The sequence below is a fragment of the Odocoileus virginianus genome, chromosome 20, assembly GCF_023699985.2.
Source record: "Odocoileus virginianus isolate 20LAN1187 ecotype Illinois chromosome 20, Ovbor_1.2, whole genome shotgun sequence".
Lineage (NCBI taxonomy): Eukaryota > Metazoa > Chordata > Mammalia > Artiodactyla > Cervidae > Odocoileus > Odocoileus virginianus.
The window spans coordinates 6,232,672-6,353,996 of record NC_069693.1 but is presented as its reverse complement, the minus strand read 5'-3'; the positions used below and the strand labels follow the sequence as shown (position 1 = coordinate 6,353,996).

Genomic DNA, 121,325 nt, shown 5'->3' with positions numbered 1-121,325 from the left:
CTGAAATATAAGCTTAGCAAATAATAGCTGTTATTGGTATTGAATGAACATGTTTATACAACTAGGGCTTCCCAGGTGGCGCTAGTGGTAAAGAATCCACCTGCCAATGCAGGAGAATCGAGTTCAATCCCTGGGTCAGGAAGATCCCCCAGAGGAGGAAGTCCTACCCACTCCTGTATTCTTGCCTGGAGAATCCCATGGACAGAGAAGCCTGGCAGGCTACAGTCCACGGGGCTGCAGAGAGTTGAACGTGACTGAGTGAGCACACATATAACTTAGGATCTCTGGGAGCCAGTCTCTGACTCCCGTATCTAAGGAAACCCATTCTAGTCATCCAGGGTGCCTTTTACATTTGGTAATTCTTTGCCTGCAAGTGTATCCTCTTGTTTACACTATGTCTCCTCCAATCGATCTAAATTCCAGGAGTATCAAGTTCATTGTCTCATACAACAGATTCCCTGCATACATGGTCAAGAATGGAGTCACCTCTGCCCTGGACCACCACCACCCATCCCTGTCTCCTGTCTGAACTTCCATCCGAGTCTTAAATCAACAGTTATCTTGGCCCTTCGTATGTAATCTGAAAATGATCTTTTTGATCTGTGTGCGCAAAGGTTTTACAATGATGTAATCTCTTTGGAATGTTCTTTCGCATAGGAGCTGCAGTTCCTGCTGTAGACAGGACTCGGAGTGGATTGAGAGAGGATTTGGGAATCTCAGGAGAGAGACAAAAATGGGGAGCTAGGGATTCCAACTCTGCCTTCACCTCATATTTGGGTCTCTGCTCCCCCTTTGTAGTAACCATGTGATTCTGATGTTTTGACATCTGGTGTCTTACAGACTCTGGAGGGACTGCCCCTCCCAGAGTTAGCTAGTTGCTAGAGATCATAAACCACTCAGCTGCGAGTGACTGTACATTTCCTATGCAGACCAACCCAGACCCCAACCACCTGCTGTAGGGAGCTTCTACAGTCCCCATAGTCTGGGACAACAGTTCCCTGCCCTAGTCATGCCAGGACCAGGTCCCAGACAATTCAGACAGCTCCTCCACCATGGAGTCTGCTGAAATTATTCCAGTTTGCCAGTCCTAAACCTGCTTATCCTGAATTGCCCATTCCTTCCTACAGAAACCACAAAAGCTCTTGTCCACATTGCTTCCTCACTCCCTGTCTCCGGACCAACCCTGGTGGCTTCCTCACGCGGCCCTTTGTAGCATGGCCTGTCCCCTCCTCTTCTTTTGTTGTTGTTTCCTTTTAAATATTTATTTTTGGGCTTCCCTGGTGGAGCCAGTGGTAAAGAATCTACCTGCCAATGCAGGAGATGCAGGAGACTCAAGTTCTATCTTGTCAGGAAGATCGCCTGGAGAAGAGAATGGGACCCCACCCCAGTATTCTTGCCTGGAGAATCCCATGGACAGAGGAGCCCAGCAGGTTAAGGTCCGTGGGTCCACAAAGAGTCGAACACCACTGAGTGGGCACAAACAAGGACCTACCGTACAGCACAGGGAACCACAGTCAGTGTTTCACGAAGTGAAGTGAAGCGAGAGTCGCTCAGTCATGTCTGACTCTTTGTGACCCATGATCTATACAGGCCATGGGATTCTCCAGGCCAGAGTACTGGAGTGGGGAGCTGTTCCCTTCTCCAGGGGATCTTCCCAACCCAGCGATCGAACCCCGGTCTCCCGCACTGCAGGCGGATTCTTTACCAGCTGAGCCACAAGGGAAGCCCAAAAATCCTGGAGTGGGTAGCTTATCCCTTCTCCAGGGGATCTTCCTGACCCAGGAATTGAACCTGGCTCTCCTGCATTGCAGCCGGGTCTTTTACCAACTGAGCTATCAGGGAAGCACCTCATAATAACCTGTAACGGAAAAGAATATATATATATATATATATATATATATATACATACACACACACATACATATTCACATATATATATGTGAATCATTTTGTGGTACACTTGAAAATAACATTGTAAACCAACTACACTTCAAAAAAGCTGTTTTGAAAAAAAAAAACAAAACACAGTCTAAACTCTCCATCATGTACCTCCACACCTTTTTCATGAGCTTTGAGCAGCCACCAGAACTCTCATAGTATAAACCCCAATATTACCACTGATGGTGGGTATAATTTCTTTCTCCTCCGAGGTATCTTCCTGACCCAGGGATTGAACTGGATTCTCCTGCATTGGCAGGTGGATTCTTTACCACTAGCGCCACCTGGGAAGCCCTAGTTGTATAAACATGTTAGCAACAGATGGAAATGAATACACAGTAGCTAACAGTCCCAAAACACTTAGAATGTAGCAGATGCTGTCCAAACACATTATATATTATAAATAAAATTCATTTCATCCTCACAAAAGCCCTGGGAGGTAACATTCATCACTCCCATTTTACAGATGAGGCAAGTAAGAGAAGCCAAGACACTTGCCTGAGGTCCCACAGCTAGTAAGTGGCAGAGTGGGGACTGGAACCCCAGCAGGCTGGATCCAAAGTTCGCTCTCTGAAGAATGATGAGGGGTTGGTTTGGGTTGGGGCTTGGGGGGTTGGCACAGCATGTACACTCAAAAAAATCCTGATGAACAAAAGAGTTAATGTATAAATGCTATTGGTCTGTTCCTAGCACACCATCCACCCAGTCATTGCCTGGCTGACAGTTTCTGTGTGACCTTTAATTTCACAGGTTTTTTCCTGACATTTGAATATGATGCAGGTCATCATCTCCTTTCCCCTCTCCTTCACACTTCATCGCCTGCAGGGTGAGCTCTTTGACCATTCCCAAATGGCCCAATTATTCTCTGTAAATGAATCTTTCATGCGTTCCCTGGGCTCCAAGCTCTCAGTTCTAACTTGATTCAGCTTTTTTCCTGCATGACTTGTTTCTTCTGTCTGGAAGGCCATCTCTCTTTCTATACCAGGAAAACCTACATCAAAATCTTGCAAAATGCAGGCCTTCCCAAGTGGTGCAGTGAACGAGAGTCCACCTGCCAATGCAGGGATCACTGGTTCGATCCCTGGTCTGGGAGGATTCCACATGCCGTGGAGCAACTAAGCCCAGGTGCCACAACTGCTAAAGCCTGCATGGTCTACGGCCTGAGAGCCACAGCTAATGAGGCCCCGTGCTGCGACTGCCGAAGCCTGCACACCTAGAGCTTGTGCTCTGCAATAAGAGAAGTCACTGCAATGAGAAGCCCGTGAACCACAACCAGACAGGAGCCCCCAGTCTCTACAACTCCAGAAAGCCCGCGAGCGGCAATGAAGACCCAGCACAGCCAGAAATAAGGAAATAAATCAACCCACTCTTTTCAAAAAAATCTTTCAAAATGCATCTCAATCATGCCCTCATCTGCCCAGGTTTTCCTGGTCTTCAGGTTGGGCTACAAGTGCCCCCAAGCCCAGCCTCTATACTGCCTAGTGTTTCCACCATTATGACATGTATCATCCAAGATATGCAAAAAGAAAAGTGGTTGTCTGAGGAGGCCTTACAAATAGCTGAGAAAAGAAGAGAAGCAAAAGGCAAAGGAGAAAGGGAAAGATATACCCAAATGAATGCAGAGTTCCAGAGAAATAAGACAGATAAGAAAGCCTTCTTAAGTGAACAATGCAAGGAAACAGAGGCAAACAATAGAATGGAAAAGACTAGAGCTCTCTTCAAGAAAATTGGAGTTACCAAGGGAACATTTCATGCAAAGATGGGCACAATAAAGGACAGAAATGGTACGGACCTAACAGAAGCAGAAGATATTAAGAGGCGGCAAGAATACACAGAACTATACAAGAAAGTCTTAAGGACTCGGATAAACACGATGGTGTGGTCACTCACCTAGAGCCAGACAGCCTGGAGTGTGAAGTCAAGTGGGCCTTTGCCGGGGTCCAGCCCCAGCAGGATCCAGGGGAACCCTCAGGATGAATGGCGTCGGCGAATGAGAGAGAGAGTGAGACAAAGCTCGGGGCTAAGTCTGAAGTTTATATTTGCACGGCCCCTTTATACCCTTAACAACATTTTTTGGGGGGAAGTGCATATTGCTTACACACAGGTCATCTCAAAACATTACAGCAACTTGACCTTCAACAGAAACAGGATGTCACCCACATACTTTTTCGTTCACAAGAGTTTTTTCTTATCATTTGGCCTTCAGGCCTGCTAACATTTTATGGCTTGCACCTGGTGTGACTTAAGCAACTTCAGTAGCTAACCCTGTTTTTCTTATAATTAACCTATTTTCTTTCTAATAAGCGTCATCTCTATGGGAACTAGATAGGATTACATTTTTACAGAACAGAAATGCTAAGGACTGCAAAAACAGCAGATATGGCACAAAACAGGCTCTTGGTCTAAAAGTTAACTACCTGCAAGAAGTCGCCAGCTAATCTTTATCTAAAGTATTTTCTATTAGGCACATTTGTGGCTATCATATTTGTGGAGCTTTTCTCACCCCGCAAAGGGGCCTATGCTTAAGTTTCTTTTGTTAGCGTACTGTGCTTAGGATGTTTAGAACAATCAAGAGCATTTTGTGCAATGAGAGCACATATTTATCACACAAGCCAGAATGCCAGCAAAAGGGTTTGAATTGAAGCATTTCCTTCATCCCTGGCCCCTTCATAGGGTACCAGCATCCAGGAGATTTATTAATTAGGGTTTTAAGTTGGTCTTCATTCAGTGAAAGAGGAGCAGGAGAGCTCTCAGCAGGCAACACAAGAATCCGCAGCAGAGCAAATAAGACCAACAGCAGTAAAAGGGGGAAGGATATAGGGTGGGGTAGAGGCCGAGGCCAACCTGGAGGGTCCCTTATCCTAGATGGCCTTGCCTGTCAGGTTTTTCCCTCGTGACCTTGTCGTGGATGGGGTCCCGGACGGCCTTGCCTGCCTGGTATTTTCTTCATGACCTCGTCAAGGGCGGGACCCCCCATAACGGCTCCCGGCAGGCCTTAGGAAACATCACTACAAACAAAGCTAGTGGAGGTGATGGAATTCCAGCTGAGCTACTTCAAATTCTAAAGGATGATGCCGTTAGAGTGCTGCACTCAATATATCAGCAAATTTGGAAAATTCAGCTGTGGCCACAGACTGTAAAAGGTTCACTTCCATTCCAATTCCAAAGAAAGGCAATGCCAAAGAATGTTCAAAATACCGTACAATTGTGCTCATTTCACACGCTAGCAAGTTAATGCTCAAAATCCTTCAAGTTAGGCTTCAACAGTATGTGAACTGAGAACTTTCATATGTACAAACTGGAGTTAGAAAAGACAGAGGAAGCAGAAATCAAATTGCCAACATCCACTGGATCATAGAAAAAGCAAGAGAATTAAAAAAAACAAAAACACCTGCTTCATTGACTATACCAAAGCTTTTGACTGTGTAGATCACAACAAACTGGAAAATTCTTAAATAGGTGGGAATATCAGACTACCTTACCTGTCTCCTGAGGACCCTGTATGCTGGACAAGAAGCAACAGTTAGAACTGGACATGGAACAACAAATTGGGAAAGGAGTACGTCAAGGCTGTATATTGTCTCCCTGCTTATTTAACTTCTCTGCAGAGTAAATCGGGCAAAATGACAAACTGGATGACTTGCAAACTGGAATCAAGATTGCCAGGAGAAATATCAACAACCTCAGATATGCAAATATCCCTCTAATGGCAGAAAGTGAAGAGGAACTAAAGAGCCTCTTGGATAAAGCTCTTTAGTGAAAGAGGAGAGTGAAAAATCTGGCTTAAAACTCAACATTCAAAAAACTAAGATCATGGCATCTGGTCTTGTCACTTCATGGCAAATGAATAGGGGAAAAAGTGGAAACCATGACAGACTTTATTTTCTTGGGCTCCAAAATCACTGCAGCCATGGAAAAAAATTTTAAGTAGCTTTCTTCTTGGAAGGAAGGCTATGACAAGCTAGACAGCATATTGCAAAGCAGAGACATCACTTTGCTGACAAAAGTCCATATAGTCAAAGCTATGGTTTTTCCAGTAGTCGTGTATGGATGTGGGAGTTGGACCACAAAGAAGGCTGAGCGTCAGAGAACTGATGCTTTTGAATGGTGGTGCTGGAGAAGATTCTTGAAAGTCCCTTGGACTGCAAGGAGATCAAACCAGTCAATCCTACAGGAAATCAACCCGGAATATTCACTGGAAAGCCTGATGCTGAAGCTGAAGTCCCAGTACTTCGGCCACTTGATGTGAAGAGCCAAGTCATGGGAAAGACCCTGATGCTGGGAAAGACTGAGGGCAGGAGGAGAAGGAGGCGACAGCAGATTAAAATGTCTACAAGGAAAATTGACGAATTTGTTGTGGGTGAAGTTGGCCAGTCTTTTTATTTATTGTTCGCGTTCCTAGCTAAAAATGATCATGGTTTGCTGGGTCTGTTTCTGCGTCTGTAAATAGGGCACAAGAGAATCTTATTCGTAGGTTTGTGGTGAGAAATTAGGGATGAGGAGAGGAAAGCACGGAGCTTGGGGCCTTGGACTTCCACGGGCGTTCTATAAATATTAATAATTAAGAAATATTAGTAAAAATCGGTGAATACATTACCTTTGCTATTTTTTTTTTTTTTTTTTTAACCTTTGCTATTATTATCCTCTCTCTCCCTCTGGACAGTTCCTAAGGGTACACGGCTTTCTGAACAAGAGAGGTAAGTTCAAAGGGTCGAAGTTGAATGGAAAAGAAAGCGCATCACCTTGTGTCACGTGGCTGGTCTCTGGAGGAGACGACTCTCGAAGTGTTTTTGGTCCATCCCTGTTAAGTGTTTTTGGTCCATCCCTGTTAAGCGGAGCCTCCGGTGCGTTCTTCCAATGGGGACGCTATAATTAAATATTCGTCCCCTTTGCCTTGGGATTGGCAGGGCGCACAGGCGTTCTGGCCAATAAGGAGCGGCGTAAGAGCAATGGGGGCGGGGAAAAGGGCCACGCCCCCACGGAGCGCCCGGCTTCTGGTCCTTAACTCCCGCCGGGAAAAGGTAGCGACGTTTGGGACTCTGGCTTGCGGCGATGGCACTTCGCTGGGGCATCGTGTCGGCTGGCCTTATCTCCAGCGACTTCACGACGATGCTGCGGATGCTGCCTCGCTCTGAGCACCAGGTCCTCCCTCTCTCCAGAGACCTGGGGAAGGGTGGGAGGAGGGTCTGAGGGAGGAGGGAACTAGGCTTCTGGACTTCCGAGCCCCACAAGGCCGTGAAACAACCTCAAAATCCGTATCGCTCTTTTCTCCCCTGTGCCTTTTTAACACGAATTACGCGAGGTTTGGGAGTGTCTTGATTTGATTTGTTGTGTAAGGAAAAAATTTAAATATTAGGGAGTTTAATAATCGGGGTTGAATAATCGTCTGCCTCAGATCTCTTTTTCCCAAACCCAGGTGTCCAGCCCCCGGTCACCTCATCCCCCAGGACCACATCTCCCCTGCCCCGTTTTGGGAATTGTTAATTTCTCCCTCCCCCGCCGAGGCCTTCATCACCCCCCTCCCATCCACCCGTCTTCCTTACCTGCCCCAGCCCCTCCAGTCTGACTCAGGCGTCCTCTAGGTAGTGGCGGTAGCGGCCCGTGACCTGAGCCGGGCGAAGGAGTTTGCCAAGAAACACGACATCCCCAAGGCCTACGGATCCTATGAAGAACTGGCCAAGGATCCAGACGTGGGTGAGTGGCCTGGGCGAGGCAGGGGAGAGGGGGCGTCAACGGGGGCGCTGCCTTCAGGCTGCTCCGTAGGAGAAGCAAGGCTCTGCGCGATAAGCCAATCCCTCTAGGCTGCCGAAAGGACTCTGGGCTGGGAGGCGGGGCAATAGGAACCGGTTTCGTCTGAAATTATCTGTCCAGCGGGAAATAGCGAGTAGGGGCCACACCTCCGCGGTAAAGGCAGGGTTTGAGTTTCTGAGCGAGGCCTTTCAGGTTTTAAATACGACCCGTGTGGCTCGGGCTTCTGCGTTCCAGAGGAGCCTGGATGGAGAGGCAGGACAGCATAGTTGGACAACAGCCTGGCTCTGGAGTCAGATTGGCTGAGTGGGCATTTTCCCCTCTTCTACTTTCCCTTCTCAGGTTCCTCATTTTTGAAACAGGCAAAATAGTAATCTTACTTCTTGGTGGTGTTGTGAGGACTAAGTGAGTGAATACGATAATTTCAGAAGACTGGAAATAATCTGAAGGAAATAGAGTGATAGTAGAGAATGGTTTTGTTGTTGTTTAGTCGCTAAGTCGTGATCAACCCTTTTGCGACCCCATGGACTGTAGCCTGCCAGGCTCCTCTGTCCATGGGATTCTCCAGGAAAGAATACTGGAGTGGATTGCCATTCCTTCTCCAGGAGCTCTACCTGACCCAGGGATCGAACCTGAGTTGCCTGCACTGACAGGCGGATTCTTGGCCTCTAAGCCATCAGGGAGGCCCTTCAGTTCAGTCACTCAGTTGTGTCCCACTCTTTGTGACCCCATGGACTGCAGCACGCCAGGCCTCTCTGTCCATCACCAACTCCTGGAGCTTACTCAGACTCATGTCCATTGAGTTGGTGATGCCATCCAACCACTTCATCCTCTGTGGTCCCCTTCTCCCACCTTCAATCTTTCAATCAGCATCAGGGTCTTTTCCAATGAGTCAGTTCTTCACATCAGGTGGCCAAAGTATTGGAGCTTCAGCATCAGTCCTTCCAATGAATATTCAGGACTGATTTCCTTTAGGATGGACTGGTTGGATCTCCTTGCTGTCCAAGGGACTCTCAAGAGTCTTCTCCAACACCACAGTTCAAAAGCATCAGTTCTTCGGGACTCAGCTTTCTTTATAGTCCAATTCTCACATCCATACATGACTACTGGAAAAAACATAGTTTTAACTAGATGGACCTTTGTTGGTGAAGTAATGTGTCTGCTTTTTAATATGCCATCTAGGTTCAGTTCAGTTCAGTTCAATTGCTCAGTCGTGTCTGACTCTTTGCAACCCCATGAACTGCAACACGCCAGGCCTCCCTGTCCATCACCAACTCCCAGAGTTTACTCAAACTCATGTCCATCGAGTCGGTGATGCCATCCAACTATCTCATCCTCTGTCGTCCCCTTCTCCTCTGGCCTTCAATCTTTCCCAGCATCAGGGTCTTTTCAAATGAGTCAGCTCTTCTCATCAGGTGGCCAAAGTATTGGAGTTTCAGCTTCAACATCAGTCCTTCCAATGAACACCCAGGACTGATCTTTAGGATGGACTGGTTGGATCTCCTTGCAGTCCAAGGGACTCTCAAAGAGTCTTCTCCAACATCACAGTTCAAAAGCATCAATTCTTTGGTGCCGAGCTTTCTTTATAGTTCAACTCGCATATCTATACATGACCACTGGAAAAACCATAGCCTTGACTAGATGGACCTTTGTTGGCAAAGTAATGTCTCTGCTTTTTAATATACTGTCTAGATTTGTCATAACTTTCCTTCCAAGGAGTAAGTGTCTTTTAATTTCATGGCTGCAATCACAATCTGCAGTGATTTTGGAGCCCAGAAAAATAAAGTCAGCCACTGTTTCCACTGTTTCCCCATCTATTTGCCATGAAGTGATGGGACCAGATGCCATGATCTTAGTTTTCTGAATGTTGAGCTTTAAGCCAACTTTTTCACTCTCCTCTTTCACTTTCATCAAGAGGCTCTTTAGTTCTTCTTCATTTTCTGCCATAAGAGTGGTGTCATCTGCATATCTGAGGTTATTGATATTTCTCCTGTCAATCTTGATTCCAGCTTGTGCTTCATCCAGCCCAGCATTTCTCATGATGTACTCTGCATGTAAGTTAAATAAGCAGAGTGACAATATACAGCCTTGATGTACCCCTTTCCCGATTTGGAACCAATCTGTTGTTCCATGTCCAGTTCTAACTGTTGCTTCTTGACCTGCAGACAGATTTCTCAAGAGGCAGGTCAGGTGGTCTGGTATTCCCATCTCTTGAAGAATTTTCCACAGTTTGTTGTGATCCACACAGTCAAAGGCTTTGGCATAGTCAATAAAGCAGAAGCCCTTAGCTCCGTCCAAATGAGAGGCTACAGTTTGACCACTCCAGTAGGCCTTCCTACCTGCTTGGAGGAACTCAGGCTCTTGGAAGCTTGGGGACAGGGCCTCTAATCGGTGGGCGGGGCCGGAGGTGTCAGTGGGTGGGGCTATTGATCTCTACCTTTCTCCTCCTTCCCTAGAGGTGGCCTACATTGGCACCCAGCACCCCCAGCACAAGGCCGCAGTGTTACTCTGCCTGACAGCAGGCAAGGCTGTGTTGTGCGAGAAGCCCATGGGCGTGAACGCCGCGGAAGTGCGCGAAATGGTTGCTGAGGCCCGATCCCGAGGCCTCTTCTTTATGGAGGTGAGGGTGGAGGGCCCTTCCAACATCCCACATTAGAGCTGCTCGCCATGGCTAAATGGGGTTGTCGGTCGACAGTTTTGGAGGAACACAAGGGTGGATTGCCAAGAGTTAACATGACCACAAAATGAACTGGGGTCCTTGTGTTTGTCGAGATGCTGTTGAGCTATGTCAGGGAATCTACTAGCAACATCCCCCCATGGGTAGGAGCCATTGCTTTTTGCCCTTAGCAAACGTGGCCGCCCGAAGGACTGCGTCAGCGTCTCTGAAAAAAGATGCTGATAGTGAAAGGGGCACAGGAAACGCAATGGGCTTAGTTTGGGTGGATTTACAGAGTTAGAGATCCGAAGTACCAAGGAACCCCCACCAAACCTCAATGTCAAACTGCCTTTGTTTTTACCCTTATAGGACTTGGCTACCTATAGGGGCCTTTAACATCTTGCAAATTGCCAGTAATTAAAATGGCCACCAACAGCAATGGCTAATGCCAGAAGATGGCCACCATATGACACCATCCGCCCCACCACCACCCCAAGCCATTTTCATGTTAAGGAGTATTAGAGTTCCTTTTTCTTTTTGGTCACACCAAGAAGCATGTGGAACTTTCCTGAACAGGGATGGAACCTGTGCCCCCTTCGGAAGCAGAGTCTTAACTGCTGGACCACCACCAGGGAAGTCTGAGTATTATGGTTTTTAAACATTTTGCTGTAGGTTCTTCCAGTAGTCACAACAGCTCTTACTTCCCCACGTTCTACCTTGTTATCATACGCTCAGTATTGCTGAGCCTCCTAGTCTGCAAAGTTCTATGTGCCAAGAAGTAGTCAAGATGTCAGTGCCAAAATTCTGTGAATTTATTATTTCTTCATTTTTATTGGCACCTAATGTGCACCAGATCCAATCCTAGGAACTGGTGCCGGGGGCCAGCCCCGGCAGGATCCAGGGGTACCCTCAGGATGAATGGCGTCAGTGAGGGGGAGAGAGAGAGAGAGAGAGAGAGAGAGAGAGAGAACAGACTGGGGGTGTGCAGCAGAGTCTGGCAATGCTTTATTTTTTACCGTAGCTTTTATACCCTAAGTTAGTACATTCCTAAGGGGAAGATAGTTTAACATGACATCAGCTTGTCCTTCACAAAACCAGGGTGTATTCTGCATACTTTTTTGTTTATGAGAGTCTAGTACATAATCTTCTGGCCTTGGGGCCTATTAACATTTTATGCAAGTCAGGTGAATGTAAACCTATCTTCTGTTTCTGTGGTGATCTTAACAGAAAAGTTACAGTCTCATAGGGCAACAGTACAGCATGTCACAACATAGTAGAAGTATAACCTTGTTAACATAAAAGTCAATTCTGCAGAAGTTGTCAGTTGAATTTATCTAAGAGGTTTACCCTACACAGACTCTGTGGCTTCAGTGAGGCAGCTTCTGCCTAGCACTCCTGGCTGACAATTAACAACCATCTCATTGTTACCACACTAGGGCTAAGCTCTTATTTTTCTAGATCTTTAACTATATTAACAATGGTTTCATAACACAACCTTAGCACGTTAAGAGCAAAAACACAGCAAACAAATATTAACCCAATAGCCACTTTTAGAATAATTTTTCTTGTGTTTTCTAATAGGGCTTCCTCACCCCCCGAAGGGCTCTATGTCTATTAGGGACCCTATGTGATCAGATTCTTTATGCTGTTTTATGATTAGGGTATTATAAGCAGTCATGCATATTAGTACCAAGGGCATAGACGCATTTGCCAAACAAACTAAAATACCAGCAAAGGAGTTTAAATTAAAACACTCCTTTCACCCTGGATAATCTCATAAAATACCACCACCCGGGAAACTTACTGATTAAAGTTGTAAATTGATTCTTATTTGGAAAGAAATCAGGGAAGGCTTTCTGCCTGTGTCACAGAAATTAGGGAGTAGTCTATTGAAGCAAGCATCAGAAAGACAGATATATTTAAGGTGAGCGCTGGGGGCAGCTTTTCAGAATCCCTGAAAACCTGATCCACCTTGCCTGTCAGGTTTTCTCCTCATGACCTTGTCATGGGTGGGATCTCGTGAGCTGGCTCCCAGCAAACTGGGGACTCATAACATATAACACAGAGGCTCAATTTTCAAGGAGCTCAAGATCTCTTTTGGTCATGGAAATGGGTAACCCCAATGTCCACGGGCATGGGCTTTTGTGGACATAGGACTGAGCAGTTCATGGAGCACAGACACCCTGTCCCAGCTTGGGTAACGATCAAGGAGGTTTCTTGTGGGTAGAGGCTGACCTGTGCCTTTCAGAAAAGTAAATTGCATAGGTAAATAGGCCAGAGAGGGAAAACACAGTTAAGACCTTAAGAAAATAAGAATTGCCAGATTTAAAAAAAAAAAAGAATTGGCAGATTTCATTTCCTTGGTATGAAATTTATCTTGGACAGGTCAAGATTTCTGGCTTTAAAGTCAGAAGACTCTAGACTCCAGTTCCCCAGTTGCTAGTTCTGTGACCCTGGGCAAATAATTTGATTCAACCGAGCCTCAGTTTTCTGACTTAAAAAATGGATATAATGGTAGCTACCTGGCAGAGATGTTGGGAGGACTCTATGCACAGCATGTACATATAGTCTTGCTCATAATATATACCCAATAAATGCAAGCTGACATTAGGCAATGGGGAGCAACAGAAGGGGACTGGGCAGGGGTGAGACAGGGTCAGCTCTTAGAGAAGGAAAGATCCCTCTGCGCCATGTGGGGATTGGACTGGAGGGGAGAGACTGGGCATGTTAGTTTGCCAGAGCTGCTATATAATAAAGTGCCACTAATGGACCAGGTGGCTAAAACAACAGAGATTCATTTTCCCATATTTCTGGGGAGTTCTTTGGTGGCCTACTGGTTAGGATTCTGGGCTTTCACTACAGTGGCCTGGGTTTAAAATTGCGATTCCCCCCCCAAAAAAATAAAAAAATAAAATAAAATTGCTATCCCACAAGCCTCATGGTGAAGCCCCCGCAAAAAAGTAATTAAATTTTTTAGAATTTAAAAATAAAATTTTAAAAATAAATATTTTCTCACACTCTGGAAGCTAGAGAAGTCAAGGTGTCAGCAGGGTTGGCTCCTCCTGAGGCCTCTCTCTTTGACTTGCAGATGGAAGCCTCCTCCCTGTGTCTACACATGGTCTTCCCTCTGGGCAGGGTTGTGTCCTAACTTCCTCTTCTTCTAAGGACACCAGTCCTATTGGATGAGGGCCCACCTCAATGACCTCATTTTAACTTAATTACCTCTTTAAAAAAAAACCACCTCTGGGAACTTCCCTGGCAGTCCTGTGATCCAGACACCTGCTTCCAATACAGGGGGTGCATGTTTAATCCCTGGTCAAGGAAATAAGATCCCACATGCCATGAGATGTGGCCAAAAAAAAAAAAAATACATACACATATACACACTCCAAATACACTCACATTAGGAGGTTCTGGGGAGGGGATGGGCCTCAACATGAATTTAGTGGGGAGACAATTCAACCCATAACGTTGGGGGACTGATGTAATGGTCCAGATAAGTAAGGACAAGGCCGGCCTTGGGTCTGCAGGACTAGAGAGGAGAGAAGGTGGCAGAAGGGTCAGGCTAGACACAGCTAGGGGACTGCAAAGCTGTGGAAGGAAGACAGACGGGCCTCATTTGGGGAGTGGTGGGTACCCACTCAAGATTGAGTCCTCGAAAAGAGAAAAACTGGTTGGTTAACTTCTGGGTCCTGATCGCTATCCTTCTCTTTCTGCATCCTGCTTTCTTCCCTCTGTGGTCTGCAGGCTATCTGGACTCGGTTCTTCCCTGCTGTAGAGGCTCTGAGGTCTGTCCTGGCCCAGGGAACTCTGGGGGACCTTCGAGTGGTTCGGGCAGAATTTGGGAAGAATCTCACCCACGTACACCGGGCCACAGACTGGGCCCAGGCTGGAGGTGGCTTGTTAGACCTTGGCATCTACTGCCTCCAGTTTATCTCCATGGTCTTCGGTGCGCAGAAGCCAGAGAAGATTGCAGCTGTGGGAAGGCGCCATGAAACAGGTACGGTCTCTCCTGGACTTGGTTGGTTGGTTGGTCAAGTCACTAGGTTGTGTCCAACTCTGCGAGCCCATGAACCATAACTTACCAGGTTCCTCTGTCTATGGGGTTCTCCAGGCAAGAAATACTGGAGTGCATTGCTATTTCCTTCTTCAGGGGATCTTCTCAGACCAGGGATCGAACCTGTGTCTCCTGCTTTGGCAGGCAGGTTCTTTACCACTGAGCCACCAGGGAATATCCTGGACTATACGATGGTAAAAGGAGTGATCCTTTCTTACTGAGAGCAGTGAGCTGGGATAAGTCTCCTCCCTGATGAGAATCAGGTTAGACAGCTAGAGAAACTTCCCACATCAAGCCACCCAAGCCACCTCTAGCCTGGGCTCAGAGCTGAGAGCATGAGCAGGGTCTGTGCTGGGACTTTGCTGTGTGATGTTGGCCGAGGGACACATCTCTGAATCTTAATCAGTTACCAGTTAGTTAAAACTAATGTCAATATTAGAGTTAAAATTAATTAAAAATGTCAATAATAGAGTTATCATAAGGAGTTAATGAAGTAACTTCTGAAGCAAATGGTAAGCAGTTATTGAATATAAACTATTATTTTTTGCATTTGTCTCAGTCAGTTAGCCTTTGCTGCATAACAAACTACCCTAGAACTTTGTGACCTTAAATAACAATCATTTATTAGCTTGTGATCCTGTGGGTTGGCAATTTGGGCTGGGCTCAGCTTGAGTGGTTCTTCTGCTGGTCTTAATTGTGTAGCTGCAGTTGGCTGGCTGTCCCACTGGAGCTGGATGCTCTAGGATGGCCTCACTATGTCTTGCAGGTGTCGGTTATTCTATGGGGGGCCTTGGTTCTCCTTCACATGGCCTCTCCTGCTGGCTAACTCAGGTGCATTCATATGGTGGTCTCAGAGTTCCAGGTGGAGCAACAGGAACGTGGACCTCAGCATGCAAACACTTTTCAGACCTTTGCTTCTACCATATTTGCCACTGTTCTATGACTCAACAGCAGCTCAGATTTCAGAGGTGGGCAAATAGACTTTACCTCTTGATGGAAGGAGCTACTGCAAAGGGGCATTCATAGAGGAACAAGAGGAATTACTGTAGCCATCTTGGCAAACTGCAGAAAGCAATGAATAGCCAGGAAAATAGTACAGAAGATGAAGGTCACTCTTTAGAAAAACTGTCTCCGTCTAACATCTGGCCAGTTCCTAGGCTAAATAGTAGTTATAAAATCAGAGCCCGTTTATTAAGTGCTACCTTAATAAATATTAAGGTTATTATAGATTATAACTTTAGGGTTATTATAGATATGACCTTTCTGATGTATTAAAGTTGTCCCCATTTTAAAGATTAGGAAACTGAGAGTGCAGAGAGGGGTAGTGACTTATCCAGGGTCACACAGCAGACCTGGGATAAGAACTTGGGCTTAAAAGAGAGCTAAGTCAGGGGACCTGCCTGGCAGTCCAGTGGTTGGGACTCTGCATTTCCACTTCAGGGGCTGCAGGTTTGATTCCTGGTCAGAGAATTAGGCTCCCCCATGCCACATGGTGGAACTAGGATCCCAAGTGCCAAAGAGAGAGAGGGCTGAGTCAGTAGACTCCTCCATCTGTGGCCTGCCTGATGTCGAACAGGCTAGTACTTTACCTGCTGTGTTTAATTTTTAGCTAATGCTTACATATCACTTATTGTCATCTAAATAGTCTTCTAAGTACATTGTACATTTTATAGCACTTAATGTAATACTTGAAATAGCCCTATGAGGCAGATTCTCTTATTACCCCAGTTTCAGAGATCAGGTAACTGATTCTCACAAACCTATACAACAGGTATTTACAGAGGAGGAAACTGAGGCTTAGAGAGATGAAGTCTCGCTCTCTTTACTTTTTTAGCATATTTTTCTTCATTTATTTAGATTACATCTTTACTGTGATATAATTCACATACCATATGATTTATTCATTGAAAGTATATAATTTTGTGGCTTTAGTATAGTCACAGAGTTGTGCATTTATCACTATAATCAATTTTTAAGTTAATTTTTATTGAAGTATAGTTGATTTTATGGGATTTTCCAGGTGGCGCTAGTGGTAAAAAACCTGCCTGCCAATGCAGGAGACATTAAAGATGTGGGTTCGACCCCTGGGTCAGGAAGATCCCCTGGAGGAGGGCATGGCAACCCACTGCAGTATTCTTGCCTAGAGAATCCCATGGACAGAGAAGCCCGGTGGACTACAGTCACAAAGAGTTGGACACGATCAAAGCAACTTAGCACACACATGCATGCATCATACAGCAAATGTAGCATGGACACATAGTTGATTTACAATATTGTGTTAGTCTCAAGTATATAGCAAAGTGATTCAGTTATGCATATACTATAGCCATTCTTTTTAGATTCTTTTCCCATATAGGTTATTGCAGAGTATTAAGTGGAGTTCCCTGTGCTATATAGTAGATTTGTTAGTTATCTATTTTATATAGTATGTATATGTCGATTGCAATCTCTCCCAATTTACCTCTCTGGCACTGTAATCAATTCTAGAATATTTTCATTACTCAAAAAAAAAAAAAAAAAAAAACAAACAAGCCATACACACCAATTTTCCCATGCCCCTGAGCCCTAACCAACCACAAATCTGCTTTCTGGTTCTATGGCTTTGCCAAATATTATTCTTGCCTGGAAAATTCCAAGGACCGAGGAGCTTGTCACACTATAGTCCATGGGAGTCACAAAGTGTCGGACACAACTGAGCACATGGCACCAGACATTTCACATGAATGGAATCCTGCAACATGTGACTTCTGTGTCTGGCTTCTTTCATTTGACGTGTTTTCAGGGTTCATCCACGTGGTAGGACATATCACTACTTCTGGCTTCAGTATCTCTCATTGTCATATTAGAGATGAGATCTCAGGACCTCCCTGTGGTCCAGTGCCTAAGACGCTGCATTCCCAGTGCAGGGGGCCCAGGTTCGATCCCGGGTCAGGAAACTAGATTGCTGCAAGTTAAAAGAACCCACATGCTGCAACTCAGACTCAGTGCAACCAAGTGAACACTTAACATTTAAGGAAAAAAGACAAGGTTCTTCAGACGGGACTCTTTTTTTGGCCATGCTGGGTCTTCACTGCTGCTCAGGCTTTCCCTCGTTGCAGCAACTAGGGGCTCCTCTCCACTTGCAGCGCATGGGTTTCTTGTTGCAGTGGCTTCACTTGTGGAGCACTGGCTCTAGGACGCGCGAACCTTAGTAGCTTCAGCACGTGGGTTCAGTAGTTGTGGTGCATGGGCTTAGTTGCCTTGCAGCTTGTGCGGTTTTCCCAGACCAGGGATCGAATCCGTGTCTCCTGCATTGGCAGGCGGACTCTTTACCAGTGAGCCACCAGGGAAGCCCTCGTGCAGGATTTGAGGCCAGGCTTGCCCTTGTCCTGTGCCTTCCCCCAGGTGTGGACGACACTGTCACTGTCATACTCCAGTACCCAGGAGGGGTCCACGGCAGCTTCACCTGCAGCATCTCTGCCCAGCTCTCCAACACAGTCTCCGTGAGTGGTACCAAGGGCATGGCCCAGGTGAGGCATGACTGGCTGAGCTGGGATGGGTCCAAGTACTGGGAACCAGGGCCCTTAGCGAGGGGAATAGGCCAGTCATGGCTGTTGGAGCTAGATGGGGACTGAATTTGCCTCTTCTCACACTGTTGATAAGAAATTCATCCTCAGCTACTCGGCCATGGGATGGAGTTTGGACCTCCAGGCTCCTTTCTGAGGGTGAACCCGTTGGTCTGTCAAAAGTCCTTAGTCCTTTCTTGGGAGAAACCAGTTCTTAGTCACTACCCTCTGAGAGAAGCTATAACCTTTGGAATTGCACTCAGGACAGAATACAGGCATTATCAAATGGCAGCTTCATGGGGCTTCCTGGAGCCATATTGCTAGAAAGAAATTCTATTCTCAGCAGAAGAATTTGTACCCTGCCCCAAACTGGAACTGCAGAATCTGCCCCAGCTGTATCTCTGTATTTCCATTTTGACTTAGACTTGGGTATGGGAATAATTTAGGCTTCCCCGGGGGGATAAGCAGGTGATGGGTTGTCTCTGCTCCTCCTTGCAAAGGCGATTCCACAGAGGCAATCTGTCTTCAAGGCCTGAGCATAGGGTTACAGAAAGGTTTCTTCCTGGGGAAATGAATAAACAAGACAGGCTTGTACTGTGGCAACCCTGATGCTAAGGAATAATCCCCCAGCAACCAGGGCAGGGATAGGTTGGGTCTAGCCCTCCCTGAGGATGGTCATAAATGCTTAACTGATAAGAGAGAGACTTCTGAGCAGCCCTGTTGGTGAGGGCAGTAGGACCACCTCTTATCTCTTCTCTCAGCTCCTCGACCCCTGCTGGAGCCCAACAGAGCTGGTGGTAAAGGGGGAGCATAAGGAGTTCCCACTGCCTCCAGCCCCAGGCAAGGAGTTCAATTTTACAAATGGAATGGGCATGAGTTATGAGGCCAAGCATGTCCGGGAATGCCTGCAGAAAGGTAAGGATGTGGAGCACAGGGGTGGGAGGGTGGGAGGGTAGCAGGGCAAGCCTGGTAGTGGAGGTGGGTATCCTCCCTTCCCCTCACCCACTCAAGCAACTGTTTAGAACTACATCTCCCAGGATCCCCTGTGGCATCCATATATTAGACCATGAATTATTGTGCCTCATGGGATTCTGGGAATTGTAGTTCTTTTAGTCAGGGATATGAGTAGAAGGGTGTCCCTAATTGCATTCTCCCCCAGGCCTGAAGGAAAGTCCTGTGATTCCTCTGGTGGAAAGTGAGCTCCTGGCTGACATCCTTGAGGAGGTGAGGAAGGCCATTGGAATCACCTTCCCCCAAGACAAACGCTGATGTATGCCCTGAACAAATAAAGACATGCTGGGAATTCTTTGGCTGTCCAGTGGTCAGGACTCGGCACTGTCACTTCTGGGGCCTGGGTTCAATCCCTGGTCGGAGAACTAAGATCCTGTAAGCTTCAGGCATGGCAAAGTAAATACAAAAATTAAATAAAATAATAATAAAGTTGTGATTTCCACAGAGATCTTGGCAATGGTGGTTGATAGGAGCTGGAGAGAGCCCACCATCAAAGAGGTCACTAGAGCATAAATTGGTTGGAAGGATGAGAGTGGGGGAAGGTGGGATCAGGACCGTCCCACAAGCTCCTAGAACAGACATGTGTGGGAAGAGCCACAGTTTGCCTGCCTCAGCCTGTGTGACCTTTGCTGGGGAACAGTGTATGGGTAGAAGGTGTCCCTAAATGCACCCTCCCTAGCCTCTCTCTGACTTTGTCTCGTCATCAGTAAATGGGAGATACCACACTAAACACCCTCTGGTGAGGATTAAATGGGCCCTAGCACATAGCAGGTTCTCTGTAGATGTTAGCCAATGGCCCTTCACTTTGAGGTCAGGCTTCAGAAGATGCAGGCTCCCATTAAGGTATAGAGAATCATGGGACTTCCCTGGTGGTCCAGTGGCCAAGACACCATGCTCCCAATGCAGAGGGCCAGGGTTCAGTCCCTGGTCAGGGAACTAGATCCCAAATGCTGCAACTAAGAGTTCATATGCAGCAACTAAAGATTTTGCATGCCACAATGAAGATCAAAGACCTCAAGTTCCAAAACTAAGACCCAGCAGAGCCCAATAAACAAATAAGTAAAATAGTTTAAAAAGGGGGGCTTTGCTGGTGGTCCAGTGGTTAAGACTTTGCCTTTCAATGCAAGGAGTGTGGGTTCGATCCTCAATTGTGGAGCTAAGATCTCACATGCCTCACAGTCAAAATAAACAAACAACAATAAAAACATAAAACAGAAGCAATATGGTAATAAATCCAGTAAAAACTTTAAAAATGGTCCACATCACACACAAAAAAATTACAATCAAAACAAACCCTTTGTTTAAAAAAAAAAGGTATGTATAGAGAGTCATTTCTTTCTTTCTTTTTTTTTTTAGAGTCATTTCAACAGGAATGTTCACAAGTATTCAGTGGTCTTATTGGCAAAGCCTAGGTCATATGCCCCACTGTGTGGCATGGGTAGGAAGTCATTCCCACCCAAATTTCAGAGAGTTAGAATGGGGCTATACGTGGGCGCTTGGCCAACCAATTAGGGTTATCTTTGTTCTCTTAAGAAAGATCTCATTTCCATATTTAACCATAGTAGTGAGTATAGGTTAGGTTATGCTGTAGTAACAAACAATCTCCAAATCTCAGCTTAGCATAACAAGGTTCTTTCCTCACCTGTGTTATATACGGACTAAGAGTTCTGGACTGTATCTTTCTGGGACCCAAACTGACAGAGCCGCTAGTATCTGGAGTCCTGCTGGTCAAGTGTGGCCAAGGAAAGAACACCCTGGAAGCTTTTGTACCAAAACATATATGCTCTGACATGAAAGTGATACACATAATCTCAGAATGTATTGGCCAAAACTAGTCATGTGGCCAGAATGAACTACAGAGAATCTAGGAAGTTCATGTCTACCACATTCCAGAAGATGAGATGGGTATATTGGGTTTATGACACTAATAACTCTCACTCTGAGGAAAAAAGAAATTTGGTAGAAATTTCAGAACACTGAGAGACATCTGTGAAATGAGTTTTCTATTGTTTGCTTGTCCTGCTTTGTCATAGGTTTTCTTCTGAGGAGCAAGCTATAAGAAACTTGGGCAGCATGTTAAAAAGCAGAGACATCACTTTGCAAACAAAAGGTCCATATAGTCAAAGCTGTGGTTTTTCCAGTAGTCACATACAGATGTGAGAGTCAGACCATAAAGGCTGATTGTTGAAGAACTGATTTCAAACTGTGGTGCTGGAGAAGTCTCTTTAGAGTCCCTTAGACAGCAAGGAGATCAAACCAGTCTATCCTAAAGGAAATGAACCCTGAATATTCATGGGAAGGACTGATGCTGAAGCTGAAGCTCTAATGCTTTGGCCACCTGATGCGAAAAGCCGACTCATTGGAAAAGACACTGATGCTGGGAAAGACTGAGGGCAAGAGAAGGGGGTGACAGAGGGTGAGATGGTTGGATGGCACCACCAACTCAATGGACATGAATTTGAGCAAACTCTGGGAGACAGTGAAGGACAAGGAAGCCTTGGCATATGGCAGTTCATGGGGTTGCAGAGTTGGACATGACTTAGCAACTGAACAACAACATTGTTTGCTTATTCCAAGTCCCACTACGCATCATTCAGCTATCACCATATTGGGTTTCAGCCCTCTGCTTACTTGGTTTCAACCATGTAATTGTTGGTAGAGATGCCTAGGTATCACCTCTGATACAGAAGTTTCACTGGACACATGCCTACACAGCTAAAGACTACATTTCCCAGGCTCCCTTGCATGTGAACGGCTTTTGGTCAATGGGATGCTGGCAGCTTCTGAGTTATGGCCTTAAAAGGCAAGGAGGATGGCAACCCTTCCCGTCTCTCCCTTCCTGGTGTGGAGATGTCTCGGACATCAGTGTGTCCACCTTATACTGTGAGATGGAAGTGCTGTGTTGCGAATGGTGCGGCAACGCGCTAGAATAGAAGGCTAGAAGACAGACATGATCATGGAAGTAAGCATGCCCCAAGATCTTCAGGATCTTCTGGCAAACTGGAGACCCAGGAGAGCTGATGTTTAGTTCCAGTCCAAGTCTGACGGCCCAAATACCAGGACAGTTGATGATGCAGGTCTTGTCTGAAGGCTGGTAGCTCAAGACCCAGGAAAAGCCAATGTTCTAATTTAAGTCCAAGGGCGGGAAGTAAGTTAATGTCATAGTCCTAAGATAATGAGACAGAAAGAATTCTTTCTTATTCAGAGGAGGGTCAGTCTTTTCATTCTATCCAGGCATTTTATGCAATCTACTTCACTAAGTCTACCGATATAATACTGATCTCATGCAACAACACCCTCACAGACATATCCAGAATAATTTTAGGTATAACATCTGGGCATCCTGTGGTCCACTCAAGTTGACATGTAAAGTTAACCATCAGAGGCTTCCCTGGTGGTCTAGTGGTTTAGAATCCACCTGCCAATGCAGGGGACATAGGTTTGGTCCCTGGTCTGGAAAGATTCCACATACCATGGAGCAACTAAGTCCTTGTGCCACAACTACCAAGCCAGCGCTCTTGAGCCCACGAGCCACAACCACTGAGCCCATGTGCTGCAACTACTGAAGTCTGTTTGCCTACAGCCTGTGCTCTGCAACAAGAGAAGTCGCTGTAATGAGAAGCCCATGCACCACAGCCACTCACTGCACCTAGAGAAAGCCCTGGCAGCAACAAAGATCCAGCACAGCCAAAAATAAATTAAATAAATAATAAAAAAATTAGCATCATACTTTCTGACACTGTGGAACTATACTCACTGTTAATAGCACTTAGGGTTGCAACTTCTTGGACTGTTACATGAGAGGGGAATAAACTTCTGCATCGTTTAAGCCACTGTTATATTGATCTTTGCTAAAGCAGCTGAACTAGCATGCCATCTTACATTTTCAAAAAATATCTCCTCTCTCTGCTGATCTCTCTCCATTGAGAAGTAGAGTCTAATTTCCCTTCCCCAGAAGCGGAGTGGGCTCCTGACTACTACGTAGCTGTTGCAACATGGCAGAACTGACACTGTATGATTTTGGAGGTCAGATCAGGAAAGGCAGTGCATTTTCTTCTTTGTTAGCTGAAATTCTCTTGAAACCTTCAGCCATCAGGCAATAGTTTGGCTCTCCCAAAGCCACTAAGCTGTAAGGCAGCTCAAACTATCCCACACTAAGAAATCACAGGGACAGAAGGAAATGGCAACCCACTCCAGTATTCTTGCCTGGAAATTCCATGGACAGAGGAGCCTGGTGCACTATAGTCCATGGGGATGCGAAGAGTCGAACATGACTGAATACACACACACACACACACACACACACACACACACACACATGAATATCTGTGATGAATATCTTTCTACCACCTTCAGCTCAACATCTTCCAAAGTGAAATGATCACCTTTGGATTCTCCTGTCAATTTAGTTGTCCTATTTTCATCCTTTGTAGGATTTTTTACATTGGAAAAAAGGTCAACTTTGTCTCACTCCTACTCAATAGTTTTTTAATATTTATGAAAGTGAAAGTCACTCAGTCATGTCCGACTCTCTTGCGACCCCATGGACTATACAGTTCATGGAATTCTCCAGGCCAGAATACTGGAGTGGGTAGCCGTTCCTTTCTTCAGGGGATATTCCCAACCCAGAGATCGAACCCGGGTCTCCCGCATTGCAGGCGGATTCTTTACCAACTGAGTCACTAAGGAAGTCCAAGAATACTGGAGTGGGTAACCTATCCCTTCTGCAGTGGATCTTCCTGACCCAGGAATCGATCCAGGGTCTCCCGCATTGCAGGAGGATTCTTTACCAACTAAGTCATTAGGGAATTCTTTTAATATTTATATGTAATGGCTAACCTTAAAAACTAGAATCCCCTCTAAGATTTAAAGATTCTCTGAGCATTCTTTAACTTAACTGGAAGAGACAACCATATACACAACAATGAAATTTATAGGGATAATTGAATGTTGGTATCAGTGGATTTGTTTAACACTGTTTTTGGTCCATGGTTGATGCCTAATAAATGTTTCTTTGTGTGGATACAAAAAAAAAAAAGGAACCACACGGAAAGTCTTGAGGCTCCATGAAAATAGAGAGATGCTCCATCAGGTCCCAACACCCCTCAGTCTCCCTGCTCTTCCAGTTCTAACCATCATCTGACAGCAGAGGTTGAGTGACCCCAAGCTGGAACTGCCCACGGAACCTGGCTCAATCTCACTATCCATGGGTCTGTCAAAGATAATAAAATAATTGTTGTTTTAAGCCACTAAGCTCTGGGATGACTTGTTACACGGTGACAGGGAACCAGTACATACAGCATAACTTTTATAATCTGAGAAATGGGTTCATTTTTAACATGTCTAAGCAGAAATCCTATTCGTTGTTCTTCACCTCAGAAACTTACCTAAACCAGCCACCAGGGCCCTCTGACCCTCAATAACTTAGCATTTACAGCACGTTAGCCCTCTCCTCTGCAGCCCACCCTCGGTGTGCAAAGAGTTCTTCTTTGCCTGGCATGGTAGTCAGTTTCTTTCTTTAAATTGAAGTATAAGCTGATTTACAATATTGTGTTACTCTCAAGTGCTGCTGTTGTTTAGTCGCCAACTCCTATCCGACTCTTTTGTGCCCCCGTAGACTGTAGCCAGCCAGGCTCCACTGTCCATGGCATTTCCCAGGCAAGAATACTGGAGTGGATTGCCATTTCCTTCTCGAGGGGATCGTCCCAACACAGGGATCAAACCTGCGTCTCCTGCTTGGCAGGTGAATTCTTTACCACTGAACCACCAGGACTCTTAAGTGTATAGCAAAGTAATTCAGTCACGTTGTTCAGTCACCCAGTCGTGTTCGACACTTTGTGACTCCGTGGACTGCAGCATGCCAGGTTCCCTGTCCCTCACTGTCTCCCAAAGTTTGCCCAAGTTCATGTCCATTGCATCGGTGATGCCATCCAGCCATCTCATCCTCTGACACCCGCTTTGGCTTCTGCCCTCAATCTTTCCCAGCATCAGGGACTTTTCCAATGAGCCAGCTCTTCACATCAGGTGACCAAAATAGCATCAGTCCTTCCAGTGAGTATTCAGGGTTGATTTCCCTTAAGATTGACTGGTTTTATCTCATTCCTGTCCAAGGGACCCTCCAGAGTCTTCTCCAGAACTACAGTTCGAAGGCATCAATTCTTCGGCACTCAGCCTTCTTTACGGTCCAGCTCTCACAACCGCACGTGACCACTGGGAAGACCATAGCCTTGACTATATGGACCTTTGTCGGCAGAGTAGTGTCACTGCTTTTCAACACACTGTCTAGGTTTGTCGTAGCTTTCCTGCCAAGAAGCAATAGTCTTCTGATTTCATGGCCGCAGTCACCATGCACGGTGATTTTAGAGACCACGAAGAGGAAATCTGTCACTACTTCTGCCATTCAGTCATACATATCCATATCCATATCCATATATATATGTGTGTGTGTGTGTATTCTTTTTCATGTTCTTTTCTAAGCTGTTTAAAATTTTTTATTTCCTTATTTATTCTATTTTTGGCTGTGCTGGGTCTCTGTTGCTGCACTCAGGCTTTCTCTACTTGCGGTGAGTGGGGCCTCCTCTGTGTAGTTACGCCGCATGGGCTTCTGGTTGTGGTGGCTTTTCTTGTGAAGCAAAGGCTCTTGTGCACTCAGGCTTCAGCAGCTGTGGCACGTGGGCTCAGCACTCCTGGCTCTAGAGTACAGGATGATAGGCCTAGTTACTCTGTCACATATATAATCTTTCCGGACCAGGGATGGAACGCATGTCCCCTGCGTTGGCAGGTGGATTCTTAACCACTGGACAACCAGGGAAGTCCTCTGTTATAATTTATTATTAAAATTTACTGAAGGACTTCCCTGGTGGCCCAGTGACTCAGATTCCGCACTCACAACGCAGGCGTCCCAGGTTCAATCCCTGGTCAGGGAACTGGACCCACATGCTGCAATGAAAGATCCTACATACCACAAGAAGACCGAAGATCTTGCGTACCACCACTAAGGCCCGGCACACCAAATAAATCAATATTTTGTAAAAGGCATCAAAAATGAAAGAGCAAATGACAATATAAAAAAAATTAAGGTAAAAAAAAAAAAAGAACCAAAAAACAGAAAAGAAAGCCCTGTCTAAGTGACACAGTTGACCTGAGACAGCACCCACAAGAACTGGACAATTTTGGCAAATCCATCTCCTTCTCCAGGCTCTGTTTTCCTCATCTGTAAATAGGCTGTACTTATCTTAGATGTGGCTTAGAGGTTAAAGCATCTGCCTGCAATGCAGGAGACCTTGGTTCAATCCCTGGGTCGAGAAGATCCCCTGGAGAAGGAAATGGCAACCCACTCCAGTATTCTTGCCTGGAGAATCCCATGGAGGAGGAGCCACGGGGTTGCAAAGAGTTGGACACGACTGAGTGACTTCACTTTCACTATCCTAGATGTATTAGTTATCTGCTGTTGTGTAACTGATTATCCTCAAACCTAGCAACTTAAAGCAACAATAAATGTTTATTGTCTCACACAGTTTCTGAGGGTTGGCAATCCATTGAGTGGCTTAGGTGGGTGGTTCTGGCCTAGGATCTCCCATGAGGTAGCAATCAGGATGTTGGTGGGGACAGCTGTCATCGGAAGGCTTGACTGGGGCTGGAGGATGTGCTTCCAAAGTCGCTCATTCCCATGGCTGGAGGACCTGGTTCCTCCACATTGTTTCTCCAGAGGATGATTGCTTGAATGTCCTTACAACATGGCAGCTGCTTCCTCTAATAAAGCAAATGATCCAAGAGAGAGCCAGGCAGAACCTGCAGTGACTTTTATGACCGAACCTTGAAAGTTACACTTTGTCATTTCCACAATATCCTATTAGTCATACTGTCAGCCTGTTCAGTATGGGAGGGAACTACACATGGGCGTGAATACCTGTAGGTCTCATTGGGGGCCCATTGTGGAGTTGGGCTTCAAAGTTCTGATATAGCATCTTTATTATTGTAAACAATTTTGACTTCAGAGCTATCACAAAGATTCCCCCTCCCCCAACCAATTAACAGTTGTACTGTTTAGACATCTGTGGCTGCATTAAAAGCCCTTTCTTCCTTTTCTGTAATTGGGATGGAAGGAGGGCTAATTCATTGGGCTGGAATAACACACAAATAAAGCCAATTTCTAAATTAATAGGAAACACTATTTCTCCCAAGGACATGCTTTCTTTTTTTGGGGGGGGGGGCAAGGGACATGCTTTCTTACTCACAGAGAAACTTTGTTCTCGAAAATGGAGCGTTAAAAATTCTATCAGTAAAAATGCAACATTCCACTCTTGCCTGTGGGATCTAACTTGTTGGATACAGAGTAGCAGCTTCAATTTCCAACTCAAGAGCAGAGCAAAGGCTTTCTGGACCCAACAGTCCACACCCACATTAATCTTGTAGTTTGCAAGGATACAGAACCCTGGTTCCTTCCACAGTCCACCAACTGCTTGGCTTTGAACCTATCATATAGTCATCACCTAAACTCTACATTTCCTCCAAATCCAATAATAACTCTACCTTTTCCTCTGTCAAGATGCTCCATGATTGGTCTGCTGTGTCATCTCCATCATCTTCATGGGTCAATAAACTTTATTGATGTTCAATAAACTGGTCAATAAACTGGTGTTGTTAGGCTGATGGACTAAGACACTATAATCTTCAATTTCCATGGCTCCCAGGCACCCCTGGGAAATAGATTCCCTTCTCTCTCTCTTTTTTTTTTAGATTCCCTTCTTTTATAGGCTAAACCATTCATCATCTGACCCAGCCAATTTTTCTAATCCCAGTTCTTTTTTCTTCTTACTATTTTCTTTTTACAAGGAGATATAATCATTTCCATACATTAAAGTGCATGTCTTATGTGTAGAGATCAAGGAATTTTTAAATATGTGCATGGGCCTCCCAAGTGGCTCAGTGGTAAAGAATCTGCCTGCCAATGCGGGAGACACAAGAGATGCAGGTTCAGTCCCTGGGCTGGGAAAAAACCCCGGAGAAGGAAATAGCGAACTACTCCCGTATTCTCACCTGGGAAATCCCATGGACAGAGGAGTCTGCCAGGAGGTCCCAAAGAATGGGACACCACTGAACACAGCACAGCACCAGCTCAAGTAAGTATAGCACATTTCTATAACCCCAGGAGCCCCTCTTGGGGTCCCTCTCTGTCCACACCCTGCCAATCTATCACTTTTTGAACTTCAATTTCCTTTTTTTTTTTTTACACACACACATAAACATTCATAGACGTTAGTCATCTGGAATGTCCTGCCTCAAGAAATGCTATTTTTGACTTCTGATATTCCTTCTCTCCTGCGAAGGGTTCGAGTCCCCCCTGAAACTTTTGAAAATACGGCAGGAATGAAGAAAAGTTACAGCTGCGACTCACTGCTCAGCCGGTAGAACGGCGCCACGACCAGTTCCTAAAGGGAAACGCAGACTGGATAGTCACGTGACAGGTGCCGAGCCCTCCAAGAGCAGGTGAGGCAGGTGCGGTCCGGACTGCGCGCAGCCCTGCGGGGCAGAGGCGCGCGGCGGCCATTTTGAGGGGCGGTCACGTGAGAGGACGTACGCTCAGCGGGGCGCTCACGTGACCAGGGGCGTGCTGCGGCCGCCCGGGCGGACCCGGCGAGAGGCGGCGGCGGGAGCGGCGGTGATGGACGGGTCCGGGGAGCAACCCAGAGGCGGGGGTGAGGCGGGAGGCAGACGGGCGGGGGGAGGGCGAGCCCCCAGCCGACCGACCCCACGATCCCTCCTGCCGGTGTGGGGCCGTGCGATCGCCAAGCACTCCGGCATAGAAACTCCCGGGTCCGGCACTGCCAGCCTCCACCCACTCCCTCCCCGGGGGTCCCCGGCTCTCCGGCCTCAGCGTCCCGATCCCTTTCCGCCTGCTGCTCTCTGACCCCCAAGGAGCGGGAGAACCACATAATCTAAGCCCCGGGGGCAGGCCCGGGCTTGTCGCCGGCACCACTTCCTGGTGGGAGGGGCGGGTCTCCCCTCAGTCGCCTCAGGCCAGGGGTCTGGACCCGTAAAGTGTTCCCTCAGCCTCCTCCCCCCGCCCCGGGAAGAATGAAGGATAACAGGCCCAGGACCCCTGCCTCTTTCTTCATCGGGGATTCAGTTGCCTGGGCCCCCACTTCACTTTATCTATGAGGGACCCAGAAATGCAGAGCCCCCTAGCGTTGTCCTCCCCCAGAGATCAGGAGCCACTCCAGTTCCTTGGATTCCCCTAGGACCCAAGAGTCCAGGCACCTCTTCCCTCCTTTCTCCTCTAGGGCCCACCAGCTCTGAGCAGATCATGAAGACAGGGGCCCTTTTGCTTCAGGGGTGAGTTTGAGGTCTGATTATTGCAGAACGGATTTGAGGAATGAGGCCCCATTCTGATTCTGCATCCCCACAACTCTGTTCCCACTCTAGTTTCATCCAGGACCGAGCAGGGCGAATGGGGGGAGAGACACCGGAGCTGGGCTTGGAGCAGGTGCCCCAGGACGCATCCACCAAGAAACTGAGCGAGTGTCTCAAGCGCATTGGAGATGAATTGGACAGTAACATGGAGCTGCAGAGGTGTAGCCCCTGGGACCTAGAAATCCAGCCACTCGGCCCGTTCTCTCTCAGAACCCAGGATTCCCAGCTCCCAACCCCCACTTCCACTGGGAGACTGGAGTCCAGCCCCACTGCCCCCTTTTCCTTCAGACCCAGAGGTCCAGGGCCCCATCACTCAACAGCACTCTGGACTCCCAGCCTTCCATGCCCTGGGATCTTGAAACTCTCCTTCATGGAGTCTTTTCCCCCAGTTTCTATCTTGTGGCTTTCCCCTATGATGGCCTCTTTTGATTTCAGCCTGGCTTGGGCCTCGGGTTTTATCTTTGGTTTGGGGTGGACACCAGAGTTGCCACACTGTGCCTGATCCTCCCTCCCCAACACTGGCTCTCCTCTCTCTTGCAGGATGATTGCAGCCGTGGACACAGACTCTCCCCGAGAGGTCTTTTTCCGAGTGGCAGCTGAAATGTTTTCTGACGGCAACTTCAACTGGGGCCGGGTTGTCGCCCTTTTCTACTTTGCCAGCAAACTGGTGCTCAAGGTGGGCAGCTGCAGGGCCCTGAGCCCAGGGAGGCTCCCTTCAGGCCTATGAAGACCTGGGAGTCAGGAGGTCAACCCTTGGGACAGCCCAGGAACCACAGAGGGAATGGAGAGAGTCAGCTATGGGCCACTCATCAGCTTTTTCATTCATGTATTTATTCACTCAGCACAGGCTTCCCTAGTGGCTCAGATGGTAAAGAATCTGCCTGCTAATGCAGGAGACCGAGGTTCAATCCCTGGGTCAGAAAGATCCCCTAGAAAAGGAAATGGCAACCCACTCCAATATTCTTGCTTAGAGAATTCCATAGACAGAAGAGCCTGGCCAGCTATAGTCTGCGGAGTCGCAAAGAGTCGGACATAACTGAGCGACCCACACAGACATACACATTACATTCAACAAACATTTATTGGGCTTATGATGTGTGCGACCTGTACTTGGCACCCAGGACACAGAACAGAACTAGGTTAGGTCCCTGCTCTCAGGGAGCCCATGTTGTATGATGAGTGCTGATCAAAGTAAACTCTGGTGACATGATTGTGCAAAGGAGCCACAAGACCACTTCTCAGAGGAGGTAACATTAAAGCCTAAGATGGAATGACAAGAAAGATGCAGTGATGTATATAAAAATGGCGAAAAATGTATCTGGTAGAGGGCACAGCACATGCAAAGGACCTGAGGTAGCACCAAGCCTGGTGTGTTGAAGGCAATGAGGAGGCCCACGTGACTAGAATAGAGTGAGGAGAGGGAGAAGGTGAGTGATGAGGACAGATTGCAAGGGGTCTTGTGGGCCTCTGTAAAGACCAGCCAGCTTTACTCTTGAGTGTAGCAAGAGTGATTGGCTGGTTTTAAACAAGAGTGAGGTGACCCGATTTATAAGCAGAAAAGATTTTTCTAGCAAGGATTGTTGTTGTTCAATCGCTAAGTCGTGTCCAACTCTTTGTGACCCCACGGACTGAAGCACGCCAGGCTTCCCTGTCCTTCACTGTCTCCCGGAGTTTGCTCAAACTCATGTCCATTGAGTCAGTGATGCCATCTAACCATCTCATCCTCTGTCTAGCAAGGACAGCAAATTGTTAATTGTAGAATCTAGGTTGTGTGTATATGCTTGTTGACTGTAAAATTCTTTTGGTTTCTCTAAAGATTCTCATGATAAAATATTGGGGGAGGGGAGGCCCAGTAAATTATTTTGGCCATTGTGGGTAGAAAAAGGGATCCTGAGGCACAAAGACAAAAACTGGAAAGCTGACGAGGGGTACCTATAATAGTTCTGGTGAATGGGTAACTGAGGTGGCAGCAATGGCAGTGGGGAAGTAGATTCCTTAATGTGTTTGCAAGATTGAGCTGATGGGGCTTGAATGTAAGAGGTGAGAGGGACAGCAGTCAGGGTGGTGGGAGGGCTTATATGGAGCTGGGGACAACAGGTGAGAAGCAGTGAGATAAAGGATGAGAAGGAAAGCTAAGGAAGGTGAAGAGTAGGTCATGGGTATGGAGGGTCTCAGGCCTTACCTGGCCTGAAGATCAGAAAGCCCTCTCTGGGGAAGTGACATCAAACCTGAGCTTTGACGGGTGACTGGAAAAGGTTGAGGCCTGCTGAGGCAGAAGATTCAGCATGTGCCAAGGTCCTGAAGCACGTGAAGAATTTGGTGGGAATAAAGATGTGGAAGAAGGGCAATAAGGTGCAGAAACCAAGAGGAAAACTGGAATGTGATCAAGTCAGAGCCATCACACAGGGCCTTGAGGGCCAAGGTGTGCTTTTGATTTTTCATCCGAGGTACCAGGGAGCCGTAATATGGTTTGTGAACAGGGCAGTTGACAGGGACGAGATCCACATTGCAGTTTATGAGGCTTATTCTGACTGAGAGTGGAAAAGAAACTGCAGAAGGGCAGGAGGGAGACAGAGTGTGAGAATGGAGGCTGGGGGCCAATCGCCCCAGGCAGTAGGGACAAGGCTCAGTCCCTGAGGCCCACCCCACTTCCCACAGGCCCTGTGCACCAAGGTGCCCGAGTTGATCAGGACCATCATGGGCTGGACATTGGACTTCCTTCGAGAGCGGCTGCTGGGCTGGATCCAGGACCAGGGTGGTTGGGTGAGACCTCTAACCCTACCCCATCCCCCCACTCCTCTTGGGCCCCTGGACCTTCCTGTGCCCACCATAGGATTGCCCCCTCCCCCATTTTGGGGTCGTATCAACCCCACAGGGTGCCCAATAACCTCTTCATGACCCTTGGCCTCCTCATGACCTCTGACCTCCTAGTGACCCCTGACCTGATGCCTTGCTGCCCTCCCTGGTGCCTCCCTCCAATTCCTCTGGAATCTCTCAAGTTCTATGATAATCCTTTAACTCCCCCACTCATAGGCCCTTGCCCCTACTCATGCCCTCTGACCCCTCCCTGACCCTTCATGTCCTGGCCCAGGGGCTGCCCCTTGGCTGAGTCGCTGAAGTGCCTGCTGTTCCTGTCCCCAGGACGGCCTTCTCTCCTACTTTGGGACACCCACGTGGCAGACAGTGACCATCTTTGTGGCTGGAGTGCTCACTGCCTCACTCACCATCTGGAAGAAGATGGGCTGAAGCCATCAACTGCCTTGGACTTTTTCTGCATAAATTATGGCATTTTTCAAGGGGGGGGGGTGGTGGATTTGGGGGCCATGGGAGTTTTTCTTACTTTTGTAATTATTGGGGTGGGGCAGGGTAGGGAGGAGTGGTCTTGCGAGGGTGGGTGCAATAAACCTCTTTCGGACCACACTTCGGAGTCTGAGTCACTGGGCCCGCTTCCTGGCTGTTGCAGGACACCAGGCTTCATGCACTGACCCATCTTTTTCTGAGGGTAACTAGTGCCCTCTGTGGGTCAGTGGCAAGTTAAATCGTGGCTCTGCCCTCAAGGAGCCCACAGTCCTGAGGGGAACCGAGGCGACTTGAATCACCCTTGTCCTTGTCACAGCCCAGGGTGTTGTGTTGGAGGCAGCACTGGGCCAGGCCCCAGCCTGACAGAGGCTGGGGCGGGGGGTGGCGGTTGTGGAGGTTAGGGCAGCAGGGTGCAAAGCAGGCCTCCTGAACCCCAGGAACTAGGGAGGGCCCGGAAGCTTCCACCACATGGGACTACAGGAAGTTGTATATTTACTGAGGAGGGGAAACGGGGAAGAAGCGGGTGTGCAGACTTCACGAGGACTAGGAGAACAGGGGTAGGGCACGGGCCTTTTGGGGAAGCCCCTGGATGTTGGATGGCTGAGGAGGCTGGAGAGGGTCCAAGGGAGACTCTGGAGGAGGCCTGAGCAAGAATTGTCTGGGCGGAGGAGGGACACGAGCAGAGATTGACAGGTTTTGGGGGGAGGAGTCTGGGGTCTGGCCCTATGCCTTCAGAACCAGAGCCAGCCTTTGGGAAGATGCTGAGCTTGGGAAGAGCCACTGGTCCGCTAGTGGTTAAGGCTCTGTGCCCCCAGTGCAGGGGGCTTAGGTTCAATCCTTGATCAGGGAACTATTAATAGATCCCAAACTAAAAGATCCCTCCTGCTGAAACAAAGATCCTATGTCCTCAACTAAGACCTGGTGCAGCCAAGCAATTATTTTTCTTTTAAAAGGACTTCTCTCGTGGTCCAGAGGTTAAGACTCCACCAGCCAATGCAGGGAACGTGGGTTCCGATCCCTGCTCTGGGAAGATTCCACATGCCACGGGGCAACTAAACCCCTGAGCCGCAACTACTCAAACCTGCGCTCTAGAGCCCGTTCTCCCCAGAGAAGTTACCACAATGAGATGCCTACACACAACTAGAGTAGCCTCCACTTGCCACAGCTTGAGAAAGCCCACATGCAGCCAGGGAGACCCAGCACAGCCAAAATAAACGAATAAAATTTTTAAAAAGAAGGGGACTCTGAAAAGGGGATTATGGAGAATAAGGTCACTGGGATAGCCACAGTTGGTTGTCACCTCTCTGTCCCCCTCTGTGTCTTTGCCTTTCTCTGACCCCCTGTCTCTGTCTCCCTGGGTCTCCTGTCTCCCCTCATCCCCTGATCCCTCTCCAACAGCCCTACTTCAGGTCACCTTTATCACGCCCTTCCTCTCCCTCTACCTGGGAGCACTTTCCAGGTCACTGCTCCTTTAGCCCAAGACTAAAGGTCTTTGGGCTGAGGTATGCAATTTGGTGAATGAATAACTCAGGCCCCATTGTGACTGTGTGCCTGGGGCAACTGCCCCTCCCCCACAGGCTTTCCCCAGAGACACCCAGAGAGGGGCGAGATGGAGGTCTGATAAAGTAGCTGTGAGGGGAGACTGAGTCACCGCCCAGAGAGAGGGGACAATATGGCCACAGGCAGGAGCCCAGGGAAACCATCAAGGGAACTAAAAAGACAGTAAGACTCAGAGACAAAGCACTCAGGGCAGCACCCTGGGGGAGGCGGCCAGACTTGGGGCCCAGCAAGGCCCAGTTCCCCGGGTCCCAGCCAGACTGCAGTCCACCCCCCAGGAGATGAGGTCAGTGAGCGGGCCTCACCCGCCCCCCCCACCCCCACCGCCGGAGCCCCTTCCGGAGCTGAGTTCAGCATGACTCAGCGCGGCTGCTAGCCTGGCTCTGGGCCAAGACACCCCGTGAGGACCCCAGATACCAGCCTGGCTGGCCTCCCCCTGATCAGGGGGTACTCTGCCCAAGCTGCTTGGAGAAACTTCTCTGCAAGGAGGGGCCCTGACCTCTGCCCCCAACACCCCTGCGGCCTCAGCTTTCTGCCCCAGCCCCTGCCAACTGCCTCCATTAGGGCACTTACAGAGGGTCAAATTCTTTGTTTCTCCTTTTCCCCCAACAACGGGGAGCTCCTTGAGGGCAGAGTCCTGTTGTGAACCAGATCTGCCACACAGGCACTAGCCTGGCCCAGATACACTTTAAAAACATCCATTGGTTGAAGACAGACATCCAACCACAGGTCCCCAGGCCCTTCTTGTTTACCCGGGAACCAGGGCTTCTCTGTGATCTTGAAGAATGTGTCAGGCAAGACAGGGACAACTTCAGAGAGGTTACTTCAGAGCCAAAAAAGAATTTTCAGTTTCTGGCTGCCTTCAAAATAATCTTCAGGAAATCCAGTCTCAGAGACCCCCCACAAAGTTCCAGTTCACCTCCTCCCAAACTCAGTTCCCAGAAAAAAAAAGAGGCTCCTAAAATAGACCCTAGGTATTCCAAGTGGCCCAGACTATCTTCCCAGGACTCCAAAAGATTCTCCAAGACTCCTGACCTTAAAAAGCCCTTACAAGGCTTCCAGAAACATTCCCCCCCCCCACTCTGGGGCTGAACCCCAGGGCTCTACAGCTGTCTTCTTAATCTTGCAGATCACCTCCAGGGTCTAAAGACCTTCCCCAGGAAGTTTCCAAAAAAATAGGGACTTCCACTGAACTCTAAAGCTGCAGAAACTCCCCCCACCCGGACTTTTGAACCCCAAGGCTCCAGGCCCTTGGGGTTCCCAGAAATATCATCTCACAATTTTCCAAACTTCTCACGGCTCCGGGGACCCTCTTATCTCCCAGAGCAAATGCCAGTCTTCTGGAGGTTTCCGCACCTCTAAGGAACCCCCAGGGTTCCAGTAACGTCCATGCTCTGACACAACGCCAGAATCCAGCTTACTTTCCTGAGACACCCTGGAGGATCCAGGGATCATTACTTTGCAGGGCTCCCAGTGTCTTCATTAATCGTTCACCTATCAGCGAGACCCCTCCAGAATCCCTTGGCTTCCCAGAATTAGCCCCAAAGCCCTTGCATAATGCGAAAACCCACAGCCCCCATATCCCATTTCACAACTCCCTTCTGGTACAGGCACATGACTCTTCCACCTCGGGGCGGGGAGCTGGAAGCTCCATCTGCTCCTGATTGGTCACTCGCGGGCACCAGTTCCCGCCTCCCGCCACCGCAGATTGGCCCACCGCTCTCCCTGACCGCCCCACTTCCGAGGGCCCGCGCGCTATAAAAGAAGCCGCCTTGCCCATCGGCTTTTGAAGTGCGCTCGGCGGCCCCGCGGATCTGTCTCTTGCTTCAACAGTGCTTGGACGGAACAGACCCAGGGACGCCCCTTGCTCCAGCCTCCGACTACCCTCCAACCTTTTTTCCAGTCGCAATCTCCGGAGTCAGCCACTCAGCTGTCCGCGATCACCGGGACCAGCCACCATTTTTTAACTCCTTACTACCGACCAATCATGAGCTCCCAGATTCGTCAGAATTATTCTACCGAGGTGGAGGCCGCCGTCAACCGCCTGGTTAACATGCAACTGCGGGCCTCCTACACCTACCTCTCTCTGGTGAGGTTCCCCAAGACGCCCCCAGCCCAAGTTTCCCTCAGCTGCGCACCTCCGGCCCTCTGCGCACGCGCTGGCCTTCTTTGTCCCCTTCGATAGTGCAGAGTCCGGTTGCCTGGCCTCGCCTCCTGCTTACCATTGTTCCCGCCATCTCTTCCTGCAGGGCTTCTATTTCGACCGCGACGATGTGGCTCTGGAGGGTGTGGGTCACTTTTTTCGCGAATTGGCCAAGGAGAAGCGCGAGGGCGCGGAGCGTCTCTTGAAACTGCAAAACCAGCGTGGCGGCCGCGCCCTCTTCCTGGACGTGCAGGTAAATAGTGTGTGGGCAGCGGACTACATCTCCCAACAACCCCTTCGCTAGAGACCCCTTGACTGTAGCGGTTTGGGTACCGCATAGGCTCTTGGGAGGCCGAGTTCAGTCTTGTGTGGATTGTTTGTTGTGGCTGGAAATGGCAGTGCAGCCGTTCACTCAAGACGTGGCGGTCCAGGACGCAGCGTGTTGTGTCTTGGGACGTGTAGTTTGTAGGATACTGAGGATGAAAGATACACGCTCTTGGGCTTTTTTTTTTTTTTTCTGACTAAATTCTTTACTCTGGCAACTACTGGAAAATCAGTTTTTAGTCCTTTCTAGAGTGTCTAGTACTGAGCCGTTTCTGTTTTCGTTATAGAAGCCATCTCAAGATGAGTGGGGTAAAACCCAGGACGCTATGGAAGCCGCCCTTCTCGTAGAGAAGAACCTGAATCAAGCCCTGTTGGATCTGCATGGCCTGGCTTCTGCCCGCGGAGACCCCCACGTAAGTATCTCTTTTCATGTCTGCCCATCCTAAGACCTTACTCAGAATGATCCTTACATTTCAGCTAAGCACTGACCATTTGAATGAGCAGATTCTCTTCTTAGACTCACTCTTCGATCTGTCCCATTATTAGATCTGTAAGTGGCAACATTTTCTCTTGTGTTCCTCAGATCTGTGATTTCCTGGAGAACCACTTCCTAGATGAGGAAGTGAAACTCATCAAGAAGATGGGTGACCACCTGACCAACCTCCGCAGGCTGGCTGGTCCCCAGGCTGGGTTGGGCGAGTATCTCTTCGAGAGGCTCACCCTCAAGCACGACTAGGAGCTTCTGGAGACCAGTGGCCTTTGAAGAACCCACCTAACATCAGGGCTGCCTGAAGCCCCTCTCTGCAGCTACTAGGCAGCTTTTTAACATCCTGGAGCCCTCTTTCAAGCCTTGGACCAAATGGAAACAATAAAGCTTTTTGCAGCACATCCTGGTTTTGTGTCTGTATCAGGGTGGGGAAAAGGTGGGGTCTCTTTTCACATAGCTGGCTGGACTGGGCTGGCAAGGAGAAAGGAGTTGATTCTGTTTACTGTTCTAAGACATAACACCTGTGAGTGTTGCAGTAGTGGGTTCTCTGCTTCACCATGCTGTTAACTGCTCTTCCTAAAATGGTAGAGCCCAGACTCCAGGGAGAATCTGGTAAAACCTGGGGTTGGTAACTGGAAGCAGACAGCTGTTAATCAGTAACTAGAAACTGGTTCAGATGAGTTATGTTGCCAGGCACTTGCCAAGCTCTGAAAGTTACTGTCTGTGGCTCAATTCTGGGAGGCTCAGTATTAGAGTTGCCAGCTCCTTTATGTGGGTGATTGAGACAATTACTGTGTAAATTACCCATAGTAATCAGGATGCACACCCAGATCTGACCTCCAAAGGCTGTTTGTGTAGAATTCAAGGCACATAATGGGTAGAATCCGGCCCATGGGTCTGAGCAGCTGAGAGCACATCATGCGAAACAGGTACTGAGCCAGGGTTCAGGGCTCAGCACTATGAAATTATCCAAATGGGAACAGAAGCTTGAAGATGACTTAACAGGCAGCTGCTATGTGCAAGTGGGGGCGGGGTGTGGGGGAAGGGGGACAAAAGCTGACCCCTACCCCCATCCTGTTTTTGGTAGACAAGCACCATGCCCTTTCTGGTAATTCTGGTGGGGGAGGGGACTTCTGGTGTCTGGTGCAAACAGTGGCTAACAGAAGGAAGATAACACGTCCAAATTCAAACAATCAGAGCTTTCCCCTGAAAAGCGATTGGTTTGGAGATGCACATGTAGCCTAGGGAAGATTAGAACTGAGTTTTTTTCCCACAAATAGCCATCCAGGGGGACAGTAAGGCCAAAGTGCAGAGGCCAGAGTCCCTAGTAGAAACATGGGCTGAACTAGTGCTGTCCAACAGAACTTTTTGCAATGATGGAAATGTACTCCATCTGTGCTGTCCAATGGGGTAGCCATAGGCCACATGTGGCCACCCTTGCATATGACTAGTGCTACTGAGTAATTTAAATAGCCACATACGGCTCATGGCTACCCTGCAGGTCCTTTTCCCAGAGACAGCCCCTTTCTGCCAAAGAGCTTGAGCCAACTTTGCCACTTAAGGTCAAGTCTAAAACAAAGAGAGGCGCCTTTGAAATAACACTGGAATCCAATAGCAAGCCAAATCTCTAAGACAGTAGAGTGAGACAAGGGAACGGGAACCCAGCCATGGGCAGGGGGAGGAATCAGAGTAAAGAGGAGCAGGAGGGTGGGGGGAGGAAGGCGGGGCCAGGATTCAGGTCCACCATGCCCTCACGTCAGATTAGACCTGAGATTCTTAAATATATATGTATTTTTTCATCTCTGGACACACTTCAATCACACCCCTTCTGCCTTCCCCTCCCAACTGCAAACCAAGTGCAGCAGACACAGCACAGCACACGTGAGGGGGCCCCTCCCTTTCACCAAAGCTGGGGGCAGGGCACAGCTTGGGGATGGAAGAGCCTCGAAGTGAGGTAAATATGGAGGTTCTAGAATCCAGTGGGCTGAGTTCTAGATTGGGGGGATGGGACCAGGATGCAGCACAGAGGCAAGGTTCTAGAATCAGCAGCTGAGACTTAGAACCCAGTGGTTTCATGATGGGTCTAGCGGTTGGGGGTTGTTTGGGGGAGGGTGCAGGAGAAGACAGTCAGTTGTCCTCAGCAGAGGGATTCCCTGGAGGCCACAGGAGTCTAGAGATATGGGGGAATTCAGATTCAGGGGAGGAGGAGTAGGGTCTGGTCCAGAAAAGGCCAGAAAGGCATCTAGACCAAGACGGTGTTCTCCAGTAGGAATGAGAAGACAAGTGGTTCTGCCCCCACTTGCTTGGCCAAAGTGCAGAGGAAGAAGGGAGTTGGGGTGGAGGGATCCTCCAGGCAGAGTTGGACACCCCAGGGAGGGCTCGTCAGAGTAAACAGGAGTGCACTGGCCTGGAGCCCGAGTTCTGGAGTTGAAATAGAGGACCTGCACTCAGTGAAGTCCCTGAAAGGGCGCCAGCTCTGGACTTGATTGTCTCATTCTCAGGGACGCCACGTGGTTTCCAGTGCTCCGTGGCGCCCTGGCCAGGCCTGCACATGGCAGACTCTGTATACTGTAGAATTAGTAAGCACACGGGTTTCTAGGAGCCCCAGCATAAAAGGCAACAGAGCAGGTTTCTGAAAACCTCTGGCACCACGGCAGGGCAATGGCAGATCCCTGGCCTCTGGGACGGCCCGGGGGGACTCCAGGGCACAAGAAAGGCACAGTGTTGTGGATACTGGAGTGTTGGGGATTCCAAGAGCGGGGCTAGAGGGGCTGGAGTATATGGCGGAGGAGGTGGGGCTGTGGACCCCACAGAGGGTTGAAGATCTTGAGTGAAGTTTTCGGACAGCGCCATTCCACATCCATTCTCTGGATAAGGGAGGCAGGGTTGGCGGGGCAGGCGCGGGAAGGGGTAGTGTGGGGTTGGGGATTTAGTTGCGTTCCTCGCCCAGGGAGCTGGCGGGGCTAAGGGGTTCGCTGGGGGTGCTGAGTGAGCTGGAGGGCGCCGTGTCCACCGACCCGCGCTTGCTCCCGGTGGAAGAGGTGCAGGAGGCGCGGCGCGGCCACTCGGGCGCGCGGATGTTGCGCCGGTCCTTGGCGGCCTCCTCGTCCTCGTCGTAGCGCTCGCCATCTTCATCCGGTGGTAAGTCCCGGGGTTCCTCCTCATCCTCACTCTGGTGTGGGCTGGAGTGTCGCGACAGCGAAGGTGATGGTGGCACTGAGGCTGGCCGTGGGTAGCGGTAGCCCTGGGTCTGTATACGGAGGTGTGGGCATAAACCGCAGAGTGAGCAGAGGCCCCCTACAGCCAGCCTGGGCGTCCAACGTCCCTGAGGCCTTGTGACTTCAGGAGGGACACCTCGTCCCACCCCCTTTCTAGCTCCTGGCCCACTAGAGGGACCTTTGGATCCACTTACCGCGTCAGCCTCGTGAGGCTCGTAGGTGAAGTATTCTGGAAAGGCCTTGGCCAGCGCCATGTGGCGCGCTGACATGTAGTACTTGTTGGAGGGAAAGAAGGGGGTGGGCATCAGAGGGCAGAAGCAGACCTCGCGCCCCGAGATTTGGCGACAGGGCAAGTCCTGGCTACACCTTTAATCAGATAAGCACACCCCCGGGCAATTTCCAGTTGGCCAACGAAGTCCAAGGCTCCACCTCTTATGTAGATAAGCAGGGCTATGAATGGACAGCCTCTGAGCCACACCCACTAAGAGGGTGGGATTCTCCAATCAGGTACCTCTTTGGCCACACCCTATGCAAATAGAGAACTTCCAACCCAGGTATCTTCTGGACGTTAGTTTCTTAAAAGGACAGCAAGCGTTACAAAAAAGAGAGCGTGCCCTTTGTGCCAGCTTTCGAGGCTTGGGGAATCAGACACCCAGAGTCGGAAGTGACTGATTCACCGGCAGAGGACAGGGAGGGGAGTTATACCCGGCCTAGGTATTTCCAGTCCAGAAGGTCAGAGAGGCGCTCCGTTCGGTTCCGCTGGATAATGCGCTGCCTTCGGCTCTGCTGGCAGAAGCTGTAGAGGAAGGAGGTGAGCTGCGAGCAGGAATCATCCAGGCTGCGGAATCGCCGGTCCAGAATGTAGATGCCTGTCGGGGCCAGGACGGGGGTCTCAGAGAACAGACTGAAACCTTCATTCTCTCTGGGACTCTGCGAGCACCGGGAGGCCTCCCTCCCACCGGCACTAAGGAGTCCACTCCCTCCTCTTAGTGGCCCAAGAGGACCAAGTGGACGCCCCTCTTTCCCAGTATTCAAGAATTTCGGCTCTCAGTCCGGACGCTGACCGTAAGCTGAGGGGTCTGCGATGTGTTCCTCCATGAAGCAGCCGAACCCGGAGAGGTTGGTGGAGACACTGGGGATACCCATTACCGTGCACTCAGCTGCGGGAAAGTGTGAGAAAGGTCTGCTTACTTTCCCCTCTTTACAGTAGTGTCTTAAATCCCAATAAAAGCTTCAATGGCGCCCTCTACTGGAGCCTCTAACAAGTGCCGGGCGCTGTGCTGAGCAAATCAGAGGCCAGAAAAATCAAGCTGTGCATTAGCCCACGAGTGATAGTCCCTATTTCTTAGAGGGGACGCTAAGAGGTCCAGAAAAGGGAATTCACTTTCCCCAAGGGCTCAGGGTAAGAAAAAGTCTATAATTGGGCAATAAGGATGCTAATCTATTGAACCTGGTACTCTGGGCCAGAGTGGACCATTTTAATGAATCCTTACAACCTGTAAGATACTTTGCTGTGCCAGGTTACACTGTTTTGGTTTTCATAGCTTCATAGTCTGTTTTGTTGTTCTTGTTGTTGGTTTGTTTGTTTTGTTTTGTTGCTTTTTTTTGCCACACTGTGAGGAATGTGGGATCTTAGTTCCCCAACCAGAGATGGAACAACCCCCCAACACCTGCATAGGGAGCCAGGAACCTCAATCACTGGACCACCACAGAAGTCCCCGTAGTCTGTTTTGATAGGAGGTAGGATAAGAGCTCTCATTATTACTAACCCTGTGTGCAGAGCACGTTCTATACCTCATTTACTACCTTAAATAATGCTGAGAAATGCTTCAAGGAGTTTATTATACTTCTTATGTGTTTCTAAAAATATCTGTCAGCTGCATATGTAAGCACTACATATGACAAGGCTTATTAAAAAAAAAAACAGAGGCTAGAGGTAGCACTTCTAGCTCAGTGGGTAAAGAATCTGCCTGCAATGGAGGAGACCTGGGTTCAATTCCCTAGTCAAGAAGATCCCCTGAAGAAGGAAATGGCAACCCACTCCAGTATTCTTGCCTGGGGAATCCCATGGACAGAGGAGCCTGGCGGGCTACAGTCCATGGGGTCGCAAAGGGTCGGACACAACTTAGTGACTAAACCACCACCACCATGGGAAAAATAGGGTTGGGGCTGGTCACATCATTTTAACTGTGGATGAAAACGAAACTGGCAAGTTTCCTAATCATCACATAAGCACTATTTAAAAGATTTGTCAAATTACTCATCACTGAAGAAATACTACAGCAAATGTGGTATTTATTTTGCCTTAAAAACATACGAAAGTAGCTGGACTGTTAGCAAACTGTGCATTTAGCTGTTGTTGTTTGCGGAAACCAAACAGCAGCAAACAGAGAAATCACGTGTGAACTCTGACATCAGCCCTCTAGTTACTCATCACATGAGCTGCTGTGTCACAGAAACACATGAACAGACTGTTCCCATTGTTCCTCTTTCGCAAGGGTGGAGCTTGGAGCTCAGGGAGGGCGAGTCCCTTGGCTCAGGATCATGCCAGATGCTGAACTCACCTGGTGTGTAGCCCCAAGGCTCATAGTAGGAGGGGAAGACCCCAAGGTGGCAGCCACGGACAAACTCCTCATAGTCCACGGGGAGCAGAGGGCTCGTAGAGGACAGGAACTCTGGGTGAAAAATCACCTGGCAGAGAATCAAGGGCTCAGCCTGAGCACCTTATTTAGCTCCTCCCTGGGTAGAAGGAGATCCCAGGGTGCTCCCTGGATGGGATGCAAGACTTGACAAAAGCCACACAAGTCAGTGTCAGGACAAAGATAGGAATCCAAGGCTGTCTGCCTCGGAAGCAAAGTTCTTTCTAAACACTGCAATCCTTTCATAAACTAGGGGAGATGGGGAACGTGAGGGTCAGGCTCCATCCCTTGTATCACACGCCTTCCTCCTAAACCACTCCCCCCGCCTTTGCCCAACCCCACCCTGGCCAGTGCGCTCACCTTGACTCTGTCAGCACTACTGTTGAAGAGGCCGATTCGGCGGATGGTTGTCAAGATGGGGTCCGAGGAGTCATCCAGCATATTGTGGGTACACACAGGAGGGAAAGATTGCCGCTGTAGGGGCCACAAGTGGGGATAGGGGGGTCAGGGAAGGGCCAGAGGGCTCCCTCCTTCCCCATAAGCCATGCTGATCCTGGGGATTTGAGGGGACCACAATTGTCACCAGGTTGTGGAGGAACAAACCCAGGAGATTACCAGGAGTTGTAGATTTCCTACTTGGCTCTATCTGTAAAGGTTTTCATTTCCCTTTAACCACCATGAGCTGAAATGAAACTATAATCTTCAGCTGTCTTTGAGGCAGAACCAGGGTTAACATGCCTCACAGAATACAGGGAACTGTAGCTACACTTGTTCTGTACTCTGGGCTGTCATCAAAGAAACCCAAAGGGATTATAACTCCCAGCAATTGATGGGGGCAGAGACTGTGCCTTTCAGGGACTGCTTGCTTGGAGTTACAGTTTTCTTATGAAAATCCTGGATCTCCTTCTCTCCACCTCCACCCTCAAAAGCCCACACTCAAAAGAAACCACAGTTCCCACGAGTCACTGGAGGAAGACAAAGCTAGTGCAATAGCAGTCCCAGGGATTGCTGGGATGTATAGTTCTTCGCAGCTGTCCCATCATTCTTCTCATTAAAAAATCTACTCATCTTCAGTTTACTGACTCCAGGAGCCCAGGAAATGACAACTCCCAGCAGCCTCATGACAAAAACATCCTCAGTGAGGCCAACTGCCTTTAGGAACTTTGGGAAATTATAGTTTGGCCAAAAACAGGTCACACCTTATCTGAGCAACTTGGCTGTCTTGGTTTCCATTCCCCAGGTAATGGATCACCAACACTGACCACAGATGCCAAAAACCCATGACTCCAGAGAAGAAAAGAACTCTAATTCCCAGAAGTCTCTGGGGGCAGGGAGAGTCAAGGCAGCCAAAAAAAAAGCCCCAAGGGCTGCTGGCAGTTGTAGTTCTCATTCTGTGGCTGCCAATTTTTCCCCAAGGTTTTCCATCCCTCTAATTAGCCCCAGGTATGTAAAGAAGCTACAACTCCCAGGACTATCTGGGAACTTAGAAACAACCAATGGGAGAAGAAACATCAACTGCTGAGAATTTTCAATGTTCTTCAAGGAGTGTTTCAGCTGACCCCAGTCTACCCCCAGAGGACCAACAAAACTACCACTCCCAGCAGCCTCTGGGGAAAGAGGTAGAGGTAGCATGCAGCAAAGCCCAAAGTCAGCAGGGAGTTGTAGTTCTCCTTTTGTGGTGACCTTCACAAAGAGTCCGACACAACTGAGCGTCTAACACTTTCATTATTGACTTTAGTCTAAGGTCCCTTCTACCTTTTGCTCGTGGATTCCCCAAGGACTCAAAGGAACTACAACTCCCAGCAGCCTCTGTGGCAGAATAAGCTGTGGGAAATCAGGCTGCCCTAAAGGCTTCTGGGAATTGAAGTTATACCAGTCAGCTCACACCCTTCTGACTTCAAAATTGATTCCTGGAATAAGGGCTTGGCGATAAAGCAGAACTCCCAGCCATCTCTGGGGTCAGAGCTAACATGGCAGTCTGCCTTAGGGACTGCTGCTGGGAATCGCCATCTCTCGACTCGGGAGTCCAAACCATACCTGTGTGGCAAAGATGGCTCTCTTCATCATAGTGAAGTCCTCCTTGTCCAGCATCTTGTTCATGTCTGGGAGGCTCCCCCTGTAAGGCGAGCAGGGGGATGCATCTGGGCATGGGTGACGAGAGGGTTTAGCGCCCAGGAGGATGCAGGGCTGAGGGCAGGGCACTCACACCAGCAAGGATTCGTAAAGCTTCCTCCCAAACTTTTCCTTCACTGTGTTGGCCGTATCCCTGGAGGAAGCAGAACGACAACATTACATAGAGACCAGCTGCCATTCATTGTTAGGCTGGGAAGTTGAGGTCTGAGCAGAGAGAAGCCCTGGGGATTTCTGGGCTGGAGGATGGGGACTCAGGGAATTAGGTCCTGGAAGGTTTGTCTTCCTTGTGCCTTGCATCAGCTGTGTGGCCAGGGACAGATGGCCTTCCCTCTCTGACTTCCGTGACTCATCTGTCAGACAGGATAAAAATAGAAGCAACCTCAAAGGTTTGCAGTGCGAATTCGATGAGGTCATGACAAAAAATGCACAGTGCCCGGCACACAGCGAGCCTTCCAGAAATGTCAGCTATTATTAGGATTTGTGCTAGTGATGCTAAACCCCATTTTATTAAAAGGGAAAATTACGTCCTGAGAGGGGAAAATGTATGGACACAAGTAAAGCTAGCCAAGTGCCACCCTACAATGTCATTGACATTCGTCTGTTCAATGTCCTCTCAGAGCTCTGGCTTCATTTTCTACCCCATCTCCCTAGGGCGTTCTGCTCCATCCCCATTGGCTTCCTTGCTGTTTCTCAAACATGCCCCAGGGCCTTTGCACTTGCTGTTCCCTCTGCCTGAAATGCTGTTCCCCAGATATACACAATGCTCTCTCCCTCATTTCCTCTCTTGGTCTCTACTTGCTGGTACTTTCTCACTGTGACCTGTCCTGACAACCCCATCTCATACTCCAGTCCTTTTTTTTTTTTTTTTTTTTTGGCCAGAGCACTGTCTATAGAACTTTCTAGAATGTGAACTCAATGAGGGCAAGGATTTTATTTTTCTGGTTCACAACTGTGTTCCCAGTGCCTGGAACAGCACCTGGCACACAGTAGGAGCTCAAGGAATAGCCAGCCGATGGCTAGTGAGTGGGTTTTATAGGTGAAGAAACTGAGGCTTGGACTTCCCTGATGGTCCAGTGGTTAAGAATCCACGTGCCAATGGAGGGGACACAGGTTTGATCCCTGGTCTAGGAAATCCCACATGCCCTAGGCAACTAACCTGTGCACCACAACTAGTGACACCACACTCTAGAGCCTGCAAGCCACAACTACTGAAGCCTGTGCACCCTGGAGCCCGTGCTCCGCAACAAGAGAAGCCACCGCAATGAAATGCCTGCTCACTGCAACTCAAGGGTAGCCCCAGCTCAATATGACTAGAGAAAGCCCATGTGCAGCAACAAAGACCCAGGTGCAGCCAAAAATAAAATAATTAATTAAAAAAAAAAACAACTGAGGCTTGTGCAACTACGAGTTCACATGCTAAACTAAAGATCCCGTGTGCTGCAACTAAGACTCAGGGAAGCCAAATAAATAATTAATATTAAAAGAAAAAAGAGGTCTTCCCTGATAACTCAGTGGGTAAAGAATCTGCCTGCAATGCAGGAGACCCAGGTTCAATTCCTGGGTCAGGAAGATCCTTGGAGAAGGGAAAGGCTACCCACTCCAGTATTCTGACCTGGAGAGCTCCATGGACTGTATAGTCCATGGGGTTGCAAAGAGTCAGACATGACTGAGCGACTTTCACTCCCACAACTGTATATGACACAATGCAGGGGACACGGGTTCAATCCCTGGTCCAGGAAGATTCCACATCCCATGGAGCAACTAAGCCCGAGCTCCACAACTGAACTGAGCCCATGCAGTGAAACTAGAGAGTAACCCCCGCTCATCACAACTAGAGAAAGCCCATGCACAGCAATGAAGACCCAGCACACCCAAGAAAAGAAGGAAAAGAGAAAGGCTTGAGAGGCTGAGTGGTTGGCCTCAAGTTACAAAGCCAGAGTGGGAGAGGGCATGAGCTGAACTCGCTAGTTGGATATTAGAGCCCTGGTCCTGCTGTCACGTTCACCCTGCCTGTAACTGCAACTTCATACTGCCCCAGGGCTGGAGACATCTGCAGCAAGTGACTCTGCTAGGAATCAGGTCAGGGATGGGTTGATCATGTTACAGATCACAAAACTGAGACTCCAGGAGAAACGGGAGACCCAGAGCACAGAGCTGGGAGTGGGAGCAGCAGGAAATGCTGGGCCAAGGACTGCTGACCAAAGCTGCTTGCGCACGGCCTGGCCCTTAAGGGTTTCCACGTTGAAATTGTTGGTCCGAGCTGGCATGATGAAGAAGGCGACCACCGTCTGCTCGCTGCCATTCACCTGGGGCAGAGGAAAGGGAGGGCTTTGTGTGTGTGTGTATATATGTGTGAGTGAGAATCACATGGGAGAAGGCTGAGACCACCCACCCTTTTCCACCCTCCAAGACCACTAAGACCCTGCCACGTCCCTTCCTGTTAAGAATATAGGACAGGGCTACCATCCCCACTGGGACTCTGATCTTCCTTCTGAGTCATCCCCACACTCCCATTTTATACATAGGTTTCCCTGCCCCTACCTCCCCAGGTCTCCATTCTCATTCTCCTTGACCCCTTGCAGCCCAGGCCTTACTCTGAGCAGATAGTTGAGCCGGGCCAAGGCCTCCAGGAAGACGTCAGCCCCCTTGTTGGAGAACTCGTAGCGGCCGGCGATAAAGAAGTACAAGGTCTTGTCCAAGTTGAAATCTAGGTGCCTAAAGAAGCCACAACCCAGGGTGAAGCCAAGACCCTCACCCACTCACCGCAGCCTCCAAACTACAAACCCCAGAAGCCACAGGGGCAAAGAATATCTTAGGACAGAGGCATCATGGGAGCTCATCATGGGAACTGTGGTTCTTTTCTCCTTAGACAGGGATTTCCTTAAATACTCAGCCGTTGTGCTGGTGCTCAAGAACTCAAGAGACAGGGCTCTCAGATCTCCCCTCTGTTGGCCCCAGGAATCTGGGCTCCCAACCCCCTCCTCTTTTGAGACCTAAGTATCTGGCCTACATACCCATAAAAATGGCCCCGCACAAACTCCTGGATTCGAGCCTTGCTCTGAGCATGGAGGTTCTGGAACTCATGCATGGCAGAGAATTTCTTCACATTCAGTCCATTGGGGGTCACGATATCTGGGATTGGGGGAGAAGGTCCCACATTTCATTTCTTCATTCAGATCAATGTGGCTGAATGAATAAATGAAGGAAAGACCCCTTTCCTTTCACAATGTCTTTGTTTCGATAGCTCCTCTGTGAGTTCCTGTGGTGACCCAATTGCCTACCACTTAGACACCTTCTTGCCCAATGTTGCTTGCTTATATTCAGAAGCCTAACCACAACTCCCATCAGCCCCTGTGAATGGCTAACTAAACAGGGAACAGATCAGCATCAAGGCTTCTGGGAGTTGTAGTTCTTTCGTTTCCCTTACACTACCGTGAGCTGGGGGAATGAATGTCCCCATCCTGTTTCTCTACCATCAAGCCTCTTTTATGGCCCCAACTGTTTCCTATTGTCATAGAATTAAAGTGTATCAGTGAAAAACTATAACCCCCACCAGCTGCTGGGGTAAAATTCCAGGAACATAAGGAGCTGTCCAGCCAAAGGCCTTGCACCCATCGACAATGGATGCTCTAGTTTGGAAAGAATAATTGGTTCCAACACTGCTTTTCTCAAAAATAAAATCCAAGGAACCTCCTTCCTCTTTGTAAGACCAATATCTATATTAGTCAGTAAAATAATTTTACCATTTCTGAAATTAAAGAAACTACACCTCCCATTAGCCTCTAGGGTATACAGTCAGGCAGCCTCATATTTAGGTCAGCAACCTATGGCCTTCTGGGAGTTGTAGTTCTCTGCTCTTTACAGGGGGAAAAAAAAAAAAGTTGGTTCAGGCCTTGGCATAGACTACCTCGTTTACATCTGTGGTCCCCAGCCAATTTCCTACCTGGTTTCCTTTTGAGTAGGTGCTGAGCCTCGATGGCGGTGATCTGGGACACGGTAGTGAAGACATGAGCGCAGTGGGCTGCGGCCCGTTCCATGCAGTAGCGGTGATAGATTTGCCTTTCACCTGCTTCCTTGTCCACGTTGAACTGGGCAGGCAGAAAGGGCAATCAGGTTAGAAGGACTGGGGAAAGACAGAAGGTCCGGTCTCTAGTGTCTTAGGGGAGATGGGGGCTGGAAGATGGACTCCTGGGTCTGAGGGTGAAGAGGACTTGGGATTTGGACTCCTGGGTCCTAGGAGAAGAGGGAACTTGATCCCCTTGGGCTTTGAAGACAGCTTTGGGCTGTCTTGTAACATTGGCAACCCCCATTTGCCACACTCCCAGCTCACATTCTCCAGGTTGTTGTAGAAGTCCACAGCCCCAGCACACAAGTATCGCCCCAGCAGCGTGGCATGGGTGGTGAAGATGGTAGCCACGGGCAGCCGCCGGGCGCGGCATAGGCAGAGTCCGACGCCCGCCAACCACTCGTGGAAGTGTGCGACCACATGTGGTTTCTCCTCGCTCTGGGCCAGGAACTGTGGGGCAACAGAGACAGGGCCGCTGTGTCTCCATGTATTTTGTGAAGACAACCAGTGATCCCCCACGTAGATGGGAAGCAGGAGAGCGGTAAATCTACCCCCACTACTGTACAGAGTGGGTGGTGACCTACTGCAATCCCCATCAGACAAGGACCTCTCAACCCTTGAGGCCGCTGGACTAGCTGACCCATCCCCAGAGGCTGATGGGAGCTGTTTTTTTGACCAACCTTCTAAGTCCCAGCAGGGATGAATTGGAAAGACCAAAGTTTTCCCCAGGTCATGAACACAATTCTTGGAGACCCTTTATGGCAGTCAAGCGTAGACCTGTACCCAACACTTGCTGAAAGACTACAACTCCCAGGATGCCATAGAAGCAGCCAGTTTATAAAATGTCCCAAGGTGTAGGGGGAAAAAAAGCATCTTGAGCCTTTTAAAACCTAAAAGAGGGTCAGTAACAAGATTCCTGGTTCTCATATAGGCTGGGAATTCCTAAACATCCGGAGCCCCATCTGAAAGCCAAGTCTAGCCCAATATGGGATGAGAGAATTACAACTCCCAGAATTCCCTGGGGTGAGCCTTCCCGTCAAGCCAGCCTCCTCTAGAGCTAGGGGCTTGCAATTTCCATATTTCGAAGACTGGAGTAAATGATCTGGAGTTGAGATTGGCTCTCTGAGAAAAGAAGAATCTAGGCCCCTGGATGTCCATGTTCCCAAAGATTAGAGCTAATCCCTGGATTAAAGGACTACAATTCCCAGAATGCTCAGGCAGAAGAGACAACAACCACCCTCCGATCACCTGGCAACCCTCTGGCCAGGGGCTGATGGGCATTTTAATCTGGGACCTGGGGTCAAAAGCAGTGACACGGACAGTGGGGCCTACCTCACCCAGGAACCAGGTGGTGAGGAAGCCAAAAAGGACGGCGTCGTTGGCCTCCCGGTCGTACCAGGGCACCCCAATGTTGCATGTGTCCCACAGCTCCCCCTTCCAGCGCTCCAGGGCCCAGGCTGAGGCCCCCACATCGAGGAGCACCACCAGGGGGCCCCCCTCGATCAGCCAGCGCCCGAAATACACCTGCAGAGGGAACACAGGAAGGCTTAAGGTCTTGGCCACCTGTCTCTAGACACAGCATCTGTGTTTCTCCCATCCCCAGGCAGACGTCCGGGCTCATAGCCTGGGTTCTTCTACCTTCTTTTTCTTTGCCTGCTGCTAATTTTTCACCCATGGCCTTATTTCTCCGTTTGCTGTTAGTTATTCCTCCCACAATCTTTTCTCATCTCGGCCGTGGCATCTCACCCCATTCCTTGCTTCGTTTCTTTCTTTTCAAAAGCTTTATTTTGCCACACCGCACAGCATGTGGGATCTTAGTTCCTGATCAGGGATTGAACTTGCGCCCCCTGCGTGGAAAGTGCAGAGTCTTAACTGCTGCACCACCAGGAAAGTCCCCCTTGCTTAGTGTCTATAACGGCTGTGTCCCTTCACTACTTATAACCCACATTGCACATGTCCTGTCTCCGTGCCCCATACTGCCTTGTTTATCCACCCTGCTGATCATTTCTCCAACCCGCTGCCACATTTCTCCCACCAGTCATCAAGTAGCTTTCTCCCATCAACTTTCCTTTCTGTGGCTCACTGGCTGCTTCTTTTTACCCTTCTCGCTGCCTTGTTTCTGATTCTTTCACCATATATGTCACCTGCTTCCTCTCTCCCCTGCCCCCAGCCCATCTTATACTCTGCAGCCTCCTTTCTAATACTGCCCGCCCACTTTCCACACCCTGGGGCTACCGCTGCAGTGTTTCTAAGCCTCCAGGTTGGATTTCTGCCCCCTGCTATGTTTCTCTGATCTGCTGGCTTCCTCCAGATTCCTGTGGCCCAGCTTCTGGGCCTGCTGCCACACCTCCATCCGGCTGAGCCACCCTACTCCTCCCCACGTGGCTTTTCCCTGATGCCCCTCCCCCTCCCAGCTGTTGTCTGCCCTTTTGCTGGGGGGGCTATTCTTAGGCCCCCAGCACGTGGACAGCAGCTGCCTTAGGGTTCCTCAGGGACACAGTCCCTCCTGATTGGACTCCAGACCCCATCCCAAACCGGAGGCTGTGAATGAATGAAGGCAAGCCTGTACCTCTCCCTCCCAGAACCCAACCTGCCCTGCTGCCTAACCTCTGTTCTCATCGTCTTCACTGGGTGCCTGGCACTCTCCCCCTCGTCTTTTTAATTCCCAACTCCACCCATCCGAAACTCTGTCCCCTGGGTCTGCCTGCCTCTCTTCCTCAGTTACCCATCTTCCTCTCTCCTTTGAGACCCTTCTCTCTAAAACATCAGGCTACCTCTCTTTCCTATCTAGATTCTATTTCCCTGTTGCCCTAACCACTGGGCCACCACCACTTTTGGGGACACTCATCACGTCTCCATCAGCTATCTAATTTGTCTACCTGCCCACCTCACTCTGCAAGCTGTTTTAAGTAATAATGATGTGATAATAATAACCGCGAAGATAATAGCTCACAGACAGCGTGAACTGCATGCCAGGACCTGGGTTGAAGACTTTTTATGAGCTATTTCATCCTCCCAAGAAATTTCTACAGTGGATGTTATCAGCATGTTCATCAGTCAAGGTCGCATGGGAGGAAGCAGAGAAGGTGAATTTTGTGTGTGAGAACCATTTTTAAAGTCTTTAATGAATTTGTTACAATATTGTTTCTGTTTTATGTTTTGTTTCTTTGGCAACCAAGGATGTGGGATCTTAGCTTCCTGACCAGGGATCAAACCCACAACCTCCTGCATTGGAAGGTGAAGTCTTAATCACTGGACTGCCTGGGAAGTCCCCAGAGAAGATGAATTTGAACTTCATGCTCCAGAACAACTGCTCTGACCTCCTGCCTCACCCCCACCCCACACCCACCAGGTTTTCTCTGTCCATCTAGCTCTTTTCCTCTCTCTGCATCTGAGGATCTTGGCCTCTTCCTCTTAGGGCCATGTTTTAGTCTGTCTTGTACCTGCTGTCTGTGTTTATTCACCAATGTCCTAGAGCTGGGGGTTCACCCACTCACTTCACAGAGTCCTGTATCTCTCTGAGTGTCTGTCAATCTTAGCTCCTCTGTGTCTGCCTGGGAAAGTACTGGGCCATCCTGAGTTTCTATCCAGGCCTCCCTGTCTCCCTGGGGCTGTCCACCCCCTGCTCTTTCTCCTTCCGCTGCCCCCACCCCGCGCTCGGCAGGGCCATGTCCCACCTTGCAGCCCTTGCCGTTCATGGAGTCCAGTGTCCTCTTCAGGGCCGGGGTCGGGGGTTCCAGCAGTTCCACCTGGGTCCTCACGCCCTGCTCCGTGTACGGTCCCACCAGGTAGTAGTTGTCACCCCACTCGTCCCCCGTCACCTTTGCCTTCGTCTGCAGCACGGTGTAGATGCCACCCACTGTGGGCCCAAGTACACGAGGACAGGCCCCAGCTGAGGTCTACACATCTGGGGCCTGGGGAGAGGCACAGGTGCACAGGAGCCCCGGACCTCTGGCTCAGTGGGAAGAGGGAACTGGGAGCCCACACTTCAGGGTCAGAGGGAGGAGGGGAGAGGGGGTTGATGGATGGTACTCCTGGGTCGATGGGAGGAGGGGGCTGGGGTCAGGACTTGGGAGGGAGGAGAGGGTTCAGGCTGGACTTCTGAGCCTGAGAGAAGGGACTGGGGGCCTTGGCTCCCAGGTGTGAGAGAATTATGGGCTGGGGCCAAGGAGGACAGAAGCTGACAAGGGTTATCAGGGTCCAGGTTCTTGAATTGCCAGCTTAAGGGAGCTGGGTTTAAATTCCCAGTCAGGCTCCAGGACACAATAAGGGAGAATCCCTCTTCATGGCCTCATTTAGGTTCCCACAGTTGTCCCAAAGAAGCCAGAGCTGTCATCCCTCACCCACCAGGGACTCTGCCGACCTGTCCCCCAGTTCTCTCTCCCCACATGGGGACACAGGCACACATGCCCCTGCCCCTCCCATGACTCCATTCCAGACTCCTTACCCCCTGCAGCCTGGACCCTGGCGATCCATGGCTCCATGTTTGCAGACACCCGCAGCCCCGCCACCCCCTGCCCCCTTTTCTCTCCCAAAACTCAGCAATGCAAAATCCCAACTTCCTTCCTTCTGTGGAGCTAGACAAACCCATAATATCAGGCCCTTTGGAGCCTGGGACCCAGAAATCCAGGCCCCCAGCCACTCCCATCCCAGGGCCCAGCCCCTGACCAATTTAGGACTTCCCAGTCTTCCCCCAATCCAGCGCGCATGTGTCTGAGGCCACAGGTTCCTCTATGCCTCCAAACCTGGAGCTCAGGCACTCAGAACCCTGCCATCCAGGCCCCAATGCTCTCTCACCCTAGGATCTAAGAATTAGGGTCTCCAGCCTCCTCGTGTATTTACTCTCAAATGACCAATTCCCCAAATTCTCCCACCACGATGCGTGCATCCCATCTCCAAGTGGGCTCTCTTCCAAATCCGGAGTTACATCCCAAGATCCTTCCCCACCTAGGGCCACAGTTCTTAAGTGCCAAGCCCTCCCCCCGGCATCTTCTTCCGATTGAGGACCCAAACTTCTGGTCTTTTTCATTTTAACCCCCTCTCCCCTAGGACCCAGGACCTGGGTTTCCAGGCTCCTTTCATCTTACGCGACTCATCCCCTCCCTCCAGGGCCCAGGAGACAAACTCCAGCCCCTCTCCAAGGGCACAGGAGTCACAGGCTCCTTGCCCAGGACCCAAGAATCATGCCATGCAGCCTCGTACGCTGTTACTCAATATTCCGGGCCCCCATCCCCGCCTGCTCGTCTCGTCCGGTCCCTCTGCCCGGTTTGCTCACCCTTGTTGGCCACCTCCCAGGCCACCTCGAAGAGCACTGTGTTCTCCAGGTCGAATTCATCCTCCCAGTCCTCCAGTCCTGGCAGGGAGGACATGGACAAAGTGCGGTTTAGAGGCATGGCCGACGCGGTTAGAGGGCTCCGGGGGGCCACTGGTGGGCGCCCCGGAGGTGTCGAAGGAATGCACTGGGCAGGGCGCTGGGCCAGATAGCTGGTGCCCGACGGGAAGCTCGCACCGCCCTCGGCTTCCTATTGCACGACCGCACCCCCGCCCGGAGCGGTCAGACCAGGGCAGCAAGCGGCCGCAGCGTCACTGAGCCCCTTGGGGCTCCTGCAGAGAAACCTTGCGGCCACCAGGAGGCGGTGCCCGCCCCCCCGGCCAACGCCATTGGTCTGCGTCCGGGGGCGGGGCTCCCGCGTCTTCTCATTGGTGGACAGTGTAGCGTTCACTCGGCTCGGCCCCGCCTCCGCCTCGACAGCTGAAGGGAGCTCGGGTGAACGGGGTTTGCTGCTGGGCTAGCTGATTGGCCTTCAACCCTGTCAATCCGAAGCTTGAGGCCCTAGAGTTGGAGTGGGAGGGAAGAAGGTCGATAAGGAGGAAAGGAAGCGTGGGGAACGTGTGGTTGCCCGAAGAAGTGTTAAAAGAGTTTTGCAATCGCCTTAGCGAGGAGGCTCTGGGTAAAAGGAGGAGGAGCCAGGAAGCGAGAGGAATGGACGCGGCCTCGGCGCGTGGGCGGGGCCTAAAAAGTGACACCACGCCCCACCAGGAGAGTTTGCATATTTATAAAGAACCACCGAGATTTTTGGATGACTTGGCAGTCTAGAGGGGCCAGAACACTTCGTTCCTAGCGCGTTTCCGTTTCCGCTAGGATATTGGCGGTTGGTGAGCATCATGGCAACCGTGGTGAGTGTCGGCGTGCTGAGGGCTGAGGAGTCTCAAGCAGGGGGCTGGACGGGGACTCTTGGATCTTAGTGGAGAGGAGGCTGAGGACCTAGACTCCTGGGTCTGAGGAAGGAGGGAGCTGGGGGCCCGGGCTTCTGGATATGAGGGAGGAAAAAAGAAGAGACTAGGATCCCGGCATCCTGGGTTCAAGTGAATATTTACGGTATCAGTGGTCGTATCCGACTCCATCATCTTGTAGGAACTCCAACTTCCAATCATTTGGGCGCAACCAGTGGCCAGTTCTGCAGTCCTTTGCTTTGAAGTCTGATAAGGGTTGTAGTGTCTTTTGCTCCAAGCCATACAACAGTCTTGGGTTTGTTGGTGGTGTGAGTGGTACCGGAGTTCAAGGGGAAACACAGGAGGGGCCTGCCGTATGAGCTTCAAATCGTGGAGTTGCTTACCAAGTCTTGAGCCAGAAGAAAGATTGTTGAGAACGCAGAGTCGAAAATGGCTGTGGGCACAGAGGCTTAAGATCTTGTCATGGAATTGTTTCCACTGTTTTCATATTGCCAGCACTTCATCAGGGCATGCCCAGTGTGGATGCTCAATAAGTTATCACTTGAATGAATACATGTGAACTCCTTAAAGGAGAGACCAAGTATACTGGGTCAGGCCCCAAGTACTTTTCTGAGAAACATCTGAATAAAGAAAGGATGTGGCCTTAGCTTGGGGGTTGGACATGGCTTCCTCAAGGCCTCAGTTCCCATGGTAACCCCCGTCCAGATGGGGCTAGGATGGAGATGAGATGGTGCCTGTGGTGTGAACTATGACTCTGTTTCTGTTGTCATGGCAAAGGGGAGTGGATGGTGAAGTGGAAGAGGAAAGGGCAGTGGCCACCCTCCTGAGACGCAGTTCCCATGGGTGTGGATAAAGTATTGGAAGTGTGAGGGGATGGTAGGGGCAGAGTTTTGTAATGACCTCTGTTTCCACGGGATCAGTGGGCAGCAGGGGGTAGGAGAGGCTTATGGTGAAAGGAAAGGTTTTGTAGGAGGCAGGTCTGTTTATGTTGGGATGGCTAAAAGTTGGGATTCCTGGATCAATGTCTCTTTTCTGTCTCAAGTAATGTCTGATAGGCTGTGTAGGGGTGAGTGGGAGTTTGTTCTCAATCTTCTGGTAGTGGTTTGGGGGCAGTGACCAATCTCCTGTGAGGAAGAGTGAGCGGGAAGGGTCACAAACAGCAAGGGAGGAGGCATGTAACCTGATGGTGATCAGGAAGTCTGAACTCTCGGTTCCAAAGAGAGGAGGGTTTTCCTTGGGTCCTATGACTGTGTCTTCTCTCATTCTGGTTAGGAGACCTGTGAGCAGAAACAGGGTTGTGGGCAGGTGGTCAAGGAGTTGGGTCAGTATGCTGGCTTCTTAGGCCTCCTTTCTGTATTCACCCTGGAGAGCCACTGATCTACTTTATATCTACGGATTTATCTATTCTAGACATTGCATATAAATAGAATCATATGACAGGTGACCTTTTATGTCTGACTTCTTTGACTCAGCATAGTGTGTTCAAGGTTTACCCTTGTAGCATGGATCAGAGGTTCATACCTTTTTATGGCTGAATAATATTATGTTGTATGGCTACCCATATTTTGTTTATCTGTTCATCCACTGATGGATATTTTGGGTTATGAATAACACTGCCATGAGTATCTGAGAGGATCTCTACTGGGTTCTTGAATTATCCCAGGCAGTGTTTACTGATCTCTCCCCACTTCATGAGAAGGGATAGTGTCTGAGTTTGCTCTTTGGAGAGCTGGGGACACAGGAGGCCTCTGTACCTGCTTGTTGAATGAGCTCAGGATGTCATTCATTCAAACCCCAAACACTGAGCCCTGAGGTAAAGCAGTGAGATGTGTGCTGTGCCCTTCATGGGATAGAGCATCCATTAGAGCCGAGAACGTTGATCCACCAGTCTCTCTTATGGGCATGAGATTGACCTATAAGGGGAGGCCCTTCCTTCTGCTTGGATATCCAGAGACCTTAGAGCTAGCCAGGCAGGGGCTGAGGAGAGGGAGGGCCTCCCTTAATGACTGATGCTTGATGTAATTCAGTGAGGAGGGTGGGGAGAGCAGGACCCAGGGACCTGCACATGCAGAGACCCAGTGACAGAGAGCTGGGACTATCAGTGTCATGGGGTCAACCCACCAGCCTCAGTGGGTGATTGCCAAGGAGGGTCTGGTGTTTGGGCTGCCAGCCTACCTCTGGGGAGGAGAGAAAAGGACTGTTTCATGGGAGGGGGGCAGGAGGGACAGCTAGGACCACAAAGTCTGTACTGTTGCCTCTTCTCCAACCCCAGACAGCCACAACCAAGGTTCCAGAGATTCGTGATGTGACACGGATTGAACGTATTGGTGAGTGAGCATGGATCCAGAACGGGCCCTAGTGTCTGCCTGGCCCCTGTGCCCTTGACCTAGCCCACCTATCCAGGACCCCTAAGAAGGGGAAGTCCCGCACACCATCCCCCATCTCTCCCCCCATCTAAGCAGGAAGGATCCTGAGTTCCAGAGCAGATCAGATGCCCAGGGGTGGGGTGGACCATTGCCAGGCCCCAGTCCCTCACACCATGCATCGACAGGAGCTGGCAGGTAACCATGTCTTCTGGTTCTTTCTCCGGACGCAGGCGCTCACTCCCATATCCGGGGGCTGGGACTTGACGATGCCTTGGAGCCACGGCAGGTAGAGCCCAGGGGGTTGGGGTGGGAAGGCTTCTCTAGGGAGGCCTCAGGTGGAGGGGACCCAGGGCCCTGGGGAATGCAGGGACTGTGTTATGATCTTCCAGATCTTCAGCTGTGCTGTATTTATAAAATTCAGCCACACGTAGGTCTCTAAAAGATGGGGATGGGGAAAAGCCTTTTTTTCTGAAGTCCCAGCCAGTAGTTTGGGCCTGAAGGTGGTAGAAATGCAGTAGCAGCTCAGTAGCAAGTCACCTTCCTTATATGTTCTGTCACCTCCTACCCCCAGGCTTCCCAGGGCATGGTGGGCCAGCTGGCGGCTCGGAGGGCAGCCGGTGTGGTGCTGGAGATGATCCGAGAAGGGAAGATCGCTGGCCGGGCGGTTCTCATCGCTGGCCAGCCGGGTACTGGGAAGACAGCCATTGCCATGGGTAAGGCACTTCTCCAGGCAGTAGCTCTTTTGGCCTCACTGGATGATCCTCCCATGTAAGTCAGGGTCAGGTTCAGCCATGTCTGACAGCACAAAATGGCAGTGGCTTAAACACTAAGGGTTTGTTTTGTCACATAGAAGAATCTGAACATAGGCCAATTCAGGCTTGTTGAGCAGTCCTATGAGGGCTTCTACCGTCTTGCCTCAAGATCACTTGCTTCCATATCAGGGACACCTTAGGTTGCAAGAAGGTGGCCTGTGCTCCAGCCATCCCACCCATACTGCATAGAAGAAGAAGAAGAAAAAGAAGAAAGGAATTGCAATGAGGGTGTATCTCCTAGAGGTAGCTCCTTTTAAGCAGCTGTCTCAGGGTACCCACATTCTGTTGCTTATATTTTATTGACTAGAGTTTAATGACCACACTCTACTGCACAGGAGAGAGAGAGAGATATTAAAACTTTTTTTTATGTTTTAATTGGGACCACTGCTACCTTAGTGAAATGGGTGTTCTGGAACAAAGGAAGATGAGCATTGTGTAGACAACCAGCAGTCTCTTTTGCAATCCATTAGTGATTTAAGAGCTTTTTACTCACAACTGTCCCTTATCCGTCTTGAGCTCTTATCTATCCTTCAAAACCGCAACATCTTGTCCTTGTTGAAGGTTTACTGGACTCTTCTGTCTCCCCACTACTCTCACCTTTGTGCCTGGACTGTGGGGCCGGGCAGTGAGACTCAAGGTAACAGCTAGGTCCTCAGTTAAGAAAAAGTAACACTCATATTTGGGAACACCAAGATGATTAAGACCAAAGTCCTGACTATGAGGGGCTTCCAGCCTGGGGCAGGTGTTCATGGACACAGTCCCGTCCGTGTAAAGAGCAGAGGCGGCTTCTCCTCCGATGAAGGGCGATGGGAGAGAATGGGGTGGCAGCTGTCAGGAGGGACATCCCAGGCGAGTTAGTACCGGAACTGAGACTCCGGAAGTCTGGGAGTCTCCTGGACAGACAGTAGGGAGCACGATACCCAGGTGCAGAGTGTGGCATGCCTCTGGAAAGGGGACCAGGGACAGTTGCCAGCTCGCATTGCTCAGGAGGGTTCAATGACTTCCTGTCTGGGAGACTTGGCTGAGAGCTGGGCAGAGCCTCAGGAAGGGGAGCCGGCAGAGAGGCCCGGAGCTTGGAGTGATGGCAGGAACTGCCCGCTGTCTGCCAGCTGACCCCAGACCATAGAGGAGGCCCTTCCCTGTGCTGGCTCCAGGTCACGTGTCAGAGTCACGGTTGAGCACCAGGGCATGCCTACCCGCTCTCATCATCGCACCTATTCAGCTATGTTGTCCCCTTCCAGCGCTTGTTATTTATGGTTCCCATTAACCAGAGGGGCAGGCTGGCTTGGGGAGCAGCCTAGGCTTCTTAGGAAAACTTGGTGCTAAGCATTGAAGCCGGGATTCGGACCTCCGCAGTCTCTCTTAACCTTCTCTATCAGCCCCTTGCCTCCACCCTTGCTCATCTCCCCCAAGCCCTGAGGCTAAATAGCTCTTAGAGATTGGGAGGCAGGTCCAGCATGATTGTAGAGTTGTAAAGTTTATGGTCTGGGCAGCATGGGGTTCCAACCCAGGGCCTCCCAATATGGCCCTCCATCGCTCGCTTTCTCCAGGTCTCCCTGTCTGCCCCACAGCACCCAGCCCCTCTCTCCTGCTCCTCCTGTCTGAAGAAGGAGAAGAGCTTGTTGGGGACCTGGTGCCTGGACCACCTTCCCAAACTGCCTCCCCTCCTCCTCAGGCATGGCACAGGCCCTGGGCCCCGACACCCCGTTCACAGCCATCGCAGGCAGTGAGATCTTCTCCCTGGAGATGAGCAAGACAGAGGCGCTGACCCAGGCCTTCCGGCGCTCCATCGGCGTGCGCATCAAGTAAGCAGGAGTGATGGTAGCTCCCAGCAGCCTCGGGATGCCCTCTGAGGGATGCCACCTCGTTCTGCGCCCAGGGGCCCACAGGGGTGAGCAGTTCCTGAGGGCCCAGGCCACGGGCTATCTCCTTAGATCTGTTCTCTGGCCAGGGAGGAGACCGAGATCATCGAAGGGGAGGTGGTAGAGATCCAGATTGATCGGCCAGCCACGGGGACGGTGAGTCTGCTCCCGAGTCTAGGCTACTCCAAGGGCTGGAGGGTGAGGGTGCTGGGTCTGCACTGAGGTCAGAATCCCATGGAAGGTTCAAGATGCAGCTTAGAGTCATCCATATGTCGGCAAGAGAGGGTCGGTTGAATTGATAGCGGTTTGTCCATTTGTGAGGGGCACTGTGAGCTCAGTGGTAGAACAATGGAAAAGGATATGGAGAAGAACATACATATGTCTAACTGAATCACATTGCAGTACGGCAGAAATTAACACAATATTGTAAATCAACTATACTTAAAAAAAAAAAAACAAACCAAGCAATGGAATGACAGAGGAGGTCTTGAAGTTTCTCACAGTTAATTCCTAATAGTTAGGCTTACAGACCCGTTGGATTTATAAATCCTAGTACCTCAACTGTACTCCAGTAAGAATTAATTAACAGGACTTTGCCAGTGGTCCGGTGGTTGGGACTCCACAATTCCACCACAGATTCAATCCCTGGTCAGGGAGCTAAGATCCCACATGCCGCTCAGCCATAAAACCAAGACAAAGCAGAAGCAGTATTGTAACAAATTCAATAAGGACTTTAAAAATGGTCCACATCCAAAAAAAAAAAAAATCTATAAAAAAGATTTAAAAAAACCCTAAAACTTAGCCAGCACCCCCACCCCTGCCCCTTCCTTCTGCCTCTTTCTGCAATACCTCTTAGAAATAGCCGCCCTCACCTGTTTGAGTTTCGTTAGCTTTTATCCCCCAACTGTGTATTCCAAGATTACCCATTTAAAAAACTTCATGTCTTTTAAGTCTTCTATCATAGTCTGGTTTCCCCTTCATCTCTTATCTCTCTTTGTCTTAACAGTTTTTCTGTAGGTCTCTTGTTTTCACCAACATAAAATCACATAACATAAACTAACCATCAACCCTTTCAGAGTCGCTCCTCCTCCCCTCCCACCCCACCTGCAGTCCCTGGCAACCACAAATCTACTTCCTGTCTTAATGGATTTGCCTCCGATGGAATCCGACAATATATGACTGTTTGTGTATGTCTTCGAGGTTCATGCGTGTTTGTAGTTCTCTGTTAAATATTAAGTTACAGGTGTTAATAAAATGCTAAATAAAAGCAAATCTAAAATTGCTTCAAATCCATTGAACTGATGCATAGTCCTACCTTCCATTTCTGTGTCTTGTAGGAACACTCTCCTCTTTTTTCATTAGCTTCTCATTTTCAGTGGAAATAGACTTAAAGTGAATAATTGCGGTCAACTTGCACTTTTAGTACCTGTAACAGCCTCCTAAGTTAGTCTTATCTATTGGCAATTAAATTTTGAATTTTAAAAACATGGTAAAAAAAAAAACATGATAGAAGACTCTTTAAGTATAGGGAAAGCTATTCCCCAGATAGTTCTTTCAATTAGAGTTTAAAGAGATTACAGAAGAAATCCATGGATGTATCCTCATCAAAATGAACAACCAGGGACTTCCCTGGTGGTCCAGTGGCTGGGACTCTGTGCTTCCAATGCAGGGGGCCTGGGTTTGATCCCTGGTCAGGGAATTAAGATCCACATGCCCTAGCCAAGACCCAGCACAGCCAAAAAGAAAAACTGAAAATGAACAACCAAAACTCCCTTTAACTCCCTCCCCAAACCCACCTGCCACCTGTCCCTACAAAGGGAGCAGCATCTCGCTATGGAAACAACTCCAGGAAACAGGTGAGACAGGACTTGCTGAAAAAAGCCCAGACTTGGTGACTGTTTATCCTGTGGGGGGGGTGTGACATTTTGTTTTCTTAGCTTATCTGGTGGGGAGGGTGTGTGGCATTTTTGTTTTCCTAGCTTATCTCTTGGGGATTTTTGTTGTCTTAGCTGTGTTCTTCTGGGTTTGAGGTTAACAAAGGACCACCTTTTATTTGGGTATGAAAAACAAATGTTAGAGTGGGACTCCCCCCCCCTTGACCCTTCAGTGGGACCTCAGGTACCTGTTGTTTTTACAGATTTCCTCTTTTAGGTTTTTGTTTGTTTCTCTTTGGGGGGCAGGGGGGCAGTGCTCGTGGCATGTGAGGTCTCAGTTCCTCAACCAGGGATCAGACCCACACCTCCTGCATGGGAATTGTGGAGTTTTAACCACTGGACCACCAGGGAAGTCCCTATTTGTTCCTTTACTGGTTTTAATTTATTTATTTAGGCTGAGCCAGGTCTTAGTTGTGGCATATGGGATCTAGTTCCCTGACCAGGGTTTGAACCTGGGCCCCCTGCGTTAAGAGTACAGAGTCTTATCCACTGGACTGCCAGCAAGTCCCCTTTACTGGATTTTTAATAACAACTTTATTAAGGTGCAACTGACCTCCAATAAGCCAAGCCCTAGAAAGTTTTCAGGATTTTAGGTTTTGACATACACAAAGCTGTCACCGAGGCTGTGACAGTGGATATCTTCATCAAGCCCCCAGCACTGCCCCATGTCATGCTGGTTCTGAAGCTGTGCTGGGGAGACATCAGGGCCCCCTCTAAACCCCTTACCTGTCACCCCTCAGGGCTCCAAAGTGGGCAAGCTGACCCTCAAGACCACAGAGATGGAGACCATATATGACCTGGGCACCAAGATGATCGAGTCCCTGACCAAGGACAAGGTCCAGGCCGGGTGAGCAGTGGGGGCCACACCCGGTGGCCAGGGTAGGGGGCCTCTAGCTCTTCCTGTCCTCACCCCTGCCCTCCTTCCCTCGCAGGGACGTGATCACCATCGACAAGGCCACAGGCAAGATCTCCAAGCTGGGACGCTCCTTCACACGTGCTCGTGACTATGATGCCATGGGCTCCCAGGTGGGCAGGGCTCCTGGGTCCCCTCACTGAGGCACCAGCATGTTTTTCTCTCCCCCATCCCCCAACACCCACAGGGTCTGGATCCTCCTGTCACCCCAGCCCTGTGTCCCTGGCCCTCCTGGTGCTTCCCCGTACCCTCCAGGACTGCCAGGGACCCTCAGCTTCTTGGTTTCCAGGTCCTCCAGGAACCCCTGTCCAGTGCTCTGGACTGCCCGAGTCTTTACCCCTCAGGCGTGGGGTTTCTGCATAACCCCCATCTGGATTCCTAGCTCCATTCTGGGGAGCCTGTCTCGACAGCCCCCTGGGGCCCCCGCTTCATGCTCTTTTCTGCCCTTGTTTACCCTGCACCTCTCCCTGGCCCCATAGACCAAGTTCGTGCAGTGCCCAGATGGGGAGCTGCAGAAACGCAAGGAGGTGGTGCACACGGTGTCCCTCCACGAGATCGACGTCATCAACTCCCGCACTCAGGGCTTCCTGGCGCTCTTCTCAGGTGAGGCCCATCCGTCCCACCCCCGCCGGGTGGCCCCCTCCCCTCCCCGCCATGCACCAGGACGGCCTGGCGTTTCCCCCCCCTCCCCTCCATCCCTCTTTGCCGTCTTCCGCTCTCCACCTGTGGTTTGCTTGTCTCTCCCCGTCTGTTGCCTCTCCGGGACGTCTCTGGCTCCCTGGCTGCTGTCATGTCACCACTCCAGCTCGGTCTCTGTGTCCCCGGCGTCCCGTCTCTCTCTGCCTTTGTCCACCGCCCTCCCCCACCCCCGGCCCTGGATCCGTGTCTCCTCTCTGACACCCTGTCCCCCCCACCCCCACCCCCACCCCGCCTCCCACAGGCGACACAGGGGAGATCAAGTCTGAAGTCCGAGAGCAGATCAACGCCAAGGTGGCCGAGTGGCGGGAGGAGGGCAAGGCGGAGATCATCCCCGGCGTGAGTACCCGGGCCAGGCCAGGTTGGGGGGCGCGGGAGAAGAGGGGTGTGGGAGGTGGGTGTGACACCCGCCCAATGGTCCCCAGGTGCTGTTCATCGACGAGGTCCACATGCTGGACATTGAGAGCTTCTCCTTCCTCAACCGGGCCCTGGAGAGTGACATGGCGCCTGTCCTCATCATGGCTACCAACCGCGGCATCACCCGGTGAGCCCCCGCCGGCCCCTGAGGAGGCCCCGGGAGAACAGGGAGCAAGTCACTCGTACCTCGCTGATGCATAGAAATAAAGGGAACAGAACTTGGTATTTTCTCTTGACCTAAGGATACAGTGGAAAAATCCCTGAGGCAGGAAGGGTACCAGACAACGTAAAGCTTGGGAGCCTCTGCCGTGGGGTTTTGCTGTGCCCGGTTCTCCCTGCTGGCTCTTCCTCGCCTCATCTTCAAAAGTCTACAGGAAGGGAGAAGGAAGTGGGGCAGAGAGCTCACGAGAGCTTGGGCCCTGAAGGCTGCACCCAGCACGGCCACCTGGACCCATTGCCCGGGCTGCTCAGTTGCATGATTGCAGACTTGGTGCCAGCTGAAGCACAGGGAAGAAAGGGCGCGACTACCAGTGATAATGGGCAGGTTGTCCCTGGCTCTTGGCTCAGCATTTCCTCAAAAGGAGCTCAGGTGCTAGATATCATCTCAGCCCCATTCCGTTCGGTTCTCTCCCTGCAAAACACATACTGCAGGGCCTGTGGGATCTTAGTTCACCAACCAGGGATCTAACCTGCGCCCCCTGCGTTGGAAGCTTGGAGTCTTAATCACTGAACCACCAGGGAAGCCCCTTATCTTACTAATTTTATTTTTTGGCCATGCTACATGGCTTGCCACATCTTAGTTTCCCAACCAGGATTCAAACCTGTGCCCCCTGCAGTGGAAGCACGGAGTTGTAACCACTAGACCACCGAGGAGTTCCCTCAGCCCTGTTTTCAAGATGGGGGACAGCTAGACCCAGTGACTTCCCCACGGTCACATGTGGAAAGCAGCAGGGCTGGAATTTGGTATCCAAATGAGCATGTTTGTAGCAGCTAAAGGTCAGGCCATGGGATCAGGGGCGTCACTTGTGAGAGGCTGCAAACACAGTCACTCCTCATTATCCTGCAGATATCTTCCATATTTGTGATTCTGCTTACTTGCTACAGATGATCTGTAGCCCCCAAATTGATATTTGCCACACTTTGGCCATCATTCACAGATGTGTACAGAGCAGGGAAAAATTGAATGGCCCATGGCAGACAGTCCAGGCGAGGGTCAAAGCAGGTGATGCTCCGCCTCCTAGTTTCAGCTCACATGCTATAATCAAGCGTCCTTTTCTTGATCTGCTTGTTGCCACTGGTGTCACACTGTATGCTCTTTGTTCCTGATGATTTTGCACTTTAAAATGGCCCCTAGGGGACTTCGCTGGCAGTCAAGTGGTTAGGAGTCCATACTTCCAAAGCAGGGAGCAAGGGTTCTATCCCTGGTTGGGAAACTAGGATTCCACATGTTGTGTGGAGCAGCCAGAAAATTAAAATAAATCATAAAGTGTCCCCCAGCTATCGGATGTCTCTGAGCACAGCAGGGATGGGCCGTATGGAGAAAACACGTGTTAGATAGCATCCGTCAGGGACAAGTTCAGAGGCTATGGGCATGAGTTCAGCATGAAAAGTCAATAATATATACTGAATTGGGTGTCTTTAAACAGAAACACCTGAAACCAGGCTATCTGGTGGCCAAACATTGTGACAGAGGCTGTCAAGAGCCTAGCCATGTGTTACTGTTTCCTGCAGGGGCAGTGGTTCAGTACTTGCTAATTGAGTGATTGCCCCCAAGTTATAGATCACAGCTCCCACACATAACGAATCTGCTCTTTCCTGGTGCCGGCCACGTGCCTGACCTTGTGCTGGGCCAGGTGCAGTGGGGGTATAGGGTGGGCCCAGTCCCTCCCTTGTGGAGCTCTGGGTCCAGCAGAGGAGTGGGACCTTGATGCAGTAATCCAAGACCTAGATCTCTAGCTCAGACCAGCCTGGCTGCGAAGGGGGAGCGATGCAGTTAGGGTGCGGTGACGCCAACCTGAAGCTGAAGGCTCAGCGGTATTTGGCCCAGTGAGTGGTCTGTGGTGAGGGGGTGGGTGGAGTGGGGTGTTCTGAGTGTAGAGAAAGGAGGGCCTGGTTCTAGGGGTGTCACCCTGATGGCCCTCCCTTCCTCCTCCTCCCCAGGATCCGGGGCACCAGCTACCAGAGCCCCCACGGCATCCCCATCGACCTGCTGGACCGGCTGCTCATCGTCTCCACCTCCCCCTACAGCGAGAAGGACACAAAGCAGATCCTTCGCATCCGGTGCGGGCGGGGCCCCACCTCCCGGGCAGGACCAGGCTGCCAGCCAGAGGGGCTGGTGTCCACCCTGCTTGACGCGTGGGGCCTGCGGGGGAGGTCACGCCTGCCAGAAGCAGGGCTGGGCGGGGCATCCGAGCTGTGGCCTCTGATGGGTGGGTGGGGCTCTTTGGACAGGTGCCTGGCACAGGGGAAAGAGCCCTGAAAGGGGGAGGCTCAGGAGGCCCGAGGTTGAGGTCCAGCTCCTGCCTCGGTGGCCCTTCTCACTCCGCGTTCTGGGCTTCCGAGGATTCTAACTCCTCATGGCTCAGTCCCTGGCTGAACACCCCCGCCCCTCCCTGCCCGCAGGTGCGAGGAGGAAGACGTGGAGATGAGCGAGGATGCCTACACGGTGCTGACCCGCATCGGGCTGGAGACCTCACTGCGCTATGCCATCCAGCTCATCACGGCTGCTAGCCTGGTGTGCCGGAAACGCAAGGTGAGCCGCCGAGTCCACCCAGCATCAGAGGAGTGAGCGGTCCACACGCCACTCCCAGGGCTTTCCCTGGGCGGTTGCATTTAGTTCCAGAACTTAAAAGTTTTTGAAGGCAGGGAACTTCAGGCCCTTGGGTGTATTTCTGTGGCTCCCAGCCTGACATATGGGAGGTGCTGGGTGAATATCTGTTGGCTGCCTGTTGATGCTGTTAAGTCCATTTTACAGATGAAAAAACTGAGGGATGGAGTGGTGGGGCCCACAGCCAGGAGGCAGCCATGGCAGGACGTGACCTGGCCCCTGCGTGGGGCCCCCCTGAGGTCTCGTGTCCCCCATCAGGGCACCGAGGTGCAGGTGGACGACATCAAACGGGTCTACTCGCTCTTCCTGGACGAGTCTCGCTCCACGCAGTACATGAAGGAATACCAAGATGCCTTCCTCTTCAACGAGCTCAGTGAGTATCCCCATCATGCCTGCCCCGGAGAGGGAGGAGGGAGCCCTGGCCCTGCCTGCTGGGCTGCTCTGACCACGTGGCTTTCCTTCTCCCCACAGAAGGTGAAACCATGGACACCTCCTGAGCTGATCACCTTTCCCCCTCACCCCCACCCCTGTTTTCTACTAGAGTTCTGACACTGTGACTTTGTATAAAATGGTTCTGAAACTGGACCCATCGTGTGTGTGTGTGTGTGTGTGTGCGCGCGCGTGCGCGCGCACAAATGGGTGCACACACCCGAGCCCCTAGAAAGACAACCCTGGAGTGCAGTTTGACGAGTCTTTATTGGGAAGGGAGGGGAGGAGCGTCTGCTGGCTCCGGGAGTTAGGAGGCATGGGAGGTTGAAGTGGGGCATCCTTAGAGGAAGAGGATGTCTGGGAGTGGGCGGTGGTCACAGGCCAAGGGTTGGGTTCTAGGACCCCCGCAGTCAGTGCTGCTGAGGCGGCAGGGCCCACAGTGACAGCTGAGGGCCACGGGGAAGGAGACCATTGGGTCCACGCCAGGTGGGCAGCCGGGGAGCCGAACGGAGGCGAAGTGCAGCTCGTGGTAGGTGCACACCCGCTGGGGCATGGGCGGCAGGATGGCAGGCAGCACCCGCTTCTGGAGGGCGGGGAGCTTGAGTGTCTCCGTGGGGCCAAGCTCTCCCCCGAGCTCCCCCACTGCACCCCACAGATCCCAGACTCAGGTGTCCAGGGGATCCTCTGTGCTCTCCCTCCCACCTGCCCAGCCCATTCCCCAGGCAGCAGGCCACCCTTCCACCCCCAGTGCCACTTCTGGTCTTCTATGGGCCTGGCCCCGAGTAATCTGCCTGGAGTTGACGTGGTGGCACCCGCCCGCCCTCAGCAGCTCACCATGCTGGGGCAGTAGCCGGCGCAGATGCTGGTGGTGAAAGTGATGCAGACAGGGCAGGCCTCCTTCTCAGCCGCCAGGGTGGCGTTGATGGGCTGACACAGCGGCCGCAGTGGCCCCCTGGAAGCCCACACCCCGGCCACGCCCAGCAGCAGCCACAGCAGCAGCCCCTGGGACAAGGCCAGTGCCTCAGGCCCAGCCAGAGCCCTCACCCCACCCCCCGAGCCCTGCATACACATGTTCAGGGACCCAGCTCCTGTGCCTGCCACCTTCCATTCAAGGACTTCCCATCCCCAGGGACCCCAGACACCCCAAGACCTCAGGCCCCACCTGTTGTCCTCCTCCTGCCGGCAGGCCTACTATTCTCCCCACACCCTTCTAGAAAGAGGCCTCCTTCACCAGGTCCCCGGACTCCCGCTTCCTGCCAGCTGTGGCCTGGATGGAGTGGCAAGGGGCCCTACAGCCTTACCTGGAGCATCTCCATCCTTGGCGCCTCCCCTGCTGTGTTTACCTGGTCTTATACCTGCAGGCTGTGGGGGCGGCAAGGCCACCGGGGGTGGCAGCATGGCGGGGTAACCTGGACACTAATCTCCCCGGGGGCGAGAGGCAGACAAGGTCAGGGAGAGGCAAGAGTGGCTCCATGGCGCACCCCTCCCCCCACTCCCTGAGTGGCTCCCGCACCATGAAGCAGAAGACACCAAGGAGGGTGACTTCGCGAGACTCAATCCCCAGGTGCTAGGGAGGTCGTGGTGGGAGTACAAGAAATCAGATACTGTAGGCCCTCAGCTGTGCCGCTTGCCTTGCGAGCGCCTCTACCCGTCACGAGGGGACCCGGCAGAGGCTGCAGCACCGCCCCTCTGACAATTCTCCGATGGTGATTGGCTGCAGCTTCAACCCTGCTCCTCCGGCCAAAGCCTGAGCCCGACTTAGGAGGGGCGTAGCTTCAGTATCGGATTCTGTGGCTAGAGGTAGTGGGGGTCCACTCGCACCGCCCCTCCAAAAAGGATTCAGCGGGAATCCCACCTGCCCCACACTCGGGCCCCAAAAGCCAGGATGCCGGAACCAAACCCAGCAAAGGGCGTGACTTAGGCTCTTTAACTCATCGAGTAAGATAAGCTGTGCCCCTTCGGCTGCAGAAGACTTGTCTTACAACCTCAAGGTACATTTTCCAGGCTCAGTCCCACCCCCGCAATTGAGTGAATGTTAAAGATTCTCCCCGCCCAAGGGCCAAGATCCGGCTCGCCCTCAGATGGGCGGGGCCCTCCTAGCACCGCCCAGTGAGCCCCTAGTCGCGTCTTCCAGGCTTGGCCCCGCCTCGTCTCGGGGGCGTGTCCAGGGCGGGGCTGGCTGGTCTGATTCAGACCAACGCTGGCTTCAAGCTGCCGTAGTTGGAGTTCTCGGTGCGGTAGGCATGAGGCACACTGTAGATGCCTGACACGGGCTTCCAGTGGGGGCCGCCCCAGGGCAGCTCCAGCGGGCAGAAACGGTCTAGCCGGCGGAGTGGGTGCAGCGGGAGGTTGTAGGATTCCTGAGCCAGAGTCAGCGCCCCGCGGTGCGGCACGACGGGCATCTCTGGGCGGCCGCGAGACAAGCGGATTTTCGGCGGCTGGGGTGGCCGAGAGGAGGACGGACAGGGCAGCTGCTTCTGGCTGTGGCCGCCGGCCTGGGGCGTCTCCCCGAAGTTTGAGGTCATCGAATCCTTGCTAGGATAGCTTGACAACTCCTTCCTGTTGGGTTGGGGTAGAGGCAGGATGGGGAAGGCACAGCTGGATCCTCGAGGACACATTTGTAGGAGTCTGGGACCCTTTAGGAGGCTTGGGACTGGGGAATTATCTGGGGACTCAAACCCCAAAGAGGCCGGCCTTAGACCCTCAGGGCCATGCCCTCAGATCCGGAACTCCCTCTTGGGCCCTTTGCGGGCTCCTTGTTCCTGAGAGTTGACACTAAGTGAACCAGAGCGCTAAAAGAGGTAAGGGCTGGGTCTGAATTTCTGGTTCTTGCCCGCGCAGGGACTGAAGGCCGAGACTACTGAGTCAGAGAGGGGCAGTCAGCACTGGGGGGCTCGGCGTCCCACCAGCCTCTGCGGGGGTTGTGCAGGGGGACGGGGTCAAGCGAGGACCCAGGCTCACTTCGAATAGGGCCGAAAGTCCCGCTCCGACGTGGTCAGATAGAGCTGATGGCGGTCCAGTATGCCCCGGTCAGAAATTGTGAAAGGCCGGCCGGCCAGCTCGGGGTTCTTGGTCCAAGGGATTAGAGCCTGAGGAAGATCGGGGGAGGAGGAATGAGCAAGAAAACTTTCATAACCCGTTCCATGCCCTGGGTGCCAGACTGAGAATTCCTCTTTGTTGGGTCTCAACAGACCCTCTGAACCAGGCCCTGACACCCGCCCCCAGAATCAGAATCCTTGGTCAATTGCACGTTAGTGCACTTCAACTTCGCGCCCCAGGTCAAAATCCTTACTAGCCTCACCTCCAAAATCCAAGTATTCTGCCCGCCAAGTCCCCAGTCACTGAAAGACCTCCCTGGCTCCTCCCCTAGATTGGTCCCGCCGCTGGAATTCAGCAGAAACCATTCCTCCTTACTTTACCCTAAGAGGAGAAGCCAGCCATTTCTCCGGTACCAAACCCGCCTCAGAATATTCGAGCTCCGCCCACGAGTACTTTAGGCTGCGTAGCTCCGCCCCTAGCTCCTAGGCCCGCCCCAGGATTTACTAGACCCGCCTCAGAGCTGGGCTTTCGGGTTTCCAGTCCCCGCCTCCTCCTGGCTCCGCTTGTACAGTGCCAACCCCCTCCCCTAGTCTATGCAACTTCAGATTCGGTCCCATTCTTGCGCCCCTGGACTTAGAATTTCTTCTGACCCGGCGCTAGGGTCTCAGCCCGGTTCCTAGCTTCTGAGCTCCCTCCCCCCGCCGCAGGCACTCAAAGTTCTGCCAGATCCTGCCACTGCGGTTCTCCGCTACCTGGGAAGGGCCCCCTCGGTGGTGGTCTGCAAGCTCTAGGGGTTGGGGCCCGAAGTAGGAGGTGGGGCCCCGGTCCAGGTCGGGCCAGCCGCCGTACTGCGCCTTCGTCTCACTGCACTGGTGCTTGGTGATCAGAGGGAGGCGCCAGCCGCGGTGTCTGAGCTGAGAGAAGGCGAGGCGGAGACCCAGCGTGAGGGTGCACGGCATTCCAGTGCAGCCCCCGGCCCTGTCTACCCCGGACCTGGGCATCCAGGAACCTTACTTTTTCCCCTAAATCCTTGATCCCCACAGTCCGGGTGGGGTTCGCAGGTTCTGGGGCCTTGGGCTGTGCGTAGGGTCCTCCGTGGGTCTTAGGCACGAGAGCTGAGCCCGAGGTTGTTTCCCATCTGCTGATGACCTCGTCGAAAGCCCAGACATGCAAATCCTGCTTTGCGGCTGGGGGCAGGGGCTCCGCGACCGTGGACTGAGCAGAAGGTGCGGGCCGTCAGCTGAAAGGACTCAGGAATCTGGTCAGCTCCCAGCCCTTCCTCCCGCCAGTTCCAGGCATCCGGGTTCGCTGGCGCCTCCTCTCTCGGCCCCAGACCCTGAGACCCTCCTCCTTCAGTCAGACAGGAGTCGAAGCCCCAAATCGCCCAAATCCAGCAAGTGTCTGGATCCCCAGGCTCCTCTTAGCCAAGAGGCTAGGGTCCTCTCACCTGCACAGTGGGCGGGGGGAAGGACACGGGCGGGATAAAGTGGTGGGCGACGCCACTGCTGGTGAGATGCCAGTTGGGCACCTCGGTTCCAGAGATGGGGGACCATGGGGGACCGTAGCGCAGAGCTAGGGTCCGACCCGCCATGGTCCCACCCCTGCCCCGTAGCCTAGCAGGAGCAGGCTTGTTGTTGCTGTCGCCCCGGGTGACAGAACCCGCCCACCCTGAAGGCAGCCAATGGAGGGCCTATTAGTGTGTGGATGGATGGATAGAGTAAGAGACCCAGGCATGGAGGAACAGGACTTTTGAGAGAGTGCAGAGTCCCCAAGGGGACAAAAGCTCAGAAAAATGGTGGAGGGAGACCCAGAAGGAGAGGAGGGTAGGAAGCGGGGGGAGGGAGGGGAATAGAAATTCAGAGTTTAGAATCTGAGACCCAGAGACCGGACAGCAGAGAGCGAGGGGCTGAGACCTGGGGGCGTGTCAGAGACCCTGAAATAGAGAAACAGAGTGGAAGCAGGACAGGGTCACCTAGCACATCAGGGAATCCACGAGAAACACCGCCCCCCCCCCCTTTCCTATAAGGTCCTAGCCTTCTTAGCTACCTCCTTCCTCTGCCAGGACAGCCCACCTCCAGCGGCAGAGGGGGGATGGGGGTGAGGGGGTGGGTAACGATTTCCAGACTTCCCCGGGGCTCGCCCTCCCTCGCTGTGTGTGCTGAAGGAGTCAGCATCAGCTTCGACTTCTTCTGTCCTGCCTGCCTTTGATTTGGTTGAAAACTTCCACCTGGGTATGGGGGTGGGCAAAGACGGAGGGACCCAGAGGGAAATACTTAGCAATAAAGAGGGGGATGTGGAAAGAGTTTTGATGAATGAGAAAAATACATACAAGAGTGAGTGAGAGACAGCGAGTGAGAAGCAGGGACAGAAAGAGAGCTAGTGACCCAGAGATTATGGGACAAGAATTTAGACAGCAACAGCAGAGGAGGTGGCAGAAGAGAGCGGGAACTACAGACCTAGAACACAAGATGTAGAAACAAAGGCAAAAATGCATGTGTGCGAGTGTGCACATGTGTGTGGCTAGAGTGGTAATATATGAATGGGTGTTCTCAGGGTGTGGGGGTCTACCTCTGAGTTCTCTTGTCTGTCCCTCACTTTAAAACCCTTTTGAAAAAAAAAATAAATAAAACCCTTTTGATCAAAGCCTCTGCCTCTCCTCCCCATTCTCTTCCCACCAACCCGTTCTTCAGACAGGGGAAATTGAGGCTGACTTCTGCGGCTGCCCCAGGATTCCACAGACCCCCTCATTCAGGCTTCTGGGGCCACTTATCCTATTGGATTTTCCTGGCTCATTCTAGACGGATCAGCATCCAAATCTCCCCTGATCTCAGCCAGGGGGCAGGTCAATTGGTCAAAACCTCATGTCCTACTCAAGCTGGACAATGATAAGGTCTATTTCTTTCTGAGTATATTGCAAAAGCTGGGACAGGGAAGGGGATGGAAGCCTGACTCCAACTCCCCACCAAGGCCAAAATCTTAAGCATCCTTACCTCTGGTCATTCAACCTTGCTTGTACTCCTGTCATAGATAGCTCACTATCTCAAAACAGAGCACTCTAAGCACTTGCCCAATCTGACCAAATAAGGTTTCTTGTTGAACCCCAGCTCCCAACTATTTGCCTACATGTTCCAGTTTTTATAACCCCCCACACACAGTTTTATAATCCCCCCAAGTATCCCCTCCTTGTCACTCTCTTCAGGTTGGACGAGGTGATGTCCTTTGAGATCACCTGGTCAGCAGCTTAGAAGCTGAGGAACTCCAATGGTCAAATCCACCAGAGTTGATCTGACAAGTTGTATTAGAGTTCATAAACAGTAGACACTCAGAAAATATTGGCTATTATCATCATCGTCATCATTTTTACCCTCAAGTTCATCCAGGAGAACTCCTATTCATCTTTCAAAACCCCCTTTGGTTTCACCATCTGTCTTTCCCAGAATGAGCTCTCAAAACCAGAGCATTGTGATTTTTCTTGTGACCATTTGACAAGTTCCCAGACTGAGGCCCAGAGCAGCCAGGCTACTCCTGAGGTCTTTCAGCATCCAGCTCCTTCTTCCTCTACCTGCCCAGTTCCTGGGCCTGGCTCTCAGGCCCGGCCAGTCCGGCTGAGGAGCGTGCAGACACAGGCGGTGTCAATTCGAATCCATCGCCAGCCCACACGGCCCTGGGCATCTGTGGTCAATGCCCGCACGTAGGACTGCTTGGCCTTACACTCAGACACCCAGTGCCTCCGGTCCACACCCCGGCAGCCTCCTCCACCCCCACCAGGGCCACCTTCCCCAGCACTGGCAGCCTTGCAGCGGGTTTCAAAGAAGTACTGGCGCAGGGGACTGCCACCAGCCGCTGGCACCTCGCCCAGCACCTCCACCTCGCGCCCACGCAGGTCCACAGCAGTCCGGCGGTCTGTCACCCAGCCGCTGACTGCGTCACACACGGCCAGCTCTCCACGGCGACTGGCTGGTGCTGTCTCGCTCACCCCTCGCCGGCTGCGGTTAGCTGGGCTGCCGGCTGGCTCCCCAAAGGCCCCAGACTCCAGCAGAAAGAGCAGAGGGGGCCCCGTGGGAGTACCCCTGGACAGGGCCACCCGGGGGGACAAGAGGTCCCACTCAGGGGCTGGAAATGGGGGCAGGGGTGAGGGTGGGGGGTGGGGCTCCATGGGGACACTGGGGAGGAGGAAAAGCAGGAGGATGGGGAGGGAGCCTGAGGGGTGGGGGAGCATCTCGCTGAGCACCTGAGGATAGACAGAAGGAAGCTGGAATTAGGAGGATGATAACTTCATGGGGGGACACATGGTGACTCCAGGGGCATCTGCATGACAGAACCACAGGTTCTGGAAGCTTGGAGGACTCCTATACTTTAGGACTTTGATAATGCCCAACCACTAGATTAATCATAATTATTCTACTATGAGTATTAATAATAGCCAATAAAGGGGGAAATATAGGCTCAGAGAGGCTAGTAACTTGTACCAGGCTACACAGCCAGCAAATGCCAGAGGTGGGACTCAAAACATGTCCTAGCAACTCCACTCTGTCATCTTGCCTCTACAACCCCAAGGAACCCTATGTCCTGCAGCCTGGATGAGGTTTGAAGTTCCAAAATTTCTGAGAAAGGTCATGCCCTGGAATTCCAGGGAGACCCAAGTTCAGCTTAAAACTGCCTGTAAGAAGGTAAGACACTTCCTCCCAGGTGAGGCTTTGGTTTCCCTATCCATGAAATTGGGCCTGGGCTGGGAGATGCTGGTGGGGGCATAGGAGCTGCAGTTTCTCTAGAACATTCTGGAAGCCTGTGGGTTCTGGGAAAAGACTGAGAAGCAGTGCCTGGTTACCGGACCTGTCAGCACCTCCTCCACCTCCGAGCTCTGGGGCTGGGGGCCCCCAGGCTCCGGGGGGCCCCTGTTGGGGACACAGGTGGCCCCCTCCTTCCTGACATCTCAGGAGAGGGAGGGGGCAACCACCTAGGGGAAGAAGGGAACAGGCAGGTTAGACAGGCAGGTGGGGGAGGGGGCCTGAACCCCTGAACACTCCACTTCTCAGCGTTCCTCTGAAAGTGTAGGGGACCAAGAGTCAAGGCTGCAGCCCCTCCCAGAGGCCCCTGCTCTGCCCAGGTGATGGCTCCTGGATGGAAAGCAGATGGGGGGAGGAGAGGGGAGGGGAGGGGAGAGGCTGAGGATGAAGGAGGCTGGAAAAGATTACATCCTCCTCAGCCCATTCATCTCGAAGACGGGGCGGGGGCGGGGCTGGCCTGGACACCCGGGTCCCCCAGGGCCCACACTTAAGAAGCCCTGGGTCCCCCTGGCTGCTTCCTGGAATGTTCTCTGCTCACAGGACAGGCCAGGGCCCGTTCAAGACGTCTACTGCACATACCTGGAGTGGCTGCCTGCCCTGGCTGGGAGATGGGGAAGTGAGAAGGGGAAAGCGTGAAGAGGTGTACATGCTGACCCAGCCAGAGCCGGGAGGGTGGGTTCCCAGCTGCTTCCTCTCTCAGACCGGGAGTCCTGGTTCCCAGGTGCCTTCTCCCTCAGATCTGGAGTCGTGGGTGCCAGCGGCCCCCACTCCATCCTTTGCAGGAGTCCAGGCTCTTGCCCTCTCCTCACTCAGACCCCAAAGCCCCGCGCCCTAGCTCTCTGCTCCTTCAGAAACCCAGGTCGCCAGCTGCCTCCCTCAGAGGCAGGAGTCAGGAGCCCCAGACCGCTCTTCCCTCGGACCCAGAAGTCCCGACCGCCAGTCCTATCCTCCTTCAGACCCGAGAGTTCTGGGGTCCAAGCCCATCCTTCCCAGGCACTCAGAAGCGCGGACTCCCCGGCCCCTCCTCTCCCGGGAAGTTTAAGCCTGGTGGTCGGGACTCCTGAGACCGCGCTGGGGGTCGCGGACTGTCAGTCTCAAACGCTTCCCTCCTGCCTCAGTTTCCTCCGCCAAGCCCCGCCCCGCCGGCCCCGCCCCCGTCCCTCCCTACCCGGGGGCCGGGCGACCCGGACGCCGGAATCCCGGGGGAGGAGGCGCGGAGGCGCTTACCTGGGGCGCCCTCCTCGGCTCCCCCGGCCGTCTCCGGCGCGGCGGCGGCTCCTCCTCCTGCTCGCTGGCTGTAGGGACGCCCGCTCGCCCGCCGGCTCCTCGCTGCACACGCTCCGGAGGGCCCGGGTCGGGGGCGGGGGCGGGGCGGCGCCCGACGGCGGAGGAGGGGCCGGGGGATCCCGCCTTCCACACGCGTGCCGAGACCTCGGAAGCCAGGCCTGGCTCGCTCAGCCCTCAGCCCGCCTCAGTCCCAGGAGGCCAGGCGCCAGCCCCCACCTCCCTCCCTTCAAACTCGGGAGCCCGGGTCCGCAGCCCCCTCCTCCCAGCGGACACGGGAGTCCGGACCCCCACCCCTCCTCCCGCAGATGCCGGGAGTCTGGGCCCCCAGCTTCCTCCTCCTTAGGACCACCCCCCCCCCCAAGCCCTTCTTCCTCAGCTCCAGCCGCCTCCTCCCGCAGACCCAGGAGTCCAGACCCCCAAGTCCCCTCCTCCCTCAAACCCCCCTCCGCAGACCCAGGAGTCTGGGCCTGAGATTCCTTTGCGTTCTCTTGCCAGTTCAGTGTCAATCCCCGGGCAGATTCCCACCCTCTGCTCTCATCCCCGAGTCTCTCAGGAGTTCCAGGCCAGACATTAACCAGCTGGGCTCGGGGAGTGATAAGGCCCCGAGGCCCGGGGAGACGGTAGATGCGGGGGTCTCTCCCACATAAGTCCTCTCTGCTGGAATTTCCTGGGTGGGGACTGGGGAGAGGGTCTTGTCCTGAGTTTCAGATAAGAGAAATTCAAGGTATTCTAGGACTTGGAGACAGACAAAGATATGGTTTGGGAACAGAATGACCTGCCTGGAGAAAGTGAATAGTGACAGATGAAGGGAGATGGGGAGAAGAAAAGGGGACAGACTCTCAGAGAGAGAGGGAGACACACACCCGGAGAGAGAGAAGGCACAGACCCACAGAAGGGACAGACACATCGAGGAAAGGGAGAGAAGCCCAGAGAAAGAGAGACCTTAAGACAGATGGAGATTCAGACGGGAGTTGAGAGTCCCCCGGCAGACTTAACTGCTTCACCCCTCCCCTGGAGCTATTTTCAGAAGGAAAACTGACACCCGCCTTGGTGGGGGGGGGGGGGGCCAGGGGTCATCCCATACCCCTCCCTCAGCCTAAATATAGCATGGCAAGGTGGCAGGAAGGGTGTCCCCGGATTAGGGTGTTCCCCTCACTGCTCCCCATCCCGGGCCAAGGAGACGTAGAAGGTGGCTGCGGTTGTTTATTGGGGTGGGGGAGGGGCCCTGCCCACAGGAGTGTCCATTGGAGTCACTTCCCAGACCTCCCCAGGCTTCCCCCATCCCCAAGTACCCTACCTGCCCCACACCCTACCAGAAGTCTATGGAACTTCCATTGTCCGATGGGGTAGTAGGGGTGAGTTAGCAGAGGGATAGGAAGTTTCCGTCTCTTCCTCTCTCCGGGTCTCTATCTCCCTCTGTCTGGGTCCCTGTCCCCTCTGTGTCCCCTGTCCCTCCCCTCTGGATCTCTGGCCCCTCCTCTCTGGCGTCTGCCCCCTTCTCTGGGTCTTTGCCCCCCATCCCAGGCTGCTGCCCTCTTCTCTCCTCCTCTCCCTTCTCCCCTTCGGTGTCTCTGTCCTCTGTTCACATGTCTTTTCCTCTCTGGGTCCCTGTGCTGGGCTCCGTGCCTGCCTCCCAGACTCTGCCTTGTGTCTGTCACTGCGATGGGAAGAGGGGGGTCTGTCTCCATTTCTGTCTCCAAACGTGTCTTTCCCTCCCTTTCGGAGAGAAGTGTTAAATTATTTAAAGGTTACATTATTTTCGACCTTTATCAAACGCTTCCCACAAGCTGTACCTGCTTCTATCTCTCTGTGTAAAAAGGTGGTTGGATTAAATCAGGGCTTTCCAAACTGAATTTGTTAGCCGCAGACCGAGTTACCCAGAGAGATTCCATAAAGGGTAGGTTCCCCTTAGACCAGTTCAAACCCTCTGATGTGTCACACTGGTGCTAACTTTCATTTGAACAAAAAAGAAACAGGTGGGGGGGGGTGTCTCTAGCTAAAAATAACAACAACAAGTCTCTGTAAACCACTGGGTGGATTTTAATAAATTAATACAAGTACTTTGAATTAATACAAGTACCTGGCACATAGGAAGCCCTATATGTGTTAGTGATTTCACCGTCCTCCTCCTCCTCCTCCAAATGCCCTTTTAGTACTGAATGATCTCTGACCTTAGGTAACCCCCTCCCCTCTGAGCCTCAGTTTCCTCATTTGTGAGAAATGAAGCTGTTAAGTTCCGGTGCTGATCAGCAGGCTGATGGGGACACGTGGGGTCAGGCAGCAGGCCACAAGTCCTGCAAACCCCCCCCCCCCCCAACTGGAACATTCCACACGACCTTGGGAAGCCACTCCCATGCTTTGAGATGCTGGTTTCTCCCCAGGGAAATAAAGCGGGCCCTGTAGTTTGTCTGATACACTTCTTGAACTGCGGGAGGGGTGGCATACCCAATTTGGAATCTTTGTGTGATTCTATGTGTGCATCTCTCTTGGGTTGAGGGGCACTGACTTTTTCTGCCTTTTACCTTTTTGGTTCTCTTTCTCTGGGGTGCTCTGGTCTCTTTTTCAATTCTAGGTTTCTGTCCCTCTCATTCTGGGTGCCTGACACCTGCCCCCTCTGGGTCTCTGTCTTCCCCTCTCTCAGGATCTTTTTTTCCCTCTTTGGATTTCCCTTTCTCTCTCTAGGTCTCTATACCTCCCCAGCTCTCTATCCCCCTCCTCTGGGTTTCTATCTCCCAATCAGGTCTGAACAGAGTACAGTTTCCACCCCTTTTCCCTTCCCTTGTGGCTCTGACCTCCATACCTGGAAGCAAAACTCTAGGAGAAGACAAGATAGAGAAGGGGTTGGTTTGAATGGCAAAACAAGGCAGGTTTGTATGGTAAACAGAAGGGGTATCTACATCTTGCTAGTTCACCCAGAAGCCCTCCATATGACCAACTGAATCTACAGATACAGAACCTAGCTCTGCTCCCTCTTATAGTGATGACATTGAGCAAACCAGTTCAGTTGGTCTCCTAGAGTCCACACACTACATTTGCTCCTTGACACATGATTACTTCCTAGTGCTATTATCCCCAGGGCCACTAAATGCAAGCAAACCAACATGCCCTAGAGACCTCATACATACACTGCAACTCAACCCATTCCTACAGGACTCAGCGAACACATCTTGATGTAACTCAGCTCAGTTTTACGACCCAAGTGAACCAGCCCTACAAGACTCACATGATTATACAACTCATTACGATCCAACTTAATGTTGCCCCAGAAAATGTCTAGCCACATAACACTATGCAATTCAACATGGCAGAACCCTGAAACACTTGTACACACTTACATTCCAACCCAACTTGACCTCATATGACCTAGAAAGCTCACATTCTATCACTTGACTCCGTGTTGCTACATGGCTCACAAGTTCACAGAACCTAAAATAACATGGCCCTAGGAGAATCACAAAGCCACTCAGTTTCCAGTGTCTCAACTCAACTCCACAACACCATGCATGAACACACAATCAGTCCCAACAGTGCCATGGGTGACCACCTTACTTGATCCAACATGGCCCCAGGGGACTCATAAAACCACAGAACCCTGCACAATGCTGTTGGACAAGACTCCCAACCCAACCCAACCCAACATGGAACCAAGAAACTCACAAAACTATGTGACCAAACCTATCTCAACACTACCCCCAAAAGGCTCAACAAGCATTGCACAATCCAGTGCAGTACAAACCGATGGAACCTCCATCTCAACTCAGTATAACCCATTGCCATTCACTGTCACCTCAGGAGGTACCCACAGGAGCTACCAATCCACAACTCAAGACCCAATAAGACTTAGTGTTCCCCAGTTCATTACCACTTAACTTAGTTCATCCTAGAAACAACACCCTCCCCCCAACTTTCCCCTCCTCCCTTCCCGCCCTCCCTCCAAGGAAATGTGAGGTCCTTCAGACCTCAACTGTCCCTCACACTTCGGTGACCATGTGTTTCCCAGGGGGGACCCAGAGTGGAGGTGGCAGCTCAGACACCTCTCGATCCACCAACCCCCCATTGACCTTGCCCTCCAGGGGGCCACAGGGCTGCGTGTCCACGTGGCTGTACATCCCAGCCTCTTCGTCATCTGTCTCCCGGTGGTAAAAGTAGCTGAAGTTGGAGACAATGACTGGCACAGGTAGGGAAATGGTCAGCACGCCGGCGATGGCGCACAGAGAGCCCACTATCTTGCCACCCACAGTGACGGGTGCCATGTCTCCATAGCCAACTGTGGTCATAGTGACCACCGCCCACCAGAAGGATTCAGGGATGCTGGTGAAATGGGAGTCTGCCCGATCCACCTCGGCAAAGTAGACTGCGCTGGAGAAGAGGACCACACCAATGAAGAGGAAGAAGATGAGAAGGCCGAGCTCGCGCATGGAGGCCCTTAAGGTCTGGCCCAAGATCTGCAGGCCCTTTGAGTGCCTGGAGAGCTTGAAGATGCGGAAGACACGTACCAGTCGGATGACTCGCAGGATGGCCAGTGACATGGCTGGCTGACCCACTCCCCGCTGCCGGGCCAGCTCGGTACCCAGTGCCACAAAGTAGGGCAGGATGGCCACGAAATCGATGAGGTTCATCACATTCTTGAAGAAGGCTGTCTTGCTTGGGCAGGTCACCAGGCGCACCAGCAGCTCAAAGGAGAACCAACAGATGCATAGAGTCTCCACCACAAAGAACGGGTCATCGAAGGGCAAGCGAGGCGGGGGTCCAGGCACTGGGCTGGAGCCGTTCAGCCGAGCCGGGAACTGCAGGGAGGAAGGGATTCAGGAAGGACCATGCCAGGGCTGGGACACACTGGGACGGCCATATTTGCCGGTTAAATATTCAACTACTTCTTTACAAATTGGCCAATAGCCACTGTCTCCAGAACCCCGCTGACCCAATTGGCAGAACCTTCCTACCAGGACCCCAGGGATCATCCCTGTAAGGCTGACTTTAGGATCCCTGATTCTTCACTGGCAGGGTCTCCTGAAACGATGCTAGAGTGGAGCTCAACCTCGTCCCTTCTGAAATCCCGCCCCCAGCGTTGAATTTCCAGATGGGGAGGGTCCCAGGCCTGGCCTCATTCCCTTATGCCCTGCCCTCCCCAAATCCAGCCCAGACCGCGATGGTTAAAGACCTTGTCTTTAATGCCAAAACCCGGGCTCCTTCTCTCATTAACCTCAGTTCACCTTTCTTCAAAATGGAGGCCTCTTACCCCAGCCCTCAGGCCCCACCCCTCTTATCTCCATCTCTCTAGGTGGCTTTCTTCAGATCCCAGACCTCAGTGCCTCCAGTGCCTCCAATCCTTCCCATTGGTTACTGCCAGCCGCACAGACGGCCGATTTTTCAGTTTCTCCTTACCCCTCAGTTTTGATTTCTTAATACACCTTTCCTCCTGCCCTCCACAGGCCGGGTTTCTCACCTACCTCAACGCTCGCCTTCTAATAAGGCAGGTCCTCCTATTCAGATCCTCAGATCCCGCCCCATTAAGCTATATACATTTCCCTTCCCCAGCCCAGCTTTTAATGGTAGAATCCCCCAGTCGGGCGCTGTCCCTGGGTTGCTCCCCCTCTCACAGCTTCCCAGGTGGCGCTAGCGGTAAAGAACCTGCCTCCCAGTGCAGGAGACTTAAGAGACAGAGGGTCGATCCAAGGGTAGGGAAGATCCCCTGGAGAAGGAAATGGTAACCCACTCCGGTATTCTTGCCTGGGAAACCCCACGGACAGAGGAGCCTGGCTGGCTACGGTCCATAGGGTGGCAAAGAGTCGGACACGACTGAAGCAACTTAGCACGCACAGCCCCTCGCCTCCCATTCTGATTCATTTGGTTTTCCAACCTCAATGCCCTGCCCACCCATGGCCAGGCCCCACCTTCCTGAGAAGCCCCGCCTCCCAATGCCCCTTACCCCACCTTATGATTGGCCAGGACCCCGTGGACGCGACTCACCTCCTCCCAAACCCCGCCCCGTCACACTCAGGCCCCGCCCCTTACCGGGCCAGCGGCAGCCACCGCGGCGAGCCCCGGGTTATCGCGGTCGTCGCGAAAGTCGGGCAGCGTCTCGAGGCAGAAGACGACGATGGAGACGAGGATGACAAGCACCGAGACGACGGCGAGGACCCGCGCCGCCTGCGAGCTCTCGGGGAACTCGAAGAGCAGCCAGAGTTGGCGCGCGAAGGCGTGGCGGGGCAGGGGGCGCTCGGTCGGCAAGGGGCAGCCCTCATCCTCGCGCAGGCGCGCTAGCGCCGCGCCGCCCAGCCCGTAGAAGGCCACCTCCTCCAGGAAGACGTCGAGCGGCACGTGCGCCGGCCGCCGCAGCCGCCCGCCCGACTGGTAGTAGTAGAGGACCGCGTCGAAGCTGGGCCGATGCCGATCGAAGAAGTACTCGCGGCGCGCGCCGTCGTAGAAGCGGCTGCGGCGCACCGGGTCCCCGAGCAGCGTGTCCGGGAAGCGGCCCAGCGTGCGGGCCCGGGTCTCGAACCGCAGCCCGGCCACGTTGAGCACCACACGCTCGCAGCAGCCGCAGGGCGGCGGGCACCCGGGCTCCATGGCGCGCGCAGCCCCGGCGACCCGCGGACGGACGTGTGGCCCCGACGCCCGACCCGGCCCGGCCCGGCCCCGCCTCGGCCGCCGCCGCCGCCGCCCCAGCCTGGTGTCCGGTGTCCACGCGTAAAAATAGCCCGGCCGCGCGGCCAGGGCGCGGGGGAGGGGGCGCCGTGACCCCGGCGGGGCAGAGGGCGGCCGCGCGCCCTCTGCCGGGGCGCCCGCCCTTCCGCCTGGCCGCCGCCGCGCTGGGGTTTCTCCGGGTTCATTCCGCCTTCGGGGCCCCTTTCTCTCCGTCTCCCCATCTCCTGAGACCTCTGTTCTGCGGCCCTCCGGGTTTTCCTGTGTGTGTGTGGTCTTTTTTTTTTTTTTTTTTCGTCTATTTTGTTAAATGAGCATCCGAATGCCTCTGTTTGGAGTCACAGATTTCCATCTCTCTCATTCTTTTCTGTGTCTCTGCTTCTGGCTATGTCTTTGCTTTGGGTCTCTCTGATCTCAGGGATGTATCTCTGAGTTATGTCTCTGGGTCATTTTTCTCTGGGTTTTTGCCGCTCTAGAGTCACCTGTGTCTGGGGATTCCCGGCAGTCTGTGTCTTGGTCTCTCTGAATCTCAGTCTTCAGTTTGATTCTTGTATCACTATCTCTCTTTATTTCTTGTTTCTCTTGGTCGCTGTCTTTCATCTCTGCCTAGGTCTCTCTCCTTCTTGTCTCTCTGGCTCTCTTCTCATTATCTCTTAGCTCGCTGTGTCTCTGTCCCTGGAATTCTCTGGGGCTCCCTTTCAGCTAGCTTTCTTTCCCTGTCTCTGAATTACTGCAAGTCTCTGCCTCAGGGCTTCCGGACCACTGAGCCTCTCCGGAGTCATACGTCTGAATCTCTCTCTGACCATCACTCTAGGTTGGCTCGGCCACTGTCCTGGTGGTTGCCCCATCCTGGGGACGTTCCAGCAGCCGCTCATGGGCATGAGCCCCCCACACCAGATCCCCTCGCTCTCCTCTCCCACCCCCACCCCAGGGTCTCTACCTGGCTTCTCTGCCAGACTTCCTGAGCCCCAGCAAGGCCTGAGCTGGGGCCCTGAATAGTGCTAAAGAAGGCCGGGCCTGCCAGGAACAGGTGGGGGGTGGGCTGGGGAGATGCTGCAGGGTCACTCGAAGGGACCAAAGGACAGACCGACGATGGCCTTCCAGCCACTGGTGTCCTATGACACCGGGTAAAAATAGCCCCATCGGATGAGCTTGGAGGGAAGCAGTGGGGAGACTCCTGGGCATGAGTCCCCAGGCGCCCTCTGCTGGGGGAAAGGAGAGAGCCACTAAAAAGGTTTTAGCTCCCTAGGAATTTTGGCCCTCTTCCTGTCTACAGTTTTGCGATATTTTGTCACCATCCATCTGGGTTTGTGTCCTTCTCTGTGTATCTATGTCCCTTTCTTGCATGGTCTTTGACCCTCCCCGTGAGTGAATCTCTCTCCCTCCCACCCCCCTCCCATCTCTCTGGCCTTTTCCCTTCTCTCTGGTCTTTTCTCTCTCTCTTTTATTCTTCTCATTCTCAGAACTCACAGAAGCCTCTCTTTGTGGGTTTCTGAACATTTGGTATGAACAGATCCTTCCTCCTTCCTTACACCCTCCTGCTACTGAACCTGGAGGTGGGCTCACTCTTTCTTTCACCTCCAGAAAATTCTCCCTTCCTCAGCTCCTCTGACACTCAAGCTATCCATGGACTCCTCTCCCCAGCCTTCCCTAAAAACTCATCCTTCCCCCTTCTGGCTACTCCCACTCTTTCAGGGAAGAGTTTCAATCCTGGCTCCATATTCATCATTCTAAAACTACTGTCATAGGGAATTCCCTGGAGGTCCAGTGGTTAGGATCTGGCACTTTCACTGCTGAAGGCCAGGGTTCAATCCCTGGGAGAGGACCTGATATCTCACAAACTGCACAGCAGCCAAAAAAAAAAAAGGAAAGCTACAGTCATCCTTGGAAGGGATGCTATGTGATTTTAGAGGTTAAATCATAAAAGGCAACCTTCGACCCCACTCTTTTCCTTAGGACACTTGTGCAGGCCAGATGACAAGGCCCATGTGGAGAGGACGCTAAGGCACTAAACTTGCAGCTAATGAGCAGCATCAGCCTGCGGCCACGTGACTGAGCCATCTCAGAAGCACATCCTCCTGCCCCAGCTAGGCTACCCACTGGAGCACAGATAAGTCTTCGCCCCCAGCCCTGCCCAGCTCGTAGCCTTGTGAGCAAAGTGAATGGTCTTTGTTGTTTTCAGTTACACAGTCTTTGGGTGGTTTGTTACATACACCATGATAATAGATAATCCACATGTGGTATCTTGGTACTCTGAGCCTATCATTTCCATCTGATCTACCCCAGCCTCCTCCCTTCCTTCCTTCCATTTTTAAAGTTTTATCAAGCTACAGTTCACTCATTTCAGTTCACACAGAGGACTTCCCTGGTGTCCAGTGGCTAAGACTCTGTACCTACCACCCCCCCACACACAAAAAAGACTCTGCACTCCCAATGCAGGGGGCCCGGGTTCAATCCTTGGTCCAGGAACTAGATCCCTCATGCTGTAAGGAAGACTGATGATCCTGAGTCCTGCAACAAAGCCTTGCGCAGCCTAAATAAATATTAAAAAATAAAATGGGCTTCCCTGATGGCTCAGATACTGAAGAATCTGCCTGCAACACAGGAGACCCGGCTTCCATCTCTGGGTTGGGAAGATCTCCTGGAGAAGGGAATGGCAATCCACTCCAGTATTTTTGCCTGGAAAATCCCATGGACAGTCTGGCGAGCTACAGTCCATAGGGTCACAAAGACTCGGACACGACTGAGCGACTAACACACTTTGAAAAAATAAAGTATACAACCCAATGGCTCCTATATTCATGAGTTTTGCATCCATCACCACAATTGAATTTAGACCATTTTTGTTATCCCCCCAGAGAAACTCTACACCCTTATCTGTCACCCCTTAATTGAACCAGCCACAATTTGGAGGTAATTTGCTACAGCAGTAACAGGAAAATAAGAGACGGTCTCTCCTCTTCCTCGGTATCATTCTTGTTCCTGTATTACAATAAGACCTTTTTTTAAAATTTGTTTTACTTTTAAAATATTTTCAGACTTACAAACAAAAAAGAGCAAAGATAGCACAGAGAATTCATGATAGCCTTCACCCAGATTCTCCTAATGTTAGCGTCTTACATTGCCATGGTTACTTTGTTGAAGAAACTGACAACGGTACAATACTATCTACTAAATGATGTTCAAATTGCCTCCATTTTTCCAATTAATGTCCTTTCTTCCTTCTAAGATCCAATCCAGAATACCATGTTGCATTGAGCTTTCATGTCCTCTTAGCCTCCTGCAATTCTGCAATTTTTTTTTTTTTTACTTTTTCCTTGTCTTTAATCACCTCAACACTTTTGAAGAATACTCTTCCTACTGAGGGTCAGTGGACCATTCCTCAGTTTGCATAATAAGAGTTCTGCCAAGAGAATGCATTGGTCATAGCAAACACCCTTTTCCAACAACACAAGAGAAGACTCTACACATGGATGTCACCAGATGGTCAACACCAAAATCAGATTGATTATATTCTTTGCAGCCAAAGATGGAGAAGCTCTATACAGTCAGCAAAAACAAGACCGGGAGCTGACTGTGCTCAGATCATGAACTTATTGCCAAATTCAGACTTAAATTGAAGAAAGTAGGGAAAACCACTAGACCATTCAGGTATGACCTAAATAAAATCCCTAGCGATTATACAGTGGAAGTGAGAAATAGATTTAAGGGACTAGATCTGACAGACAGAGTGCCTGATGAACTATGGGCGGAAGATTGTTTGCAATTGTTCGCAAGATTGTTCAGGAGACAGGGCGCAAGATCATCCCCAAAAAAAGAGATGCAAAAAGGAAAATGGCTGCCTGAGGAGGCTTTACAAATAGCTGTGAAAAGAAGAGAAGCCAAAAGCAAAAGAGAAAAGGAAAGATATACCCATTTGAATGCAGAGTTCCAAAGAATAGCAAGGAGAGATAAGAAAGCCTTCCTCACTGATCAGTGCAAAGAAATAGAGGGAAAAAATAGAGTGGGAAACACTAGAGATCTCTTCAAGAAAATTAGAGATGCTAAGGGAACGTTTCATGCAAAGACGGTCTCAATAAAGGACAGAAATGGTATGGACCTAACAGAAGCAGAAGAGATTTAGAAGAGGTGGCAAGAATACACAGAAGAACTGTACAAAAAAGATCTGCAAGATCCAGATAATCACGATGGTGTGATTACTCACCTAGAGCCAGACATCCTGGAATGTGAAGTCAAGTGGGCCTTAGGAAGCATCAGTGTGAACAAAGCTAGTGGAGGTGATGGAATTCCAGTTGAGCTATTTCAAATCCTAAAAGATGATGCTGTGAAAGTGTTGCAAATATGCCAGCAAACTTGGAAAACTCAGCAGTGGCCACAGGACTGGAAAAGGTCAATTTTCATTCCAATCCCTAAGAAAAGCAAGGCCAAAGAATGCTCAAACTACCGCACAATTGCACTCATCTCACATGCTAGCAAAGTAATGCTCAAAATTCCCCAAGCCAGTCTTCAACAATACATGAACTTCCAGATGTTCAAGCTGGTTTTAGAAAAGGAAGAGGAACCAGAGGTCAAATTGCCAACATCTGCAGGATCATCGAAAACACAAGAGTTCCAGAAAAACATCTATTTCTACTTTACTGACTATGCCAAAGCCTTTGACTGTGTAGATCACAATAAACTGTGGAAAATTCTGAAAAAGATAGGAATACCAGACCACCTGACCTGCCTCTTGAGAAATCTGTATGCAGGTCAGGAAGCAACAGTTAGAACCAGACATGGAACAACAGATTGCTTCCAAATAGGAAAAGGCTGTATATTGTCACCATGCTTATTTAACTTATATGCAGAGTACATCACGAGAAATGCTGGGCTGGAAGAAGCACAAGCTGGAATCAAGATTGTTGGGAGAAATATCAATAACCTCAGATATGCAGATGACACCGCCCTATGGCAGAAAGTGAGGAAGAACTAAAGAGCCTTTTGATGAAAGTGAAAGAGGAGAGTGAAAAAGTTGGCTTAAAGCTCAACATTCAGAAAACTAAGATCATGGCATCTGGTCCCATCACTTCATGGCAAATAGATGGAGAAACAGTGGAAACAGTGTCAGACTTTATTTTCTTGGGCTCTGAAATCACTGCAGATGGTGATTGCAGCCATGAGATAAAAAGCTGCTTACTCCTTGGAAGGAAAGTTATGACCAACCTAGACAGCATATTAAAAAGCAGAGACATTACTTTGCCAACAATGGTCCATCTAGTCAAGGCTATGGTTTTTCCAGTAGTCATGTATGGATGTGAGAGTTGGACTACAAAGAAAGCTGAGTGCTGAGGAATTGATGCTTTTGAACTGTGGTGTTGGAGAATATTCTTGAGACTCGCTTGGACTGCAAAGAGATCCAACCAGTCCATCCTAAAGGAAATCAGTCCTGGGTGTTCATTGGAAGGACTGATGTTGAAGCTGAAACTTCAATACTTTGGCCACCTGATGCTAACAGCTGACTCATTTGAAAAGATCCTGATGCTGGGAAAGATTGAGGGCAGGAGAAGAAGGGGACAACAGGATGAGATGGTTGGATGGCATCACCGACTCAATGGACATGAGTTTGAGTAAACTCCGGGAGTTGGTGATGGACAGGGAGGCCTGGTGTGCTGCAATCCATGGGGTCGCAAAGAGATACGACTGAGAGACTGAACTGAACTGAACTGAATAGATAATTTTTCTGTGGGAGGAGGGAGAATGCCACACATAGGTGAGGTTCCCTTTTCATCACATCACATTGGGGGCCCACGATATTGCTCTATCTTATCATCAGTGATATTAATTTTGATCATTTAGTTAGGCGAGCGTCTGCTGAGTTTTTAAATTGTTGTTGTTGTTCAGTCGCTCAGCCATGTCCGACTCTGTGTCCCCATGGACTGCAGCGCACCAGGCTTCCCTGTTCTTCACCATCTCCCAGAGTTTGCTCAAACTCATGTCCATTGAGTCGGTGATGCCATCCAACCATCTCATCCTCTGTCATCCCCTTCTCCTGCCTTCAGTCTTTCCCACCATCAGGGTCTTTTCCAATGAGTCAGCTCTTCACATCAAATGGCCAAAGTATTGGAGCTCTGGCTTCAGCATCAGTCCTTCCAATGAATATTCAGGGTTGATTTCCTTTAGGATTGACTGGTTTGATATCCTTGCAATCCAAGGAACTCTCAAGAGTCTTCTCCAGCACCACACTTCGAAAGCATTAATTCTTTGGCACTCAGCCTTCTTTATGTTCCAACTCTCATATCCATACATGACTACTGGAAAACCCATAACTTTGACTGTGTGGACTTTTGTTGGCAAAGTAATGTCTCTGCTTTTTAATATACTGTCTAGGTTTGTATAACTTTTCTTCCAAGGAGCAAGCATCCTTTAATTTCACGGCTGCAATCACCATCCACAGTGATTTTGGAGCCCAAGAAAATAAGGTCTGTCACTGGTTCCATTGTTTCCCCATCTATTTGCCATGAAGTGATGGGACTGGATGCCATGATCTTCATTTTCAATTATAAAGTTATTATTTTTCCCTTTGTAATTAATGAATTAACTTGTGACAACCAGTTTTTTTTGGGGGGGGGGTTCTTGTCAAGTTTATTGAGGTTTAATTCACATACAATAAACTTGATCCTTTACCAGTGTACACTTCTATGAGTTTTGGAAAATGTATAGCCGTGTAACTGCCACTACAGTAAAAATTTAGGACCGCTCCATCCCCACCCCCAAAGTTCTCTTCTTCCCTTTGTAGTCAGCTGCCTCCCACACTTCCAGCTCTTGGAAATTACTGCTCTGTTTTCTCTCCCTCTTTTCTCGTAGTTTTGTGTTTTTCTGAATGTCAAATAAGGCCGACCCTTGAGTAACTCCAGGTTGGAAAGGTGTGCTGATGGTCCACCCAGTTGAAAATCTGAGTACTGTGTTTTCTCCATATCCACGGTTCCATTTTCAGGAATTCAAGCAACCAAATGGTTTACTACTGCAGTATTGAGTGCTGAAACACATTCACATATAAGTAGATGCATTGTTTCATTTATACTTGCTCAAGGGTCAAGTATAAATGAAATCATACAGTGTGTAGCCTTTTCAATATGGTTTCTTACACTTAGCATAGTGCATGGAAGATTCATTCCTGCTATGTGTATCAGTAGCTCTTTCCTTTTATTTTTTATTGAAGTATAGCTGACTCTCCTTCTTTTTTTGAATAAGGACTCAAGATTCAGATCCCCTTCTCTCTCTTTTTAAAAATTAATTAATTCATTTATTTCTAGCTGTACTGGGTCTTCGTCGCTGTGAGGGCTTTCTCTAGTTGTGACGAGCGGGGGTTACTCTTCATTGAGATGGCAGGCATTTCGTTGCAGTGGTTTCTCTTGTTGCGGAGCACAGGCTCTAGGGCATGAGGGCTTCAGTAGTTGCAGCTCCTGGGCTCAGTAATAGGGCTCCTGGGCTAAAGCACGGGCTCAGTAGTTGTAGTATACAGGTTTCTTCGGTCTGTGGCATGTGGGATCTTCCTGGATCAGGGAGAATCCGTGTCTCCTGCATTGGCAGGTGGATTCTTTATCACTGAGCCACCAGGGAAGCCCCATCCTCCTCCTCTTTTTAATTGAATGAAAGATTCTTTAAATTCTACAGAGCTTTACAATTTTCAAAAGTTTCACACACATGATTTCATCTAGTTCCATAATAACTCTTTTCCCCCATCATGCCTTGCCCCCTTCCCTCTCCCTAGGGGTAGTTATTAGTTTGTTTTCTATATATCTGAGTCTGTTCCTTTTGTGTCATATTCACCAGTTTGTTGTAGTTTTTAGATCTCACATATAAGTGATATCATACAGTGTTTGTCTTTCTCTGGCTTATTTCACTGAGCATAATGTGGGCAAAATGTCACTCTTTATTGTTGTTGAGCAGTATTCCATTGTATCCTATATCTTCTTTATCTATTCACCTGTTGATTGACGCTTAGATTGCTTCCATATCTTGACACTGGCTCTTTCTTCCCCCCTCCCCGCTTTGGCCCTCCTGCGCTGCATGAGGGGATCTTATTTCCCTGAACAGGGATAGAACCCATGCCCCCTGCAGTCTAAACCACTGCAGTGAAGTCCCAGACCCTGCCTCCTTCTTGAAGCACTTTCCTTCTTGGCTTCCTGGACTCTGGACTCTTCTGGCTTTTTTCTCCTACATTTGTGATCCCTCTTACTCAGTCTCCTTTGATGAATCTTCTTGTTTTATCTCAATTCTGATGGAGGGCCTTGAGACTCAGTGCTCAGACATGTTCCCTTCTCCATCTTCTCTTGTAGCGGAGTTCATTCAGTCTCGTGGCTTCAAGTACCACCTCTACTCCAGTGATTCCCAAATCTAGGTTTCCAGCCCCAAACTCTTCTGCAACTGCCATGTCTTCCAACTTGCAATTCCACAGCTCCATCTGAGGGTCAAACAGACATCTTTGACATGTCCAAACCCAGAACTCCTCCTCGGTAATCCCACTCTTCCCCATGTCTTCCCTCTCTAAATGAATGGCACCATCTGTCACCCAGTGGCTTAGCCTACAAACCTAGGAGTGAGGATTATTGTTAATGGAAAATTAGCTTTTTTAAAGTTTTTCCTTAGGGATTTCCCTGGCAGGGATTTCACCTTCCAAATCAGGAGGTGTGGGTTCGATCCCTGATCAGGGAGCTAGGATCCCACATGCCAAGTGGCCAAAAATCCAAAACATAAAAAAAGCAGAAACAATGTTGTAACAAATTCAATAAAGACTTTAAAAACAGCCCACATCAAACACAAATCTTTTAAAAAGTTTTTCTTTAGGCTTGTTATTTTGAAATCATTTCAGACTTACAGAAAATTTGCAAAAGGTATTAATAGCACAGATTTCCCATATATCCTTCATCCAGCTTTCACCAACATCAACTTCTTACATAACCATAGTACAATTATTTGCCAGGAAATTAACAATGGTATATTACCATTGACAAATAATGCTACAGACCTCATTTGAGTCTCAACAATTTTCCAGCGATGTTCTTCCTCCAGTTTAGACTCTAATCCAGGATCCCACATTACACTGAGTTGTCTCCTTAATTTCCTCTGGGAATTATTTCTAATAATTCCACTCCTATAGCAACTGAATAACTGAGGTCACCTTCACATTAGATCCTAAATCTTACCACTTCTTTTTACTCCACTGCTATAGTAACTGGGCAGGACCCTATGAGGTCTTCCCGGGACAAACCCCGGCCCCACCCTTGTCTTCTGCCTGCCTTTTGTTAAAAACCTTTAGCCAAAGAATAAATTTCATCAGAAAAAAAAAGAAAAAGTGCAGAAGCAAAGAAGAGCAGTCAAACAAATAATAGTTTAATCATTAAACAAAGTCAATGACCTTTAGTTCCTCTTCAAGGGCTACAGATAATAGTTTGAGCCATCTCCTTTGGGATGTTTTGCAGATACCAAAACCCCCACCAGGTGGAAGAAGTTAACTGCATGATAGTCAGATTGTCGCCATGACATAAGCTGCTTCACCTTGCACAGTTCCCGAACTGCCCTCAAAGAAATGGGAACAAACTGCCTCTGGAACTGAAGATTCAATTCAGTTCAGTTGCTCAGTAGTGTCTGACTCTTTGCAACCCCTGTGAACTGCAGCACACCAGGCTTCCCTGTCCATCATCATCTCCCAGAGTTTGTTCAAACTCATGTCCATTGAGTCGATGATGCCATTCAACCATCTGGTCCTCTGCCGTCCCCTTCTCCTCCTGCCTTCAATCTGTCCCAGCATCAGGGTCTTTCCCAGTGAGTCAGTTCTTTGCATCAGGTGGCCAAGTATTGGAGCTTCAGCTTCACATCAGTCCTTCCAATGAATATTAAGGACTAATTTCCTTTAGGATTGACTGATTTGATCTCCTTGCAGTCCAAGAGACTCTGAAGGGTCTTCTCCAACACTGCAGTTCAAAAGCATCAATTCTTCAGTGCTCAGCTTTCTTTATGGTCCAACTGAAGATTCAGTCAGTTCAGTTCAGTCGCTCAGTCGTGTCCGACTCTTTGCGACCCCATGAATCACAGCATGCCAGGCCTCCCTGTCCATCACCAACTCCCGGAGTTTACTCAGACCCATGTCCATTGAGTCGGTGATGCCATCCAACCATCTCATCCTCTGTCGTCCCCTTCTCCTGCCCCCAATCCATCCCAGCATCAGGGTATTTTCCAATGCTGTACTTAAAACAATCAAGATGATGTTGGTCAGACAATTGCATGATGAATCTCAAGATGATTGTCGGAGATGACTGTACTATTCTGTATGTAGCTCCCTCCCTCTGCCTATACATCCTTGAAATACCCTTTTAAAAGTTCCTGTGGGGACAGTTCCAGTTCAAGATGGTGGAGTAGAAGGATGTGCATTCATCTCCTCCTGGGAGAATACCAAAATTACAAATAGCTGTTGAATAACCATTGACAGGAGGACTCTGGAACCCACCAACAAAGATAACCTTCCAAAGACAAAGAAAACACAACGAGATGGTAGGAGGGGCACAATCACAATAAAATCAAATCCCATACCTGCCGGGTGGATGACCCACAAACTGGAGAACAATAATACAAAAGAAGTTCTCCCACTGCTGTGAAGGTTCTGAACCCTAGGCTTCCCAGCCTATAGATCCTACAAAGGGACTAGGAATCCCCAGGGAATCTAGCCTTAAAGGCAAGCAGAATTAGATTACAGGACTTTCACAGGTCTAGGGGAAACAGAGTGTTCAGTCTTGGAAAGAAAGAAAGTGTTAGTCACTCAGTTGTGTCTGATTCTTTGGGACCCCATGAACTGTAGCCCACCAGGCTCCTCCATCCATGGGATTTTCCAGGCAAGAATACTGGAGTGGGGTGACATTGCCTTCTCCAGGGGATCTTCCTAACCCAGAGATTGGACCCAGGTCTCCTGCATTGCAGGCAGTCTCTTTACTGCCTGAGCCACCAGGGGAGCCCTCGGAGGGCACAGACAAACTCTTGTGCACACCAACATACAGAAGAAAGGACCAATGACCGCACAGGCGATGGAGCCCAAACCACCTGCTGGTGTTGGAGGGTCTCCTGTGGAGCTGTGGGCTGGCAGGGGCTCACCACAGGGATGGAGGCACTCAAAGCATCAGATCAGGAAGGTTCCCCTTGACCTTAACCCTCTTTGAGTTCACCATTAACGCTACCATAAAGCCCACAGACCCCAGGGCTGGGTCACCCCAGGCCAAGCAACTACGAGGAAGGGAATACAACCCCACACATCAGCAGATAATTGGATTAAAGCTTTAGTGAGCAAGGCCCTGCCCACCAGAACAAGACCCAGTTTTTCCCATCACCAATCTCTCCCATGAGGAAGCTTACACAAGCCTCTTAGCTTCATCCATCAGAGGGCAGACAGAAGAAGCACAGTCCCAAGCAGCTAAAACAAAAACCATATTACAGAAAGTGAATCATGATGAAAAAGCAGAAAGTTATGTCCCAGATGAAAGTGAAAGTCTCTCAGTTGTGTCCGACTCTTTGCGACCCTATGGACTATATAGTTCATGGAATTCTCCAAGCCAGAATACTGGAGTGGGTAGCATTTCCCTTCTCCAGGGGATCTTCCCAATCCAGGGATCGAACCCAGGTCTCCTGAATTGCAGGCAGATTCTTTACCAGCTGAGGCACCAGGGAAGCCCAAGAATACTGGAGTGGGTAGCCTATCTCTTCTCCAGCAGATCTTCCTGACCCAGGAATCAAACCTGGGGTTTGCAAATGCAGGGGTCTCTTGCATTGCAGGTGTATTCTTTACCAGCTGAGCTATCAGGGAAACCCATATGAAGGGACAAGATAAAACCCCAGAAAAAAAACTAAATGAAGTGGAGGTAGGCAAGCTTCCAGAAACAGAATTCAGAATAATGATGGTGAAGATGATCCAGGATCTCAGAAAAACAATGGAGAAGATGCAAGAAATGTTTACCAAAGACCTACAAGAACTAAAGAACAAACAGAGATGAATGATACACTAGAAGGAATAAATAGCAGAATAACTGAGGCAGAAGAACAGATAAATGACATGGAGAAAGAATGGTGGAAAGCACTGCCACACAACAGAATACAGAAAAAAAAATGAAAAGAAATGAAGACCTCTAAGAGACCTCTGGGACAACATTAAATGAGTGAACATTTGCATTATAGGGGTCCCAGAAGGAGAAGAGAGACAGAAAGGAAGTGAGAAAATACTTGAAGACATAATAGCTGAAAACTTCCCTAACATGGGAAAGGAAATAGTCAACCAAGTCCAGGAAGCACAGAGTCTCAAGCAGGATAAACCCAAGGAGGAACACACCAAGACACACAGTAATCAAACTGACAAAAACTAAAGACAGAGATAAAATATGAAAAGCAACAAGGGAAAAAATGACAAATAACATATAAGGGAACTCCCATCAGGCTATCAGCTGATTTCACAACAGAAACTATACAGGCCAGAAGGAAATGGCACGATATATTTAAAGGGATGAAAAGAAAAAAAAATAAAGCAATGAAAAGGAAGAACCTACAACCAAGAATACTCTACCCAGCAAGACTCTCATTCAGATTTGATGGAGAAATCAAAGGTTTCCAGATAAGAAAAAGTTGAGAGAATTCAGCACTACCAAACCAGCTTTACAACAAATACTAAAGGAACTTCTCTAGGCAGGAAACATAAGACAAGGAAAAACCTACAGAAAATAAACCCAAAACAATTAAGAAAATGGTAACAGGTCATACATAATTACCTTAACTGTCAATAGGATTAAAAGTGCCAACCAAAACACATAGACTGGCTGGGTGGATAAGAACATGTGCATGTATGCACTTCCACTTACCACATCACTCTGCTTGACCCCCAAGTGGTATGTAATTATTTTATATTGTTAAGTTACTCATGTTCCCATTATGGATTGCAATTGTAGTTATCTTTTATTTTTTTGTCTGGGCTACTGATTGTAAAAACTGATAAACATCTTTCACTACTGTAAATAATAATAAGCAATCAGGGTTTCCCTGGTAGCTTAGATAGTAAAGAATCCACCTGCCAATGCAGGCGATGTGGGTTAGATCCTTGGGTCAGGAAAATCCCCTGGAGAAGGGAATGGCAATCCACTTCAGTATTCTTACCTGGAGAATCCCATGTAGACAGAGGAGCCTGGTGGGCTACAGTTCATGGGGTCACAAAGAGTTGAACATGACTGATCAACTAACACTTACTTAAGCAACCAAATTAGAGAGAGAGAAAAAAAAGTTCTTGTGGAACTTCCCTGGTGGTCCAGTGATTAAGACTCTACTCTCCCACTGCAGGGGGAACAGGTTCCATTCCTGGTTGGGGAACTAATATTCCCCCATGTGGCATGGCACAGTCAAAATAAATAAATAAATAAATAAATAAATAAATAAAAGTTCTTGTGCTCTGATTGGTAGGGGGGAGTTGGTTTTTTTTTGGGGGGGTGGAGTTGGTTTATTGGTACATGAGTCCACCTTCTCCCCAGATGCCTGGACTCTTGAATAAAGCAAACTTTCCTTTCCTACTAACACTCATCTCTGGAGTATTGACTTCCCAGTGGTGAGTAGCTGAACCTGAGTTCAATAACACTACCTTCTTAGTTCAAGCCATCATCTCTTCCCTGGAAATTGTAGCCTCCTAAGCATCTGCCTGTTCCTTTTCTGCCTCTTTCCTGCATTTTCTTCTGTCTATTGCCATCGATGTGATCTTTTAATAATGCAAATTATGCTTTGTCCATCTTCTGATCTAAGCCCTTTAGTAACTTCCTATTTATTTTCAAATAAAATCTGCCCTTTCCCCATGTGATACTTTATTCAGGCAAATATCAGCAATGGCTGCTACAACCAGGGGGTGAGAGATGAGATGGTTGGGGAACAGTGGCAAAGTCTCACCGCTCAGATTACCAAGGAGAAAATGTACTTCTAGAGCGAGCTCTGTCAGTTAGCTCCTTGATCAGGTGGCCAAATTCAGGATCATAATAGTGGGACTATCTCCAGATGTGATGCAGTTGAAGTCTTCAGTATCACCAGGGAAAAGTTCTTACCAGAAATGCTCAACCTCAGTTTATTCCAACTTCAGGCTCAATTTCCATTTTATAGGCAAACGGGGGTAGTGGAAGACACTGTAAACACCATGAGGAAATAATCAGAAAACCAGAATGTGGGACTTTCTACTGGAAACTGGTCTGAACTCAGGGGAAAAACCAACAACATAATTTGGAAAAAAGTGTCTGTGTCTGTATCCTATATTAAAGAGAATAAAGAAAAAAAAAAAAGGATAAAGAGACAGGACAACCAAATACAACGCATGAAACTTGATTGACTTCTGGTTGAGATTAAAACAAAATACTTGTGGGTCTATTGGGAAAATCTGATTTCTGAATAAATATGAAATAGAGACTGGATAAACTTTCTTAGAGGTGAAAATAGTTTTGTAGGACTGGATAAACTTTCTTAGAGGTGAAAGTAGTTTTGTGATTATGTAGAAGAATGCCCTTAATCTTAGGAGATGCATGCTGAAACATTCAGAGGTGCAGTGCCTCAGAAATTTACTTTTCAATGATATAGGGGAAAAAATTATTAAAGCACATTTAGCTTTATTTTCTTTAAACTTTTTATTTCGAATAATTTTAGAATTTTGAGACGGCTCCAAAAAAATAGTTCAGGGGGTGCTCACATACATACATATGATAAACCAAATATGTCAAAGTACTTAAAACATGATAATAGTCATTTAAATTTGTAATAATTCCTGTAATTATTATTAAATAGGCAATTGAATCTATCCAAAAAACTTAAAAAATACTTAACTTTTTACAGGTCTACAAAGACTTAAATAACATGGCCACCAGTTCTCTACTCTTCACCAACAACCTGGGACTCCCGCCATCTTTCCTAATTCAGGGCCTTTGCACTTGCTGTTAACCCCGACCCTATCTCCCTTCCCTTGGGCCTCTATTTAAATGTCATCTTCATTAGATCCTTCCATTATCATCCTTTTCAAATTTTTTTTTTTTTTTCTTCTATTTGGCTGCAACACACTGCATGAGGGATCTTAGTTCCCTGACCAGGGATTGAACCGGCGCCCCCTGCAGTGGAAATGCGGAATCTTAACCACTACACCTCCAACGAAGCCCCGTCGTCCTTTTTAAAATAGCACTTCTTTCACAGCTGAACACCTTTTCCTGCCCTTTCTTTATTGTGACGGCTACTATCAGAAGTTAATTTTAATGCCTTTATTGTCTCCCTCCGCACGATGCAAGCTCAAAAAAGGAAGACTTTGTTTAGTCACATGCTACATCCTCAGAATCCAAACAGTGTCGAGTATATTGGTGCGCTAGATGGAGAGGTTATTGACTTAACAGCTTAGGTAATCACATCCTCCACGTAGGGACTCTTTGCTAGGCGGCGGAAGGGTATACTGGTAACAAACCATACACGCATGCGCCCAAGATCCGGGAAGTGTGTTAGGGAAAGGGGTGGAGCATCGAGGAGAGTCTCGCGGACAGAGGCGGTTGGAGTCCAGAGCGCGAGGTGGAAGGGGACCGTTTGGCTCAGCGCGCGTGCGCACTGTGACTCCCAGCCTGCCGAGGCAAAAGCGTCTAATACGCCGGAAGGCTGGGGTAGTGACTTCGCGCGTGCGCAATGCCTGCAGCGGCACCAGGGTCCGTTTGAGTGAGTTGTGGCTGACTGGCGTAGCGCGTGCGCCTTGCGAACGGCGGAGGGATTTGAGGCTGTTCCCACCCCTTGGCCCTGTCGCGAGCCGAGGCCGCGCGGGCTCGTGAGCTGCGGCCTGGTGCGCGCGCTAGGCGGGCGACAGAGACTGAGGGACGCGGACGCCACCGGAGTCGGAGCGAGAGCCGCAGTATCCGCTGCTGAGGGGCCGCCGGAGCCCCCGCGAGCCCCCGGACCGTCGCTAGGCCGAGGAGGGCGCCGCGCGGCGGGTGAGTGTAACAGAGTGGCCTTACCGGCTGCGGGGCCGCTTACCCACAAGCCCCTGCGGTGGGCCTCAGTCCGTTTCCCCGGCCGGGTCCCTTTCCCGCGCCACCGTCACAGCACCTTTTTGCACCCCTTATCCAGAGTTCTCTGGTCACTTAAGCTTTCTTTCCATAGCCCCTCTCCCCCTCAGCCCACAGGCCCTTGCGGTATGTTCCTTTTTTCGTGTCGCCTCCGCGGACCCTTACCCATAATTCATTTCGCCTGTGGGGTCCAGATCTGTTACCCACAACCGCCTGGCTTGAGGGGCTTGCTACTTTTGACCCCCTTTCTTAATCGAAGACTTCCTGCGATCCTCGCCCCGTAACCTGTTATCCACAGTGTGGGACCACCAGCCGTCACTGCCCTAGACTCCCTTTCTCAGAATCCTTGATGTCCCCACAACCACTCCCGGACCCTCAGCCCCGCGGTTCCTTGCCCAGGACTCTGAGACTTCACTACTCAGAAACCCTTTTTCAGTCTTTGTTTCCCTTACCGGCTTGGCCCGTCTTCACACAGCCCTCCCACCAAAACCCTCTTTCATTCAGATTTACTCCTTTTCCCTGTGATTTAGGAACGCGCTGTACAGAACCTGTTTTGATACTGAGATTTTCCCTCTACTTCCTTCTTGTCCTGGGAGTCAAGGGGTTATAGGGGTTTCATCTCCCCCAGCCCACCCTAATAGAAGGCTTCTGCTCTCAGACTTGGCAAGATGACCCAGTTCCTGCCGCCCAACCTTCTGGCCCTCTTTGCTCCCCGTGACCCCATCCCATACCTCCCACCCCTGGAGAAACTGCCACATGAGAAACACCACAATCAACCTTACTGTGGCATCGCGCCCTACATCCGAGAGTTTGAGGTGAGTTCAGTGAGCAGACTTGGACCTGGGTTGGGTTCTGGGGGGTCGAGGGGCTGGATTGGGGAGTCCAGTGTCTGGCCAGTTTTCTAGGCCGGGTGATTATTATTTCTTTATTTAGCTGCGCCCTGTTTTAGTCGTGCATGGGAACTGTTAGTTGTGGCATGTGGGATCTAGTTCCCTGACCAGAGATGGAAATGGAGCCCAGGCCCCATGCATTGGGAGTGAGGAGTCTTAGCCCCTGGACCATCAGGAAAGTCCCAGTTTTCTTGTCTTGATCGAGGTTCATTATGTATCCATTGTTGAGTTTTTGTGACAGTTCAGAAGTTTGTGACAGTAACTACCAGTTGAGGATTCAGACTGTCGAGTTAAATAGTCCTTGGCACATTTATTGGCTGTGTAACCTTGGACAAGTGGCAGATCCTCTTAGTCCTGTGGTCACTTCATCTATAGCAAGGGAATGTTTATATCTTCTTTGTAATAATTGACAGAATTAATTGAAAATTTTGTTATGGGGCTTGGCAGCAAGCAGTCAGGAAAGGTCAGTATTATTTTATTTACCATTTTTGTCATTAAAGGGTTAACACCAGGTAATGTGCTGTTAAGGTGGTGGTCTTGAGAATTTCAGCTTTGTACCCTCAGGACAAACATAAGTAAATGACTTAGGCTCATGGACCTCAGTTTTTTCCTTCGTGAAATTGGGATAACAGCGGTCTACCTCTTAAGGTGATCAAAGAATACCTGAGTATGTTGGCACACAGCCAGAAGTCAGAAGAATGTCGATCTGGCATGAGTGGGAAAGGGGAGGAGGAGGAAGTTGCGGAGCAGAAGTTGATAGTGAGATGACAGAAGATTGGTTCTTTAGTGACACTTGCCACCCTCAGTGAACCGGTACTTGGAAAATGTTATTAGCCAATTAAACAAATAACTAGTTGTGTGGCAGACGAGGGTCATGTGCCAGTTACTATTTGGTGAGAGCTTGCTGAGGCCTTTAAGAACTGCCCTGGCCCTCAGAGGGCGTCCAATTGTTTACCCCCAACCTCTGCACTGTCAGCTCCTTTTGCTTCAGTCCTGGTCCCGGTTCCTGTCTGTGATAGAGAACGAGTACTGTGATACTCACAGTGTGATATGATAGAGAACTGCAGATCAATGCTCTTGATAAATGGAAGAGGATTGTTTTATCTTTCCAGTACTTTTAGAGAATACAGAGTTAAAGAAAATCACACTTCTAAGTTCAGCGAGCGTAAAACTGCTCTGTTAGATTGCTGTAGATGTTGTCTGCATATTTCGTCTTAGATGTTGTCTGCATATTTCGTCTCAGTTTTTCTGTTTCTCTTGTCACAGACCAGTAACTGTTCAGAGATTGCATTGGTCTATGGACCACGGTTTTTTTGGGACCACGCTTTGATCTGGACTGTTCCCCTGCCTCCACTGGCCTGGGAACTGTCCATGTTTGTGTGGGCGTGTGTGAACGTGCAGGAGAGTGTGGCCAAGATGTTTGTATTTCTTGATTGGCTGTTCCTGGCTGTTTTTCCCGTCCTCCCACCGCTGTCACCCTTCTTGTTCCCAGGACCCTCGAGATGCCCCTCCTCCAACTCGAGCAGAAACCCGGGAGGAACGCATGGAGAGAAAGGTATGTAATGTTTGCCTTCTGCCTCATGTCTTTTTTTTTTTTTTTTGGCATCTTACTTCAGGATGTTCCCTGACTTCAGGTCCCTTCTATCTGTATTCAGTTGTCTACCTTTCTCCTGACAGAGACGGGAGAAGATTGAGCGGCGACAGCAAGAAGTCGAGACAGAGCTAAAAATGTGTAAGTCTCTTTCCTCTTTTCATCTCTTGTTCAAGATGCTTGTGTTTCTGCCCCCCAGGTCCACCCCAGGACTCTCATCTGGGAATGTGGGTTGTTGTCAGTTCACTTTTTTAGCCTCCACTATTTGCCAAGGCCTACTATGTTTGGTTTAGGCTTTTAAGCAGGAGAGCATGGAATAAGGGCAGACAGGAAGGGAGCCTTGTACTCTGGGCTGCCTCCTGCAGGGGTCTGCACTTGGAGTGGTGGCTACTGCCCGGCTGGGTCTCCCAGGCCAAGACAGTGAGGTCCAGGCTCATGAGGCAGTTCTGGTTCCACCTCAGCTCCCTGGTCCTTGGGCTGGGAGTGCTTCCTCCCTTCCAGGTACAGGAGGAGTTGGAGTTTGGGGGAGGGACGTGGTAGGTTTTTTTTTTGTTGTTTTTTCGTTGTAGTTATTAACCAGACTTTACAAAAGAGTCCCATATCAATCTCAGGTGGCCTTTTCTTATTAGAACAAGGATTGTGTAGTCAAAAGACGGGTTTTTCTCCCGTGCTCGTGAGGCTCCGGTGAATCACGTCTCTCTGAATCACATTCCCTGCAGGAGTCCATTGCTCATGGAGCTCATCAGACAGACACCTGACAGCCAGATAACCTGTGTGTCTCAACGCTGAGCTCTGGCTCTCACTGTGTTCCTGTCTTCTTGGATGCCTCACAGGCATCTTGCACTGTGTCTGGACCACAATCAGGATTTCCTCTCCTTACCAGCCTGGTCTTTCAATGTTTCCTTCCCTGGAACATGGTCATCCAGCTTTGCAAGTCATTTGCAAGTGGCCAATTGTTTCCACTCAGTTTGCTTTTAACACCTTTTCTTGCTGTCTCCCCAGATTGTCGCCAAGACCTACCCATGCTATTCTGTAAATGTCACAAATCTGAACATTCTCTCTGTTTCCACCACCACTGAAGGCCGCTCTAGCCTGGACACACAGTCTAATGAATTTACTTATATCTCTGTCCCCCGCAAGTCCTGTGGGGCCTTTTGAAATACAACTCTTGATTATACCTTTCTCTGCTAATGGGCCCCGTTCCCCTGCCCCACTTTGGGCTGTACCATGTTGCCCTCAGGATCTTTGTTCCCCAACCAGGGATTGAATTCGGGCCCTCTGCAGTGAAAGTGCAGAGTCCTAGCCACTGGGTCGCCAGGGAATTCCTATACAGCTTTCTTTTGCTTTCGACATAAAGACCAGAGTCCCTTCCCTGCCCATTGAGGGTGCATTCTGCCCATGCTCCCTCCCCTCTTCCAGCCTGCACTGGCGTCTTCTCCTGCCACTTGTTTCCCAGATGGTCTCCTGTCACTGGGGCTCTGCCCAGGCCATTCTGCCAGTCTCGCATGGTGCCTTGGTGTATGTGCAGCTGCGTTTTATATCTCTGGCAGCGTCACTCCTCAGGGAGACCTTTCAGGGTGCTCGGGTAGAGTCGCCTTGCACACTGAAAGCCCTGAATCCTGCTGCAGCTTGGTCATTTCAGTCTGCAGGACTGACGAGCATCTATCTTACATTGGGTCACACAGTTCAGGAAGCCGGATTCTGGTGGAGTTTGCTCACCATTGTGGCCCCAGCTCCTCTAGGACCTGCACACACAACTGTTGACAGCAGTTGACTTGGGGAACCTCTCAGCTGTATTCCTGGGGCACAGGCCTTAGAGTCTGACCCCGTGAGTTTTAACCCCACCTCTGCCACTTCCAGTTGGGTGGCCTTGGAGAAATCACTTCTCCTGTTGGACACTGTTTTCCTCACTTTAAAAATAGGATCCTTAAAAAAAAGGAAAAGAATCCTGGTATGTTAAACGACACTGAGGATGCAGTTAGTTGAATTTAGTATATGGGAGATTGTATCGGACAAACTTGTGACCCAGTTTCCTTAAATAAATGTGAAAACTGGGGAAGCAAGTGGGAAGGGAGTGAACCAAAGGGGTTAAAAAGTCAAAGGGCACCTCAGCCAGATGGTCAGTGTGGAGCTTGTTTGGGTCCTGACTTAAATGAGCCACCTGCAGAAATCTTGTTTTGAAACAGTCGAGGACATTTGAACACTGCGTCTTAATGAAGATAAAGTACTAATGTTAACTTTTTAAGGTGTAGTACTAGTACCGTGGTTACTATTTTTTAAAGTCTTTATTAGCAGTTACAGTGGTATTGTATATCTGGAGTTTGCCTTAATATACTGCTTGGGATAGAGATGTAACCAGTGTTGCCATGTGATAACCATTGAGGTTGGTTCAGAGGGGTTTATTATACTGTTCTCTCTTTCCTTAAGTGTTGAATTTCCCCATGATACAAAAGGAAACGAAAAGGATGGGTCAAGTACAGTAGGCTTTCTCTGCCCTAGGAGCCTCCATCCCTCGGTACAGAAACGGGCTGTGCCTTGTCACAGTTAACAGCTACCATTCAAGGGGACCTTACTGAACACTTGATGCACTTCATGTTTTTTACTTAACAGCTTCCAAGTGTGGTAGGGTTTGTCACTCCAGTCTTTAAAACAAAGTGAAGGTCTGTGGAGTCTGGGTCCGCTTAGCAAGAGTCAGAGTTCTGAGATACTTCCTCGTTTCTCAACCCCACAGTCTAATTCTTTGAGCCCCTGCTCTGGGCTGCTACATAGATAACGTCTTTGCCCAAGGATTCCCTGAGGGCAGAGCTGCCAGCAGGGTGGAGTGGCGCGAGGGTGTGCGCGTGCTGCCAGTGAACTGCTGATCAACTTCAGCTCATTTCCACTGTCTTAGCTGAGATTCGTGGGCACTGCGCTAGGTTTTACTTTGGGTCACGCTTCTGGGCCTCTTGGCTAAGCAGAAACCATAGGGTCTCTTGTGCTAGGGTGGTTTCCCTGTGTCTGCCGGGCACCCTTGGCTGCTCATGCAGAAGCTCTGCTCTCTGCTGTTTGGGCTCCATCCGCTCCTGCAGGCAGTGATTGGGTCCCCTGTAATGCCCCTGCGGTACCACCTACCCTCTGGTGATGCTGAGGTTTGTCTCCTGTTAAATACACTTCATGTCAAATTAATTTCAGTGAGGCCTTTCCTGACCTTCCCAGTAAAATGCTTCTCCCCATCTCTCTGTTGCTACTAGATAGAACTGGATGATTGTTGGTCTTAGGTTGTTTACCGGCAGCCTCCTTGCAGTAATAGATGAGCTCCAGGAAGGCAGGGGTCTTTTTTCCTCTTTTTCACTGTTGTTACCCCAGCACCTACGGGAGTTTTAGGCACATAGTGCTTAACAGATACCCGTTGGGTGAATGGATGCAGATTGAGACATGTGAGCACAGACAGTTACAACCCAGAGGGATGGGCTTCAGGTGAGGAGGTGAGGGGCAGGCACAGGGGTGGACGTGACCGTCCGAATCAGCTGTGGAATTAGTTCTGTAAGAGTCTGGCTCTGTCTGTGGAGCTGGTTGGTCCTCAGTGGTCTGCGGTAGTAAGGCTGGGAGTTAACCCCGTCCGCCCCGTGTGGCCTCAGTGCCGGCTGTGGGTTCCTCCCTGAGGGCCTTGAGCCTTTGCTCGGCTCCCTCCCACTCCCGTCGAAGGGTTGCTAGATCTCCGGTTTTCCTGTGGGCTGCAGTTGCAGGCCTTGCCGGTGGGTGGCACTGCAGCACTGCAGGTGGTGGAGGAAGCAGTTCCTGGCAGGATAGGGCTGCTTCTCCAGAGATGCCACTTTGGGCTTAGCTACTCCCACCTGGGAGGGACTTGGGCCTCAGGATATGTAGGCCTGAAATAGGGGGGCAGTAGGCTGGCCACCCTTCTGTCAGCTTGAAGTCAGTCTCATCCCTTCCTTTAATCAGCCTAAGTCAGCCACTCATCTGCTATGCCTCAGGGCAGTCAGGGCTCAGAGAGGGGCCTGCCCATGGTGGCCAGGTGACCAGAAGTTCTGGGCCTGTGTCCATCAGTCTCTTTCTTTCTTGCTCTGTGATACTGCTGACAACGTATTACTTACAGAATTTTTTTTATCCTGCACAGGGGACCCTCACAATGATCCCAATGCTCAGGGTGATGCCTTCAAGACTCTCTTTGTGGCTAGAGTGGTGAGTCCCCAGCTCCTGACCCCTGGAGCCCTAGGCTACAGAGAGCGTGGATGTGGACAGTAGGCTCAGTCCATGGGGTGTTTGAGGGCTTCTCTCACTTCATTTCCGTTTCCTTGTAGAACTATGACACGACAGAGTCCAAGCTCCGGAGAGAGTTTGAGGTGTATGGACCCATCAAAAGGGTGAGTGGACTAGGACTAGGGCTTGAGTTGAAGGTGTGTGAAGGGAGGGAGAAGGCACCGCATCATTTTGGGCTTCAGAATCCATGGCCTGGGTTTCTGTGCTGCCTGCACACCCGTGCCGGAGTCTTGGGATAGCAGAAAGAAAGCGAAGAGGTCATGATTACTTGCTGCTGACTTAGAGCACAAGTCAGCAAACGGAGAACTTAGTGTCTGTGAATGAAGCGTTGTTGGTATCCAGCCAGGCCCACTTTGTTGTCTGCAGCTGCTTTTGCTGCGAGGCAGTTAGGCACGTGCGACAGAGATTGTATGGCCCTGCAAGCTGGAAATATCTGCTCTCTGGCCATTTGTAGAAAATGTAGGTTGACCCTTGTTCTAGAGCACAGCTTCATGTATAACGGACATCTCTTCATTTGGTTGAGAAGTTACTCGATGCTCTGGGCTCTAGGAAGGGCTTGAGGTCATTGTGCACATCAGTTGCTAAGCCCAAGGCCGTTTGTGTATCAGTCTCTCTGGGTCCTTGAAGGGATCAGGGGAGGGTCAGAAGCATCTGTTCCTGGCATCATCCAGCCCAGAGCCTGGCACACAGGCTTGTGTGATTGATACAGTGAGTTGTCCCCTTGTCAGAACTGACCTCTGCCTCCTGCCACCCACCCTCCAGATACACATGGTCTACAGTAAGCGGTCAGGAAAGCCCCGGGGCTATGCCTTCATCGAGTACGAACACGAGAGGGACATGCATTGTGAGTACCTCCCACCTGCACCCTGCCCTCTGACCCTCTCTCTTCTCTGCCGCCCCAGCCCCTTCCCGTCGTCTGTCCCCCATCCCCTCCTCGCCAGACCTGGCATTAGCGATGTCTCTTCTCCTCCTCCCTCTGTTTCTGATATATCTTTTTTTTTGTTTTTTATATACGTGTTTTTTAAAAAACAAAAACCAAAATCCCCCACAACGTGTGTGTGTGTGTGTGTGTGCACCTGGGGAGGTAAGTGTCACACGTTGAACCTCAGGGGCAAGGAGGGAACCTGGTGGGGGCTAGGGCTAGCTGGAGGTGGGGGGAGGGGTCGGATTTTCGGGGAGCCTCTCCCCCATTTCCCCCAGCAGATTTGGGGGTGGCCAGGTTGCAGTGAGGACTGGCCTTTGAACCTGCCCTCTCCTCCCCCCAGCTGAGCTGGGGCTGGGCCACCCGACCCTCCACCTCCCCACCCCTGGCCCCCCACCCTGTTCCTCGGCGGGCAGTGGGCTGGTCTGCGTGTTCAGCGCCTGCCCCCACATCTCCAAAGCCCCCGTTGAGGCTGCGGCGGCGTCCACATGGGCAGGGATGGGTGGGTGGGGGTGGGCAGGGCTGCGGCGTGTCCAGGGGCCGCCGTATTAATTGACTGTTCTTATTGTCACTGCAGCCACCACGCAGCTGGCTTGCAGCTGATGCTTACGCTCCCCTTACAACACCTCAGTGTATGGTTGGTATAAGGGTTTGTATCATGGGTAAGATCACTCAGCACCGCACACCAGCCCAGCTTAGCCAGGCAGCTCAGGAGCAGCGAGGCCTCCCTCCTCCCGCCCCCAGCCGCCCCTCAGCCTCCCCGCACCCAGAACCCTTTCCTTGGTTGGGTGCCCTCTGTCCCTTCTGGCCCCATCCAGGTGCTCTCCGATAATCTTGCTGGTCCCTGGAGGGGAAAGATGCCCCCCCCCCCCACCCCGATGGGAAGGGCAGCCGGCCTCTCCAGTTGGGCTCTGTTTAACCCCCAGCATAACCTGGCTTCCCGACGGCCGCGGCACGGCGGCGGGAACGCAGCGGGGCCAGGGCTCCTGGTGGAACCCTTCAGCCCGCCCTCCTGTCCCGGCCCCTGCCCCTTCTGCAGGGCCATCACTGGTGGCCCTGGAGAATCTTTCTGGTTGCTAGACTTGGGGTGCTCTGCCCATGTCCTGTCTGCCTTGTCACAGTGGAGCCTCCCGAGAGGCTGTGGAGCCCAGCTGCTCTCCAGAGTGCATGGACTTGGGGATTGCTGTGGGAGGGGTCGAGCGACAGGTTGTGAACATCTCAAGGTGTTGGAGCTTTTACTGAAAACCCTTCCACTGGCTGGATACCTAAGAGAGGGAGAGAGAGCGAAGCCTAGAGATACACACATCACATTTTTCTCTGCTGTTCTTCCCGGGTTGGGCCTCTTTTGGGGTTTGGGACATGACCAGAGCAGGGGTCCTTTGCTTGACTGTGTCCCCAGTCCTGAAATCCCTCTCCCACTACCCTCCTCTGGGTTCAGGGGCCCAGTGGCCCCTTCCCCTTGGATCGTGGGCAGTATTCCCATCTCCTGGACCCCTGAAGCTGTCCCCTTGTGTGCCAGCCTTTGGGCTGAAGCAGATGGTGGGAGGGAGTGAGAAGTTCAAGGTGGAAAAGTCATTCCATGTGCTGAGAGGGGGTGGGGCCTGTGCCTAGCTGAGTGTGGATTTTATGGGGAAAAGCTGAAGGTGGACAGGTTTGCTAAGGCCTCCCTAGCCGCCTTTTAGAATTCAAACAAGATAGTCCTTTCAAATTCCCAAGCTCCATGGTAACCCTTGTCTCCCCCTCTTCCAAGGCCTCCATGAGGTTTCTTTGGGGTCCACCACTTCCTCTGTCTGCCTCCAGGCGGTGCAGGAGATGTGGTTCCTCTCCCCTCCGGGGGCTCCCTAGAACCCCCTGGCTCCCTTCCCAGTAGCTTTAGCTGACCCCATGGTGGTGGGTGTGGGGTCTGTGCGCGTGCTCAGGTAAGCTTGGGGGCTCCAGGTAAGCGGTCCCGTGTCCCCCCCCCGGGAAGCCCGCCTCCTCGCCAGGCCCCCAGGAGTTGCCGAGCCCCCCCCATCCCGCTCGGTTTGGACACCCGCAAGGCCGGCATCGGTAAATGGCACCTTTTTCTCTTCCTCTGGTTGTTATTTGGGGGGGGAGAGGGCTGGGGCGGGGCCGGGTGCTGTGGCTGGTTGAGGATGACCCCCCTCGGCCAGGGCTGGGGGTTGGGAAACAGGGACTTTTTTGGCCTCCCGAGAGCCCTACTTGAGACAGGCCCGGGCTCGAGCCTGTCCTTGGCTGTGTCCTGCTCACCTGCGGGACGTGCCCCTCCCCGCATCTCCCCTCTACTCCGCACCCTTCCTGAGGCTCAGGTCGGGCTTGGCCTCTCCCTGCGCGTGTTGCACTGGGGTGTGGAGGGAGAGCTGGGCTGGGGGCTGGGTGGGTAGAGTCTCGGCAGGTAAGGCAGGGATTTTCAGTAGCACCACACGACTCCCATGCCTCCCTCCACTTCCCTCTGCCCCACCTGCTGTAGGGGGCCCCCATAACCCACCCTCTACTCCCTGCCATCTCCTAAAGATTTCTCCTGCCCCCTTCTGGTTCATTTTCTGTTCTGATGTCTGTTCCCCCCATGCTCACCCTCCCCCAACAAAAGACCACAGTAAAGGAAACCGGTGTGAACTGGGGTGCGGAGCTGCCCGGCTGGGCCTCTGCTCCCAGCATGATGTTTCAGGGTGCATGCCTGGGGTTGTGGAGGAGCCCTCCCCCACCGCAGAGTCCAGCCTCAAGTTAACCTCCAGTTTCTTTGCAGCGACTTTGGCCGCCTTGGTGCGAGGGGGCTGCTCTGTCGAAGGGGAGTAGGCCTGGCCTGGGAGCCCAGGGCGGTGGCTAGGGTTAGCATGGTGGTTGGGAGTGGGCCGGCCCCCCCAACAGTTGTTTGGGGGGTGATGAGGAAGCAGGAGGTGAGATGGAGCAGGCCCCTCCCAGGTTGGGAGAGGGTTGTCTGGCTGTCAGTTGCCTGGCTGTCTGGTGGGCCTGTGTGCGTGCGTGCGTGTGTGTGCGCCAAAGTGTAAGTGTGCTGACGTGGGGGTGGGGATGCCACAGAGCGGGCCGTCTCCTGACTAGAGGACCCTCTGGGGACTCCTCCCCCTCCCCTTCCCCGCATCTGTTGCAGCCGCTTACAAGCATGCAGATGGCAAGAAGATCGACGGCAGGAGAGTGCTCGTGGACGTGGAGAGGGGCCGCACCGTGAAGGGCTGGAGGCCCCGGCGGCTAGGTGAGTGCATCCTGCTCCGGCTGGGCTCGGGGTCCTGCTGGCTTCCTCTCCCGTTTCTTCCCCCCTCTGCTGCTTTCTGTCTTCTCTTCGCCGCACGGCTGCTGACATTCCTTCTCCCTCTCTCCAGCTCAGCCTCTCGGTCTCCAGCATTCTCTTGGTCTCCAGCATTCTCTTGGTCTGTTTTTTTTATTCTGGGTTACCAATTAGGAGCGAGAGTACTAACCTGGAGAAGCCAGTCTGGGATCACATTCTGACTTGCGCACTACCTGGCAGGTGGATTTCTCCCCTTTTCTGTCTCATTTTCCTCATCCTAGAAAGTGGGAATAATCTCAGTTCACTGAGCTGGGCATCTCAGATAGCCAGCTTGGCAAGTGGTGTACAGTGGGGCTTGAAAAGACATTCTGTCATCCACATGTACTTTGCTCCTGCTCATCCGTCCTGTTCATTCATTGATTACTGAGTAAAAGCTGGTTTGGTCACCAACCACATAGCAGGCTTCTAGTCAACAGTGAGACATACGTGGTTAGCCGCTGTCCTCAAAGCTTCCTATTTTCAGTCCCTCTCACTGTCATCTCTTATTGTCAGTTACCATCTCAGTCAAGGTCAGATTGGTGGCAAGTACCAGAAAACAGTATAAAGGGGTGTGTTGGTATAGAACCCCAGTGTCTCCGGGCCCTGTTGGTGTAGAAACACCAGTGTCTCGGAGCCCAGAGACATGGGATGTCTGTGGGCCTTGAGGACCTGGAAGCTGAGCCTTAAGCATCCAGAGCCACGTCTGGCATCTCTGTACCTTGTTTGGTTGCTGTCTGTGTGAACTGGTCTCTTCTGGGTCTCTCCACACTGAGCCTGTGTGTCATTCCACAGCGCAGTCTTGGATGAGTCTGCGCTTCTGGTGGGTGGACCTAAGTGGCTCAGCATTGGGCTTGGACTTGGGGCTGAGGTCGTGCCATCCAGACTTGGCTGTTGAGGGCCAACTCCAATGAGGGGGGAGTGACCCAGTTGTCAGAGAAAATGGTCTTCACTAGGCAGACACCCTAGGTGGGTCCAGTACCCTCTGATCTTATTTCTGCCCCCAGCCCACTGCTCTTATGCTTGACTTGCCTTTACTGAGTAAATCACACACGTATCTGCTGAGTGTCAACTCAACAGATAGGTTCTCACCTCCCTCTCTGGTTTCTTTGGGCTGGCGTGAGTCCTTCAAAGTCTGCTGTTGCCCATTGTAGAATCCTGGAATCTCAGAATCTTCTACTTTGATTGGCATTCTAACTTTCTGATAATGATAGCCAGTGCATTTTGACCCAATGTACATGCAAAAAATATATATATTTAACCCAAACAAAAGTTTAATGAAACAGTAATTTATTTTTTCTACAGGCAGTATATACTAGTATTTTATATTCTGTTTATCTTTTTAAAAAACGTGTTGGTTGCATCCTCTCAAATTCAGTGATACGACTCCATTGCTGGGTTGTGACCTGAACATTGAAAACACTGGTCTGTTTCTCTGCATACCTGCTGGGTGGCTTGTCCCCTGTTTGAATGTTTCACGTCCGAGCTGCCTCTTTTCCCTTTTGACCCTCTTCCTTAGATGAAATAGCTTCACGAAGCTTCCTTCAGGCAGTGGGGGCAGAAGGGTGAGTGAGGGCAGCTTCTGGAGTCAGCAGGGAGTCGCATCTCTGATCTGCCGTTCCTTGCCGAGTTGCCCTGGGCAAGTGGCTTTTCGGCCTGAGTTTGTTTGCCACGTGGAGGAGGTTAGCTGCTCTTCCTTCCGGTTGTCCTCTTCGCCACTTGCTGCTCGTCCAGCTTTATATCCTGGCTGCTGTACGCAGCAGGTCCAGCGTCCTGATTGAAGGCGCAGTACGGGCTGGAGGGAGAGGCAGCTGTTAATCAGCTCTTTCTTGCGTGTGCGCGTACAAACACACACACACGAAATTGGAAACCCTGCCTGAAGTTCTGAGGAGAGTGTGTGGTCTGTGGTGGAGAAGGGCCTCATCGGATAGTCAGGGCAGGCTGAGTGAGGAGGTGTAGGTTAAGGTGCAGAGGGTCAGTGGGAGTTAAGTAGAAAGGGAGATGAGACTCCAGGGGAACTTGTGAACTATCCCCAAAACTGGGTAGGAAGGACATGGAGACCATGAAGAGGTTGGAAAATGCCTGGAACCTTTAGAGCCAGGGGCCCATGCGCTGAAAGACAGGGAGGAGGCCGGCCTCCGACCTTGGCTTGGGCGGTGGGGAGCCACCGCGGGCTTTGAGGCGAGTCTCCGTTTCAGTTAGACGGATCAGGGCTGTGCCTCAGGCTGGGGATAACCGGGGGAGAGGGGCTGTCAGGGGCTGGGGCCTCCCCGATGGGGGAGGTGAGCTCGGAGCCCGATGAGGGCGCGTCCAGCAGGCGCTGTGCCCTTCTGATCTCCGCACTGCCCGCCGTTGGGAGCGCCAGGACCTCAGAAACGCCGGAGCTCGGGGTCCCCGCCCGCCCTGACCACCTGTGTCTGCCCATCCCCAGGAGGCGGCCTGGGCGGCACCCGGAGAGGCGGCGCGGACGTCAACATCCGGCACTCGGGCCGGGACGACACCTCCCGCTATGATGAGAGGTGAGGCCGGGCCCGGTGTCCTGGGAGCGGGGCAGTGAGTGGGGGAGCCCTGCCGCAAACCTCTGCCCACCTCATCCAGGCCCGGCCCCTCCCCGCTGCCCCACAGGGACCGGGACCGGGACCGCGAGCGGGAGCGCCGGGAGCGGAGCCGCGAGCGAGACAAGGAGCGGGAACGACGACGCTCCCGCTCTCGGGACCGGCGGCGGCGCTCGCGGAGTCGCGACAAGGAGGAGCGGCGGCGCTCCAGGGAGCGGAGCAAGGACAAGGACCGGGACCGCAAGCGGCGCAGCAGCCGGAGCCGGGAGCGGGCACGGCGGGAGCGCGAGCGCAAGGAGGAGCTGCGCGGCGGCGGTGGCGGCGGTGGTGGCGGTGGCGACATGGCCGAGCCCTCCGAGGCCGGCGACGCGCCCCCGGATGATGGGCCCCCCGGGGAGCTGGGTCCCGACGGCCCAGATGGCCCAGAGGAGAAGGGCCGGGATCGTGACCGGGACCGACGTCGAAGCCACCGCAGCGAGCGGGAGCGGCGCCGGGACCGCGATCGCGACCGGGACCGGGAGCACAAGCGAGGGGAGCGGGGCGGCGATCGGGGCAGGGATGAGGCCCGCGGTGGGGGTGGCGGCGGCCAGGACAACGGGCTCGAGGGTCTGGGCAACGACGGCCGAGATATGTACATGGAGTCCGAGGGAGGCGACGGGTATCTTGCTCCGGAGAACGGGTATTTGATGGAGGCCGCGCCGGAGTGAAGAGGCCGCTCACCGGATGCTTGGACGTGTTCCTACTCTCCCTGCTGTCATCCTCTCCCCCACCTTCCTGGTCACCACCTAAATCTGCCAGCCAAGGGTAGGAGTCTCCTTATTTGTTTTGGTCTCTTGGATTTAAAAATAAAATTTTGTTGATAATGGGAGCTTGGTTTCTTCACTGCTTTTCCTGTCTTCCCCAGGAGGGTGTCCCCTTCTGACTTTAGATGGCCCCACTCTGGTTGGTGTTCAGGACTGGAGCTGTATGAACTAAGGCTGGGGCTAGTCCCGGGACAGCCCAGCTGTTTAATAAAATGGGGTAAGGAAGCCCTCCTTACGGGTCCTTGATGCCTTTGTTATCTTCCTTGTTTTCAGCTCTGCCCACATTTCTTGTGGAGCTGTCCATACCCCTATCTTGGTGCAGGGATGGGGCTCTGGGCCATGTTTTCACAAAGGAAGCATGAGAGCAAGATACAATGGTAAAGAGAAGAGACTGTCTTGTCTGTAAGTGGTATTGGGACAACTGGACAGCTAGCTACATGTAAAAGAAGAAAACATTCTCTTAATGCCATATACAAAAATAAGATGGATTGGGGCTTCCCTGGTAGGCCAGCGGTTAAGAATCTGCCCGCCAGTGCAGGGGACATGGGTTTGATCCCTGGTTTGGGAATATCCCACACGCCAAGGAGCTGCTAAGCTCAGGTGCCACAATAAGAGAAACCACTGCAATGAGAAGGCTGCACTCTGCAACTAGAGAGGAACCCTGCTTGCCACAACTAAAGAAGGGCCACATGCAGCAAAAAAGACCCAGTGCAGCAAAAATAAAGTTTTTTAAAAAATGGATTGCTGACTTAAGTGTAAGACCAGGTATTATAAGTAAAACTAGGGGAAAACATAGAACACACATAATCACAGGAATACTTTTTTGGAGCTGACTCCTAGAGTAATGGAAATACAAGCAAAAATAAATGGGACCTAGTTAAACGCATTAGAACAGCAAAGGAATCAATAAGATGAAAAGACAACCTACAGAATAGGAGAAAATACTTTAAATGATAAAACTGACAAGGGATTAATTTCCAAAATATACAAACAGCTCATATTGCTCAATATATAAAATACAAACAACCCAGCCAAAAATGGGCAGATCTAAATAGGCGTTTCTCCAAAGGTGAGGTACAGATGGCCAACAGGCATGTGAAAAGATGTTCAACACTGCTAATTATTAGGGAAATGCAAATCAAAACCACAGGATCACCTCACAGCAGACTGAATGGCCATCACCCAAAGTCTACAAATAAGTGCTGGAGAGGGTGTGGATAAAAGGGAACCCTCCCACACTGCTGGTAGGAATGTCAATTGGTATAACCACTATGGAGAACAGTATTGCGGTTCCTTTAAAAATTAACTCACCATCCCACTCCTGGGCATATATGTCTAGAGAAAATAACCTGAAAAGACATGCATCCCAATGTACATAGGACTATTTACAATAGCAAGGGGAGTTCCCTGGCAGTCCAGTGGTTAGGACTCCACACTTCCACTGCAGGAGGCACAGGTTCAAGGAGACCTGCATGCCACGTGAGTGAAGTGAAAGTCGCTTAGTTGTGTCCAACTCTTTGTGACCCCATGGTCGATACAGTCCATGGAACTTTCCTGGCCAGAATACTGGAGTGGGTAGCCATTCTCTTCTCCAGGGGGATCTTCCCAACCCTGGGATCAAACTGGGCTCTCTTGCATTGCAGGCAGATTCTTTACCAACTGAGCTACCAGGGAATCCCGAATGCCACATGGAGTGGCCAAAAAACAAAAAAGATAGCACAATAGCCAAGACATGGAAGCAACCTAAATGTCCATCGACAGGAATGGATAAGGAAGATGTGGACCATATATACCATGGAATATTAACCATAAAAATAATGAAATGCCATTTGTAGCAACATGGATGGACCTAGAGATTATCATACCAAATGAAGTCAAAAGGAGAAAGACAAATATGATACTGTTTATATGTGAAATCTTAAAAAGATACAAATGATGCATGCTGTGTGCATGCTAATTCGCTTCAGGTAACTGAAGTGGCTAAAGTAACTGTGTGACCCCATGGACTGGGGCCCACCAAGCTCCTCTGTCCATAGGGATTCTCTGGGCAAGAATACTGGAGTGGGTTGCCATGCCCTCCTCCAGGGCATCTTCTCAACCCAGCAATCAAACCTGTGTCTCTTATGCCTCCTGGATTGGCAGGCAGGTTCTTTACCACGAGTGCCACCTGGGAAGCCCTGATACAAATGAACTTATTTACAAAACAGAAACAGACTCACAGAGAAAACAAATTTATGGTTACCCAAAGGGAAAGGGAGGAGAGGGATAAATTAGGAGTTAGGGAATTAATAGATACACACAACTATATATAAAGCAAGGACCTACTATATAACACAGGGAACTATACTCAGTAGATCTTGTGATAACCTATAACGGAAAAGAATGAAAAAGAATACATGTATAACTGAATCACTGCTGTACATCTGAAACATTGTAGATCTGTACTTCAATTGAAAAAAAACTTAAAAAAATTTTTTTAAAGATGTAAAAAGACTGGATAGAGGAACTTCCCTGGTGGTCCTGCAGCTAAGACTCTCAGCTCCCAATGCACGGGGCCTGGATTTCATGGATCTGTGGTCAGGGGACTAGATCCCACACACAGCAACTAAAACTTCGCATGCCACAAGAAAGATGGAAGATGGAGGATCCCTTGTGTCACAACTAAGACCCAGCATAGCATAAACAAATAAATAAAATAAAAATCAGGTAGAGCGGAGGGTCCTCACAGGGCCAGGACAGAAAATGGCCTCCAGTTCATGATGGCAGGTTCACTGTCTGTGTTTACTTCCTAACGATAACAGAGGAGTAACAAAGCAAGGTTCTGTCAGCAGTTGGAGATGTCAGCTCATTTCTGGATTAAAGACGAAATAGGACAGTGGTGAGGACACGGCAGTCTGGTAGCCACTGGAGAAGGGAGCCATCCGCAGACCTTGCAGAACACGTACAGAGGCTCAGGACTGCAACTTCAGGTATCACAAAGGTAGGAGACTGGAATAGGATCTGTACACGGAACGATCGCACTCTGTTTCCACAGTCAGAATGCCTAGGAGCTGGGCATGTGCAAATACAAGTTTCTCAGCCTGAAGGCAAAGTTGGCCTGATAACTAGAGGCAAACTGTCAGTGAAATCCAACTGCACACACCAGGTTCTAGTGTTTTTTTTTTTAACCTCCTCAGTTTTTACAACCATATAACCAAAGATCCCAGACATTTGAAAAAAATGTGCCAAAAGAGACTACAAGATAAATAGAGAAACTGGTCCTGGAGAAAACAATTTAGGGAATAATTAAAAAAAAACAAAATACCTCTAATGACTGTATTTTCATAGATACTCCAGATGTTGAAACCATACTTCTGGAGTTGATTATGAAAAACAGTCCATTTTGGACTTTCCTGGCATAGTGTGCGTGCTAAGTCACTCAGTCACATCCGACTCTCTGTGACTCTGTGGACCATAGCCCGGCAACAGACCAGGTACATAAAGACTGGACAGGGGCTTCCCTGGTAGCTCAGTGGCAAAGAATCCGCCCACCAATGCAGCAGACACAGATTTGATCCCTGGTCCAGGAAGATCCTATGTAGCTCGGAGCAGCTAAGCCCGTGCGCCACAAGTACTGAGGAGCCCGGGAACTGCATCTACCGAGCCTGCGCTCCCTGGCGTGTGTGCTCTGCAACAAGAGAAGCCACTGCAATGAGAAGTCTGCTTGCCGCAACTGGAGGAGGCCCGCACACGGCATCAAAGACCCAGCGCAGCCGTAAAGAAAGAAAGAAATCTTAGGAAAAAAAGACTGGACAAAACATAGAAAAGTAACTTGTGAAAGGCTTTGGGGAACAAACAGTTGTAGGCCACATTTGAGGGGGTCTGATACCAAGAAAGGAAAGCATACAGAGGTGAACTTCATATTTACTCTTGGGGGCTCAGACAGTAAAGAACCCACCTGCAATGCGGGAGACCTGAGTTCGATCCCTGGGTCGGGAAGATCCCCTGGAGGAGGGCATGGCAACCCACTCCAGTATTCTTACCTGGAGAATTCCATGGACAGAGGAGCCTGGTGGGCTACAGTCTATGGGGTCACAAGGAGTTGGACACGACTGAGTGACTAACACTTTCTTTCACTTTTCCCTTTGAGGATATTTGCCAATTATTGTGGCAGGACAGACTCAAAAAAGTGGTGGAAAAGACTCAGAAAGTGGCAGTCCTCAACTCGGCTGAGCTGACAGAGTTTGGACCAGACAGTGGGACCTGAGGGAGAAACTCCCAGATAGGGCTGAGTCCCAGAATGGACATGCAGTCTTCCCCGCAGGCATCTGCCAATGCCTAAGCAGCTCGCTGTCCTTTCAAGACCCCCAGGGGGCTCATCAGAAAGCAGTAAAGGAGGCTAAGTTGCTGAGCAGCCATGTAACCCCGGGGGAGACAGGCTGGGTTCCAGGCCTGCAGTGGAGAGATGGCTACGCCTGAGACTCCCAGAGTAACACAACATTGGAGTTGGGTCACATGTGAAATAGACCAGGCCTAAGAAAACCTAAAACCAGACCTCTCCCCTGCCAGAAGAAAACTGAACTTTCTGTGGAGGAAGGGAGAGCCTACGTGGTTTTCAGTACAAATGTGTGTGTGTCTTAGTTGCTCAGTCGTCCGACTCTGCGACCTCATGGACTGTAAGTCCCCAGGCTTCTCTGTCCATGGGATTCTCCAGGCAAGAATACTGGAGTGGGTCGCTATTCCCATCTCCAGGGAATCTCCCAACCCAGGGATCGAACCAGGGTCTCCTGACTCCAGGCAGATTCTTTACTGTCTGAGCAACCAGAGGCTAACCCTTAGTGCCAATACTTAGCATCTATTCAAGGAGGAAAAGACAATAAAAACACATTGGAATTATCAGAGGCTGAAATAATTATGTTCCCAAAATAAGGAAAATGGAGAATTTGAATAGATCTTTAAAATTGTAAAGTTTAACAGGAATCTTAAAAATCAGGTCTATTGGAAATTTCAGAACTGGAAACAATCTGCAATTAATTAGTAGACACATTTGGTAGTTGATTATATAATAGATGTGCAAGGGGAAAAAAGAATTAGAGGAACTTTCCTGAAGGAAAAATCTCACAATCTTTGTTTCCCCCCAACGATCTTTTTAGGGAGTTATTAATAATGGGGGATATACTTTACCGAAATGAACGAGTTAAAAAGAGATGATCTGGTTCAGCAGGGCAGTGGAGGGACATTCCAGGACGGCAGTTTCTTGGTTCAGACTGGAGTCAGAGGATTGAAGTTTACAAGAAACCTCTGGATAAAAAGAGTCAATAAAGTAAGTGTTGTGATGCAGAGTTTGAAAGAAATTACGAATATGATGAAAGAAACAAAAGCAGATAGACATTACAGGGAAAAAAAATGGAAGCTGTTCAAGAAAGGAAATGTAATCACAGGATAATACTCGAGCTCATACAGCCAACAGTAAGTATTGAATACTTAGACATAATGTGAGCCTTTTATTGACTGACCTAAAAACTGGTACCATAAAACTACCATGGGAAGAGAGGGGAAAGGTTGTAAGAGCAGAAAATCAATATGTAATATATTGCTAACAGCTAAAATTGAAAAATTGAGAAATGATATATTACTTAGCTACAGAAGCAACTAGCAGGTGAAACATCTACCCCTTATTGCCTCTTGCAGTGAGGAGAATTAGTATGGGGACAGAGGCTGGTGCTTTCCATTTTGTGTGTGAGTGTGGGTTGTTTTGTTTTTGTTTTTTAATTTTCTTGGCCTCCACACATGGCACGTGGGATCTTGGTTCCCTGACCAAGGATCAAACCCACACCCCTTGCTTTAGAAGTGCAGAGTCTTAACCACTGGACCACCAGGAAAGTCCCTTGGGCTGGTGCTTTTCGATATTCATCCTTCTAGGTCATGTACTGCTATATTTAAAATGGATAACCAACAAGGATGTACCATACAGCACACGGAACTCAGCTCAAAGTTCTTCGCCAGCTTGGATTGGGGCTGGCTTGGGGGAGAGTGAATACATGTATGTGCAGGGCTGAGTCCCTTCGCTGATCACCTGAAGCTCCCACGACATTATTCATCAGCTCTGCCCCAATACAAAAGAAAACGTTTGGAAAAAAATTAAAATGGACAAAATATATTTATCCTTCTGTATTATTTCATTTTGTTTTAAAGTCCGTAACTATGTTCTGTTGTTGTTGTTAAAATGAAAAGAGAAAAACACTATGATGGCAAGAGGGTAAACAAACCTGCCCTCATCCTCTCGCTTTGCAAAAACCCCTTTCTGGATTCCATCCCACTACTGGTGAGGTTACCTGAGGATGCACTTTCTGCATCCGTTGATGGTTGAATAGCCAGGCTTCTCCAGCCTCATCTGCCTCTACATGTCTCTGACTCTCCAGAGAATCTGATACCACCACTCACTTCCTTTTTCAGAAACACTCTCTTCTCATGCTTTCTCCCACCTGAGTTTTCCTCCTACCTTTCCAGCTATTCTTTGTCTTCTTCCTGACTTTTATACATTAGGAGTTTTGAAGACTCTGTCTTCAATCCTCTTCATTCTAGATTCTCTTCTCTCTAGCATTCACTCTCTAGCATTCATTGTTCACTCTTCTGGTGTTATTTAGCAGCTTTGCCTAAATTCTCAGAACTGCTTGCAGGCCTGGTTTACTGCACAGGCTCCTCAAAGTCAAAATATCTACTGTCCTGTCACCAGCATAGACCATCTTAGCAAAAGGCCCCACATGCACCTTAATATCCCCTTCTCCTCCACCTCTCAGGCCTCATATACAATTAAGACACATCCTAACATCATACCCTCCATCATACCCTCTGCTTATCACAGGATTACAGGGATGACCTCCTGATCTGTCCCCCGATCCCAGTTTTGCTCCCATCCAATCCAGTCTCCACACAGTGTCCATGGTGATCTTAACATACACATGTGACTATCACATTTTACTTGTAAGAGTTACCATGAAGCCCAAAATCCTTAACATGAATAAGCCAACATACAAGGCGGGGCATCAGTTATATCCTGTCAACCTTTCCGCCTTCCTCATAAACCACTCCAGTCCTTACTCTGCTATCCTGCCATGGGGGCTCTTTCTGCCTGGAAAGTGACCCACACCGCACCTCTTGAAGATCTTACCTCCAAGGACTTTCCACCAGTGTCCCTCCTAGATCGTCACCTCCCTACTCTCATATCTGTCTACCCGCCTCCACCACCACCCGCGTCATAGAATAAGCTCTAGGAGGGCAGTGGGCTTAGTTTCCCTGCTCACCATCGTATCCATGATCTTGGGCCCAGTGTGTGACATAGCTCACTCAGTTCAGTTCAGTCGCTGGGTCGTGTCCGATTCTTTGCGACCCCATGGACCGCAGCACGCCAGGTCTCCCTGTCCATCACCAACTCCCGGAGTTTACTCAAACTCATGTCCATTGAGTCGGTGATGCCATCCAACCATCTCATCCTCTGTCG

General features: G+C 50.6%; 10 protein-coding genes and 2 long non-coding RNA genes across 17 annotated transcripts; 5 read left to right on the top strand and 7 right to left on the bottom strand.

Annotated features, from left to right (window-relative positions):
* Nucleotides 1-5,798: 5,798 nt before the first annotated feature.
* On the bottom strand, nt 5,799-7,568 carry LOC139029808 (uncharacterized). The gene is made up of 2 exons (XR_011482032.1): nt 7,482-7,568; nt 5,799-7,101 (listed from the first exon to the last, which is right to left on the bottom strand). It is a non-coding gene; the product is annotated as an uncharacterized lncRNA (long non-coding RNA).
* DHDH (dihydrodiol dehydrogenase) lies at nt 6,898-19,401 on the top strand. The gene is made up of 7 exons (XM_020885670.2): nt 6,898-7,080; nt 7,521-7,632; nt 10,143-10,306; nt 14,090-14,342; nt 17,784-17,908; nt 18,706-18,859; nt 19,104-19,401. The coding sequence occupies exons 1-7, from the start codon at nt 6,991-6,993 to the stop codon at nt 19,211-19,213; spliced, it is 1,008 nt and encodes a 335-aa protein (XP_020741329.1). The 5' UTR covers nt 6,898-6,990; the 3' UTR covers nt 19,214-19,401.
* Nucleotides 19,402-26,437: 7,036 nt separating this feature from the next.
* On the bottom strand, nt 26,438-28,547 carry LOC139029807 (uncharacterized). The gene is made up of 2 exons (XR_011482031.1): nt 27,488-28,547; nt 26,438-26,707 (listed from the first exon to the last, which is right to left on the bottom strand). It is a non-coding gene; the product is annotated as an uncharacterized lncRNA (long non-coding RNA).
* Nucleotide 28,548: 1 nt separating this feature from the next.
* Nucleotides 28,549-32,788, top strand: BAX (BCL2 associated X, apoptosis regulator). Of its 3 annotated transcripts, none has more exons than XM_020885671.2 (6): nt 28,549-28,653; nt 29,239-29,290; nt 29,381-29,527; nt 29,909-30,044; nt 32,027-32,131; nt 32,510-32,788. In XM_020885671.2, exons 1-6 carry the CDS (start codon nt 28,620-28,622, stop codon nt 32,612-32,614), a joined length of 579 nt encoding a protein of 192 aa, XP_020741330.2. In that variant the 5' UTR covers nt 28,549-28,619; the 3' UTR covers nt 32,615-32,788. The 3 variants fall into 3 exon arrangements, with proteins under 3 accessions (XP_020741330.2, XP_070306651.1, XP_070306652.1); XM_070450550.1 differs by having other exon boundaries at nt 32,460-32,548; XM_070450551.1 differs by lacking the exon at nt 29,239-29,290 and having other exon boundaries at nt 28,575-28,653.
* A 3,215-nt stretch (nt 32,789-36,003) lies between these two features.
* FTL (ferritin light chain) lies at nt 36,004-37,585 on the top strand. Its single transcript, XM_070450552.1, has 4 exons — nt 36,004-36,314; nt 36,475-36,621; nt 36,980-37,105; nt 37,276-37,585. Exons 1-4 carry the CDS (start codon nt 36,213-36,215, stop codon nt 37,426-37,428), a joined length of 528 nt encoding a protein of 175 aa, XP_070306653.1. The 5' UTR covers nt 36,004-36,212; the 3' UTR covers nt 37,429-37,585.
* A 1,367-nt stretch (nt 37,586-38,952) lies between these two features.
* On the bottom strand, nt 38,953-54,859 carry GYS1 (glycogen synthase 1). The gene is made up of 16 exons (XM_020885570.2): nt 54,511-54,859; nt 52,913-53,094; nt 50,568-50,759; nt 49,500-49,685; nt 49,113-49,257; nt 48,184-48,301; nt 47,764-47,884; nt 47,369-47,475; nt 45,243-45,302; nt 45,074-45,152; nt 43,397-43,510; nt 42,962-43,088; nt 41,462-41,557; nt 41,103-41,266; nt 40,592-40,672; nt 38,953-40,429 (listed from the first exon to the last, which is right to left on the bottom strand). Exons 1-16 carry the CDS (start codon nt 54,626-54,628, stop codon nt 40,109-40,111), a joined length of 2,211 nt encoding a protein of 736 aa, XP_020741229.1. The 5' UTR covers nt 54,629-54,859; the 3' UTR covers nt 38,953-40,108.
* A 135-nt stretch (nt 54,860-54,994) lies between these two features.
* RUVBL2 (RuvB like AAA ATPase 2) lies at nt 54,995-67,881 on the top strand. The gene is made up of 15 exons (XM_020885576.2): nt 54,995-55,412; nt 57,742-57,796; nt 58,066-58,121; nt 58,407-58,548; nt 60,323-60,452; nt 60,599-60,665; nt 63,184-63,290; nt 63,376-63,469; nt 63,836-63,959; nt 64,297-64,391; nt 64,478-64,596; nt 66,630-66,749; nt 67,092-67,221; nt 67,555-67,669; nt 67,768-67,881. Exons 1-15 carry the CDS (start codon nt 55,401-55,403, stop codon nt 67,791-67,793), a joined length of 1,392 nt encoding a protein of 463 aa, XP_020741235.1. The 5' UTR covers nt 54,995-55,400; the 3' UTR covers nt 67,794-67,881.
* A 92-nt stretch (nt 67,882-67,973) lies between these two features.
* Nucleotides 67,974-69,550, bottom strand: LHB (luteinizing hormone subunit beta). Its single transcript, XM_020885583.2, has 3 exons — nt 69,027-69,550; nt 68,560-68,727; nt 67,974-68,308 (listed from the first exon to the last, which is right to left on the bottom strand). The coding sequence occupies exons 1-3, from the start codon at nt 69,039-69,041 to the stop codon at nt 68,066-68,068; spliced, it is 426 nt and encodes a 141-aa protein (XP_020741242.2). The 5' UTR covers nt 69,042-69,550; the 3' UTR covers nt 67,974-68,065.
* Nucleotides 69,551-69,637: 87 nt separating this feature from the next.
* On the bottom strand, nt 69,638-72,752 carry SAXO3 (stabilizer of axonemal microtubules 3). The gene is made up of 5 exons (XM_020885577.2): nt 72,212-72,752; nt 71,779-71,979; nt 71,517-71,678; nt 70,687-70,814; nt 69,638-70,284 (listed from the first exon to the last, which is right to left on the bottom strand). Exons 1-5 carry the CDS (start codon nt 72,353-72,355, stop codon nt 69,915-69,917), a joined length of 1,005 nt encoding a protein of 334 aa, XP_020741236.2. The 5' UTR covers nt 72,356-72,752; the 3' UTR covers nt 69,638-69,914.
* A 1,292-nt stretch (nt 72,753-74,044) lies between these two features.
* On the bottom strand, nt 74,045-76,859 carry NTF4 (neurotrophin 4). The gene is made up of 3 exons (XM_020885622.2): nt 76,779-76,859; nt 75,598-75,721; nt 74,045-74,995 (listed from the first exon to the last, which is right to left on the bottom strand). The coding sequence occupies exon 3, from the start codon at nt 74,981-74,983 to the stop codon at nt 74,351-74,353; it is 633 nt and encodes a 210-aa protein (XP_020741281.2). The 5' UTR covers nt 74,984-74,995; nt 75,598-75,721; nt 76,779-76,859; the 3' UTR covers nt 74,045-74,350.
* A 3,937-nt stretch (nt 76,860-80,796) lies between these two features.
* Nucleotides 80,797-83,423, bottom strand: KCNA7 (potassium voltage-gated channel subfamily A member 7). Its single transcript, XM_020885580.2, has 2 exons — nt 82,854-83,423; nt 80,797-81,625 (listed from the first exon to the last, which is right to left on the bottom strand). The coding sequence occupies exons 1-2, from the start codon at nt 83,406-83,408 to the stop codon at nt 80,810-80,812; spliced, it is 1,371 nt and encodes a 456-aa protein (XP_020741239.1). The 5' UTR covers nt 83,409-83,423; the 3' UTR covers nt 80,797-80,809.
* Nucleotides 83,424-99,060: 15,637 nt separating this feature from the next.
* Nucleotides 99,061-113,910, top strand: SNRNP70 (small nuclear ribonucleoprotein U1 subunit 70). 4 transcript variants are annotated; one of them, XM_070450545.1, is made up of 10 exons: nt 99,061-99,472; nt 100,206-100,362; nt 101,930-101,992; nt 102,115-102,169; nt 106,143-106,207; nt 106,327-106,389; nt 107,048-107,129; nt 110,317-110,418; nt 112,919-113,006; nt 113,113-113,910. In XM_070450545.1, exons 2-10 carry the CDS (start codon nt 100,216-100,218, stop codon nt 113,747-113,749), a joined length of 1,302 nt encoding a protein of 433 aa, XP_070306646.1. In that variant the 5' UTR covers nt 99,061-99,472; nt 100,206-100,215; the 3' UTR covers nt 113,750-113,910. The 4 variants fall into 4 exon arrangements, with proteins under 4 accessions (XP_070306646.1, XP_020741231.1, XP_020741232.1 ...); XM_020885572.2 differs by having other exon boundaries at nt 113,086-113,910; XM_020885573.2 differs by lacking the exon at nt 99,061-99,472 and adding an exon at nt 99,536-99,673 and having other exon boundaries at nt 113,086-113,910.
* Nucleotides 113,911-121,325: the final 7,415 nt, after the last annotated feature.

Excerpts from the sequence above, each read along its gene's own strand:
- DHDH (XM_020885670.2), top strand. The coding sequence starts at position 6,991 with ATGGCACTTCGCTGGGGCATCGTGTCGGCTGGCCTTATCTCCAGCGAC. Across the intron at positions 7,081-7,520 it reads TGCCTCGCTCTGAGCACCAG|GTAGTGGCGGTAGCGGCCCG; the intron begins GTCCTCCCTCTC and ends GGCGTCCTCTAG. Across the intron at positions 10,307-14,089 it reads GAGGCCTCTTCTTTATGGAG|GCTATCTGGACTCGGTTCTT; the intron begins GTGAGGGTGGAG and ends TGTGGTCTGCAG.
- BAX (XM_020885671.2), top strand. The coding sequence starts at position 28,620 with ATGGACGGGTCCGGGGAGCAACCCAGAGGCGGGG. Across the intron at positions 28,654-29,238 it reads GGAGCAACCCAGAGGCGGGG|GGCCCACCAGCTCTGAGCAG; the intron begins GTGAGGCGGGAG and ends TTTCTCCTCTAG. Across the intron at positions 29,528-29,908 it reads AGTAACATGGAGCTGCAGAG|GATGATTGCAGCCGTGGACA; the intron begins GTGTAGCCCCTG and ends TCTCTCTTGCAG.
- FTL (XM_070450552.1), top strand. The coding sequence starts at position 36,213 with ATGAGCTCCCAGATTCGTCAGAATTATTCTACCGAGGTGGAGGCCGCC. Across the intron at positions 36,622-36,979 it reads CCCTCTTCCTGGACGTGCAG|AAGCCATCTCAAGATGAGTG; the intron begins GTAAATAGTGTG and ends TTTTCGTTATAG. Across the intron at positions 37,106-37,275 it reads CTGCCCGCGGAGACCCCCAC|ATCTGTGATTTCCTGGAGAA; the intron begins GTAAGTATCTCT and ends TGTGTTCCTCAG.
- GYS1 (XM_020885570.2), bottom strand. The coding sequence starts at position 54,628 with ATGCCTCTAAACCGCACTTTGTCCATGTCCTCCCTGCCAGGACTGGAG. Across the intron at positions 45,303-47,368 it reads GCCGTGCGCAAGCAGCTTTG|GGATACGGCCAACACAGTGA; the intron begins GTCAGCAGTCCT and ends TGCTTCCTCCAG. Across the intron at positions 43,511-45,073 it reads GAGCCATCTTTGCCACACAG|CGGCAATCTTTCCCTCCTGT; the intron begins GTATGGTTTGGA and ends TGGCCCCTACAG.
- RUVBL2 (XM_020885576.2), top strand. Across the intron at positions 58,122-58,406 it reads ATGCCTTGGAGCCACGGCAG|GCTTCCCAGGGCATGGTGGG; the intron begins GTAGAGCCCAGG and ends TCCTACCCCCAG. Across the intron at positions 67,670-67,767 it reads CTTCCTCTTCAACGAGCTCA|AAGGTGAAACCATGGACACC; the intron begins GTGAGTATCCCC and ends TTCTCCCCACAG.
- LHB (XM_020885583.2), bottom strand. Across the intron at positions 68,309-68,559 it reads CCGGCTACTGCCCCAGCATG|AAGCGGGTGCTGCCTGCCAT; the intron begins GTGAGCTGCTGA and ends CCCGCCCTCCAG.
- SAXO3 (XM_020885577.2), bottom strand. The coding sequence starts at position 72,355 with ATGGCGGGTCGGACCCTAGCTCTGCGCTACGGTCCCCCATGGTCCCCC. Across the intron at positions 70,815-71,516 it reads ACCGAGGGGGCCCTTCCCAG|GCTCTAATCCCTTGGACCAA; the intron begins GTAGCGGAGAAC and ends GATCTTCCTCAG. Across the intron at positions 70,285-70,686 it reads GACTTTCGGCCCTATTCGAA|GAAGGAGTTGTCAAGCTATC; the intron begins GTGAGCCTGGGT and ends CCAACCCAACAG.
- NTF4 (XM_020885622.2), bottom strand. The coding sequence starts at position 74,983 with ATGCTCCCCCACCCCTCAGGCTCCCTCCCCATCCTCCTGCTTTTCCTC.
- KCNA7 (XM_020885580.2), bottom strand. The coding sequence starts at position 83,408 with ATGGAGCCCGGGTGCCCGCCGCCCTGCGGCTGCTGCGAGCGTGTGGTG. Across the intron at positions 81,626-82,853 it reads CGGTGGCTGCCGCTGGCCCG|TTCCCGGCTCGGCTGAACGG; the intron begins GTAAGGGGCGGG and ends TCCTCCCTGCAG.
- SNRNP70 (XM_020885572.2), top strand. The coding sequence starts at position 100,216 with ATGACCCAGTTCCTGCCGCCCAACCTTCTGGCCCTCTTTGCTCCCCGT. Across the intron at positions 107,130-110,316 it reads ACACGAGAGGGACATGCATT|CCGCTTACAAGCATGCAGAT; the intron begins GTGAGTACCTCC and ends CATCTGTTGCAG. Across the intron at positions 110,419-112,918 it reads CTGGAGGCCCCGGCGGCTAG|GAGGCGGCCTGGGCGGCACC; the intron begins GTGAGTGCATCC and ends GCCCATCCCCAG.